Source organism: Bos taurus, chromosome 10 (assembly GCF_002263795.3).
Source record: "Bos taurus isolate L1 Dominette 01449 registration number 42190680 breed Hereford chromosome 10, ARS-UCD2.0, whole genome shotgun sequence".
Lineage (NCBI taxonomy): Eukaryota > Metazoa > Chordata > Mammalia > Artiodactyla > Bovidae > Bos > Bos taurus.
This window is the reverse complement of record NC_037337.1, coordinates 82,147,000-82,278,811: the sequence shown is the minus strand read 5'-3', so window position 1 is coordinate 82,278,811 and position 131,812 is coordinate 82,147,000. Positions and strand designations below refer to the sequence as shown.

Below are 131,812 nucleotides of genomic sequence, written 5' to 3'. Positions count from 1 at the left end.
TTTTTCTAAGCATCTATATTTGTACAAAGTGCTCTTTTAACAAACATGAGTGGTATGGGATGATATATACAGTTTCCTGCTCTTTTTACTTTACGTTTTATGTAATTAAATAGCTTTTTAAAGTCTTGTTTTTAATGGTTTCACAATATTCTTTTTGTGTTTGTAGCATAGTGTATTTAATCATTTTTCTGTGGTCAGATAGATTGATTCCAAGTGTTTGCTATTATAAAGTACACTGAGATAATAAAAATAATGGATACCACTTACAATAATCCAGTGAAATAGGTGTTGTTATTATCCCCATTTTAGACACCAGGTCACAGAGACTCGTCCCAGGTCACATTGCTGATAAATAGAACTGGGGGACTTCACTGCTGGTCCAGTGGCTGAGACTCCTCGCTTCCAAAGTGAGAGGCTGGGGTTGGGTCCCTGGTAAGGGAACTAGATCCCCCATGCTGCAACTAAGACCCAGCACAGACAAATAAATAAATATTTTTAAGAAAGAAGTCGAGCTGGCATTTACATCCAAGCAATCTGGCTTTAGTATCTATGCTCTTAACTAACTCTATTCATACTTAGTTTTTGTCCTCATTTGTATTTCTTCACAATAAACTATGTTAATATCTAAAAATGTCTTGAAACATACTTTCAATTTGCTTTTAGAAAGATTGTAGTACTTGACCTCTCACCAGCAACATGCTAGTTTCCCAACATCCTTGCCAACATGAAGGATTAAACTTTAAAAAATGTTTCCTAATGTGATACATAAGACCTGTGTATTGAATGAACTGGGATATCATCAATTTCAAGGGTGAACATTTTTCACATGTTAGTTGCCATTTATATAGTATTGAGGGTTTTTATCCAGACACCGCCTTAATGTACTAAATTATACCTTATATGTTACAGCACCTTACTTTTTTAAGTGCTTGAACATCTTTAATCTTATTTAATCCTCCTCACAGCCCCAGAGAAGGAAAATGATTCTCTACTCACACAGTGAGTTTGTAGTAGTTTCTGATCAGTGAGAGATTATACTAGTTTAGTGGTTAAGATTTGGACTTAGACAGGTATAGATTGGAATTCTATCTTTGCTTCTTCCTGGGCAAGTTATTCAACTTCTGAAAACTTCAAATATCCTTAGTCATTAAATAGGGATTCTGTTTACTTCATAGGATTGTGGTGAAGTACATTGTAAGTACTCAACAGATTATAACTTTGATTATGACTCATTAAATTCCATCATGATTAGATTCCATAATAAATGTTATGGCAGACTCAGCCCATATTTGCTGACCCCTGGCCCTTTTCACTTTACAGTATTGTGTCAGGTAAAGCAAAGAGAAGAAATTGGGAGTTGTGTACTCTGAGTTGTTGTTTTAATTTTTTTTAATTGAAAAAGTGAAAGTGTTAGTCACTCAGTCATGTCCAGCTCTTTGCGACCCCATGGACTGTAGCATGCCAGGCTCCTCTGTCCATGGGATACTCCAGGCAAGAATACTGGAGGGGGTTGCTATTCTGTTTTCCAGATCTTTCCAACCAAGGGATTGAACCTGGGTCTCCTGCATCGCAAGCATATTCTTTACTACCAGGGAAGCCCCTTTTAAATTGAAGTACAGTTGATTTACAATGTCATGCCAATCTCTACTGTATAGCAGAGTGACTATACACATATATGCATTCTTTTTTTGGTATTCTTTCCCATGATGGTTCATCACAGGATATTGAATAAGTTTCGTGTGCTATATACATTTTAAACTTCCTACTTAGGTAGGAAGAGCTACTGAAGGCAAATATTAGATGGAGATCCAGGCCTGGGATTTGGTTACTGTCAGGAATAAGGTGTGAATTTGATCATCATAGTCACAATATTTAAATGTGAGAAGTATGTGCCCAATTGTTGTCTGTTTTTTCTGTGTCCTGGCTTAATGGTCCAACATCTCATTCTTCAATGTTGGGTTTGAGACGGAGCTGCAAGAGACATGTAATACACACAGTAACTATTCTGTGTAGGAAACAGTTCAACAAAAGCGCTTCAGACTAGATTGGATGAAGGAGAGCACAAGTGAGGAAGGGAGGGAATATTATGGGCGGGGAGACGGTGTGAGAGGAAACTTACTAGGCCCATCTGTCCCACTCTGCAGAGCTGTGTGTATATGTCTAGAATGGTTTTGTTTGCTTGTATTTAGTATGCTTCTGTCTCTGTCTAAACTACTCCCTGATAAGTGTGTGCTGGTTTCTCAGAAATGGCCTCCTCCCTTCAAATGGAATTAAATAGGTGCCAAAGAGAATTTCTCAAACACCCTTTTCATTAACTATTGAGAGAAGGCAATGGCACCCCACTCCAGTACTCTTGCCTGGAAAATCCCATGGGCAGAGGAGCCTGGTGCGCTGTAGTCCATGGGGTCGTGAAGAGTCAGACACAACTGAGCGACTTCACTTTCACTTTTCACTTTCATGCATTGGAGAAGGAAATGGCAACCCACTCCAGTGTTCTTGCCTGGAGAATTCTAGGGACGGGGGAGCCTGGTGGGCTGCCATCTATGGGGTCGCACAGAGTCAGACATGACTGAAGCGACTTAGCAGCAGCAGCATACACAGAGCACTGTCTTAGGAAGTAAGTGAAGATCCAAATGACAGACAATTTGGGCATGAATTTAGGATTCACAAACTCAGTGCTTCTCAAACTTTAACATGTATGTGACTCCACAGGAGATCTTTTTAAAAAGCAATTCCCTGATTCTACTGTTTAGGGTGGGACCCAAGAGTGTATTTCTAACAAACCACCTGGGGAAGATGATACTGATGGTCTGTGGCCCACATTTTGGGAAGCAAGTATTGAAAAGAAAGGATGTTCCATCTCTCCCCTTCTCTCCTGGCCTTTGCTTTCTCCCAGAGAAGACATATTCACTAGATTGAACATATTCCAGAAAATTAATTGGTCCACACTTCACAAGGGCAGGATTCTGAACCTCCACGCAGTTTTCTCTTCTATTTCATGCAGTGGGAATGGATGAGCTAAGTCAGAGCCTCCTCTTGGGGGTCAGGCCATCTTGCTTTCTCTTCCTCAGATGCATAGCCACGCATACTTTTCATTGCTTCCATTTCTGGCCCAGTATGGCAGGGCAAACAAGTTCTAGAAAAACATCTATTTCTGCTCTATTAACTATGCTAAAGCCTTTGACTGTGTGGATCACAACAAACTGTGCAAAATTCTTCAAGAGATGGGAATACCAGACCACCTGATCTGCCTCCTGAGAAATCTGTATGCAGGTTGAGAAGCAACAATTAGAACTGGACATGGAACAACAGACTGGTTCCAAATCTGGAAAGGAGTACATCAAGGCTGTATATTGTCACCCTGCTTATTTGACTTATATGCAGAGTACATTATGAGAAACGCTAGGCTGGATGAAACACAAGCTGGAATCAAGATTGCTGGGAGAAATATCAATAACCTCAGATATGCAGATGACACCACCCTTATGGCAGAAAGTGGAGAAGAACTAAAGAGCCTCTTGATGAAAGTGAAAGAGGAGAATGAGAAAGTTGGCTTAAAGCTCAACATTCAAAAACTAAGATCATGGCACCTGGTCCCATCACTTCATGGTAAATAAATGGGGAAACAATGGAAACAGTGACAGACTTTATTTTTTGGGGTTCCAAAATCACTGCAGGTGGTGACTGCAGCCATAAAATTAAAAGACGCTTACTCCTTGGAAGAAAAGCTATGACCAACGTAGACAGCATATTAAAATGCAGAGACATCACCTTACTGACAAAGGTCTGTCTAGTCAAAGCTATGGTTTTTCCAGTAGTCATGTATGGATGTGAGAGTTGGACTATAAAGAAAGCTAAGTGTCGAAGAATTGATGCTTTTGAATTGTGGTCTTGGAGAAGACTCTTGAGAGTCCCTTGGACTGAAAGGAGATCTAACCAGTCTATCCTAAAGGAAATCAGTCCTGAATATGCATTGGAAGGACTGATGCTGAAGCTGAAACTCCAATACTTTGGCTACCTGATGTGTAGAACTGACTCATTGAAAAAGACCCTGATGCTGGGAAAGATTGAAGGTGGGAGGAGAAGGGGACGACAGAGGATGAGATGGTTGGATGGCATCACCGACACAATGGATGTAAGTCTGAGTAAACTCTGGGAGTTGGTGATGGACAAGAAGGCCTGGCATGCTGCAGTCCATGGAGTCACACAGAGTCGGACGCGACTGAGTGACTGAACTGAACTGATGGCAGGACAGAGAGCGAGATTTGGGTATGTGATGGAGAGGGTAAGGCTCATCTAGCCTTTACTATTGGCTTTTACTTTGCTCCAATCTTGTTTTTGCAAGAGAACTCTGCACTAAGAAATTGAGCACCTATTCAGTTAAAAATAGTATTTGGACTGCTCATCTGTAGGTGGTCCTTGAATGTATTGCTTGCTCATGGATTTCACAGGGGAGAATGAAGACTGAGCCACGGTGTTTCTGCTACACAGTTGGCTTCACTGGTCCTTTGGCCAGCACTGGACATAGGACAGTGAATCCTATGGGTGATCTTATCACTAATGTAATAGCTCATTACTGAGCTGTTACTGAGATGAGATGCATTGCAAGATTTCTTAGAGATGTTCATGGATTATTTTGCTGGGAAGAATTTGGTGTGATGCACAGCAGAAGGCACAGTGCTCCTGCTGACGTTATGGGCCTCAGGCTCTGTATCTGCCCTTGGACCTGACCTTGTTTCTCTTTCTTTGTGTTTCTGCCTTTCTCACTGCCTCTTGGTCTTAGAAGACTGAAGCTTCCCTTTCTTTTCAAACTCTCTCTGGAGCTTTCATACCTCCTAAACAGATGGCATGTGCTGCTTTTTTCTCTTCCTTCAGCTCAGTTTCTTAAGCATATGTGAAAGACATATATTTGAATCTTCTTTATACTAATCTAAGCTGTTCAGGCCTTGGTCCCATGCCAACAAAACCAACGCTATTTTGGGGGATGTTTTTCTAATTGCATTCAACTTCACAATTTACCTGAGAAAATTACAACATTTTCATTACCAGCTTTTAATCCATATTCAACCTTCAAAAATCCATCTATGGGAAAGTGGGAGATTTTTAAATATTTCATGCTCAGGTGTAGTATCAACCGTATGAGGCTAATGTGAGTTTCATATTTTCATCCCCCACTGCCACCCCAACAAGAAATTCCTCTATCACAGTCTAGTTCAGTCTGGTCTTATTTAGAAAAACAAACCCTCCCTGCCTATCCTTACCCTCTCCTACTACTCAATCCATTCTGCACCCCTCAATCTTCCCATCTCCACTATCAATTGTAGCCCTCCACAGGGGCTATGATGTCAGTTATTTGGATCTGTCAGCATGTCTTCCTTAGGGGATTCTTCCTTCCCCTGTTCCATGAGGTCCTGGTAGAGCTGTCAATCACAGTGTCTGTGATATTATGATGTATAACAAGAAATATACAGTTGATCTTTATCTGTTTCTGACACAGAGTTCCTACGACCCTTGAAATTTCCTGAATGAAGAGAGCAATGAAGGTGTCTTTTTTTATGTTAATGAGATGACTTTTGGAACTCACTTAAGCACAGTGAACTGTGGTGTTGGAGAGGACTCTTGAGAGTCCCTCGAATGAATATTCAGGACTGATTTCCTTTGAATATTCAGTACTGATTTCCTTTAGGATTGACTGGTTTGATCTCCTTGCAGTCCAAGGGACTCTCAAGTCCAACTCTCACATCCATACATGACTACTGGAGACACAATAGCTTTGACTAGATGGACCTTTGTCAGCAAAGTAATGTCTCTGCTCTTTAATATGCTGTCTAGGTTGGTCATAGCTTTTCTTCCAAGGAGCAAACGTCTTTTAATTTCATGACTGCAGTCACCATCTGCAATGATTTTGGAGCCCAAGAAAATAAAGTCTGTCACTGTATCCATTGTTTCCTCATCTATTTGCCATGAAGTGATGGGACCGAATGCCATGATCTTCGTTTTTCAAATGTTGAGTTTTAAGTCAGCTTTTTCACTCCCCTCTTTCACTTGCATCAAGAGCCTCTTTAGTTCCTTTTCACTTTCTTCCATAAGGATGATGTCATCTGCGTATCTAAGGTTATTGATATTTTTCCTGGCAATTGCCTCCTGAGAAATCTGCATGCAGGTCAAGAAGCAACAGTTAGAACCACACATGGAACAACAGACTGGTTCCAAATAGGGAAAGGAGTACATCAAGGCTGTATATTGTCATCTTGCTTATTTAACTTATATGCAGAGTACATCATGCAAAATGCCAGGCTGGATGAAGCACAAGCTGGAATCAAGATTGCCAGGAGAAATATCAACCATGTGATTAAGGGGTTGGAATTTTCAGTCCTCAGACCTCCAACCTCTGGGGAAAGGGAGAGGAGTTGGAGCTGGAGTCCAATCACTGATGTTACTCATTTAGTTCATCATTTCTAGGTAATGAGGCCTGCATTAAAAAAACAGGGTTCAGGGTTCAGACAGCTTCTGGGTTGCTGAACATATGGAGATTTGGGGAGAATAGGATGCCTGAAGAGAGCATGGAAGCTCCATGCTCCTTCCCACACATCTTGCTGTGTGCATCTCCACCATTTGGCTGTTCCTGAGTTGTGTCCTTTCATAGTAAAGCAGTAATCTAAAGAGCAAGTGGATTTTCTGAGTTCTGTGAACCTCTCTGGCAAATTAATCAAACAGGAGGGGAAGTGGGGAGGGGGATCACAGCAACCTTTGATTTATAGCCAGTTAGCCAGAAGCACAGATAAAACCTGGAATTATGAGTGGCATCTCAAATGGGAGGGAGGGGGTGGTGTGTGCATGTGTCAGTCTTGTAGGACCTGTAGAATCTGATGCTATCTCTGGGTAGACAGTGTCAGAATGGAGCTTAATTGTAGACACCCAGCTGGTGTCTCAAGAACTGCTTGTTGGTGTAGGGGAACTTCCCTTCCCTCATACTGGAATTGGGTGCTCAGTACACCAAAAAAGAGTGTCTGAGCCTCCATCCTCTCCAGCTAGTGCCTCTTCCTTGCCTGGCCAGTCGTATTATTCCATCTCTCTACCCCATAGTGATTGGTTAGGGAGGAGCACATGACCCAAGCAGAGAGTCAGAATTTTCCCTGAGAGTTATATAGACATTAGGAGACAGTGGCTCTTTAAGTTGGGAGGATTTGAGGTGGGGGCAATTGACAGCCATCTTTCTTACAATGTAGGGAAATCCTATCTGAAAACTGAATTGGAACAGAAGCAAAAAGGATTTAAGGGAGAGACAAAGCTCTAGTGTTATCCATGAAGTTCTTAGATCTAGCAGTTTTGTTTTTTTTTTTTCATTTAAAAAATTTTTACTGGAGTAGAGTTACTTTATAATGTTGCTTAGTTTCTTGCTGTACAGCAAAGTGAATCAGTATACATATATTGATATACATATGTCATATGTATACATATATACACTTGTTTTTAGATTTCTTTCCCATTTAGGTCACCACAGAGCATTGAGGAGAGTTCCCTGTGCTATAGATCAGCAGTTTTTAATGCCCAGATACTTCCCTGGACTTCCTAGTGTGTGAACCAGTAAAAATTCCCTTTCACGCTTAATCTTGAGTTGTCATTTACAATAGAAAAACTATGGACTTATGTGTTCCTTCCAAGGTATTTACCTTTTTCACCTACCACTTGCTGCCACCCTAGTTTGGCTGCTGTTACTTGTGGCTGGTAACCAGTCATGTTCCCTTGCCTAGAAAAGCATTTTTATACTCCTCAAAAGTCCCTAGAAAACATTTTTATACTTTCCAAAAGTGGTTTGCGTGTTCATTTATCCTTTTTTCTTTTACAAAGGTTTATTTTATGATACTAAAGCTGAAGGTGATGGCACCCCACTCCAGTACTCTTGCCTGGAGAATCCCATGGACGGATGAGCCTGGTGGGCTACAGTCCGTGGGGTCGCACAGAGTCAGACACGACGGAGCGACTTTACTTTCACTTTTCACTTTCATGCATTGGCGAAGGAAATGGCAACCCACTCCAGTGTTCTTGCCTGGAGAATCCCAGGGATGGCAGAGCCTGGTGGGCTGCCGTCTCTGGGGTCGCACAGAGTCGGACACGACTGAAGCGACTTAGCAGCAGCAAAGCTGAAACTCCAGTACTTTGGCCACCTCATGTGAAGAGTTGACTCATTGGAAAAGACTCTGATGCTGGGAGGGATTGGGGGCAAGAGGAGAAGGGGACGACAGAGGATGAGATGGCTGGATGGCATCACTGACTCGATGAACGTGAGTCTCAGTGAACTCCGGGAGTTGGTGATGGACAGGGAGGCCTGGCGTGCTGCGATTCATGGGGTCACAAAGAGTTGGACACAACTGAGCGACTGATCTGATCTGATCTGATTTTTAAAAAACTTTTTATTTATTTATTTTGACTGCAATGTGTGGCAGGCAGGATCTTTGCAAGATCTGAATTCCCCAACCAGGGGCCAGGAGCATGGAGTCTTAACGCTTGGACCACCAGAGAAGCCCCTTATTCATTTATTCTTAGCTTTGTATTGTGAAAAAAAATTAAACATACATAGAAGAAAGAACTGGAGAAGGAAATGGCAACCCACTCCAGTGTTCTTGCCTGGAGAATCCCAGGGACGGGGGAACCTGGTGGGCTATCGTCTATGGGGTCACACAGAGTCAGACACGACTGAAGCGACTTAGCAGCAGCAGCAGCAGCAGCAGCAGCAGCAGAAGAAAGAACACTATAACAAGTCTTCAAGAAACCATTGCCTCACCAACATAAACAGTTAACAGGATCACATCCTTGTCGCCATACGTTCAGTCTTCTCTACTGCCATTCCTTCGTATGTTTATTACCTTTGGAATTCCAGTTCCCTGTATGTTTCATCTTTCTATAGTTCTCATTTACTTGCTCTTTGGACATTAGGTCTTTCAGCCAAGTCACTCATGTTTGCTTCAAGACTTAGGACAAATGTCTCTTCTTCTATGAAGCCTTACTGACCTCCATGTATACATTTGGTGTTCCTCTGCTGTGTTCTGATAGCTTCTTTTTCATACTTTTGTATTAGATAACATTTATTCATTCAACATCAGTTCAACAATCATCCACTGAAAAATTTTGCCATTTCAGGCATCGGAGATCTACCAGGGAACAAGCAAAAATTTTCACCTTCAAGGAATGGGAGAAAACTGACAAGAAATATCATAAATAAATAAAAATATAGGATGTTAGAATGTGACACATGCAATGGAAAAGGAGTTTAAGGGGCGATTGGTGAGTGTGTGTGTGTGTGTCTTCAAGTTTTGAATAAGTAAAATCAGATAGGCCACACATTACATTGCATAATGGTTCTCTACTTGCTTTTTTGTCACCTAGGCTAGAGCTGCTCACAAGTAGGGATAGTGTCTTTTTTTGTATTCCCAGCACCTAGTACTGTTGTTGTTCAGTAACTCAGTGATGTCTGACTCTTTGTGACCCCATGGACTGCAGCACACCAAGCTTCCCCGTTCTTCACTATCTCCCAGAATTTGCTCAAACTCATGTCTATTCAGTCAATGATACCATCCAACCATCTCATCCTCTGTCACCTTCTTCTCCTCTTGCCCTTAATCTTTCCCAGCATTGGGATCTTTTGCAATGAGTTGGTTCTTCACATCAGGTGGCTAAAGTATTGGAGCTTCAGCTTCAGCATCAGTCCTTCCAATGGATATTCTGGGTTGATTTCCTTTAGGATTGACTGGTTCGATCTCCTTGTTGTGTACATAGTAGGCATTGTGTAATGGTTGTGGGAAAACAGAACAAACAGAAGAATATAAGATACCAACTCAAAATACTTTTTGGTATCAAGATTATATAGTAAAAATTAAAATTTCCTTTTACCCCTGAACTCAGTCTTTCCAAATCCTTCCCAATGGTATCCAGTGTTATTTGTCCTTGTGAATTACTCCAGAGATAATCTATCAACCTATCTACCTATTTCCCTATCTATCTTAAATTATAAGTATTATCTGGAAATCATTGTATTTCCGATACAATGTACATATAGAACTATCACATTTTAAAATATACCTATACAGTATTTGTTTGTACAGATGTATCAGAATGTTTTTTACCAGGCCTCAGTTGGTGGGTGTTTAAGTAGAAACAAAGATGTTTTGATGAACCACTCAACTAATTGGGAAGTCAGGTAGCACTGTGAATCTGGTGACCAAATTGTCCAGGCTTAACTAGGTCAACAGCTCCCTATCAGGGAGGGGCCCAGTCTCCTCACCTCTGTGTTTATTCTTTAATTTCACCACAACCTCATGAGGCTGTTATTATGATGCTTGCTTTACAAAGAAGAAACCTGTTTTCAGAAGTTAGGTAATTTTCCCAAGGTCACACAACTTGCAAGTGGGGATCAGGCCTGCCTGGCTCCAGAGGCCACGCTTTTTGCTGCCTCTGGAGCTTTTGGTGCATCAGTTAGAAAAGTAAAGATGATTTACACAGACTTCCTGGTGGACTGTCTTAGATGACCTTAAAGATTCTTTAAGAATCTAGAAATTCTCTAATAACATCAGTTAGAAAAGTAAAGATGATTTACACAGACTTCCTGGTGGACTGTCTTAGATGACCTTAAAGATTCTTTAAGAATCTAGAAATTCTCTAATAACATCAGTTAGAAAAGTAAAGATGATTTACACAGACTTCCTGGTGGACTGTCTTAGATGACCTTAAAGATTCTTTAAGAATCTAGAAATTCTCTAATAACATCAGTTAGAAAAGTAAAGATGATTTACACAGACTTCCTGGTGGACTGTCTTAGATGACCTTAAAGATTCTTTAAGAATCTAGAAATTCTCTAATAACATCAGTTAGAAAAGTAAAGATGATTTACACAGACTTCCTGGTGGACTGTCTTAGATGACCTTAAAGATTCTTTAAGAATCTAGAAATTCTCTAATAACATCAGTTAGAAAAGTAAAGATGATTTACACAGACTTCCTGGTGGACTGTCTTAGATGACCTTAAAGATTCTTTAAGAATCTAGAAATTCTCTAATAACATCAGTTAGAAAAGTAAAGATGATTTACACAGACTTCCTGGTGGACTGTCTTAGATGACCTTAAAGATTCTTTAAGAATCTAGAAATTCTCTAATAACATCAGTTAGAAAAGTAAAGATGATTTACACAGACTTCCTGGTGGACTGTCTTAGATGACCTTAAAGATTCTTTAAGAATCTAGAAATTCTCTAATAACATCAGTTAGAAAAGTAAAGATGATTTACACAGACTTCCTGGTGGACTGTCTTAGATGACCTTAAAGATTCTTTAAGAATCTAGAAATTCTCTAATAACATCAGTTAGAAAAGTAAAGATGATTTACACAGACTTCCTGGTGGACTGTCTTAGATGACCTTAAAGATTCTTTAAGAATCTAGAAATTCTCTAATAACATCAGTTAGAAAAGTAAAGATGATTTACACAGACTTCCTGGTGGACTGTCTTAGATGACCTTAAAGATTCTTTAAGAATCTAGAAATTCTCTAATAACATCAGTTAGAAAAGTAAAGATGATTTACACAGACTTCCTGGTGGACTGTCTTAGATGACCTTAAAGATTCTTTAAGAATCTAGAAATTCTCTAATAACATCAGTTAGAAAAGTAAAGATGATTTACACAGACTTCCTGGTGGACTGTCTTAGATGACCTTAAAGATTCTTTAAGAATCTAGAAATTCTCTAATAACATCAGTTAGAAAAGTAAAGATGATTTACACAGACTTCCTGGTGGACTGTCTTAGATGACCTTAAAGATTCTTTAAGAATCTAGAAATTCTCTAATACTGTGCCATGCCTCACCATCCATTTGCTGTGCTTTTCTGTCTGGCTTTGCTCTGGGAGACTGACCTCTGCACTGACTGGGCTCCTTTGCCCTCTTGCTTCTGGTCAGTTTTGCACAGAGGAGAGCCCCAACATGAGACTGGAGGGTGAGGGAAGAGAAAGGAATACATTTCTTTCCCACTTTCTCCCTCCCTGAGGCACCATGGTTTGGGGGGTGGCTGTGTCCTGACAATATGGTAGTTATGATTCTGGGGCCCCTTTCCCTCGGGTCTACCTGTTAATGGACTTTGGCAGAGGAGAGTGAAAAAGCTGGCTTAAAACTCAGTATTCAAAAAACTAAGATCATGGCATCTGGTCCCATCACTTCATGGCAAATAGAAGGGGGAAAAGTGGAAGCAGTGACGAATTTTCTTTTCTTGGGCTCCAAAATCACTACGGACAGTGACTGCAGCCATGCAATTAAAAGACACTTGCTCTTTGGAAGGAAAGTTATGAGAAGTCTAGACAGTGAATTAAAAAGCAGAGACATCACTTTGCTGACAAAGGTCTTTATAGTCAAAGCTATGGTTTTTCCAGTAGTCATGTACGGATGTGAGAGTTGGACCATAAAGAAGGCTGTGCACCAAAGAAATGATGCTCTTGAATTGTACTGCTGGAGAAGACTCTCAAGAGTCCCTTGGACTGCAAGGAGATCAAACTAGTCAATCTTAAAGGTCATCAATCCCGAATATTCATTGAAAGGACTGATGCTGAAGCTGAAGTTCCAATACTTTGGCCATCTGATGCGAAGAGCCGACTCACTAGAAAAGACTCTGATGCTGAGAAAGATTGAAGGCAAAAAGAGAAGGAGGCGGCAGAGGATGAGATGATTAGATAGTATCACTGACTCAGTGGATATGAATTTGAGCAAACTATGGGAGATAGTGAGGGACAGAGGAGCCTGGCCTGCTGTAGTCCACGAGGTTGCACCACGTTGGACTCAACTTAGTGACTGCAGAACAACAGCAAACAATTTCTGCCTTTTGCCCCAGTATCTTCCTTCTCTTGATGCTCTGTGGTAGCTTCAGCATTCTTTCTTGGTTCTAATAATCATGCCCATACTTTTGTAAGTAGTCTCTGTATTAAAAGTCTTTTTGGATGAACCGTTAGAGTAAGATTCTGTATTCTGTCGTGTGTGTGTTATTCTATCAGTCGCGTCCGACTCTATGCGACCCCATGGACTGTAGCCCGCCAGGCTCCGCTGTCCATGAAACTCTCCTGGTAAGAATACTGGAATGGGTTGCTGTTCCCTTCTCCAGGGCATCTTCCCAACCCAGGGATCAAACTCAGGTCTCCCTCATTGCAGGCAGATTCTTTACCATCTGAGCTACCAGAGAAATCCATTCCGTCATGACCCTATTATAAATATTGTTTTAAGATGTTAAGTCTTTAATGGTAAAATTTCTTGTTAATTGTGGTGGTTTAGAAGGTGATGGCACCCCACTCCAGTACTCTTGCCTGGAAAAGCCCATGGACGGACGAGCCTGGTAGGCTTCAGTCCATGGGGTCACGAAGAGTCAGACACGACTGAACGACTTCACTTTCACTTTTCACTTTCATGCATTGGAGAAGGAAATGGCAACCCGCTCCAGTGTTCTTCCCTGGAGAATCCCAGGGATGGGGGAGCCTGGTGGGTTGCCGTCTATGGGGTCACACAGAGTCGGACATGACTGAAGTGACTTAGCAGCAGCAGCAGCAGTCACTAAGTCGTGTCCAACTCTTGTGATCCCATGGACTGTAGCCTGCCAGGCTCCTCTATCCATGGGATTTTCCAGACAAGAATACTGGAGTGCATTGCCATTTCCTTCTCCAGGGTATCTTCCCAACCCAGGAATACAACCCAGGTCTCCTGCACTGCGGGCAGATTCTTTACCGACTGAGCTATGAGGGAAGCCTTGTTAATAGGGCAAGCTATTTGGAGCTATTCACAACCTTTTTACTCTCAAATTCTATCTGCTTGGCAGTAGTCTATTCAGTCAAGTGCTGAGACCTGCTCTGATGCTGGTGTGTGAGGCTGTGCCTGTGTGGATTTTTTGTCACACCATCTTACCCAGTTTTATGTGCACGTTCAGTGGCATTACATTCATGCAAATTGTTATGCCACCGTCACTGCCATCCATCTCCCAGATCCTTTTCATCTCACAAAACTGAAACTCTATACCCATTAAACATGAACTTTCCCTTCATATGCGTAGCCTTTTTCCTATTGTGGTAAAAGGATAAAATTTACCACCTTAATCATTTTTACGTATATTGTTCAGATGTGTTAAATATATTCATATGATTCTAATGCAGATCCCCAGACCTTGCTCATCTTGTAAATCTCAAATTCTATACCCATTAAACAACTTTCCTCCCCCTTTTCCAGACCCTGGTAATTACCATTCCATTTTTGGTTTTTGTGAATTTGACTAGGTACTTCACATAACATTTTCCTGTAGTTATCACTACAATTACAAAAACATCTTAAAGTGATAGCATTCTATTTGAAACTGATACAACTTCAATTGCACACAAAAATTCCGCTGTTTTACAGCCTTACCTCTCCACTTTATATTACCGATATCACAAACTATATTTTTAGATATTATATATATATATATTTTAATACTGATCTATAGTTCTCTTTAAAATGTTTTTGTCATTTAAGTTCTGTGTACCTAAATTACAGTAGTACAGGTTACTATTAGTGTATTTGTCCATGTATTTACCTTTACTGGAGAATCTTATGTTTTCATACATCTTTGTGTTGCTGTCTGTTCTCCTTTTGTTTCAACTTGAAGGACTCTTTCATAATTCTTGTGGAGCAAGTCTAGTAGCAATAAACTTCTTTAGTTTTAGTTTATCTGGGAAAGTCTTAGTTTTTCCTTAATTTTTGTGGGATAGTTTTAATGAATATGGTACTCTTGGTTGATAGATTTTTTTTTTTTTTCCTTTCAGTACTTTGAGTATATGATGCCACTCTGTTCTGGCCTGCAAAGTATCTGCTGAGAAATCTGCTGATAATCTTATGAAAGCTCTCTTGGGTGTCACAAACTGTCTTTTGTTGCCACTTTCAAGATTCTCTCTTTATCTTTGACTTTAGGCAGTTGATTGCAATGAAGCTCAGTGTGGTTTTTGTTAGATTTATCCTGACTGATTTCTTTCAGCTTCTTGAATCTGTATGTTCACTTATTTCCTCAGATTTGGGAAGTTTTGCCATTATTTCTTCAAGTAAGCTTTCAGCCAACTTCTCTCTCTTATTCTGTGGATCCCTAATATGTATATTACTCCTGCAGACATTAAGTACCTTATCTTTGGTTTTCTTCATTTTTTTTTCTTTTTACTCTTCTGAATCAATGGTTTCAAATGATTTATCTTCAAGTTCATTGGTTCTTTCTTCTGCCTGTAAAATCTGATATTGAACTCCTCTAATGACTTTTTAGAAAAATACTTTGACGGCTTGATGTGAAGAACTGACTCATTGGAAAAGACCCTGATACTGGGAAAGATTGAAGGCAGGAAGAGAAGGGGATGACAGAGGATGAGATGGTTGGATGGCATCACTGACTTAATGGGCATGAGTTTGAGCAAGCTCCAGGAGATGGTGAAGGACAGAGAAGCCTGGCGTACTGCAGTCCATGGGGTCACAGAGTCAGACATGACTGAGTGACTAAACTGAACTGAATGAATTTTTCAGTACTTTTGCATTTTTGAACTCCAGAATTTTTGTTTGGTTCTTCTTTTTATAGTTTCTCTTTGTTGATATTCTCATATTGTTTAGGCATCATTTCCTGATTTAATTTAGTTTTCTGCTTGTGTTCTCTTTTAACTCATTGAGAGCACCTTTATGCCAGTTAATAATTATGGCAGCTCATAATTCTGTGTTTCTTCAGAGTTGGTTTCTGGAGTTTTGTTTTTATTATGGAATTGGCCCATGTTTCCAATGTTCTTTATGTGCCTTATAATATTTTGCTAGGATTTAAAAAGAATAACCACCTCTCCCAGTCTTTGTGTGCTCACCAGTCAGCTCCGCTGCAAGTTGTAGGAAATCTCAAACCTTTTCTGACCTATTGCTCCCCCTAGTGCCTACCTGTGGTTCTGCAGCTCTAACACACTGCTTGCCTCTGTTTTCAGCAGTTTCCAAACTCCGGTGCAAGTGCCTTCAGAGGTCCAAGTCAGGCTAGACAGACACCAGTCCTTCAGGTAACCCTCCAGACAAGCTAGAATGCTAGACATACGGTCCACTCTTTTGATTCCATATTAAAAGGGAGCCTTGGTCTGAGAGATTTCCTAGTTGCTCAGCACTATGCTGAGCAGAGGAAGGACAGGGATGGGTATGCCAGACGCTGTAAATTTACCTACCCCTGTTGTTGAAAGCTCTTTTTGTTTCACAGTGACCTGGGTGCTGTGGCTTCTGAACTAGTCCCTAGAGTTCTCACAGAGGTATTCTGGTCCATGTATTGTTAACTTGGTGTCTCTGTGGGGAAGGAGGGCCTGAAGCTTCTTAGTCCAACATCTTGCTGACATCACTCTCTTCCACCCTTAGCCTTTCAGTTCAGTTCAGTTCAGTTGCTCAGTCATGTCTGACTCTTTGCGATCCCATGGACTGCAGCATGCTGGGCCTTCCTGTCCATCACCAACTTCCGGAGTTTGCTCAAACGCTTGTCTATTGAGTTGGTGATGCCATCCAACCATCTCATCTCCTCTTGACCCATTCTCCTCCTGCCTTCAATCTTTCCCAGCATCAGGGTCTTTTCAAATGAGTCAGTTCTTCACATAAGGTGGCCAAAAGATTGGAGTTTCAGCTTCAGCATCAGTCCTTCCAATGAATATTCAGGAATGATTTCCTTTAGAAAGGACTGGTTGGATCTCCTTGCTGTCCATGGGACTCTCAAGAGTCTTCTACAACACCACAGTTTAAAAGCATCAATTCTTTGGTGCTCAGCTTTCTTTATAGTCCAACTCTTAGCCTTTAATCAATCCCTTTTCTATTCAAATCACTCCAATGTAAGCACCTAACTGGCACAATATGGTTGCCCTGATATGATGATGTTTAAACTGGGAAATCATCAAGGTTTGGTGAATGAATAGAACATTTCAGACCCAGTAAGAGAGCTTTTCCTGAGCAGGCAGCTGTTCTCACGCAACTCCAATCACACCACTGACCACCACAAATGTTTGGACTGCATGGGCCTGTCTTGTTGGCTTGTGACAACCACATGTGAAGAGTGGACTCGTTAAGGAGCTACTGAAGATGGACACATTTTCTTTTCCTTCTCTTGTTCTCAAGATCTCTTCAGATCTGCAGAATTGCATCTAAACTTCTGCAGATTCTGCTGCTGTGGCAGCAATCTGTCACCAGCCAAGCTTATCATTCGTTGTTTATTTCCTCTCCTTACACTTTGTCTCAGCCTTCCCACTCACAGGCTGCAGAGGCTTTGTCAGTAAATTCAGGGCTGAGGTGTGTGCCTGGGAGGGACATATTTGGACATAAAAGTTGGTAGGGCAGAGAAAAAGGATTAGGATGAACATAAAGCTTCATTTATACTTCTTTCTCTTATGTATATCAGATAATTTTATACAGGGGTTATAAAATACCTGATCTATTAACACCAGAAATCCAGGGCTCTCTGAACTTTCTCAATAAATCAAAGTTCATGCTCACTGGTGTGGTTCAAGGAGGCGGCCTAAGGGTACTATTAAGACAGAAACATGTGAAAGCATATATTATACCATATAGAGAAAGCTTATTAACAACTTCTCTTTTTTTCTTTACCTCTTTCCTTTTTCATCCTTCCAGTCTTTCTTTACTTCTATTTTCCAGCAACCAAGTTGTACTGTAGTTGATCCATTTATTTCATATTTTTCAAGTACTTTTCTATACTGGGAAGGTAAGGTACTATATTGTTTTGAGTTGCCTGTTATTTAATTCTCAAAAATTCTAGCATTATCAGGGACACCTTGGCATATGAGAAAGGAGGTCTAGAGAAGAGTTCAGAATCTTCAGAATGAATAGACCTGAATGAGGGGCTTGAAGGGCAATACATAGGTACTATGAGGGCTATCATAGTATGAGGTGAGGACTACCAGACAGCTAGAGGGAAGTACAAAAAAGCAAGCCAAGTGTTCATTTCCAAGTCTTGTGCATTAGCCTGAAGACTGGGTAGCACAGTGCTCAGGATGGGCTTCCTGATAGCTCAGTCGGTAAAGAAGCCTCCACAATGCAGGAGACCCCAGTTTGATCCCTGGGTCGGGAAGATCCCCTGGAGAAGGGATAGGCTTCCCACTCCAATATTCTTGGGCTTCCGTTGTGGCTCAGCTGGTAAAGAATCCGCCTGTAATGCAGGAGACCTGGGTTTGATCCCTGGGTTGGGAAGATCCCCTGGAGAAGGGAAAGGCTACCCACTCCAGTATTCTGGCCTAGAGAATGCCATGGACTGTGTAGTCCATGGGGTCACAAAGAGTTGGACACTACTGAGCGACTTCCACTTTTCAAGCTCAGGATATTTTTGAAAAAATCCTTAAAAAGCCAGAAAAAGATGAAATGTTATTTTATTTTGTTTTGCTGGTAAATCTGGGCTCTAGAGTTACTCCTGAGCACTGCGAAGGTAATCCAGCCAGCTTCGTGTTTCTGGAGCCAAAAATAGAGCCAAGGAGAAATTGCTTTGTGAAGCAGAGACTCCTGCTGGTAAAGGTGGCTTCTGCTACTTGGGATGGTACTAAGCTCTCCAAGCTGTGGAGGGAAAGCCAAGACTCAGCTCTTTCCATGTACCTTCAGGGTTGAAAAATAAATCTCTTGGCCTCACCTTTGTCCTGGGCCAACCTGTGACTGGCTCTACCTGTTTCTTCTTTCTTAGCTACTTCTGGAGCTTAAGCTAGACAAAACTTGTTAAACCAGATGAACTCAACACAACCATTCAAAACCTATAATTTTAATGATGTAACGTGTGAAATAAAATGTGATAAGGCTGCATGGTATAGGAACAAATACCTATTTGTTGAATCTAAATACCTATTAGATTCATTGAATAGGTGGCAGCCGGGGTTAGGTAGTGGGAGAGGGACATCAGAGGTTACCCTGACCGAAGTGTAGTGATTACAGTGAGGACTCTGAAGCCAGGCTTTTGTGTTCAAATCCTGGCTTTGCCACTTATCACCTGTGTGCAGTCAAAAAGTGACAACTTTAATAGGCTTCAGAATCCTTATCTTAAGATTGGAGACTATAGTATTGAGGTAGCCAGAAAGTTCATTCAGACATTTCCATAAGATCAACTTTTTGGCCAGCCCAACACTTCATAAAATTATTGAGAGGATTAAATGCCAAAATTTATGTCAGGGGTTTCATTGAGTTTCTAGGGCATAATAAATGCTTGGACAGCTGCGATGGAGCACAAGCGCAGCCAAGAGGAGCTACCCCGTGCCTGAGGCCAGGGGCAGTGGCGGCGAGGAGCTACCCAATGCCCGAGGTCGGGGGCTGCAGCCAAGAGGAGCAACCCCACGTCCAAGGAGCGGTGGCTCGGGCGCAGGAGGGCCTAAAGGAGCTACTCCATGTTCAAGGTCAGGAGGGGCGGCGGTGAGGAGCTACCCCTCATCCAAGGTAAGGAGCAGTGGCTGCACTTTGCTGGAGCAGCCGTGAAGAGATACCCCACGTCCAAGGTAAGAGAAACCCAAGTAAGACGGTAGGTGTTGCAAGAGGGCATCAGAGGGCAGACACATTGAAACCATACTGACAGAAAACTAGTCAATCTAATCACACTAGGACCACAGCCCTGTTTAACTCAATGAAACTAAGCCATGCCGGTGGGGCAACACAAGATGGGCGGGTCATGGTAGAGAGGTCTGACAGAATGTGGTCCACTGGAGAAGGGCATGGCAAACCACTTCAGTATTCTTGTCTTGAGAACCCCATGAACAGTATGAAAAGGCAAAATGATAGGATACTGAAACAGGAACTCCCCGCGTTGGTAGGTGCCCAATATGCTACTGGAGATCAGTGGAGAAATAACTCCAGAAAGAATAAAGGGATGGAGCCAAAGCAAAAACAATACCCAGTTGTGGATGTGACTGGTGATAGAAGCAAGGTCCGATGCTGTAATGAGCAATATTGCATAGGAACCTGGAATGTTAGGTCCATGAATCAAGGCAAATTGGAAGTGGTCAAACAGGAGATGGCAAGAGCGAACATCGACATTTTAGGAATCAGCGAACTAAACTGGACTGGAATGGGTGAATTTAACTCAGATGACCATTATAACTACTACTGCAGGCAGGAATCCCTTAGAAGAAATGGAGTAGCCATCATGGTCAACAAAAGAGTCCAAAATGCAGTACTTGGATGCAATCTCAAAAACGACAGAATGATCTCTGTTCGTTTCCAAGGCAAACCATTCAATATCACAGTAATCCAAGTCTATGCCCCAACCAGTAACGCTGAAGAAGCTGAAGTTGAATGGTTCTTTGAAGACCTACAAGACGTTTTAGAACTAACACCCCAAAAAGATGTCCTTTTCATTCTAGGGGACTGGAATACAAAAGTAGAAAGTCAAGAAACACCTGGAGTAACAGGCAAATTTGGCCTTGGAATACGGAATGAAGCAGAGCAAAGGCTAATAGAGTTTTCCCAAGAGAACACACTGGTCATAGCAAACACCCTCTTCCAACAACACAACAGAAGACTCTACACATGGACATCACCAGGTGGTCAACACCAAAATCAGATTGATTATATTCTTTGCAGCCAAAGATGGAGAAGCTCTATACAGTCAGCAAAAACAAGACCGGGAGCTGACTGTGGCTCAGACCATGAACTTCTTATTGCCAAATTCAGACTTAAATTGAAGAAACTAGGGAAAACCACTAGACCATTCAGGTATGACCTAAATCAAATCCCTTATGATTATACAGTGGAAGTGAGAAATAGATTTAAGGGACTAGATCTGATAGATAGAGTGCCTGATGAACTATGGACGGAGGTTCATGACATTGTGCAGGAGACAGGGATCAAGACCATCCCCATGGAAAAGAAATGCAAAAAAGCAAAATGGCTGTCTGGGGAGGCCTTACAAATAGCTGTGAAAAGAAGAGAAGCAAAAAGCAAAGGAGAAAAGGAAAGATAAACATCTGAATGCAGAGTTCCAAAGAATAGCAAGGAGAGATAAGAAAGCCTTCCTCAACGATCAATGCAAAGAAATAGAGGAAAACAACAGAATGGGAAAGACTAGAGATCTCTTCAAGAAAATTAGAGATACCGAGGGAACGTTTCATGAAAAGATGAGCTCGATAAAGGACAGAAATGGTGTGGACCTAACAGAAGCAGAAGGTATTAAGAAAAGGTGGCAAGAACACACAGAAGAACTGTACAAAAAAGATCTTCACGACCAAGATAATCAAGATGGTTTGATCATTCACCTAGAGCCAGACATCCTGGAATGTGAAGTCAAGTAGGCCTTAGAAAGCATCACTACGAACAAAGCTAGTGGAGGTGATGGAATTCCAGTTGAGCTATTTCAAATCCTGAAGGATAATGCTGTTAAAGTGCTGCACTCAGTATGCCAGCAAATTTGGAAAACTCAGCAGTGGCCACAGGACTGGAAAAGGTCAGTTTTCATTCCAATCCCAAATAAAGGCAATGCCAAAGAATGCTCAAACTACCGCACAATTGCACTCATCTTACACACTAGTAAAGTAATGCTCAAAATTCTCCAAGCCAGGCTTCAGCAACACGTGAACTGTGAACTTCCAGATGTTCAAGCTGGTTTTCGAAAAGGCAGAGGAACCAGAGATCAAATTGCCAAGATTCACTGGATCATGGAAAAAGCAAGAGAGTTCCGGAAAAACATCTACTTCTGCTTTATTGACTATGCCAAAATCTTTGACTGTGTGGATCGCAATAAACTGTGGAAAATTCTGAAAGAGATGGGAATACCAGACCACCTGACCTGCCTCCTGAGAAACCTATATGCAGGTCAGGAAGCAACAGTTAGAACTGGACATGGAACAACAGACTGTTCCAAATAGGAAAAGGAGTACGTCAAGGCTGTGTACTGTCACCCTGCTTATTTAACTTATATGCAGAATACATCATGAGAAACGCTGGGCTGGAAGAAGCACAAGCTGGAATCAAGATTGCCGGGAGAAATATCAATAACCTCAGGTATGCAGATGACACCACCCTTATGGTGGAAAGTGTAGAGGAACTCAAAAGCCTCTTGATGAAAGTGAAAGTGGAGAGTAAAAAAGTTGGCTTAAAGCTCAACATTCAGAAAATGAAGATTATGGCATCTGGTCCCATCACTCCATGGGAAATAGATGGGGAAACAGTGGAAACAGTGTCAGACTTTATTTTTCTGGGCTCCAAAATCACTGCAGATGGTGACTGCAGCCATGAAATTAAAAGATGCTTACTCCTTGGAAGGAAAGTTTTGACCAACCCAGACAGCATATGAAAAAGCAGAGACATTATTTTGCCAACAAAGATCTGTCTAGTCAAGGCTATGGTTTTTCCTGTGGTCATGTATGGGTGTGAGAGTTGGACTCACAACTGAAGAAAGCTGAGCACTGAAGAATTGATGCTTTTGAACTGTGGTGTTGGAGAAGACTCTTGAGAGTCCCTTGGACCGCAAGGAGATCCAGCCAGTCTGTTCTAAAGGAGATCAGTCCTGGGTGTTCTTTGGAAGGAATGATGCTAAAGCTGAAACTCCAGTACTTTGGCCACCTCATGCGAAGAGTTGACTCATTGGAAAAGACTCTGATGCTGGGAGGGATTGGGGGCTGGAGGAGAAGTGGACGACAGAGGGTGAGATGGCTGGATGGCATTACCAACTCGATGGAACTGAGTTTGAGTGAACTCCGGGAGTTGGTGATGGACAGAGAGGCCTGGCGTGCTGCGATTCATGGGGTCACAAAGAGTTGGACATGACTGAGTGACTGAACTGAACTGAACTGATATATTAATTGGGCTTCCCTGGTGGCTCAGCAGTAACGGATCTGCCTGCAGTGCAGGAAACTTGGGTTCAGTCCCTGGGTTGGGAAGGTGCACTGGAGGAGGGCATGGCAACCCACTCCAGTATTCTTGCCTGGAGAATTCCATGGACAGAGGAGCCTGACGGGCTGCAGTCCCTAGGGTCACATGGAGCTGGACATGACTCAAGTGACTACACAGCAGCAACATGTTAATTGTCTTTGTGGTAATTATTGTTACCATTAAGATTAAGATAATAGAAAATGGGAGCCACTATAGCTAAAGAATGTGGGCTCCATGAGCTTGGGAAAGCTATTTAGCCTCTTAAAGCCCCCGTATCCTTTCTAGGATCATTGTGAGGTTTACATGAAAAAAAATGTTGTCTGTACTTACCTCAATATCTGAGTAACTGAGATACAAACTGAAATATAGAGAGGTTTGGTGCCAAACTAGAAAACCATTTTAGTGCTTTCTAAAAGTGGGGGGATATAGAAGAGTTTGGAGCTTCCCTGGAGGCTCAGTGGTAAAGAATATGCCTGCAATGCAAGAAACACAGGAGATGCAGATTCAACCCCTGGATCAGAAGGATACCCTAGAGGAGAAAATGGCAACGCACTCCAGCATTCTTGCAGGGAAAATTCCATGGACAGAGGAACCTGGTGGGTTACAGTCCATAGGGTTGCAAAGAGTTGGGCAGGACTCAGTATGCCCATGCATGCAGAGGAGTTTGGAGTTGAAAGAAGCTTATTAAAGTTTGAATTTGATGGTCTAACATGTTTTCTAAACAATAGAGGTCAACCTAACTTATGTTCAGACAGAGGTACCATCATTCTGGTCAAGGCTGGGCTCTTTCCTAGAGAACACCTGAAGGTTTTCACAAGGATGAATTAGGATCAGAAGAGGGGGTTATGAGACTGTGTCTGTGGCAGCAGTAAAAGGTGTTTAGGTGTCACCCTGCTCCAAACACTTCACACATTAGTTGTCTGTGTTGTTTCTAGCAAACAATGCAAGCTTCAGTGCCACCCTCATTCTTCTCACATGTAGCCCTGGTAACCGCCTGGAATGAAAAGGACATAGAAGAGTTTAGCAGCTAGGATCTGCTTCAGAATGAACACCAAGCTTTGGAGAGGGCTGTATAAATACAGCAAGTTAAGGGCAGGAAGCCAGAATAGAATATTAAATCAACTCAAGCTCATGATGGAACAATAAAAAGTATCCATCGTACCTGTTTCTTTTAATATTTTGATACAGCTGCAGTGTTCTACTTTATACTCAATGATTACCAGGGCTCCTAAATTTATATATGGGATCCATGGATTTTACTTGGCTTTAACTGCCCAGTAGATGTATTTCCTTGGACAATTCAGTGGTACTTGAAATACAACTAAAACAAAACCCACCTATTCTACTTCCTTCGTTTCTTACTGTTACTTCTTCAGTCGAGGTTGTTGTCTTTTCAGGCTTAGTTTATAGTAACACACTTCCTAATTCAAGCCTGATCTTGTCACTCACTTCCTTAACATCTTCCTTTAGTGCCCTACTGCTCTCAGTTCCTTGATGTGGTTTACAGTAATCTTGCACCTGATTCCTGTTCGAGCCTTGTCCCTGCTGATCTTCACATATTCTATGTTCCAGTCATTCTGAACATTCACTTTCTTGTTCTCTCCTGCCTCTTAGCTCTAGTTCATGCTCCTCCATCTTGCATTTTCTTTTTTTTTTTTTTTTCCTTTGTTGGCCACACCAAGTGGCTTGTGGGATCTTAGTTCCCCAACCAAGGATTGAACCCAGGCCTTTGGCAGGGAAAGCATGGAGTCTTAACCACCAGAACTCCCAAGGAATTCCCTGCCTTGCAGTTTCCTACCTCTCCTGTTCAGCTGGTGAATTCCTAGTCTTCTTTCCTGTCTCTGCTTAGACATCCTTTCCTCCCGGCAGTCTTCCTCATCTCCCTCCTTTGTTTTGCACCCTCTTTTTATGCTTTCTGATTGCTCTGCTTCCTCCATCATAGCTTCAATTACAGTGGAATTTAATTCTTATTTTTTTGTCCATATATCTCCGCAGCCTGAAATATTGAGACTATGTCTATCTTATTCACTGTATTTCTCTGTCACTGGCATAGTGGTTGGCACAAGAAGTTACAAATAATTATTTTTTAAATAAATTATGAATAATAACACAAAAATATTTTTAAAGTATTACAGCTCTCTTAAGGTAAAATCAGCCACACTTAGAGATATCCACATGTAACCAGAAATTGAATGATCTTGAACTTCCCTCTTGATCTGCATCTCCGACAAGTCTACCACTGAGGCTTGTCATCTGATCACACGCTCAGTCCAGTGCTGAGAAACTGTCCAGTAACTGAAGAAAGAAAGAGGTGAGCCAACTGCTTGATGCAGGAGCACTGAAATGCTGACTATGGCGATGGCTTGAGATGTCAAGTTTCCATCCCTTACAGATTCAAGAATCTATAAACTTATTGGGCTTCTCATTGAAATGGTTAGAAATGACATTTGACACATATGCTTGCATTGTACAACCCACAAATATTCATTGAGCATCTGCTATGTGCTGGACCCTATTCCGAACATCCGACAAAAATCCTTTGAGGAGCTTTCATTCTTGTGACTTAGTTAATCCTCTAACAAACCAAACCTCTTAAAACCTTCATTACTAATCATAAAATAACATCTGTGGGAAAGACTTTACTAGACTTGTATATTTTGGTCACTGTGTAGATTTGGTTTTTTATAACATGAAAAGTGGAAAATTCTTCCTGTGTCTGGGACAAATTTTCCTGTGTAGCACAACTAAACTGATAGGGACTATCTTTCTAGGAAATTTCTGTTTACTGATCTTCCCTCCCCCCACCCCCACCCCATTTCTTCTGTGAACTCTGCTGAATTAGTTTCAGAAAATACTCATCTCATAGGCTTGTTATGTCAGTGAAATGAGATTATTTATGTAGTATTTGGTGAATTGCTGATACATAGCATCTATACATAAAAGACCAAAATACAATGCCATTTGGGGGGAAGGCTTTAGTTATATAATTTACCAGGCCCAGTGGATTTCTCTCTAGAGCCAGACCTGGAGTATATGTAAATAAAGACACTGTCATTTTGGACAGTCATGTCAACAGCTCTAGGGAGTTTCTTGAATATATTCGAGATGGATCCAGTTGGAATGTGTCCACTGTTAGGCAGTGAATGTTAACAAATATCTTCAGCGAAGTGGTATCTGTTTAAGAGAAATATTTTTTCAGGGGAACTCAGAGTGTGTTATAAGATGGTCCTCGGTGGACACTGAAGAAATGAGGGAATTATTCTAGTTCATAACATGATGGAAAACACAATACCAAGTGAATATAAGAACACAGGAAAAAGAACATTATGGAAGATGAAATGATTAATAAACTCAAAAGGATGGACCCACTTGAGAATCTAATGAAGTTATGGACACTTGTCCTCAAAAAACATACATAGGTGATGAAGAACAAATTTTGCATTCAATTCCACAGAGTTCACCATGTTCTAGAAGCCCTTCTATAAACTCTCTGAATTCTTTATGTCTTCTAAATAGACAGTTTTCAACAGAGAGAGCAATAAGGGACCAGGACGACATAGTAGCAGCACAGCATGGAAGGCTTATGGATGGGAGTGACTTTTGGTAAGAGCAAGGTTTCCCAGAACTATGTTTGACAGAACATGGGAAATCTTAATACATTCTTTTTTTTTTAATTGAAGTATATTTGTTGTACAATATTATATGTTACAGGTATATGATACAGTGATTCACAGTTTTTAAAGGTTACATTCCATTTATGGTTATTGAAAATATTTTCTGTAGAAAAGCTATGGCAAACCTACTCAGAGTATTAAAGAGGAGAGACATCACTTTGCTGACAAAGGTCCGTATAGTTAAAGCTATGGTTTTTCCAGTAGTCATGTACATATGTGAGAGTTGGACCATTAAGAAGGTTGAGTGCTGAAGAACTGACGCTTTCGAACTGTGGTGTTGGAGAAGACTCTTTTGAGAGTCTCTTGGACTGCAAGGAGATCAAACCAGTCAATCCGAAAGGACATCAACCCTGAATATTCATTGGAATGACTGATGCTGGAGCTGCAGCTCAGTACTTTGGCCACCTGATGTGAAGAGCCAGCTCGTTGGAAAAGACCGTGATGCTGGGAAAGATTTAGGGCAAGACGAGAAGCGGGTGGCAGAGGATAAGATGGTTAGATAACATCATTGACTCAATGGACGTGAGTTTGAGCAAACCCTAGGAGATAGTAAAGGACAGGGAAGCCTGGCATTCTGCAGTCCAGACACAACTTAGTGACCGAACAACAACAATATTCCCCATGTTATACAATATGTCTTTGCATCTTATTTTATACCTAATAGTTTGTACTTCCTAATCCACTACCTCTTTATTGCTTCTTTCCCCTTTGCTTTTCCTACTAGTAACCACTAACTTGTTCTCTATGAGTTTGCTTTTTTTGTTGTTATATTCACTGGTTTGTTTTAGTTTTTGCATTCCACATGTAAGTGATGTCATACAGTATGTGTTTTTCTCTGTCGGACTTACTTCACTTAGCATAATGCCCTCCAAGTCCGTCCATGTTGCTGCAACATTATTATTTATATATGAAAAAACTGAATATATTTGTATAGCTTTTTATATTATATGTGGCAATATGTCTTTGTGTATATCATACCCAACATATTGCATGCCAGATAACACAACACATGCACATAGATGCATGGTATTAAAATGTACATTATTGGTGGTATTTATGATCTATTTGTACATTGATGGATGTGGCTTCATTGGTGGCTGGGTCATCTATTTTGTCATAATATCAGTGTAAATTTGTGATATTAGCTAATGTTAGTTGCATATTCCTTGTGATGCTATACAAATTCATCCTCTATGGTTCTGTGACTGAAAGGATGAATTCATCTGGGAGGTCACTTCCTGCCGTCAACTTTAGTTACAGCAACCAGGATACTCAATGAGCTTGTTAGTGTTCTTTAACACTCCACTTCTGCCCCTTGTGAGATGCTGAGTGGGACGAATGCTGTGATGCACCACTCAGACACCCCTTCAGAAGTGAAGGTCTTATGCTCAGTTGTTGGGACAACTCAGAAGGGCTATCCCAGCACTGGCGCTTCTCTTGAGGCTGGTTAAAACCATTGTCAGGCCTGCATCACAGCTCAACTTTTCGCCAGCTGATTCCTGCTCTTTCCCACAGAAGTTAATCCCCAGAGTATTCCCTAAGAAAAGCCATGCTTGTTAACCACCTCAGAGTCTATCTGCCTGAGAACTTACCCTCTGACTTTGAGTTAGACAGTTAAGTGCTCAAAGACCCTCTAGCAATGGCAAGCAACCTAAGCAACCTCGTTTTTAGGAGACAGTTTCTAATATGACTCTGGCAGGGCAGCCATGATTCCTCAAGTCCTTTTCTCAGCCCCACCATTCTTACAGACCAAGTGCTGGGCAGCAAAACTAACTCCAGACTCCACCTACTGGTAGAGATGAGGCCCAGAGGACATTGCTGGCTTGGGGAGGATGAACCCAGGAACTGTTCAGGCTAAGTGAACTGTATCATCATGGATGTTTGAACTGGGAATACAGAGATTTAAAATGAAATTCATTTTTTTTTGGTCCAAGGCAGTGTTTCTCTTTTTTCTTTTTTTTTCCATTACTGACTCATCAAAGAACCTTTTTAGAGCCTTTCTCCTAATTGCCACCCTACCTCCCTCCCCCTTTTGAGGGAAGCTTTGTGTGTTTTTTTATTTTAACAATTTCATTGAGCTGTAATTTACATACCATAAAATTTGTCTGTTTAAGGTGTCCAAATCAATGACTTATAGTACATTCACAGAGTTGTACAATTATTACCACAATAATTTAAGAACATTTTCATCAACCCCCAAATAAACCCTGTACCCATTAATTATCACCCCAGGTCCCTACCTTCATTCCCACTCTCTATTTTCATAGATCTGCCTTTCTGAATTTCATACGAAAGGAATTATATAATATGTGGTCTTACGACAGATATACTATATATTTATTTATGCACTGCATATATATCTGTGCTTTATACATAAAGAGAGTGAGTTTTTTTTTATACTTCCCCAAGAGCCATTTTTCATTGCCCACATTGAGAATGTATGATCCAGTGTGCACTTACTTTTTTCCTAACCGACTGCAGATATCAAAACTATGAGTCATTTGTTGACAATACATGATTATCAAAATGAGGCTTTTGTGTAATTGGTTCTAATTACAACCACCACCCCCAGAAATTGGCTACAAGTGAGCTCTTCATTAGCTTAAATAGAAGTGGGTGCACTTTTTCTGACTAAAGCCAAATATGCCTTTATAAATGGAAAAACCTTATCCTTAGAAGTAGCAACATGGACTCCATCTTTTACTTGCATCTACCTTTGAATGGACACCTGGAGTTGCCATCAGGGTGACAAAGCACATAAGTCAAAACCATTCAACAGCGTAGGTACTTAATACATTCTTTAACTCAGGGGATGAATCATGTAGGATTAGAAAGCCTAGGTTTTACGTCCAATCCTGTTACTAATTAGCTGCGCAAGTCACTTCTCCTTCCTATGCCCTAATTTACTCATTTACAAAGTAAGGAAAATGGGCCTCATGATATCTAAGACTTTTTCTCATTCCAACTTTCTGTGGTTTATACTAATTGTTTGTATTTTAAAGCTACAAATGGAACTTAAACTTTTGTAGGATTTTTTACATCAGATAAATAAACTGGAAAAATAGTGCCATTATTCTTCTTTGGTTAATTAATTTTCACTGAACTATTCAAGAAAGAAATTTATCAGATATATTTTTACTAGTATCATTTTCTAAATTTAAAAAAAAGATATTTTAAGTCCTCTACTACTCCTTTAATTTTCATTTTTACAAACTACTATTACCTTGCAAAAAAAGGACCCTATTTTAAAAGCAAGCTTCATATATATGTATTTATAATTATTGTGACTTTGTTTTGTTTTTTTAATATTGTATTTTTGAGAATCTAACCTCTACTCTAGATTTTTAATCTTTGCTTTTTGGTATTTGTTATCAATTTTGTACCTTTAAGAACCCAATCTTCAGTATCCATTTTTACTTGGGAGTGAGATTACTGGCTTGACTGATCTCTCTCCCTTTGGACTCTCCTTTTTCTCCACCACATCGCTTCTATCTCCTCCCTCCCACTTCTCTTCTCTACCCAACTCTGTGAATCTCTTTGTCTGTTCCGGACTGTGGAGAACACTTAGGGAACTGATTACTGGCTGGATCTGTCTCTCTCCTTCCTTTTGATTCCCCCCTTTATCCTCCTTGCCACCTCTGTCTCCTTCCCCCCTCTTCTCTTCTCTGTGTAACTATGTGAACATCTCTGAGCAGTCCAGAGTGTGGAGAGAACATAGGGAAGTGATTACTGGCTAGCTTGCTTTCTCCCCTTTTGATTCCCCCTCTTCTCCTCCTGGTCACCTCTATCCCCCTCCTCCCTCTTCTCTTCTCCCTGTAACTCTGGGTACCTCTCTGGGTGTCCCTCTCTATGGGGAAACTTTTCATCATTAATCTAGATGTTTTATCATCGGTGCTGTATAGATGGAGAAATCTTGAGGCTACTGTAAGAATAAGACTGAAAACCAGAGGCAGGAGGCTTAAGTCCAAATCCTGAGAACACCAGAGAACTCCTGACTCCAGGGAACATTAATCAACAGGAGCTCTTCAAACGCCTCCATACCTACACTGAAACCAAGCACCACCCAAGGGCCAACAAGTAGCAGAGCAAGACAAACCATGCAAATTCTCCAGCAACACAGGAACATAGCCCTGAGCTTCAATATACAGGCTTCCCAAAGTCACACCAAACCCACTGACATCTCAAAACTCACTACTGGATACTTCATTGCACTCCAGGAGAGAAGAAATCCAGCTCCACCCACCAGAACACCGACACAAGCTTCCCTAACCAGGAAACCTTGACAAGCCACCGTCCAACCCCACCCACAGTGAGGAAACTCCACAATAAAGACGAAACACAAACTGTCAGAATACGGAAAGGCCACCTCATACACAGCAATATAAACAAGATGAAAAGGAAGAGAAATACTCAGCAGGTAAAGAAACAGGAGAAATGCCCACTAAACCAAACAAAAGAGGAAGAGATAGGGAATCTACCTGATAAAGAATTCTGAATAATGATAGTGAAAATGATGCAAAATCTTGAAAACAAAATGGAGTTAGAGATAATTAGCCTGGAGACAAGGATTGAGAAGATGCAAGAAATGTTTAACAAGGACCTAGAAGAAATAAAAAAGAGTCAATATATAATGAATAATGCAATAAATGAGATAAAAAACACTCTGGAGGGAACCAACAGTAGAATAACAGAGGCAGAAGATAGGATAAGTGAGGTAGAAGATAGAATGGTAGAAATAAATGAAATAGAGAGGAAAAAAGGAAAAAGAATTAAAAGAAGGAAAACCTCAGAGACCTCTGGGACAACGTTAAACGCCCCAGCATCGAATCATAGGAGTCCCAGAAGAAGAAGATGACACAAAGAAAGACCATGAAAAAATACTTGAGGAGATAATAGTTGAAAACTTCCCTAAAATGGGGAGTGAAATAATCAGCAAAGTCCAAGAAACCCAGAGAGTCCCAAACAGGATAAGCCCAAGGTGAAACACACCAAGACACATATTAATCACATTAACAAAGATCAAACACAAAGAACAAATACTAAAAGAAGCAAGGGAAAAACAACAGATAACACACAAGGGGATTCCCATAAGGATAACAGCTGATCTTTCAATAGAAACTCTTCAGCCCAGAAGAGAATGGCAGGACATACTTAAGTGATGAAGAAGAAAAAAAAAAAAAAAACCTACAGCCCAGATTACTGTACCCAGCAAGGATCTCATTCAAATATGAAGGAGAAATCAAAAGCTTTACAGACTAGCAAAAGGTGAGAGAATTCAGCACCACTAAACCAGCTCTCAAACAAATGCTAAAGGATCTTCTTTAGACAGGAAACAAAGAAAGGGTGTATAAAATTGAACCCAAAACAACAAAGTAAATGGCAACAGGATCATCAGTTCAGTTCAGTTCAGTCACTCAGTCGTGTTTGACTCTTTGCGACCCCATGAATCGCAGCACACCAGGCCTCCCTGTCCATCACCAACTCCTGGAGTTCACTCAAACTCATGTCCATCGAGTCAGTGATGCCATCCATACATCTCATGCTCTGTCGTCCCTTCTCCTCCTGCCCCCAATCCCTCCCAGCATCAGAGTCTTTTCCAATGAGTCAACTCTTCGCATGAGGTGGCCAAACTATTGGAGTTTCAGCTTTAGCATCAGTCCCTCCAATGAACACCCAGGACTGAACTCCTTTAGGATGGACTGGTTGGATCTCCTTGCAGTCCAAGGGACTCTCAAGAGTCTTCTCCAACACCACAGTTCAAAAGTATCAATTCTTTGGCGCTCAGCTTTCTTCACAGTCCAACTCTCACATCAATACATGACTACAGGAAAAACCATAGCCTTGACTAGATGGACCTTTGTTGGCAAAGTAATGTCTCTGCTTTTGAATATGCTATCTAGGTTGCTCATGAATTTACTTTCAAGGAGTAAGCATCTTTTAATGTCATGGCTGCAATCACCATCTGCAGTGATTTTGGAGCCCCCCCAAAAATAAAGTCTGACACTGTTTCCACTGTTTCCCTATCTATTTGCCATGAAGGGATGGGACCAGTTGCCATGATCTTAGTTTTCTGAATGTTGAGCTTTAAGCCAACTTTTTCACTCTCTTCTTTCACTTTCATCAAGAGACTTTTTAGTTCCTCTTCACTTTCTGCCATAATGGTGGTGTCATCTGCATACATGAGGTTATTGATATTTCTCCCAACAATCTTGATTCCAGCTTGTGCTTCATCCAGCCTAGCATTTCTCATAATGTACTCTGCATATAAGTCAAATAAGCAGGGTGACAATATACAGCCTTCATGTACTCCTTTCCAGATTTGGAACCAGTCTGTTGTTCCACGTCCAGTTCTAACTGTTGCTTCCTGACCTGCATATGGGATTCTCAAGAGGAAGGTCAGGTGGTCTGGTATTCCCATCTCTTTCAGAGTTTTCCACAGTTTATTGTGATCCACACAGTCAAAGGCTTTGGCATAGTCAATAAAGCAGAAATAGATGTTTTTCTGGAACTCTCTTGCTTTTTCGATGATCCAATGGATGTTGGCAATTTGATCTCTGGCTCCTCTGTCTTTTCTAAAACGAGCTTGAATATCTGGAAGTTCATGGTTCACGTATTGCTGAAGCCTGGCTTGGAGAATTTTGAGCATTACTTTACTAGCATGTGAGATGAGTGCAATTGTGCGGTAGTTTGAGCATTCTTTGGCATTGCCTTTCTTTGGGATTGGAATGAAAACTGACCTTTTCCAGTCCTGTGGCCACTGCTGAGTTTTCCAAATTTGCTGGCATACTGAGTGTAGCACTTTCACAGTATCATCTTTCAGGATTTGAAATAGCTCAACTGGAATTCCATCACCTCCACTAGCTTTGTTCGTAGTGGTGCTTCCTAAGGCCCACTTGACTTCATATTCCAGGATGTCTGGCTCTAGGTGAGTGATCACACCATCATGATTATCTTGGTTGTGAAGATTTTTTGGACAGTTCTTCTGTGTGTTCTTGCCACCTTTTCTTAATACCTTCTGCTTCTGTTAGGTCCATACCATTTCTGTCCTTTATCGAGCCCATCTTTGCACAAAATGTTCCCTCAGTATCTCTAATTTTCTTGAAGTGATCTTAGTCTTTCTGATTCTGTTGTTTTCCTCTATTTCTTTGCATTGATCGCTGAGGAAGGCTTTCTTATCTCTCCTTGCTATTCTTTGGAATTCTTCATTCAGATGCTTATATCTTTCCTTTTCTCCTTTGCTTTTTGCTTCTCTTCTTTTCACAGCTATTTGTAAGGCCTCCTCAGACAGCCATTTTGTTTTTTTGCATTTCTTTTCCATGGGAATGGTCTTGATCCCTGTCTCCTGTGCAATGTCATGAACCTCCGTCCATAGTTCATCAGGCACTCTATTTATCAGATCTAGTCCCTTAAATCTATTTCTCAATTCCACTGTATGATCATAAGGGATTTGATTTAGGTCATACCTGAATGGTCTAGTGGTTTCCCCTACATCTTCAATTTAAGTCTGAATTTGGCAGTGATCTGAGCCACAGTCAGCTCCCGGTCTTGTTTTTGCTGACTGTATAGAGCTTCTCCATCTTTGGCTGCAAAGACTATAATCAATCTGATTTTGGTGTTGACCATCTGGTGATGTCCATGTGTAGAGTCTTCTGTTGTGTTGTTGGAAGAGGGTGTTTGCTATGACCAGTGCGTTCTCTTGGCAAAACTCTATTAGCCTTTGCCCTGCTTCATTCTGTATCCCAAGGCCAAATTTGCCTGTTACTCCAGGTGTTTCTTGACTTCCTACTTTTGCATTCCAGTCCCCTAGAATGAAAAGGATATCTTTTTTGGGTGTTAGTTCTAAAAGATCTTGTAGGTCTTCATAGAACTAATCAACTTCAGCTTCTTCAGAGTTGGGGCATAGGCTTGGATTACTGTGACGAAGATATAACAATTATAAATATATGTGCACCCAACATAGGAGCACCGCAATATGTAAGACAAATGCTAACAAGTATGAAAGGAGAAATTAACAATAACACAATGATAGTGGGAGGTTTTAATACCCCACTCATACCTATGGATAAATCAACTAAACAGAAAATTAACAAGGAAACACGAACTTTAAACAATATAATAGAACAGTTAGACCTAATTGATATCAATGGGACATTTCACCACAAAACAATGAATTTCACCTTTTTCTCAAGTGCATATGGAACCTTCTCCAGGACAGATCATATCCTGGGCCATACATCTAGCCCTGGTAAATTCCAAAATATTGAAATCATTCCAAGCATCTTTTCTGACCACAATGCAGTAAGATTAGATCTCAATTACAGGAAAAAATACTATTAAAAATTCCAACATACGGAGGTGGAACAACACACTGCTGAGTAACCAACAAATCACAGAAGAAATAAAAAAAGAAATCAAAATTTGCATAGAAATGAATGAAAATGAAAACACAACAACCCAAAACCTATGGGACACTGTAAAAGCAGTGCTAAGGGGAAGGTTCATAGCAATACAGGCTTACCTCAAGAAACAAGAAAAAAGTCAAATAAATAACCTAACTCTACACCTAAAGCAACTAGAAAAGGAAGAAATGAAGAACCCCAGGGTTAGTAGAAGGAAAGAAATCTTAAAAATTAAGGCAGAAATAAATGCAAAAGAAACAAAAGAGACCATAGCAAAAATCAACAAAGCCAAAAGCTGGTTCTTTGAGAAGATAAATAAAATTGACAAACCATTAGCCAGACTCATCAAGAAACAAAGGGAGAAGAATCAAATCAACAAAATTAGAAATGAAAATGGAGAGATCACAACAGACAACACAGAAATACAAAGGATCATAAGCGACTACTATCAGCAATTATTTGCCAATAAAATGGACAACTTGGAAGAAATGGACAAATTCTTAGAAAAGTACAACTTTCCAAAATTGAACCAGGAAGAAATAGAAAATCTTAACAAACCCATAACAAGCATGGAAATTGAAACTGTAATCAGAAGTCTTCCAGCAAACAAAAGCCCGGGACCAGACGGCTTCACAGCTGAATTCTACCAAAAATTTAGAGACGAGCTAACACCTATCCTACTCAAATTCTTTCAGAAAATTGCAAAGTAAATTTCCAAACTCATTCTATGAGGCCACCATCACCCTAATACCAAAACCAGACAAAGATGCCACAAAAAAAGAAAACTACAGGCCAATATCACTGATAAACATAGATGCAAAAATCCTTAACAAAATTCTAGCAAACAAAATCTAACAACATATTAAAAACATCATACATCATGACCAAGTGTGCTTTATCCCAGGGATGCAAGGATTCTTCAATATTCGCAAATCAATGTAATACACCACATTAACAAATTGAAAGATAAAAACCATATGATTATTTCAATACATGCAGAGAAAGCCTTTGACAAAATTCAACATCCATTTATGAAAAAACCCTCCAGAAAGCAGGAATAGAAGGAACATACCTCAACATAATAAAAGCTACATATGACAAACCCACAGCAAACATTATCCTCAGTGGTGAAAAATTGAAAGCATTTCCCCTAAAATCAGGAACAAGACAAGGGTGCCCACTCTCACCACTACTATTCAACATAGTTTTGGAAGTTTTGGCCACAGCAATTAGAGCAGAAAAAGAAATAAAAGGAAACCAGATTGGAAAAGAAAAAGTAAAACTCTCACTGTTTGCAGGTGACATGATCCCCTACATAGAAAACCCTAAAGACTCCACCAGAAAATTACTAGAGCTAATCAATGAATATAGTAAAGTTGCAGGATATAAAATTAACACACAGAAATCCCTTGCATTCCTATACACTAACAATGAGAAAACAGAAAGAGAAATTAAGGAAACAATTCCATTCACCATTGCAATGAAAAGAATAAAATACTTAGGAATATATCTACCTAAAGAAACAAAAATCCTATATATAGAAGACTATAAGACACTGGTGTAAGAAATCAAAGAGGACACAAATAGATGGAGAAATATACCATGTTCATGGATTAGAAGAATCAATCTAGTGAAAATGAGTATACTACCCAAAACAATCTATAGATTCAATGCAATCCTTATCAAGCTACCAATGGTATTTTTCACAGAACTAGGACAAATAATTTCCCAATTTGTATGGAAATACAAAAAATCTCGAACATCCAAAGCAATCTTGAGAAAGAAGAATGGAACTGGAGGAATCAACCTGCTTGACTTCAGGCTCTACTACAAAGCTACAGTCATCAAGACAGTATGGTACTGGCACAAAGACAGAAATAGAGATCAATGGAACAAAATAGAAAGCCCAGAGATAAATCCATGCACCTATGGACACCTTATCTTTGACAATGGTGGCAAGAATATACAATGGAGAAAAGACAATCTCTTTAACCGGTGGTGCTGGGAAAACTGGTCAACCACTTGTAAAAGAATGAAACTATAACACTTTCTAACACCATACACAAAAATAAACTCAAAATGGATTGAAGATCTAAATGAAGACGAGAAATTATAAAACTCCTAGAGGAAAACATAGGCAAAACACTCTCTGACATAAATCACAGCAGGATCCTCTATGACCCACCTCCCAGAGTAATGGAAATAAAAGCAAAAATAAACAAATGGGACCTAATTAAATTTAAAAGCTTTTGCACAATGAAGAAAACTATAAGCAAAGTGAAAAGACAGCCTTCAGAATGGGAGAAAATAATAGCAAATGAAGCAACTGACAAAGAATTAATCTCAAAAATATACAAGCAACTCCTGCAGCTCAATTCCAGGAAAATAAACAACCCAATCAAAAAATGGGCCAAAGAACTAAACAGACATTTCTCCAAAGAAGACATACAGATGGCTAACAAATACATGAACAGATGCTCAACATCACTCATTATCAGAGGAATGCAAATCAAAACCATGATAAGCTACCATTTCATGCCAGTCAGAATGGCTGCCATCCAAAAGTGTACAAGCAATAAATGCTAGAGAGGGTGTGGAGAAAAGGGAACCCTCTTACACTGTTGCTGTTGCTGCTGCTGCTAAGTCGCTTTAGTCATGTCCGACTCTATGCGACCCCATAGACGGCCTCTTACCAGGCTCCCCCGTCCCTGGGATTCTCCAGGCAAGACACTGGATTGGGTTGCCATTTCCTTCTCCAATGCATGAAAGTGAAAAGTGAAAGTGAAGTCGCTCAGTTGTGTCCAACTCTTCGCAACCCCGTGGACTGCAGCCTACCAGGGTCCTCTGTCCATGAGATTTTCCAGGCAAGAGTACTGGAGTGGGGTGCCATGCCTTCTTGGGGGAATGCAAACTAGTATAGCCACTATGGAGAACAGTGTGGAGATTCCTTAAAAAACTGGAAATAGAACTGCCATATGACCCAGCAATCCCACTACTGGGAATACACACAGAGGAAACCAGAATTGAAAGAGACCATGTACCCCAGTGTTCATTGCAGCACTGTTTATAATAGCCAGGACATGGAAGCAACCTAGATGTCCATCAGCAGATGAATGGATAAGAAAGCTGTGGTACATATACATGGTGCAATATTACTCAGCCATTAAAAAGAATACATTTGAATCAGTTCTAATGAGGTGGATGAAACTGGAGCTGATTATACAGAGTGAAGTAAGCCAGAAAGAAAAATACCAATACAGTATATGAATGCATATATATGGAATTTAGAAAGATGGTAACAATAACCCTATATGTGAGATAGCAAAAGAGACACAGATGTATAAAACAGTCTTTTGGACTCTGTGGGAGAGGGCAAGGGTGGGATGATTCGGGAGAATGGTATTGAAACATGTATATTATCATATGTGAAATGAATTGCCAGTCCAGGTTTGGTGCATGAAAAGGGTGCTTGGGGCTGGTGCACTGAGATGACCCAGAGGGATGGGATGGGGAGGGAGGTGGGAGGGGAGTTCAGGATGGGGAACACATGTACACCTGTGGCAGATTCATGTCAATGTATGGCAAAACCACTACAATATTGTAAAGTAATTTGCCTCCAATTAAAATAAATAAATTTATATTATATAAAAAGAAATTTACCAATGAATTACTAGGTGCCAGACATTGAACAAAACTAATATCATTTCTTCCCACATGGAACTTAGAATCTGTTGGAGAGAACACAGCTTGGGGTAGGGGCCGAGGACAGACATGAACAAACAAACAGAAATATTCAGAAGCCATGATAGATGCCATAAAATAAAACAAATCCAATGAGAGCTCATAGGAATTAAAGGCGGAGGGAGGCTGCCCTTAACATGGGGCAAGAATGAAGGATACAGTCAAACAGAGACCTGACAGGAGGTCTTAATTCACTCAGTTCAGTTCAATTCAGTCGCTCAGTCATGTCCGACTCTTTGTGATCCCATGAATTGCAGCACGCCAGCACTCAACAAATAACTATTGAGCTCTTCGTATGGGCCAGGCACTACTCTTGGTGTTAGAAATAGAGCAGTGGGGGATGGGGGAAAACAAAGAACTGGCCTCAAGGAGCTTGCATTCTGGAAGTAAAAAAGGGGCAGAGATGGTCTACAGTCTCTGAGGGTGTGGGAGTGGCGTGTGGGATGGAGCTGTATCTCAGGCCAAGGAACTAGTTGGTGGGAAGATCCTACAGAGGTCAGCTGGCTATTTCGGGAACCAAAAACAGGCCAATGTGGTGGGAGCATAGGAAGTATAGTGAAACTTGGTTGGAGAGGTGAACTGGAAGTAGGTCATAAACAGTTTCACAAGTCATGAAAATGAATTTAAAAGGTTAAATGAATATGGCTTATGGAAAACACTTAGCATGGATTTGAATTGAAGTTGCTAAATCTAGGTTTAAAATTACTGAGTATGTGTGCTCAGTCATGTCCAACTCTTTGAGATTGCTTGGAATGTAGTCCACCAGGCTCCTCTGTCCATGGGATTTTCCTCAGCAAGAATACTGGAATGGGTTGCCATTTCCTCCTCCAGAGGATCTTCCTGGCTTAGGGACCAAACCTGCATCTGCTGCATTGGCAGATTCTTTACCACTGAGTCACCCGGGAATCCCTTAAAATTACCGTGCTGGGTAGTCATTTACCTGATGATTGAGCTCCACATCCACCACCATCTTCCACATCCATGAGCCATCTTCTTGAATCTGGAAATGTAAGAACTTGTGCAATGTCATGTGCATTGTTTGCCCACAGGGCTGCTATGATACCAGTGACTTGGCAGGATCATGGCAGTGGTGAATATGGGTGCATCCTGGGATGAAGGGTTGGGCTATAGCTTGTCTGGATCCCTAAAGGTCAGAGATCCACAAATCATAAAAGAAGAAGTCTAATCAAAGGATTTGGGCCAATAGAGATCTACAGTAGCATCAAGAAACTTGGTCATTTATCCACTTATTAATTCCGCACTAGACAAATTGAAAGCTCATGCCCACAACAGTTTCCTCAAAGAAGACATGGACAATTGGACTAATAGAATGTAATGTGATAAGCGTTACAGAGAGAGATGTGCTATGGATGCTATGGGAATGTTTAAGAGAGCTACCTAACTCACAGTAGTATGGGGGATGCTCTGGGAAGAATTCCAACTCAACTAACTTGAGTTGTCTCAACTAAGTTTTCAAGGACTTCTAGGAGTTGGCAGGGTATAGAAAAGGAAGGATATTCTAGGTAGAGAGAACTCCATGGGAAAAGGGATCAAGATGAGCATGCATTGCTAGGGACAAAAGTTAGAGAGAGAAGTTGGAGAGGAAAATAGAGGTCAAGTCATAAAGGGGATTATAGTCCATGCCAAGGAGTTTGGATTTCATCTTGGAGACAATGGAAAATCAGTCCATCATTTTAAGCAAGCGAGTGACCTACTATAACTTCAATAATGAATAATAATAGTTAACACTCATTTGTTTCTAATTGTGTGCCAGGCATCCTTTTGACAATGTCACACACAATGACTCAATCTTTTCTGGAATTCTTTAAGAACTATTATTAGCACCCATTTTGTAAATGAGGAAGCTGAGGCACAGCTAATGTAGAAAGATTTCCCAAGAGGTTCAACTATAATAGTAAGTGGCTGAACTAGAATCCAAAATCAGACTGTTGACTCCACAGTCTACTTAACTACTATATGCTGCTGTGCTGTGCTTAGTTCAGTTGAGTCCGACTCTTTGTGACCCCATGGACTGTAGCCTGCCAGGCTCCTCTGTCCATGGGGGTTCTCCAGGAAAGTATACTGGAGTGGGTTGCCATGTCCTGCTCCAAGAGATCTTCTTAGGGATCGAACCCAGGTCTCCCACATTGCAGGTGGATTCTTTACTGTCTGAGCCACTAGTGAAGCCCAAGAATACTGGAGTGGGTAGCCTACCCCTTCTCCAGGGGATCTTCCCAACCCAGGAGTTGAAATGGGCTCTGCTGCATTGCAGGTGGATTCTTTACCAGCTGAGCTGCCAGAGAAGCCCCTTAACTACTATCAGTTTCATTTCAGTTCAGTCGCTCAGTCGTGTCCGACTCTTTGCAACCCCATGAATCTCAGCACACCAGGCCTCCCTGTCCATCACCAACTCCTGGAGTTCACTCAGACTCACGTCCATCGAGTCAGTGATGCCATCCAGCCATCTCATCCTCTGTCGTCCCCTACTCCTCCTGCCCCCAATCCCTCCCAGCATCAGAGTTTTTTCCAATGAGTCAACTCTTTGCATGAGGTGGCCACAGTACTGGAGTTTCAGCTTTAGCATCATTCCTTCCAAAGAAATCCCAGGGCTGATCTCCTTTAGAATGGACTGGTTGGATCTCCTTGCAGCCCAAGGGACTCTCAAGAGTCTTCTCCAACACCACAGTTCAAAAGCATCAATTCTTCAGTGCTCAGCTTTCTTCACAGGCCAACTCTCACATCCATACATGACCACAGGAAAAACCATAGCCTTGATTACTATGATACCTGCTTAATTCCTTGTTACCCAAAGTGTGGTTTCTGGACTGTGGCAGCAGAATTACCTGGAGCAAATCTCGGACCACGCCCCACACCTGTCAAGTCAACTGAATTTTAATGAGATTCCCCAGATGATTTGCAGGTATATTAATGACTGAGAAGCACTGGCCTAACCCCCATTAGGGAACTGGGTCAGAGGTGACGGACTGGAAGACGAATACCCCATCTTAAGAGGAATACCATTTTAGGTCCAGGTGATCATGGGACGTTAAAATGTAAAGAGCACCAGCACCCCTCTGCAAGTTCATTTTTCATGTTTTTATGAAAGGGAAGGGATAAAGATTTTACAAAGAATATTTTGTGGGGCCTCACTGTGTTAGCTAACAAAAGATGCTTTTAAGTAGAATTTGCTGTAGCAGCTGCCAATGTGAAATCTCTAAGAGATTTACAGGGCAGGGAGAAATTTCTCTTCCCTTGGGTCATTTATTTAGTTCCTTTTTGTTATCACTAAGATGACAAATATCTGAGGGTAATGATTAGGGAATAGGTCTTGGGGTAAGGGGCCAAAGAAACCCCTCCACTTGTGTTTCACCCAGAGTTTTGAGAATTGCCCATTCTGGGTGGCAATTCAAGTTCTCCAGGATAATGCATTAGGGTTTGGATTCAAAGCCATAGTTGGTAATGAAGAGCAATTATTTTCTTAATGTGTCTAAGATCTTAAGAAGACAACTGTGAAGAATATTTTAGCCATCTGATTTTGTCTTTTCAGAGGGTAATCAACATATGTATGTTTGGGAATCACTCTTCCAAGATAACCTGTGAATAACTGTAAAGTGTTAGAGCCTTATAATGGATGATGTAAAAATAAATGTCTTTAGTGAGGCCGCTCTATTCTCTAAAAGCCAAAACAAGAAGTATGGATTTTTCTGTTGCAGACTTGTAGGGAGCCATGAGAAGTTTTAAATGGCCGAGTATATAATTGTATTTTAGAAATATAACTCTGATGGAAATGTGAAGAATGAACTGGAAAGGGTAGAGACTGAAGATCAATGAGGAGGCTATGAGAGATGATGAGGTCATGAACAAAGTCACAGGCCCGGCTACAGAGAGGAAATATGAGATCTCTTTGCTTTAAACATTACCCAGGTACAGCTTTCCTCTGACCTCTAGCTCTTATTCCAACTGCCATCTGGACCACACTATTTTACATGTTTTATAATAATCTCAAGCTTAATATGTTAAAAAGTTCCCTTTTCCTCATTTATTCCCTTTCTCAGCAAATGATATCTATCCATTCACCCAAGCCAAATAACTGGGGAATCACCCTGGACTTTTCTCACTTCCACATCCATTCAATCACTAAGCTCTTTAAATTCTACTTTCTTGATGCCCATCACATCCATTCCTTCCTCCTCATTCCATTGCTATTTTCCCTACCCAGGTCCATATTCTTTTCCACTTACACTTACTGGCAGTAATCTCTTCAGTCACTTATACCCTTCAACTCATCTTTCATACAGTTGCCAGATGGGCTTTCTAAAATAAAAATCTGACCTTATTATTTCTCTAGGTAAAAAATTCTCCAATAGTTCCTCAATTGCCTACTGGATAAAACCCAAATTAATTATCACGGGCTGTAAGCCCTCCAGTTATGGGGCTTCGATTTGCCTCCCGTTGTATCTTATGCTCACTCATCTCACTCAAAATCTACCTTACCCAGACATAGAGAAATGTTTGCAAGACTTTGAATACTCCAGGATGCTTCATGTCTAAATATTTGTTTCCCTTTCTTCCTCCTTCCTACTCCTCTCTTTCCTCCCCTTCCTACCGTATCTGGAAAAAAACCTTTTTCATCTTTCATGTCAGTTCAAATGTCATACAAAGCCTTTGCTGAAAACTCCACCCTATTGTCCTCCTTACTTCCTGGATAGGATTTCTTAATCTTTAGTGGTATAATGGTATAAATAAATATTCATAATAATTATCTATTGAGTAAGTGGAAAAAAATGGATGTGTCCTCTCTCCCTAGTTCATTAGTGGAAGAGTTTGGTTATTGTTGTTTTTTAATACTACATCACTATCTAGGAAAGCTTACTCATTCCTGTGAGCTTCAATTACCAACTCTACATAACTAACTTCCAGAGAAGCTCTGGTTCTATGTCTTTTAAGGCTTATCAAATGGTCCAGTGGGGAAAATAAACCAGATGCAGAGACTGTAATCCATAAGTCTATCATAATAACTTAAGTGAGAGGCAGTGAGAATGGAAATTAGGAAACAATTTGAAGAGATGTTAGTGAAACAAGTTGCATCAGGCCAGATGAAGAACCTTCTGCCACTGCTCTGAAATTATGCTGTATGTGCTGATGTCTACTTCGAAAGTGGTGAAGGCTGACCCAGTGAGTGCTCACCGGACTGAGAAGGTCAAATATTTTCAGAGCACCACCCCTTCTCTCCTCCCTTCTCTTCTCAAAGTCTAATGTACAGAATGCTGAGAAATCAGCAAAGTTGGGAAACAGGAGGGAAAATCCCAGTTTCTCCTTTCACTACCCAAGCCCTGGGCCTAAACTCTGTACTTGGGCTTCTTAGATAAAAAGCACAAAATCAAGATGGCAACCTTTAGTAGTTGCATAACATTAGACCAAAAAATTTCCTTTATGCTCTCTATTCACAATTTATGGCTTTTGGCAGGTTGGCACGCTGGACACATGAATCTACTTCAACTTATCAGGTCTGGTTTCTCCTGGATTCACATTGAGTAGTGCGGCTCTAAGACAGAATCCTGTGTATGGTCAGGCCTGGCAGGCCTCATAGGAGAAGCTGCCCTCCCCACATCATACTTGGTGCACAGCCAGTGCTTTGTAGTTTTCTGGAGGGAGTTGCAGCCAATGAACTCAAGCCTCATTGGGCTGCCATGCTCATATCTGCATCCCCAGCCCACTACCTCCATTCAGACCAAGTCTCTTTATGCGGGGCTTTGGCTGAGATAGTAGCTTTCCCTTGTAGCTCAGTTGGTAAAGAATCTGCCTCCAATGCAGGAGATCCGGGTTTGATCCCTGGATTGGGAAGGAAACCCAGGGATATCCTGGGTTCTGCATATCCCCTGGAGAAGGAAATGGCAGCCCACTCCAGTATTTTTGCCTGGAGAATCCCATGGACAGAGGAACCTGGCCAACTATAGTCTATAGGGTCACACAGAGTTGGACACGACTTAACATCTAAACCACTAAACCACCTTGGCTGAGATGTTTTCCAAGGCCCTCTACCAAGATCCGGGACCCTTGGTTGAGCCCATTTTTCTCACTTTGACTCAGTACTTTTCACACCCAGCTCTTTGCTTTTTTCCTGTAGCCACACAGGTCCATTAAAAAGCCGGAGCTTTTTGTTCAGGGCTCCTTGACAGTGAGATTGAATCTCCCATCTGTGCTTCCATTGATCCCTGCCTGGGGCCATTCCATGGAGGAAGTGAGCCAATGCCTTTCTCTTTCACCTCTCACTTGCACTGTTGCAGGAAATGAATAAAGAGGTTTGATTGTTACTTTCATCTTGGCTTATAATCCTAGTTGAACACCTCAACACCTGGCAGCTTGGCACACATCTGCCTGTTTTCCCTGTCCCCTGACCTTTAAATAGATACAAGAATGTTCCATCCTAACTTTGTGTTATTAAGGACTCTGGGCTCTTGAAATAAGAGCTTTGTCTTATACATGCTATATATTCTATTTTTTTCTTTTCACTCTAGCAAGATTCAAATATTCTGAGAAAAGGAGAATGGATACTCCATATGCACATAAAACTACACTGGAGAGGATATTAAAACCTCTTTAAAAAATATTTTTGCTTGGCCTACAGCATAATGTAATTTTTTTGGCCAGATGAAGCATGATTATGAACTAGCTACATGTAGACTAGATTTGAGACATAAACAATGACCCACTGCATAGCTTTAAATTATACAGATGAGGCTCTTGGCCCACAGTGGTTTAATTATTTTCTTGGAAGACATTGCACTTCTTCACTCAGGAAGTCTAATGAATTTTGTAATTACCTTTTCCTCTGAAGTCTACAAGTAATAATTTCCCATCTGGATTGGTAAAGAAGAGCCCACAGCAGGAAATATTGTTGTGTGGAAAAACTCAGCACTTTTTTGCTGACCATTTCCATTTTTGCACATATTCAACAGCCAGTTGAAGTATTTGTATCTGCAGGCTTGGGGGAAGAGGAGAGCAAATTTCTTTGACCCCTCCAAGGTCTGTATCTCCATTACTTTGGTAGTTCCTGCCTTAGTTTTGTCCATCATCAGCTTTTGTCTGGACTGTTAGGAACTATCGCTCAGGTTCCATCTAATTCCATTGTGAATTCCATCTAATTCACAGTGACATGAGTTCCCATGATCAATTAACAAACTCCATTGACTAGCCAATGCCTTTAGGATCAAGTCAAAACTCTTAAGCAAATAAGGTCTGAAACAAATGGGGCCCAAGGATCTTATCTTTCATCATCATCTTCCAGCATTATCATATTGTTCATTCAGTGCACAACATACTTGCTCTCTTTTGAACAAAATCTTGTCCACTTCTGTGGCTTTGTGCCAGCTCTTCTCCCAGTCAAAGTGCCTGTTGTTTTTTCTCTTCTAGGAAAAAATCATAATCATCTTTTCATACTAGTTCTAATTTTGGTTGTTGTGTTCAATATGTTAAAAGCAGAATAGCAAAATGGGAAAGAGTAGGGAGGCTTCCCTGGTGGCTCAGACAGTGAAGAATCTGCCTGCAATGCAGGGAGACTCAGCTTCAATCCCTGAGTTGGGAAGATCCCCTAGATAAGGGCATGGCAACCCACTCCAATATTCTTGCTTGGAGAATTCCAAGCAAGAGGACAGACAGAGGAGCCTGTTGGGCTACAGTCCATGGGGTCGCAAAGAGTTGGACATGACTGAGTGATTAACAGGAGACTGGAGACCTAGATCGGAAAAGGCAATGGCACCCCACTCCAGTACTCTTGCCTGGAGAATCCCATGGATGGGGGATCCTGGTGGGCTGCAGTCCATGGGGTCGCACGGAGTCGGACTCAACTGAGCGACTTCACTTTCACTTTTCACTTCCATGCATTGGAGAAGGAAATGGCAACCCACTCCAGTATTCTTACCTGGAGAGTCCCAGGGACAGGGGAGCCTGGTGGGCTGCCGTCTATGGGGTCGCACAGAGTCAGACACATCTGAAGTGACTTAGCAGCAGTAGCAGGAGACCTAGGTTCCACCATTGATCACTGTAACCTCAAGTGACTTGTTTGAGTTCCCTCAGCTTCTGTTTCCTCATACATAAGGTGACGACTTTTTCCTTCCAGCTTTACTGAAGTACGATTGGCAAATAAAAATGGTATATATTTAGGTTGTACAATGTGATGATACATACACTTGTGAAATGATTACTACAGTCCAGTTAGGTAACACATCCATCACCTTGCATATGAGAAGACAAGATCTACTCTCATAACAAGTTGCAAGTATACAGTACAGTATTACTTAACTATAATCACCGTGAGAGTCTCCAGAGTTATTCATCTTATAATTGAAAGTTTATACCCTTGAGCAATTTTGCCCCCATTTTCCTTAGCTCCTGACAACCACCATTCTACTTTCTGGTTCTGTGAGCTGGGATTCTCTGTCCATGGGATTCTCCAGATGAGAATACTGGAGCAGATTGCCATTTCCTTCTTCAGAGGATCTTCCTGACCCAGGGATTGAACCTGGGTATCCTGCATTGCAGGCAAATTCTTTACCGACTGAGCTATGAGGGAAACCCTTAAACCATATGAGGCTGTTGGGACGATTAAATGCAGTCATCTTTTTAAAGGGCTTAGCATTGTGCCCGGCATGTTGTAAGTACTTAATATGTAAATATGGACTATTATTTTATTTTTGCTGACATTTTCTCCAACTCAATTGTGTTCTAACTTTTATGTTTTAACTTAGCCACCTTTTATATGTAGAATTATATTAATTTGGGTGAAACAAATGACCAAAGTAACAGTCGTTACCAACTGTAGTTCCTTTTTTCCTTGGCATTTATTCCAGTTGTATCTCATGGAGTATGGTTGAACAAACGATATTGAACTGCCATGTGCCATGTGATAATGATATTTTTAACTGTAATTCCATCAGGAACTTTTGAGCCAGGATCAAGCTTTTGTATTTTGGAGGTTCTTAGAGTCCAGTCAGGTATTTTTAATGCTTTGCATTAATAATAAGCAATATTAACATAACCAAATAATTCAAAGAGTCTACCTTAGTAAAACTCTTTCTACTTATGTTCATTATGTCTGTATGGAAAAAAATATTTTTACTGAATTTGTACACACAACTGTGATTTTTATATACCACTTTGAACTTGTTTTTAATTTCAAATTTGACTTATTTCAATTTTAACTATACATCAAAATTAAATTTATTTTCATTCTATATCAAAATGCTACAAATACCACTGTGATTTCTAAATTTTTTTTTGGAATGGCTTGTGCTGGGTCTTTGTTGCTGCATGAGGGCTTTCTCTAGTTGCAGAGAGCAAGGGCTACTCTTTAGGTGCAATGCACTGGCTTCTCATTGTGGTCGCTTCTCTCCTTGGGATCTTAGTTCCTGGACCAGGAATCGAATCCATGTTCCCTGCCTTGGCAGGCAGATTCTTAACCACTGGACTGCCAGGGAAGTCAGTCCTTCATTGTGATATCTAATCTAGCTTTTAATATCTGACAAACTCTTATATGTAGATAGAATTTTCTGGTAAGAAGGATAATAAAATTTGCATCACAAATTAATTATGAATTATTTGTATCATCTTTGAGCATAGACATGTGTACAACTATGTTTTATCATCTAAAAATACAACCTTAAACATCTTCAGCTTAGAATGATTTCCCCATTATTCCACTGCTCACCAGCAGCTTTACAGTTGATTTGTCTTCTGTAAGTCTGTAATAGTAACATCTATTACATCACTTTCCAATTTGTATGACAATATTGGTTCACAGGCCATTTGATACTCACCCACAACAGACAGGTAAATAAAAATGATTAGATGAATGAATACTGAGAAGGCAAATTGTTTCTCTGAGCGGTTTGTCCATGAAGCAATAGATACTCCAGATTTGTGTCAGTTAAGTTCAGTTCAGTTGCTCAGTCGTGTCTGACTCTTTGCAACCCCATGGACTAAAGCATGCCAAGCTTCCCTGTCCGTCACTTACTCCCAGAGCATGCTCAAACTCATATCCATCGAGTTGGTGATGCCATCCAACCGTCTCATCCTCTGTTGTTCCCTTCTCCTCCTGCCTTCAATCTTTCCAAGCATCAGGGTCCTTTCCAATGAGTCAGTTCTTCACATCAGGTAGCCAAAGTATTGGAGCTTCAGCTTCAGCATGAGTCCTTCTGATGAATATTAGGGATTTGATTTCCTTTAGTATTGACTGGTTTGATCTCTTTGCAGTCCAAGGGACTCTCAAGAATCTTCTCCAACACCACAGTTCAAAAGCATCAATTCTTCAGTGCTCAGCCTTCTTTATGATCCAACTCTCACATCCATACATGACTACTGGAAAAAACATAGCTTTGACTATATGAACCTTTGTCAGCAAGGTAATGTCTCTGCTTTTTAATATGCTGTCTAGGTTTATCATAGCTTTTCTTCCAAGGAGCAAGCGTCTTTTAATTTTATGGCTACAGTCACTGTCCACAGTGATTTTGGAGCCCAAGAAAATAAAATCTGTCACCTTCCCCATGTTTTCCCTACCTATTTGCCATCAAGTGATGGGACTGGATGCCATGATCTTTGTTTTTTAATGTTGAGTTTTAAGCCAGCTTTTTCCCTCTCCTCTTTCACCTTCATCAAGGTGAAAGATAGCTCCTCTTTGCTTTCTGCTATTAGGATGGTGTCATCTGCATATCTGAGGTTACCGATATTTCTCCCAGCAATCTTGATTCCAGCTGCCAGGAGTCCAGCCTGCCAGGCTCCTCTGTCCATGGGATTTCCCAGGCAAGAATATTGAAATGGGTTGCCATTTCCTTCTCCAGGAGCACTTAGTCTTATAAAGCAATATCCTGGGAATAATTTTTTATTTCCTGCCTCTCCTTCATCAGACTCATCTATTAGTCACTAATTACCTTTTGATTTTATCTTCTAAATACTTGTCATCCTTTTTCTTCCCTCGGCTACCACTGCCTTTGTATGCCTGTAGACATCATTTGTTTGCCGTAGTTTCCTAAACCAACTCCCTGTTCTTAGTCTTATAAATGCCTCCAACTCATGTTCTTTGGATAATCTTCAAATTGATAAAATGGAATCACAATTACACTTCTCCCACTGCCTACAAGATAAAGGCTGAGCTCCCAGGTCTGGCTTACTATGCTTACCGTATGTTTTATTACCTAAGGATCTGTGTTCTGTTATTTTCTCTTAATAAAAGTACAAGAAAGCATAACAAACAAAACAGAAAGCTTGATGTTTCACAGTTCTGTTTATTGGATGTGATAACCCCTATTTTGGAATGCCTCCTCAACCAGGCCCCACCAGGCCTTCCTCCTTTGAAAACAAAACTCTGCCCTGTGTGTGTGCATACTTTTGTTGGGACACGTATACATACCATCTCAAGCATAAAATCCAAGTTCAAAAACTGGAGTTAAACAAAGCCATATATTTTTATGTCACTTAGAGTTAAAAGTTTTGAATTCCCAGTCTATAACATAGAAAATTCCAGTAAATTCATGGCCGTTCTGCCCCCCACCCCCTCCATACCCCCCACCCCTTACCACTGTTCTGTGCTTAAATTCTGGGGGAACCTTCACACTACCTAAATTCTGGAGAAGATACAGGCACTAACACTTCATCCCCATACAAAAGGGCTTCTTCAGATTTTGGGGTTCTCTTCTTGGGATCTGTGTCTTGCTTGCAAATATCCTCAACATTTTGCTTTTATGGAGACACATTGGAGCTTGCAAATCTTTCTAAGACTTCCTATAGCTCCCCCATTCCAGAACTGTCCCTCTGAGGCATCTTGCTATTTAGCCCAGATTACCCGGAATTTGGACACTAAGTCTTTACTCAGGGACCCAGGGTATTCCCTTTCTTGTTAATGTTTTGTGCTGGAAGCCTTGTCTTGTGAAAATTTTGTCTCAAAGGTATGTAATAGGTTTAGACTCTTAATGGGCTTAGTTACATAAATCTAATAGCTGTCAAATTCCTCCTGCTTAGTCCTGTCCGATCCCCACACTTGAGGTGGGGTGAAAAATAGAATGGTCAGTGGCCCCTAAGGGCTTCCCCGGTAGCTCAGATGGTAAAGAATCCACTTTCAATGCAGGAGATCCTGGTTTGATCCCTGGGTGGGAAAAATCCCCTGAAGAAGGGATAGGCTCCCCACTACAATATTCTTGGGCTTCCCTGGTGGCTCAGACGGTAAAGAATCTGACTGCAATGTGGGAGACCTGGGTTCGATCCCCGGGTTGGGAAGATCCGGAAGAGGGCGTGGCAACCCACTCCAGTATTCTTGCCTGGAGAATCCCCATTGACAGAGGATCCTGGCAAGCTACAGTCCACGGGGTCGCAAAGAAACCAACACGACTGAGCGACTAACAACAGTACAGTGGCTCCTAAACTGAGCAGTTCACTGAATACGCCAGCAACAGTTTTTAAAATTAAAAATGTTACCACCCCCAATTCTGCACAATCAGAATTTGTCTTTTTAAAACGATCACAGATCAAGGTGGAATTTTCGAATCCCTCAGAGATGGGCGTTGGGCAGGCCTCTGCTCAGTCCCTTTTTTCTCAAAGTCTTCAAACTTTTAACCTGATAGCATCTCTTGCTTCTACCTCTCCTTTCTTTGAATCTGCTCTCTCTTTCCAGCATGGAGAAGGAAATGTCAACCCACTCCAGTACTCTTGCCTGGAAAATCCCACGGACGGAAGAGCCTGGTAGGCTGGAGTCCATGGGGTCGCTAAGAGTCGAACACGACTGAGCGACTTCACCTTCACTTTTCACTTTCATGCATTGGACAAGGAAATGGAACCCCACTCCAGTACTCTTGCCTGGAGAATCCCAGGGACGGGGGAGCCTGGTGGGCTGCCGTCTATGGGGTCGCAGAGAGTCGGACACGACTGAAGCGATCCAGCAAGAGCAGCAGCTCTTTCCAGCAAGGCTCTCCCATCCCCTCCTCCCCTCCCCACTCCGCCTCCTAGCCCCGCCCACTCGGTCTGAGTCCCGCCCTCTCCCGTCGCCGCTCCACCCCCTCTTCTGTTCGCCTCGCCCTCTTTTGGTTCCTCCTCAACGTTCTTCCGCTCGCTCTGCAGCCTCTTTCGTCTCTGAGTTGTGACGTTTTCTCTGCGCCGGAAGAAGGGCCTGAGAACGCTTTCGGAGTTATGGCGGCGGTGGATATCCGAGGTAACCTGTGTTATCATCCTTTGTTTTCTGATTGTCTGGGGCCTGGTTTAGGGATTTATAGCTCTTGAGGGCAAAATTCTGGTTCCTTTATGATGTCTGCCAAGCTCTTGTGATTGTTTTTTTCTGAACGACTCGAAGCTCTAATCTGGCGGAAAACCGCCTACATTTTCGCAGTTCTTCAGGAGTCTTAGAAACGTTAAAACGAAGGGGGTTGGAAGAAGCCCTGGGCTTTGAGCCCTGATAGCTGCGGTGTTGTTCTACATACATATCTCTCCATCAGTATTGGCTGGGGCTCTCTATCCGGGTGAAGGAACGGCCTTTGGATAGAGAAGCGGGTGGGGTAATGAGCCGCCGACAGGGTTTGGTTCATCCTTGGAACTTGGCCTGGGGGCCGCCTTAATCCTGACGTTTGATATTCCTTTTTCTTTATTGACCAAATTGGAGTCTGGCACATGCATTGCAAATATATTGTCACTTATATATTGTCAAAATGTCTAGTGATCTTCAGCATTTCTGAATAATGCTTACTATATGTTTTTCTTTCATTATAAGTGAGAATATCAAGTACCTAATTTCATTACTCGCTTGTTGTCAGAGAGCTTTGTTAGGGCCATGTTAACACGCTCTCGCTTGCAATTGAATAAAAAATAAAAAGTCTATCAGACTTTAGTCTTCATAACTTTAGACTTCCCTGTGGCTCAGCTGGTAAAGAATCCACCTGCCAAGCGGGAGAACTGGTTCAATCCCTGGGTTGGGAAGATCCCCTGGAGAAGGGAAAGGCTACCCACCCACTCCATTATTCTGGCCGGGAGAATTCCATGGACTGTATAGTCCATGGGGTCGCAAAGAGTCGGACACGACTGAGCGACTTTCACTTTTTATTTAGATTTGTTAAGGCCATTTCAGAGACTCTTAAGGTGGGAATGTGTCTGGTGTGTCAGAACAGCAAGGATGCCAGTATGGCTGAAGCCGGGTGAGTGAGGAGGCCTGAAGTAGAGGAGGTCAGAGAGAATTGGTGATGTGGTCATATAGGAATTGTAGGCTGTTGTAAGGTCTTTGGCTTTTCCTCTGAGTAAAAACGGAGAACCACTGGAGGGTTCAGACCAAAGAGGATGAACATAATGTAACTTACTTTTTCTTATGATCACCTTGGTTGCTGAGAACAGTGTAGGAGAGCAATTGTGAAATTAGGGAGGCTAGTTAGAAGGCCATTTTTGTAATGAATGGGGATTTGGGGATAGCTCAGACTAGGGTGGTAACAGTGGAGATGGTAAGTAGTAGTTGGAGTCTGCTTGTTTTGGTAGTGTATTCTCTTTACTGGGCTGTGATCTTAGGTAGTTTCTATGTGGGAGAGCTAAGGTATTCTATTTTACAGCCACACACCACCCAGTTAACTATTTTGTAAACGAACATCTTTGGATACTGGAGTATGTGTAAATTTATGACCAGTAGAGTAACTTACCTTTAGCCCTTAATCATGAATTAATAAACTTTTTCTAACTTTTACCAGTCAGATCCTGTGCTAGTTTTGATTAGTAACCCACAGCCCCAGTTTCTTAAAAAGTCATCATTTAATAGGAACACATTTGTATTTGTGGGTTATTAATAATTAATAATTGAAGTATATAGAAACTGCTATGAGAACATAGAGAAAGAAACCATTATTTCTCCCTTGCAAACTGGAGAAAGACTTTGCAGAAATTAGTAACATTTGAAATGAGTTTAATCTAACTTGACCCTTTGAATTTTCTGGTAAACCTATACCCTTTTGAGAAAGAGGTTTCTATTTTTTCCAAAAAAGTGTATAAACTAGAAAAAAAAGAAAAAAGAGGCCCAAACTAGGCTAGCCTTGGTTAAGCCAGAAATAAGGTCAGTTATATTAATCTTAAATGAAATTGACTATCAGCACTACCACCATCATCATCAAATTAACACTGGATTTTTATAATGTACTAAACCTTTTACATACATAATAATCCTTGTTTTATAGATGAGAAAAGTAAGGCATGGGGAGGTTAACTCGCCTGAAGTCCTATAGTTGTCACTGCTTTTTCCTTGTGCCATTCAGCTGTGTGACGGTGAATTGTGGGCAGTAAAGTAGGAATAGTGGAGCTAGATTGTGAAATGCCATGTTAAAGAATTTGGACCTTGTTCTTTTAGACTGTAGGTGCACTGCTGTTCTTTAAATAAGAAGTGACGTAATTAAATTTTGCATAGAATATCATGACGTATTATGCAGCTCTCACTCAAAAATGTACAAGTTGGGCTTCCCCGGTGGTCGAGTGGTTAATGATTTGCCTGCCAGTCCAGGGGATACAGGTTTGATCTCTGGTCTGGGAAAATTCCACATGCCATGGGGCAACTAACTAAGCCCATGGGCCACAGCTAGTGGGCTAGTGTGCTTTGCAACAAAGAAGCCACTGTAGTGAGAAGCCTATGCACCGCAGCAAACATAGCCCCTGCTCTAAAGCCCGCTCACAGCAACAGAGACCCAGCAGAGCCAAAAATAATCAAATCAATCGTTTTTTGTTTTTTTTTTTTTAAACGTATAAGTGGCATTTTTAAGGCTGAATAGGATTGAGAGAAGATCTGGAGACAGGAAGCCCCTTAAGGAGGCTGCTGTCCAAGTGACACTTGGAAGATTAGATGTGATACTGGCAAAAGGAGTGGAGAAGAGGAAATGAATTTGATTAGACTACCTCTTCTACAGGACAGCACTTGTTGTTCCACTAGTGGTCTCAAAATCTGTGGTATCAGCCCTGACTTCTCTCAGAAATTCTCCTGACTCAGTATTTTGATTTTGAGGCCGCCAAGTGTAGAGGTGTGTGGGTTCTGGAGCTGAGCTGCCTGGTTTCAAATCTCAAGTCTACCATTTAGTGGTTCTGTGACCTTGACGAGTTAACCTTGCTGTATTTCAGGTTTTTCTTTTGTAAACTAATATTAATAATAGTACCAATCTTGAGTTATTGGGTAAAGTAGTTAGTGTCTGTACTGTTAGTGTTCAAAAGTGGAAAATACTGTTCTCTGTATTTATTTCCAGGTCATACTCACCTTACTTTTTATCTTTGACTAGTTTACTAAATGAGGAAAATATGACATAAAATTGCTGATCAAGAAACAGCCAGGTGAAGAAAATTGTAGAGAGAATTAACTGAACAGTCACTTGGATCAGATGACATTTGTAATTTTTCCTAATTCTGAGAGTCTGATTCCATATGTAAACTCAGTGTATTCAAGCTGAATTCATTACACCTTCATAAATCATTTACTGGTTCCTAAGCTCGATGACCGGAGAAGGCAATAGCACCCCACTCCACTACTCTTGCCTGGAAAATCCCGTGGACGGAGGAGCCTGGTGGGCTGCAGTCCATGGGGTTGCTAAGAGTCGGACATGACTGAGAGACTTCACTTTCACTTTTCACTTTCGTGCATTGAAGAAGGAAATGGCAACCCACTCCAGTGTGCTTGCCTGGAGAATCCCAGGGAAGCCTGGTGGGCTGCCCTCTATGGGGTCGCACAGAGTCGAACACGACTGAAGCGGCTTCGAAGCAGCAGCAGCAGCAAGCTCACTGACTTTATAATTGGTCATTCAGAAAATTGTCTATTTTCCCTCCTAGAAATGTTTCTTTTGTTTTTATCTTGCTGTATATTGCCATTGCCTTCCACTAGGTCCTCATCGCCTCATGCCCATATCTATTAACACTCCATAATTGTGGATAGGAAGAATCTATAATTATACATTTATTTGCTTCTGCAGATTGTTTTTCTGCCTATGCTGAAATGATCTGTGATACTATAATGGTTTGTGATAACTTATAACACCATATAGACATAGTTACTATGTAAAGGAGAAACCAACCTCAAATTGTTCTTCTGCAAATGCTTTTATATAATTGTACCTAAGTAAATAAAAAAGAAAAGTGTGAGAAAGTTTAAGGAAAACAACTTTAGTAACTGTAGTGTTTAAAGCTGAAAATAATGATTATCTTTAGTTGTTTTTCATTGGAAAACCTTTCTTTTTCTGAAAATGTTTTTTCCTGGCCTGTTAAATATTTGTTTATGGCATGGTCCATTTATGATGGGCTGTCTCAGTGATTTCTACTGATTATTTGGTCATTAACATGCTTCATCTATTCTTCCTTTACTTTATAATGTACACAGCATGTTTTACCTTTGTGTAATTGCTTTTTCAATTTGATTCATTTTCCTCTAAATTGCTTGTCACCTTGAATTAGGTCTGATTTCTTTATAGATGCCAGAAATACAGTTTAGAAGAGATTGAAGTTTTCAGTTCTACCTCCTTCAACCAGTATTATATAGGCAGTTTGACATCCATGACTTAACACCTAGTGGGACTTGGTACTGTCGGTGTTAGGAAACATTGTAGCTGTTAACCAGTAAAAGCTCAATTAAAGCTGTCTAGCCCTACTTTCCATGTCTGTCTTTTTCTTTTTCCATTTTGAAAAATTGAAGGTTTAATTCTTTAAAATATGACATTGTATGGCTGTAATTAAGGGCATTCAACTTTTCATTTGCCCCCGTTACATCATTATTATCTCATCTATAATAATAGCTTCCTAACTTATTTCTGTCTCTTTAACTGGAAGATCTCAGACTAGTGACAGTGGATGTGTTTTCTTTGACATGAGTATTGTTTGAAAATTTTTGAATTAGTTGCCAGCATTATAAAAACTCAGGATTTCCAATAAAGACTTCTCTAGATTTCAAGTCTTAAAATTTCTTCACCTAAACCTTTAATCATGTATTTTTATATTTCCCTACCTTTGTATTTACATTCTCTCTGCTTGGAATTGGCTTTGCTTCTCTTTTCTCCATGGTGAGCCTCTATCTATTCTTTAACATATCGTGTTAAAACTCACCCGCTGAGAATACGGTAGGAACCTGAAACGTCTTGAAGTTGTCTGAAGAGTCTTCAATCACTATGTCAAGCGACACAGATATTTCTCTTTCTTCATATGATGAAGATCAGGGATCTAAACTTATCCAAAAAGCTAGAGAGGCACCATTTGTCCCCATTGGAATGGCAGGTTTTGCAGCAATTGTTGCATATGGATTATATAGATTGAAGAGCAGGGGACATACTAAAATGTCTGTTCACCTGATCCACATGCGTGTGGCAGCCCAAGGCTTTGTTGTGGGAGCAATGACTCTTGGTATGGGCTATTCCCTGTATCAAGAATTCTGGGGGAAACCTAAACCTTAGAAGAGGAGATGCTGTCTTGGTCGTCTTGGTGGTGCTTGCTTTAGTTAGACATCTCATATTGAGGTTATATGTTTATGCTGAAAATAAATTGTTTGGGTCAGACAAGAACATGGTAATTTGAAAATTGGCTTCCTTTCTTGCAGGCTTGATTTGCCTGGTGACCAAGTTACTGGTGACTAGTTCACTGGCTAGGTCATTCAGGGGAGTCAGACCAGCACAAAAGAAACATGTCACTTTTAAATACACTTGATAGTGGTACCTGTCCACCTTCTTAAACTCTTCTGTTGAAATTAGTTCTAAAGAAGACAACACGCCAATCCTGAAAATGCTCCCAGTTGCTGCAGAATATCGTATGCTTTTGATGTAATGTAGGAATCCTATTTACCCCAGTTAATGTAACTTTCTGACGGCCTTGTGGACTGAGTACTGTTTTAAGGGCTGGTTGGCTCTTGAGGAACCCTTTCAGAACAGTGCATGGAATACAACATTATAAACCTCCCTGCAAGTCTGTGTGTGTTTTTAAACCAAAACTAAAAAAAGCTGGTAACAGAGCCACTTTGAAGTAGTATTTATTTTAGAATCATAAACATGAGAGTAACTTAACTTGTGGATCCTTTTAGCTCTTTGGTAATTGCAGAATTATATTTTGCTGCTGTTATATTAGAATAATTTTAAATTATTTTGTAACATGTATTTTAAGTGCTAATGCAAAGGTAAATGAAAAACACTTTTTAAATGTGTGCAGTATGTTTATTTTCTCCAAAAGTATCATCAACTAAATAAAATCCCTACAATGGAAGTCATTGATGAGCAAGCTAGTTTGGTCAGACATTATACAAACTTTGGTATATCACAGAATGCTTTGTTGTACTTGTGAATTCTCGTCTAACCTGAATTTACATTCCATGGTGATAACATGGTAAATGTAGTGTTATTAAAGTAAATGAACACACACACACACAAAAAAACTCACCTGCTAAAACCCACCTTCTCCTCACCCCAGGAAAAGTCATTTCTCTTCCTCAGGTGAGGTATTCTGCTCGCTACACTGTGCTCCCATAATATATTTATTCACATCTTTATTATAGTTCTTAATGTTGTGTTATCATTGTTTTCTTGCATACTTATCACTTCTGTTAGACTGTGAGGGTATATAGTTTAGGATCCATGACATTCTTATATTCATAGTGCCTCCTATGTTATATGCATAATAAATGTTTGTTGGATTGGATTTTTTTCTCTTTTCTCATCCTTTATCATTTTGTTTCTATTTTTTAAAGATAATCTGCTGGGAATCTCTTGGGTTGACAGTTCCTGGATCCCTATTTTGAACAGTGGAAGTGTCCTGGATTATTTTTCAGAAAGAAGTAATCCTTTTTATGACAGGACATGTAATAACGAAGTGGTCAAAATGCAGAGGCTAACTTTAGAGCACTTAAAGTAAGTTATTAGTAAGAAGGTAGCATCTTTGCCAGCTACAGATTTTGTAATGAATATTTCTTCCCAGCTGTGGATCATGAAGTACAGAGTAGAAGTTTTGGAAGAACCGGAGTTTTGTTTGTACAAGTTGGACATGCAAAAGAATTATTAGTAGTCACTTGTAACCTAGGAAGTCTTTTCTTTATAACTTCCTATATTATAGACCATTTAAAATGCAGTATGAAGTTTAGATGTAGATGTCATTGATTTTAACAATGCAGCTCTGTTGTCCTTAACCAGGTAACTGTATTTATTATCTCCTCTACATCTAATTTAATGTCTTAATCCATAGTGCCGTTTATAGAACATTTTTTTTTTGTATGACAAGTAAAATTTTAGCCATACAAATACAAAGCAAGATTCTTCAGACTTCAGATGCTAAATAATTAAGAATTTATTACTGATACAAAAGTTTCTGAAACAACTGGGTAATAGAGTTTTTCCTCTGTCAGCTAAACATGGGGAGCGTGGATTCCAGGTAATTAAATTTCTTGTATTTTAAATAGCTTTCATTGTGAGGTAAATATGTACATTTACTGAAGCATCTTGATGTTGCTTTTAAATATAGTATGTCAGAAGAAAATTTGTTGGAGGTGAGGATAAGGTTTGATGTTTTCTGGTTGGGTAGAATATATAGTAGAGATATATAATTAGGACAGATATAGTGTTCATGTATATTTTAATATTTTATATATATTTGTAGATCTCTTTGGTCAAGATGCATCGTGGGTATTTTAGTTGCCTTTTTTGAAATGTAAGTTCAGTGTACTTTCATGACTGAAAATACTCTTAACACAAGTTCATCATGAATTTTTATAGAGAAATTTTATTGTTGTTTAAAAACCAAATCTTACTTTATCTGTGCTCCACCTACCTGGGAAAAACAGCCAGTTTTATTGAACAGCCAGTTTTTAATATCACACATAGGCAGTTTTATCCTATTTACAATGTTGCTCTGCTTTTATATAATTGAATGTTCTGCAGAATTGTTTGTAGGGCATTCATAGATCTCTGAATTTTTGTCTCCTGTTTTCAGTCAGATGGTTGGAGTGGAATACATCCTTTTACACGCTCAAGAGCCCATTCTTTTTATCATTCGGAAGCAACAGCGGCAGTCCCCTACTCAAGGTAAAATGTGTAAACTTCAGGTATTATTTTCTTCTTAAAATACCATGATATATTGATTCCTGAGCTGTATGTTCTTATGTTTTTGGATTGGGTTCTGTTTTAGGGATCTATAGGAATCCATGTGTAGGCTTCCCATGCTTTCCCTTCTGTGAGGGGCCACACCAAGTCCACCCTCCCTCCAGTAGTGAAATGCACCCCCACATGCATAAGATGTCTGCTCAGGGAAGACCCTTAGAGACTCTTAAGTCCAGAATTTTTATTGAGGGCTGATCATGTAGACATCCTCTACATCCTCTACATGCCTGTCAAAATTCTAGTCTCTCAGAAGGAAATCATGTTTAATTCCTGGTAGATGCAGTTGCACCAGATTCATAAAAGATCAGTTGAAAACCGTCATCGACACATTGAACCAAAAGTCTTCTTTGGGTTGCTGCTGCTGCTGCTAAGTCGCTTCAGTCGTGTCCGACTCTGTGCGACCCCATAGACGGCAGCACACCAGGCTCCCCTGTCCCTGGGATTCTCCAGGCAAGAACACTGGAGTGGGTTGCCATTTCCTTCTCCAATGCATGAAAGTGAAAGTGAAGTCGCTCAGTCATGTCCGACTCTTATCGACCCCATGGACTGCGGCCCACCAGGCTCCGTCCATGGGATTTTCCAGGCAAGAGTGCTGGAGTGGGGTGCCATTGCCTTCTCTGATCTTTGGGTTATGTTACCAAATAAAAACTTGCTTTAGAAATCGTATGGAGAGTATAGAATTCAGACTTGATTTTGAATCAAAGAGCTAACACTCATTCCAGAGATGATCAGCTACATCTCCTAAATCACATATTCTCTTCAAGACCTTTGGGAACAACCTTCACCCTGGTGTTGATTCCAGAGAATGACTTTGCTAATGAAGTTGTGGTTCCAGAGTCAAGAATCCAAACTAACTTTCAAAATCAAAGATCAGAGTCCCTCCCCAGGGACACAGTTTCCATGATAGAAGGATTCCAGGTACAGAAGTGACCCACGATGACACCAGCCTCACTAGCAGCTGTTTTATTCCTTAGAACCTTGGACTGGAGCACAGAACCAAGTTGAGTGCATCTGATACCTTCATCCTCGTGCTCTAAGGTCTTATTCCCCAAAGTGGGGTTGACTGACAGCAGCGTTGGATCACTTAGGAATTTGTTAGCAATGCATTGTCGTTACTACTCAGAGTCTAATTTTAACAAGACACTCAGATGATTCAGATGATCAGTAAGTTTAAGAAGCACTGCTCCTAGAGCAAAAGTTAGCACACTTCTGTGATGGTCCACATCACAAAGACTAAGTATTTAGGCTTTGTGGGCCTCATGGTCTCTGAGACTACTCCACTAGTGCTGTAGCAGCCTTAGATAATGATGCAAATGAAGGGGTGTGGTGATTTTTCTAAATAACTTTATTTACAAAAACAGGAATTGGCAAATCCCACCTTAAGCTTTAAAATGGGAAAACGTCAAACTTTAGTTCTTAAGGAAGTGTATTTAGCAGTTTGTGTGCATAGCTGTATTAATAAACGTTTGTTTCTCCCACTGCCTTAGTTATCCCACTGGCTGATTACTATATTATTGCTGGAGTGATCTATCAGGCACCAGACTTGGGGTCAGTTATAAACTCTAGAGTGGTAAGTGTCTTTACATTCTTTAAACATTACAGAAAACTTCTAGCTGAACTACCTTCTTCCAAGAATTAAACAGGAACTCCTCTCCCTTGGAATAAAGTGTTGACCATTAGAATGTCTTAAGCATTGCTTCCTGTGGGCCAGCTCCATGTTCAAAGTATATACCACAGCCCCAGATACATAGTGATTCAGGTTCTGAAAAACAGAAGAATTACTGTCTTTGCACATGTAATACTGTGTAGTTACTTTGTAAATTATGGATGACTGATGAAAAGTTCAAAATTGGTTTTCCCTTTATCAGCTTACTGCAGTGCATGGCATTCAGTCAGCTTTTGATGAAGCTATGTCATACTGTCGATATCACCCTTCCAAAGGGTATTGGTGGCACTTCAAAGATCACGAAGAGCAAGGTAGGTGGGACACCTGGACCCTCCTAAAACACTTTTTGTTACTCGGAGGATGAAGCTGTTTTTCTTTCGAAAAATGGCTATCAGTGATTTCTTGGTGTGTTTTACCTCTAATAGGAAAATTTCATAGGATGATAACATTGTCAGAGCTAGGTTTCTTGCAACTAGATGTGGTAGTCATAGCATTCCCATAGCAACAGCAGGTATAAATTTTAATCTCTTTGGTAAGTGACGTCACTGATAAGTTGATTCAAGGTTTTAAAATATTTAGAAAACATACGGGAAATCATGATGAGGAAAGAGTAATGATGATATTTCCTTCTTTCTTAACTCTTGAGTCATCTTGAAGCCCGGAACCTAAATCTGAGTCTTTGAACTAGGGGAGATGCTCTTAAAGCCATATCTCCATTACCAGTCTGTTTCTGATTTTTCCATATGACCACTTGTTGTGATGCTAGGTGTCTAGTTTCCATAGCTGCTAATCCACTACTTGTTCTGTACCATATTTTGCCAATAAAAATACTTCTAGAAACATATCTACAGCAGTATACCTATATTCTGCATTTCTCTTTAGAGAAATAGCAACTTAGGATGAATTACTATGGAAAAGGTAGCCTTGAAATAAAATTCAGACCCGTGGAATAAAGGGTCTTTGAGATGTGGTTGTATTTATTCTTGATAGTAGGTGCTGGCGACAACATTTGACTTAGGAAAGTTTGCATGAGTTGAATAAACTTCTCCCACGAGCTCTTTCCCCTAATGAAGTATTTGAAGTAAAACTTAACTGGAATGCTTCCTTTAGAGACAACCCACAGCATATTCCCCTCCCAGGGAAACGCCCACATGTGATTAATTTCAGAATTTCTCTTGTAAGTTCTTTTTTCTCTTCATGATCTTTTGTTGTCTGGTTTGTCCTGATTTTTAGTGGATTATAGTCTTCATAATTGAGTATGGTAACTTAAGTTTATGAAAATTACATTTTCCATTTGTGCCTATTAGGTTTTGTGGGAAAAACAAATTTAATACACTTAAAGTAAACATAAGATAGTTTCAGACATAATCAGAATGTGTTAGATAATTATGGAAAATGTAGCCTTAAAGTTTTTCATAATTATTTATTTCATAATTATTATGAAAACATAAGAACAGTGTCTATCCATGCTAAAACTGAAATATCTTTAAAAGATATGTCAGCTTTTTAAATGTTAGAATTTTAACCTCATTTCAGAGAGGGAGTTTGAATGCTTCTGTCCTTATGCTATGTTTAATGTATTTGGGGGGATTGCCTTTGGAATAGCAGCCATTAAAAAAAATGAAATTTGAATATATTTGTGGCAGACAAAGATTTGTGAAATGTAAGGCACCAAAGTAATTAGTGTTTTGATTTGGACTTCATATTTTAATAGATAAAGTCAAACCTAAAGTCAAAAGGAAAGAAGAACCAAGTTCTATTTTCCAGAGACAGCGTGTGGATGCTTTGCTCCTAGATCTTAGACAAAAATTTCCACCTAAATTTGTGCAGGTAATGAGAATACATGTGGTTAATTTTGATTCAACACTTTTTCCTGACATTTTAATTTTTAATTAAAAACTGTTTCGGATGTGATCTAAACATAAAAACTCTGAATTGAAAGTTTTTCAAGGACTTAATGGAAAAAACGGGTAAAGGGAATCTAATTAATACTATTCTGTGCTCTGAAGTTTAATTCCTTATGGAATCCTCACAGACTGTGAGGCCTGCTTATAGATAATATATTCAGAAGGTTGCTGAAAGTGTTGGTAACAAAACTAGAATTTGGAACTCATGCTGTCATGCTGTATGCTACCTTCTAGCCTGAATATAGTGGATATATAAGTCGTTAAATGATAGAATAGTTTAAACTTTTGTAACACAATAGCACATTTGATGTGGAGGGTTTTGCATAACAAATGGAGGAGGCAGGAGTAAAAATAAATAGGCTTATGTCGTTCTGGTGTTGAAATTAAAATGAATTTTATTATGTCATTTTGGGTATTCCAACAGCAATAGCAGGTCTACTGAATGAGCTTTGGCAGAGAAGTAGGTGTGAAATGGAATATGTGAACATGTTATTCTCATGATTTGTCTCAGCTCTTATTTGTCTTTACAGGATTATATACACACAAGGTCCTAGATGGGGTTCCCTCATAGCTTGGTTGGTAAAGAATTGGCTTGCAATGCAGGAGACCTAGGTTCAATCCCAGGTCAGGAAGATCCCCTGGTGAAGGAAATGGCAACCCACTCCAGTATTCTTGCCTGGAGAATCCCATGGACAGAGGAGCCTGGTGGGCTACAGTCCATGGGGTCGCAAGAGTTGGATACAACTTAGATACTTAGACTTAAGGTCATAGATACTGTTTTTCTTGTTGAGGGCCTATTTAAGAGATTTTCAAGGGTAGTTTCTGATTGAGAGTTTTCACACCCTGAGATGATTTTAGAACAGACCTCCCGTTCCCCCTTCTTTGACTCTACTGGATGAAATGTGCTGTTGGAATGGTGCTATGGTACTGAAGGCAGCAGAGGCCCAGTTGGAATTCAGAAAAGTCAGTCTAGAGAAATCTCATGAATTGCACTTGAAGGTGAAACAATGTGTGTTGAATAAATAAATCAGTGAATTACAGCTGTATGTAAGATACTGAGTCGTGACTACAGAGTGTAAGAGATTAGGTGTGGCTGACCATTCATTCTCTGAGTACATAGTATATACTAGGAATGGTGGAGGCAGAACCTCTAGACCTACACGGTACAGTAGACCCTCAGCACATGTGGCTGTTGTGCATTTGAAACACGCCTAGTCCATAGTGAGTTGTGATATGTGTGGAAGACATACTGGGTTCAAGGACTTAGTACATAAAAGTATGTATAAAATATCTAGTTTAAAAATATTGGTTATATGTCTAGAATACTATTTGAAATACATTTGGTTAAAAATATTAAAGTTCATCTGTTTCTGAAAATGTGACTACTAGAAAATTTAAAATGACATACATAGTTGCATTTGTGGCTCACATTTTTTGGGGGGGGGTGCAGTGCTGATTTAGAAAAGGGAAATGGAAAATGCAAAACAAAAAACATGAAAAATTATTGATGAAAATATACTCAGAAACCAAGAAAATCCCTTGTTTGTTCTTTTGCTAATTTCCTGAGGTGGAAAGTTATATTTTTCAAGATATTTCCTTCTTTTTAATGAAGGGTTTTATCACTGTAAACTTTCCTCATAGTACTTCTTTTGCTGTCCTGTAAATTCTGATATGTTATGTTTTCAATTTCCTTTCTCTCCATATAATTTCTGATTCTCCTTTTTTATTCTTTCTTTGGCCTATTGGTTGTTCAGGAGTGTGTTGTTTAACTTCTACTGATAGAGACTAGAAAAATAATAGAAAAGAATCAATGGTACACCAGAAACTAACACAACATTTTAAATCAACTATACTTCAATTTAAAAAACAAGCAAACAACAACAAGGCAAAGGAACTAAGAGCTGGTGTTTTCAAAAGATAAAATTGACTAAATTTTAGCTAGACTAACAAAAAAGACTCAAGTAAAATTTGAGACATTACTGCTGAAGCCATGGAAATAAAATGATCTTAAGAGACTACTGTAAACAGTTTATATGCCAAGAAATTGGTTAACCTATAAGAAATTCCTTGATACATGACCTACCAAAGACTGACTCATTAAGAAATAGACAATCCGAACAGACCAATAATGAGTAAGGAGAACTGAATCAGTAATCTTAAACCTCCCAACAAAGAAAAGTCCAGGAAGAGATGACTTCATGGGTGAATTCTGCCAAACATTTAAAGAGAATTAACACCATTCTCAGACTCTTCAAAAAAACTGAAGAGAAGGGAACATTTCCAGATTCATTTTATGAGGCCAGCATTGCTCTGATACCAAAGACACAGACACTACAAGACAAGAAAACTGCAGACCAATACTCCTAGTAAAAATACGTGCAAAAATTCTCAATGAAATACTAGCAAATTAAATACAGTAGCCCATTAAGAGGATCATATATCATGATCAAGTGGGATTTATCCCTGGGATGCAGAGATGGTTCAACAAACCAAAATCAATCATTATAATACACTACATTATCAGGATGAAGAATAAAAATCCCATAATCATCTCAGTAGATGCAGAAGAAGCATTTGGGAAAATTCAGTATCCTGTTACGGTAAAAACAAAGGTATGAAAGGAACATACCTCAACATAATAAAAGCCATTTGTAACAGACCTACAGCTATCGTATTCAGTCGGGAAGAACAAAGCGTTTTCTCTTAGGATGAAAAACAAGACAAAGATTACATTCTCCATACTTCTATGCAACACAGTATTAGAAGGCCTAGCTAGAGAAATAGCCAACAAAAAAATAAAGGGATTCAGATAGGAAAGGAGTAAAATTGTTTGCTTGCATAGCAAACCCTAATGGCTCCATTAAAAAACTGTTAGAACCAATACATGAATTCAGTGAAGTTTCAGGGTATAAAATCAATACCCAAAAATCAGTTGCATGTCTATATTCTAACAACAAACTATCAGTAAAAGTAGCAAGAAAATTCCATTGAAAATAGCATCAAAAAACAGTCAGGGATAAACTTTTTATTATCAGCTTTATTGAGATATAACTGGTGTACAATGTTGTGTAAGTTTAACATATACAACTTGTGGATTTGATACACTTATATATTGCAAAATGATTACTACCATAGCATTAGCTAATACCTCTGTTATGTCACATAATTACTATTTCTTTTTTATGGTGAGTTCATTTAAGTTTTACTCTCTTGTTCAGTCACTCAGTCATGTCTGACTCTTTGCAACCCCATGGACTACAGCACTCCAGGCTTCCCTGTCTTTTACTGTCTCCTGGAGTTTGTTCAAACTCTTGTCCATTGAATCAGTGATGCCATCCAACCGTCTCATCCTCTGTTGTCCCCTTCTTTTCCTGCCTTCAGTCTTTTGCTGCATCAGGGTCTTTTCCAGTGAGTCGGCTCTTCACATCAGGTGGCCAAAGTTTTGGAGCTTCAGCTTCAGCATCGTCCTTCTAATGAATGTTCAGAGTTGATTTCCTTTAGGATTGACTGGTTTGATCTCCTTACTCTTAGCAACTTTCAAATATATACTACAGTAATACTAGCAGTAATCACCAAGTTGCACATTAGATTCCCAGAATTTACTTCATCTTTTACCTTTGACCAGCATCTCCCCATTTCCCCCACTCCCTCAACCACTGGTGGAAACCACTCTTCTCTCTATAAGTTTGAATATTTTAGATTCCACATATAAATGATACCATATTTGGCTTTCTCTGTCTGACTTATTCAACACTTAGTATAATACTCTTTCAGTTCATCCATTTTTTCACAAATGGGAGGATATCCTTTCTCATGGCTGAAGAATATTCCAGTGTGTGTGTGTATCGCATAAGTCTCTCACACACATACACATACACATCACATCTTTATCCTTTCTGTTGACAGATGTATAGGTTGTTTTCTATATCTTAACTTTTGTGAATAGTGCTTCAGTGAACGTGGGAATGCAGGTGACTGTTCAAGATCTTGTATTCACTCCATTTGAATATATACACAGAAATGGGATTGCTGGGTCATATGGTAGTTCTGTTATTAATTTTTAGGGGAACCTCCATACAGTTTTCTATAGTGGCTACACTAGATTTCCATCACTAGTGCACAAGTGTTCCTCCCGTCCTTTTTTTTTTTTTTAACATTCTCACCAGTTGTCTTTTTTTTTTTTTTAATTGGAGTGTAATTGCTTTACAGTGCTGTGTTGGATGATTAGTGATGTTGAGCACCTCTCATGTATCTGTTGGCCATCTGTGTATCTTTTTTGGAAAAATACCTATTCAGGTCCTCTGCCCAGTTTTTAACTGAAGTGTTTGTTTTATGCTGTTAACTTGTATAAGTTGTCTATATATTTTGGATATTAACTTCTTACCAGATATGAGATTTGCACTTATTTCCTTCCATTTTGTAGATTGCCTGAAGCTCTTTGGTTTGATGTATATAGTCCCACTTGTTTATGTTTGCTTTTGGTGTCATACCCAAAAAGTCATCACCAGGACTGATGTCAGGGAACTTACTGTCTGTTCTTTTGGGAGTTTTATGATTTCAGGTCTTACATTCAAGTCTTTAATCCATTTGAGTTAATTATTGTGTGTGGTGTAAATTGACCATATAAACATGGGTTTATTTCTGGGCTCTGTTTTGTTCCCTTGCTCTGTGTCTGTTTTTATTCCAGTACCATACTGTTTTGGTTTCTGTGGCTTTGTAATATAGTTTGAAATCTGAGTTATCTGTACTCCCACATTTATAATTATTGTGAATATTTTAGCATTATTCACAATAGCCAAAATCTGGAAGCAGCCATAATGTCCATCAACAGATGAATGGATAAAGAAACTGGGATAAGGTCTTCGGGTAAAGGTGGCAGAGCGTGGTTACAGCTTTTTGCTGACTACATTCAGCCCGTCTGGTAAACTTGTCCAAATAGAATATGCTTTGGCTGCTGTAGCTGGAGGAGCTCCTTCAGTGGGAATTAAAGCTGCAAGTGGCATGGTCTTGGCAACTGAGAAGAAACAGAAATCCATTCTGTATGATGAGCGAAGTGTCCACAAAGTGGAACCAGTCACCAAGCATATAGGTTTGGTGTATAGTGGCATGGGCCCAGATTACAGGGTACTTGTGCACAGAGCTTGAAAACTAGCTCAACAGTGCTGTCTCGTTTACCAAGAGCCCATTCCCAGAGCTCAGCTGGTCCAGGGAGTAGCTTCCATGATGGAATACACCCAGTCAGATGGTGTTCGCCCATTTGGAGTTTCTTTACTTATCTGTAGTTGGAATGAAGGATGGCCATATTTATTTCAGTCAGATCCATCTGGAGCTTACTTTGTCTGGAAAGCCACAGCAATGGGAAAGAACTATGTGAATGGGAAAACTTTCCTTGAGAAAAGATATAATGAAGATCTGGAACTTGAAGATGCCATTCATACAGTCATATTAACCCTAAAGGAAAGCTTTGAAGGGCATATGACAGAAGATAATATAGAAGTTGGAATCTGCAATGAAGCTGGATTTAAGAGGCTTTCCCCAACTGAAGTTAAGGATTATTTGGCTGCCATTGCATAATAATGCAAATAATTAAGTGACTGAAAATCCAGAATTTCAGATAACTTCTCTACTTAAACATGTTTAAAGTATGTTTTGTTTTGTAGACTTTTTGCATACTTATTTCTACATGGTTTGATGGACTGATGTTTTTAAAATGAGACTTATACATCATAATAAACTCTTAAATTAACTTCCAAAAAAGAAACTGTGGGATAGACCTACAGTTAAATATTATTCAGTCTTAGAAAAAAAAGGAAATTGTACTATTTGTGGTATCATGGATGAACCTGGGAGATAATTGTGCTAAGTGAGATAAGTGAGTCACCTAAGGATGAATACTGTATGATTTCACTTATATGAGGTATCCAGAATATTCAGTAGTCAGACTTACAGGTGCAGAAACATTATAGTGATTGCCAGAGGATGAAGGAAGAGGAAAATAAGGAGTTGTAAAAAGGATGTAGTTACAGCTCTATGAATATGAATAAGTTGTAGAGATAGGCTGTATAGCATACTGCTTATAGTTGATAATACAGTGTTGTGCATTTAAAAACTTGCTAGGAGGGTGGATCTCATGTTGAGTGTTCTTAGCGTGCATGCACACAAACACACAGAACTCCAAACTAAAGCAGCAAGAGGAATCTTGGAGGTGATGGATATGTTTATTACCTTGATTGTGATGATGGTATCACAGGTATATGTGTATGTCCAGACTCACCAAGTTGTGTATATCAAATATGTGCCATATTTTTGCATATCAGTTATACTGTAGTGTACTTGTAAAAAAAAAAAAAAAAGAACCAGAAAATACTCTGAAGTTTGATTACTTTTATATGTTTTATGAAGGGAAGAGTGGTGAAATATGAGACTTAAAAATTGGATTAAAGTCATATTTAGGAGAACTTTATATGCTCCACAAAGGAGTTTATTGTTAACTCTATAGTCCAGTATTCAGTCACTATTTTAAACCCATAACCCAAGAGTCATACGGGATATACTCTTTTGTTTCAACAGTGAAAATGCATCAACGTGTTTGTGATGTTTCTGCCCTAGGAAGTCTGTTAGAGACTTGGTGCCCAGGTTTTGGGAGGTTTTTCAGGTGCCCTTTACCTAACACATGTAGGCTTCTCGGGTGGCACTAGTGGTAAAGAACCTGCCTGGCGAATGCATGAGACATGAGATGTGGGTTCAGTCCCTGGGTTGGGAAGATCCCCTGGAGAAGGGCCTGGCAACCCACTCCAGTATTCATACCTGGAGGATCCCATGGGCAGAGGAGCCTGGCAGACTATAGTTCATAGAGTTGCACAGAGTTGGACACAACTGAAGGGACTTAGCACCCCCGCGCCTAGCACATACCAAAATTCCACCACATTCTTTGAAGGAAGCAAAAACAGCATTGTAAATACAGTCTAGGCATAATTAACTGCTGTTATCAGTTAGGAAATGGTGGGAACCCTCCTGAAATCCAAGTTTCCAGATACCAGTCAAAGGCCAACCTTCCAAGCTGGCCCTTTTAAGGATCAAAGCCTCAGGCCTTCTGTGTTAACCTTTTCTGTACAGTGGGTAATAATGGAAAACTCAGTTTTGGTCTTATTAAGTGTAGTGGTTCCCAGAACTTGTAGTTGGAGTGGGTTGGTAGGCAGTGGGCAGCATGACTCTGGAGCATATGATAACAGAAAATTTTGAAGCCTTTAGTTGTAGGAATAGAAAAGAAAGCTTAGGGAGGGCATGTAAATTCAGAAGGAAATTCAGAAAACAAATAGAGGCATTAAGTGTTCTATTAGAACACTTTTATTCTGAGATGACAGGGAAGTATAGAGAAGTATTTTTCATGTATGTATGTCTGCATGAAATGGCAAGCCGCTCCAGTGTTCTTGCCTGCAGAATCCCAGGGACTGGGGAGCCTGGTGGGCTGCCATCTATGGGGTTGCATAGAGTCGGACACGACTGAAGTGACTTAGCAGTAGCAGCAGCAGAAGGGAGAGAGTTTGGGATGTTGACACCTTCCTTGGCTGATGGTGAAGGGTAGGTTGTGAGCCTTGAGGACGAAGAAGGAGTGGGGGAGGAGAAAAGTGTTTTAAAGCATTTAACTTGGGAAAGAGATCCTAGAGACGACAGGGCCCACTCACGTTTAAGAATTGCCGTGCTGAATGAAGGATCTGACCTTGTTCCTGACTCCTAGTGCCCCCGTCATTTTTTCCTGCAGTGTGATTTCTAATAGTGTACTTACTCAACAGAAGTCTTATATTCAGAGAAAAATACCTCTTTCTTTACTTCTGATACCTGCCAACTTTAAAAATCAGTCATCCAGATTTCATTCTGCTTACTTATAGCTCGTTTGCCCTAAGCAAGTAAGTCTATGGAGTTTTGAAAAGCTCCATTATTCCCTCTCATTGGATTCTCCTTAGCTACTTTTTAAAAAATTGTAGCCTCAGTGCAGACACAAAGGACTTTATTGATGTTCAAGGTTTTTCTTTTTTTTAAATGTTTGATTCTTTGGTTCTAGTTTTACATTTGTGTCTTTTTGGAACTGGGGGTTAAGAAGTAGAGAATAAGTTTACTTTTTATGGTACATGGATAGTAGTTCTTCATCAAGTAATTTATAATATAATTTGCATGCAGGTATAATTTTAATGAAAATTATGAAGTCAAGAAGAAGAAAGCTTTGCTAACCTTCCCTGTTTTTTTTCTCCTTTTCCTCCACCTCCCTCCCCTACTCTTAAACTTACAGCAAAAGTCTGGAGAAAAGCCTGTCCCAGGTATGGTTCATCTGATAACTCTTACTAAACTTGAAATAATAACTATAACATGTGAGATGAATTGTCATTTTGTCCTTTTAGACTCTCTAATGGTAATTTGTTACTCCTAACCTTTGTTTTGATTTGCTGAATTGCCAAAAGATGGTGTTTTTGTGGTAATTATAGTAGTATTTAAAAGATGAATTGGAGTGGGATGAATAGGTATTGAGGATGCGTGGAAAAGCTGAGGTGATTTGAGGTTGTATCATAATTTGCTTGTATTACCAGGTTTTGGGTCTTACCAGGTAAAATGAATTGATTCTTAAACATCTGCCTGATGAAACAGCTAAATCTAGAACTTGGGATAAGTGGTTTAAGTGAATTTGAGAGTCTGAACCATTCACATTAACCATTGTCTAAACTGGTCTCGTCCCTCCACCCACCATCCCTCCAAAAAATATCTGCTTTTGATGTCTAGTGGATCAGACAAAGAAAGAGGCAGAACCTCTACCAGAGACTGTAAAATCTGAGGAGAAGGAGACCGCAAAGAATGTGCAACAGACAGTGGGCACTAAAGGCCCACCTGAAAAACGAATGAGACTCCAGTGAGTATTGGAGAAGAGAGAAGCTGGCAAGACTCCTCTTGGCCACGGTTTACCTCATTACTGTGACAGGCTCTTGAACTTTAAAATTCTTTGTCACAATCATTTGTATAGAATGTGCTTATTCTTTAAGAAAGGATGTTAAGGATGCTCATGCTATCAACCTAAATATTTTTAATGTATCTTTTGTAACCTTGTCCCTTCTGGACTTAAGCAGCTTCCTGTCTCACATGTTTACTGCTATATATGTTTAAAAACAAAATAAAGGTATTTGTATAAATTACTTTATCTTGACTTTCCCCCCCTATTTTCCCTCTGAAATATGTCCAGGTACATTTTGCAGACACAAAGGATTTTTGTTAAAGTAGTAACTAAGCTGATTTTCTATTCTTAGTTGCATATTCCTCAGTATTAAAATAGTAAAGTTACTGACAATGTGAAAGATAAAGGGAAAACAACCTTATTCACTGAAACCAATGTCCCACAAATACCACAGCAATGTTGTGAATTTTCCTTGTCTTCTTTTTCTATGTGTAGATTCTTTTTTTTTTTGGCTTCACTGTGTGGCATGGAAGCATGGAGTCTTAACCACTGGACCACCAGGAAAATTCCTATGTGTAGATATTTTTAAAACCATAGTTTGTAATTTTTCTCTTCATACTGTTTTACTTTATCATGTTTTGTCTGTTGTATGCACTATTAAAAGACGCTTACTCCTTGGAAGGAAAGTTATGACCAACCTAGATAGCATATTCAAAAGCAGAGACATTACTTTGCCAACAAAGGTCCGTCTAGTCAAGGCTATGGTTTTTCCTGTGGTCATGTATGGATGTGAGAGTTGGCCTGTGAAGAAGGCTGAGCACCGAAGAATGGATGCTTTTGAACTGTGGTGTTGGAGAAGACTCTTGAGAGTCCCTTGGACTGCAAGGAGATACAACCAGTCCATTCTGAAGGAGATCAGCCCTGGGATTTCTTTGGAAGGAATGATGCTAAAGCTGAAACTCCAGTACTTTGGGCACCTCATGTGAAGAGTTGACTCATTGGAAAAGACTCTGATGCTGGGAGGGATTGGGGGCAGGAGGAGAAGGGGACGATAGAGGATGAGATGGCTGGATGGCATCACTGACTCAATGGACGTGAGTCTGGGTGAACTCCAGGAATTGGTGATGGACAGGGAGGCCTGGCGTGCTGTGATTCATGGGGTCGCAAAGAGTTGGACATGACTGAGCGACTGAACTGAACTGAATTGATGCACTATGCCATGATTACTTAGTTTTTATAGACTATTTATAGTTTATTGACTGAATAATTCCTTTGAATGATTATATCTGTTTTCTTAAACTCTCCCTGTGTTGTACTTAAGTTTTTCCCAGTTTGCATTATTTAAATAAGACTGTAGTGATTTCAGGGCTTTCCAAGTGGTGGTAATGGTAATGAGCCCGCCTGCCATTGCAGGTTAGATGCAAGAGACATAGGTTTGATCCTTAGGTCAGGAAAGTCTCCTGGAGGAGGACACAGCAACCCACTCCAATGTTCTTGCCTGGAGAATCCCAGGAACAGAGGGGCCTGGCAGACTGCAGTTCATGTGGTCGCACAGAGTTGGACATGACTGAAACAACTTAGCATGCACGCATGCAGTGATTACATTTAGCATTTATTTCCTTAGTATAGACTCCCAGCAGTAGAATCACTAGAATCTGTACTTTTTTTTTGCTGTTAGTCCATATTGCCAGGTTGTTTTTCTCAAAAGTTTTGCTGTTAACTATTGTAACAGCAAAATATGAAAATACCAACTTCTCCAGAATCTTGCTAACACTAAGTATTACAGTACACATTTTTAGTGCAAAGTAGCAAAAAAATGGTGTTTCATTATTTTAAGTGGTTGAATAATTTCTTATCTTTGATTTTTGCTTTTATGAAATATCTAATTTTCTGAATTGTGTAAGATTTTTAATTTTGACAATTTCAAGGTTATAGAAAAGTTACAAATAATTGTAGAAATAGTACAAATAATTCCTCCATATATACTTTTTGCCCAAATTCCCCATATAACAACATTTTCCATGTTTGTTTATTCTTTAATCTTTGTCTCTAACTCCTGCTGTCATTTGCTGTCTCTCTCTGTCTCTCTATATGTGCGAATGTGTATTATTGTTGTTTAGTTGCTTAGTCATGACCAGCTCTTTTGCAATCCCATGGACTGTAGCCCACCAGGCTCCTCCATCCATGGGATTTTCCAGGCAAGAATACTGGATTGGGTTGCCATTTCCTTCTCCGGGGGACCTTCCAGACCCAGGGGTGAAACCTGTGTCTCCTGCATTGGCAGGTGGATTCTTTACCACTGAGCCATCAGGGAAGCCCTGTGAGTGTGTATGCATATGTATAATACATATGTACACCTCTTATTTTGAATTGAGAGACAACTGCAGTCATGATACCTGTTTCCCCTTAGAATTTTAGTGTACATTTCCTAAGATCAAGGACATTCTCTTACATAGTCTTGGCACAATTATCAAAATTAAACCAGTATGATACCATTATCTAATCTGTAGGTCTTTTTTAGGTCTTGCTAGTGGTGCCAGGAATGTCAGCAAAAGAATATCCTGAATTGTACATTAGATTTAGTTGTCTTGTCTCTCTAGTCTGCTTTAATCTGGAACAGTTCTTTAATTCCTTGTTTTTCATGACTTAATATTTAAAGAGTTTGGGCCAGTTATTTTGTTGAATGTTTCTTAGTTTGGGTTTGTTTGATACATTTTCATAATTAAATTCACCTCATGTACTTTTGTTAGGAATACCATGGAAAAGATGCTTATGGAGGCATGAGCTATTTGTTCCATTGCTGGTGATGTTAACTTGGAATACTTGGTTAAGGTAGTGTTTGTCAGGTACTCCACTGTAAAGTTAGAATTTTTCTTTTCATAATTTTAAGTATCATGAGGTGGGGATATGGGGTGGGGGAATAGTTTGAGGCTCTGTAAATGCCATGTTATTCCTCAAAATTTTACCCTCCGGCAGCTTTCATTGATCATTCTTACCTGAATCATTTCTTACTATTAGGGTTGCCAAATGGTGGTTTTCTAATTTCTTCTTTCTTTCTGTGTTTATTACTTGGCTTTCTATTATAAATAAGAGCTGCACCTGCACCGCCCCCACCCCAGTACTTACTTGTTTATATCACTGTAGACACCTGGAATCTTATTTGTTCAATGTGTTGTTATTTCTTCATTGTCATTAATTTATACTGATGCTCAAATTGTGCCAGACTGGGCCAATGGGAACCAGTTCAAACTGATTCCTGTGGTCCTTTTGACATAATCCTGTCATTCCTTGAGTATCTTTTGTGTTTTGGCACAATAAGATACCCCAAGTTCATCTCAAAAACCCTCGAGTCAGCCATTTCTCTAAGGGTCCCTCCTTCTTTTTAATAGAGAATATATTTGGAAATCAAGATCTGTGTGCTAGGTGTGTTCATTTGCTACTGGGGTGCATGGCTTCTGGGCTTTTTTAGATGATAGAGTTAAGAAATAGACATATACTGGGACATCCCTGGTGGGGATGTCTCCAGACTCCATGCTGCCATTACAGGGGGCATGGGTTCAATCCCTGGTTCTGGAAGTAAGATCCTGCATGTTGCATGGCATAGCCAAAAAAAAGAAAAGAAATGTGTGTGTGTGTGTGACATGAATGAATACATGTATGTCTGCACACACATCTGTTTATTCTGTATATATTAAAAGCTACCCCAAAAATCACTGCAGATGATGACTGCAACCATGAAATTAAAAGACACTGCTCCTGGGAAGGAAAGCTATGACAAACCTAGACAGCATATTAAAAAGCAGAGACATCACTTTGCTGACAAAGGTCCATATAGTCAAAACTATAGTTTTGACTATATGTACGTATATGAGAGTTGGACCATAAAGAAGGTTGAGCGCCAAAGCATTGATGCTTTTGAACTGTGGTGCTGGAGAAGGCTCTTTTGAACGTCCCTTGGACAGCAAGCAGATCAAACCAAGCAATCTTAAAGGAAATCAAGCCTGAATATTCGTTGGAAGAACTGATGCTGAAGCTCTAATACTTTGGCCACTTGATGTGAAAAGCCAACTTTGGGAGATGGTGAGGGACAGGGAGGCCTATCTTGCAGCAGTCCATGGGGTCACAAAGAGTCGAACATGACTAGGTGACTGAGCAGCACCACTACCACCCGTCTTGTGTATCTTGTTGAGGCTGAAATTTTTATTTCCTGATGATTTAGTGATGTTAATTAAGCATTCTTTCCTGCGACTATTGACTATTTGAATATTCTTTTTTGTGAAGTGTGTCCATTTTTGTGAAGTATGTTTTGTCTGTTTGTCTCCCAGAGTCAGAAGAGTCCTTTGTATGCATGGACAAGAGTCCTTACATGTATTGTTTTTAAATTTATCTTTAAAGCCAGGGTGTAAGTCCACTCTGGCTTGCCTTCTTACCCTTTAATGGTGACTTAAAATGATCATGAGAAACGCTGGGCTGGAAGAAGCACAAGCTGGAATCAAGATTGCCGGGAGAAATATCAGTAACCTCAGATATGCAGATGACACGACCCTTATGGCAGAAAGTGAAGAAGAACTAAAGATGAAGGTGAAAGAGGAGAGTGAAAAAGTTGGCTTAAAGCTCAACATTCAGATCATGGCATCCGGACCCATCTTCATGGCAAATAGATGGGGAAACAGTGGAAACAGTGGCTGACTTTATTTTTCTGGGCTCCAAAATCACTGCAGATGGTGATTGCAGCCATGAAATTAAAAGATGCTTGCTCCTTTTAATAAAAGGTTATGAACAACCTAGACAGCATATTAAAAAGCAGAGACATTACTTTGTCAACAAAGGTCTGTTGAGTCAAGGCCGTTGTTTTTCCAGTGGTCATGCATGGATGTGAGAGTTGGACTATAAAGAAAGCTTAGTGCCAAAGAATTGATGCTTCTGAACTATGGTGTTGGAGAAGACTCTTGAGAGTCCCTTGGACTGCAAGGAGATCCAACCAGTCCATTCTGAAGGAAATCAGTCCTGGGTGTTCACTGGAAGGACTGATTTTGAAGCTGAAACTCCAATCCTTTGGCCACCTGATGCGAAGAGCTGACTCATTTGAAAAGACCCTGATGCTGGGAAAGATTGAGGGCAGGAGGAGAAGGGGAAGACAGAGGATGAGATGGTTGGATGGCATCACCGACTCAATGGACATGAGTTTGGGTGGACTCCGGGAGTTGGTGATGGACAGGGAGGCCTGGTGTGCTGCAGTCCATGGGGTCGCAAAGAGTTGGACACAACTGAGCAACTGAACTGAACTGAAAAATGATCAAGTGTTTCTAATTTTAACATTGCTTGGTTTGTCAGTCTCCTCCATTATTAATGCTTTTTTGTGTCTTGTTTGAGGTTTTTCTCTACATTGTAGTTATGAAAATGTACTCTTCTGTCATTATCTACAAGCTTCATTATTTTGCATTCTCCATGTAAAGTTACAATACTCCAACCAGTAGTTGCAATGTTTTTCATCATTGCATACTCCTCTCTTAATGACATTTCTCTAATTTACAGAGTTGAGGGTCGAATAACGGACACAGCTCCTTATACATACCTTGCCTATAGCACACAGGGTGCCATCTCTTACTTCTCCAATATCAACTGTATCCTTCCCAAAGTGGGAGCTGGCTTCCTAATACTTGATACCTTTAACAGTGTTGTCTGAATTATGGCATTGTGTTACTTTAGATTGGGAATTGTTTATGTATTCACGCTTTACTCTTTCACACAAAACATTTGAAGAAAGACATCTTTTGTATGTTGAATTTCCACACCATATTGGCCTCAGTGATCTCCTTGTGCATTAATTGTTTTGTATCTGCTCAGGGGGCACTCCTTGCTTTATGATAAAAAATGTATTGACCTAGTTTATTGTGGTTGTTACACATTTTGTGATAGCAGTAGATGGTGTCACCACAAGGCATCCCATCTTGCACATAGAAATTGCCAGGGCGTCACCTTGAACTTCCATTGTACCACTCAGGAAGGTTACATTCTTGTGCTCTATAGAGCATTCTAAGAGAAGCAGACTTACATTTTACATGGCAAGATCCAAAAGCAGCCTGCCCAAGGTTTCAATTTACAAGAAGTACACAAGGATCCTTTCTGCACTGACATTCTGATCCACAGTCACAGCGTACTTTTTCAACTTCCGCTTCCTTATTATGACATTATTCTGATGGCTGATGTTTTGAGAAGCTGGTGTATTCATTACACAGAGTCCCTTGTGATGAATGAGGTTAAAGTAACTTCCATAGCAGCAGTTGCCAGGAGCACTGGTACTTGTATTATAGGCATTCATGATGCAGTGTTTTTTCTCACATAAACAGAATTCCTATGTATGAGACATAACAAGATTATGACCCTTGTTGAACAATGACCACTGCAAAATGAAAGCAATTGATTTACTTTGAGGCTTGCCCAAAATGATGGTAGCATATCCCTGAGATTCAAGCCAACTTAAATACATTAGAAAAGTCCTTGCACACAAACAGATGCCCAGAAACATGGCAAACGGGGGTACAGATGAACACTTCCCTTGACTCGAAGTTGTCAAGAAGTTGACTCATGTCTAGGTTGACATTAAGATTCCCCTGGTTCCAAATCTCAGTCCCAGTTACAGAAACGTGAAGGCATAGCAGTAGACAGATTGGATCTGTTACATTAGGCACATTTAATATATCTTCTGTGGCCTTGGAGACATTTGAATAGTTGAAACTGTAATTGTCCACCACCATAAGCACACTCCACAAAGGGCCAGTGAGTCCAGCAGCCAGGGGAATGGCAGTTTTGTGGCATTGTGGCAGTTTTAAACTCTCTGCCTTGAACTCCAGCTTCTGGCATAGTTCTGTCTTCCTCAAAGCTGCATTTCATGAAAACTGACTCTTGTTACTATCTTACCTAACACAACTGGTGTTCAAATGTGGTAGAGTGCTTCAGGGCCCAATTTCGTCAGTGAGGTCATTTATCTGTGGCATCCCTCGAAAGGCTCTCCAATGCTGGACAACCAGAGAATTGGGAGCCCTTTCACGTAACCATGATAGTACCAGGTATCTTGGATGAAGGGCTGATTTTCTTGGAATCCACCCTGCTCTCTGTAGGTGTCTGGAAACCAAGAGCTTCTTAGGATGTACAGGAATGACGCCAGTGCAGCTGGAGGCCAGACCCTGAGCCACCCTCAAAGGCGCTACGTGCGCTGGGGACGTTGGGGAAGCCCCACTTTGGGCCAGATTTGCGCGGAGCCTGCGGGCGGGCCAGGAGCACCTGCAGCCTGAGCCGCAGGAGGGCGCAGTCGCATGCACCTGGCCCACACCGCTCTCCATGCGGCCTTTCGGAGGGCTGCAGTGCAGCTCTGTGCGGTCTTAGGAAGGTGGGTGATAGAGGCTTGAGTATGAAAATCTGCTTCCGAAGCAAACCCTCTTCCAAGGCGGGAACCCAGCTTTCTGGGTTGGGCGGCTGCCGCCCTGGACCTGAGAAAAGGGGCGGTTCCTCAGTGCTGTCCCGGTATAAGGGACTGGGGCTGGGGTTCCAGGGTCTGGAAGCTGGCCAGAGGGAGAAGTACAGGAAAAATAGAGTGACAACAGAGGGAACTGAGCAGGCAACTGAAGTGGTTTGGAGGGGAGGCGTGAGGAAGTGTAGGGAAGAGACAGCAGCAGAAGGGTACCCTGGGGCGAAGGGAATTTAATTTGGAAGAGAGAAGCTTAGGGGGTCAGCATATTGGAAGAGGCTATGGAAATTGAGAGATCAGGCCTGTTTCACTTCTTGGTATTGGTCCTGAACAAATAGGCAAAACTAAATTTTCAGTAACTTGTTCCCACCATGGGCTGATAAAATTTTACTAAAGCCAGCTGCTGGCTGTTCCTAAAAGGGATATAACATATAAGTCTGTTTCCATGAGGAAGTCTAAGAGGGTGTTAACTGCATTTTTGCTGAACTCCTGCAGTAAAGAGTAAATAGGGTGTGTGTGTGTGTGAGAGAGAGAGAGAGAGACAGAGAGTGCTAATAGTTTAATACAGTATAATTTTTCATCCCTTTAAATTTTATTTTAATAAAACAGCTTTATTGCAGTTTATTTATTCTATAGCAAACTACACATAATACATTGTGTAACTGCAACAGAGCAGAAAGAGCACAGCTCCTAGCAGGCAGCCATTGCTGTGCCTCACTGTTCTGCACCCTGTAACTAAGGCAACAGGTCTTGCTCAGCCATTGCTCTGGGTTTTCAGTGGGCCCTGCCCACTGGTATCTCAGTGAGGGACCACTGGGGAAAGTGATTCAGTCAAGGGTGGGTGGTGCGGTGGTCATCAGGTGGAGAGTGAGGTAAGAGGCAGAACCAGGCCTTCTCCTGGAGGGCCTCCAGCTCACCCAAGCCTTGGGCCAGCAGGTCAGCTGGAAGGCCCAGGAAACAGCCTGGGCCCTATGTCCTGCAGGGCTCCAGAGCCCTCATTAAGGCCCTCCACTAGCCTTGGTCCAGGCCTTGAGGCAGCGGTGAACCTCTTCCCCATCCTTGTCTCTGCAACTTAATGGCAGTGGCCATCTGTCTGGTCATAGTCTGTGAGACCTGGTCTCCCCATGTGGGTGGTCTGAGGAGACTGAGGGCCAGTTGAGATGGATGCCTGGCTCCCTCAGGCATGACAAGTGGGCAGGATGTAGGTACCTGGCCCTGAAGGAGCTGTCAACTGAGATCTGCCTTCTCTTAGCCAGGGCTGGAACCTTGGAGGGTGAAAGTTGTGCCTTGGGACTTTGCCCTTTCTGGTCAGGACAGAGAATAACATTCATCTGGTAGAGATTTGCAGAAACATCATTACCTGACCATGACCAGACCTCAAGAACAAAGCATCTGATACCGAGAAGTCTGCAATAACTAACCACACCCATCCCTCACCTTTGGCTTTTACATGGACTTGCTGGAAGCTTTCAGTAACTTTGAAGTTCTTAGTGCATGAACCACCCATCTCTTTGTATGAATCTGTAATGAACCTTTCTCTGTTCCAAACTCTAATGTTTAGTATTGATGGGCCTCACTGTGTGTTGGGCACACAGACTTGTGATTTCTGTAACATAACTAGCTAAATTTTTATATATGTTTACATCCCTGAAACCACCATGATTTGCTATCTGTTTTCCAGTCGATAGGTGAACATTTTTTTCATTTCCACTTTAAGACTATTAAACAAATGAAGTTGCTATGAGCCTCCATATATCTTTGTATGAACCTGGGCTTTCTTTTCTCTTGGGTAAAAACTTGAGAGTGGAATGACTGGATATATAGTAGTTGAATGTTTAACTTTTTAAGAAACTGCAGAACTGTTTTCCAAAGTGGTTGTACCATTCTACATTTCTATCAGCAATATATATATCAGAATTCTAATCCCTCTGCATCTTTACGATGAGTTGGTATGGTCAGTCTTTTAAATTTTAGCCATTCTAATAAGTGTGTAGTGATATACATTGTGGCTAATTTTGCATTTTCCTATTACTAGTGATGTTGAGCATCTTTTTCTGTGCTTATTAGCCTTCCATGTATCTTCTTTGGTAAAGTATATGTTCAGATCTCTTGCCTATTGAGGATTTGTTTCTTACTGAGTTTTGAGGTTTTTTAAAAAAATATATTTTGAATAGTCCTTGAGCAAATATACATTTTAAAAATATTTTACCCCAGTCTGGCTTGTCTCTTAATTCTCTTAATAAAATATTTTAAAGAGAAGCTTGTAGGTTTGATGAAGTTCAGCTTATCCCTTTGTTCTTTCATGAATTTTTTATTCACTGCCACATCTAAGAAATTTTTGCTTAACCTTCAGCTCTCAGTTTAAAAGATTTCTCCTGTGTTTACTTACAGAAGTTTTATAGTTTTTGGCTTTACATATTGGTCTGTGGTCTATTTTACACTATTTTTTTTATGTGATGCAAGATATGAAATTAAGTTCTTTTGTTTTCCATTCAGTTGTTCCAGCACTGTATATAAAAAGGCTATCCTTTCTCCAGTGATTTACCTTTGTCAAAAATCTGTTGCCATATTTGTGTGGGTCTATTTCTAGTCTTTCTGTTCTGGTCTATTGATCTGTCTATTGTTAATAGTTTTAGAACACCCAAAAAAGATGTCCTTTTCGTTATAGAGAATGCAAAAGTAGAAAGACAAGAAACACCTGGAGTAACAGGCAACTTTGGCCTTAGAGTACAGAATGAAGCAGGGCAAAGGCTGATGGATTTGTGCCAAGAGAACACACTGGTCATAGCAAACACCCTCTTCCAACAACACAAGAGAAGACTCTACACATGGACATCACCAGATGGTTGACACTGAAATCAGATTGATTATATTCTTTGCAGCCAAAGATAGAGAAACTCTATACAGTCAGCAAAAACAAGACCAGGAGCTGACTGTGGCTCAGATCATGAACTCCTTATTGCCAAATTCAGACTGAAATTGAAGAAAGTAGGGAAAACCACTAGAGCATTCAGGTATGACCTAAATCAAATCCCTTATGATTATACAGTGGAAGTGAGAAATAGATTTAAGGGACTAGATCTGATAAACAGAGTGCCTGATGAACTATGGACGGAGGTTCATGACATTGTACAGGAGACAGGGATCAAGACCATCCCCAAGAAAAAGAAATGCAAAAAAGAAAAACGGTTGTCTGAGAAGGCCTTACAAATAGCTGTGAAAAGAAGAGAAGCCAAAAGCAAAGGAGAAAAGGAAAGATAGACCCATTTGAATGCAGAGTTCCAAAGAATGGCAAGGAGAGATAAGAAAGCCTTCCTCGGTGATCAGTACAAAGAAATAGAGGAATACAACAGAATGAGAAAGACTAGAGATCTATTCAAGAAAATTAGAGATACCAAGGGAACATTTCATGCAAAGATGGGCTCAATAAAGAACAGAAATGGTATGGACCTAACAGAAGCAGATGATATTGAGAAGAGGTGGCAAAAATACACAGAAGAACTGTACAAAAAAGATCTTCATGACCCAGATAATGATGATGGTGTGATCATTCACTTAGAGCCAGACATCCTGGAATGTGAAGTCAAGTGGGCCTTAGGAAGCATCACTACGAACAAAGCTAGTGGAAGTGATGGAATTCCAGTTGAGCTATTTCAAATCCTGAAAGATGATGCTGTGAAAGTGCTGCACTCGATATACCAGCAAATTTGGAAAACTCAGCAGTGGCCACAGGACTGGAAAAGGTCAGTTTTCATTCCAATCCCAAAGAAAGGCAATGCCAAAGAACGCTCAAACTACTGCACAATTGCACTCATCTCACACGCTAGCAAAGTAATGCTCAAAATTCTCCAAGCCAGGTTTCAACAGTATGTGAACTGTGAACTTCCAGATGTTCAAGCTGGTTTTAGAAAAGGCAGAGGAACCAGAGATCAAGTTGCCAAGATCCGTTGGATCATGGAAAAAGCAAGAGAGTTCCAGAAAAATATCTATTTCTGCTTTATTGACTATGCCAAAGCCTTTGACTGTGTGGATCACAAAAAAACTGTGGAAAATTCTGAAAGAGATGGGAATAGCAGACCACCTGACCTGCCTCTTGAGAAATCTGTATGCAGGTCAGGAAGCAACAGTTAGAACTGGACATGGAACAACAGACTGGTTCCAAATAGGAAAAGGAGTACGTCAAGGCTGTATATTGTCACCCTGCTTATTTAACTTCTATGCAGAGTACATCATGAGAAACGCTTGACTGGAAGAAACACAAGCTGGAATCAAGATTGCTGGGAGAAATATCAGTAGCCTCAGATATGCAGATGACACCACCCTTATGGCAGAAAGTGAAGAAGTAAAGAGCCTCTTGATGAAAGTGAAAGTGGAGAGTGAAAAAGTTGGCTTAAATCTCAACATTCAGAAAACTAAGATCATGGCATCCGGTCCCATCATTTCATGGCAGATAGATGGGGAAACAGTGTCAGACTTTTATTTTTTGGGGCTCCAAAATTACTGCAGATGGTGATTGCAGCCATGAAATTAAAAGACGCTTACTCCTTGGAAAGAAAGTTATAACCAACCTAGACAGCATATGAAAAAGCAGAGACATTACTTTGCCAACAAAGGTCCATCTAGTCAAGGCTATGGTTTTTCCAGTGGTCATGTATGGATGTCAGGGTTGGACTATAAAGAAAGCTAAGCTCCAAAGAATTGATGCTTTTGAACTGTGGTGTTGGAGAAGACTCTTGAGAGTCCCTTGGACTGGAAGGAGATCCAACCAGTCCATCCTAAAGGAGATCAGTCCTGAATATACATTGGAAGGACTGATGTTGAAGCTGAAACTCCAGTCCTTTGGCCACCTGACACGAAGAGCTGAGTCATTTGAAAAGACCCTGATGCTGGGAAAGATTGAAGGCAGGAGGAGAAGGGGACGACAGAGGATGAGATGGTTAGATGGCATCATTGACTCATTGCACGTGAGTTTGAGTAGACTCCAGGAGTTGGTGATTGACAGGGAGGCCTGGCATGCTGCGGTTCATGGGGTCTCAAAGAGTCGAACACAACTGAGCGACTGAACTGAACTGATTGTTACACAAATACCCCTCTGTTTTGAGTACTGTGACTTTATATGTCTTAAAATCAGAAAGTGGTAGTCCTCCAATTTTTTTCTTCTTTTTCAAAGTGGATTGGCTATTCTAGATCTTCTACATTTCTATGTGAATTTTAGAATCAGTTTGTCAAATTCTACAAGAAAAACCTTGTGATTGACCTATGGGGAAAATTGACAATTAATGATGTTAATTATTTAATTGATGAATAAGATCCCTCCACTTATTTAGGTTGGTGTCAATTTCTCTCAATATTTATAGTTTTAAGTTACATGTTTTTCACAACTTTTGTCAGAATCATTGCTAAGTACTTAACTGTTTCACTCTGTAATAATACCCTTTAAAATTTTTAATTTCCAGTTGTTCGTTGCTAGTATTATAAAAACAGAATTGACTACTGCATATTCATCTTGCATCCTTTGAGCTTACTAAACTCATTAGGTCTAGTAGGTTTTTTTTGTAGATTCCCTCAGATTTCTACATAGACCTCTATAAATGTTATCTATAAATAAAGACAAATTTAAGTCTTCCTTTCTTATCTGGAATCCTTTTATTTCTCTTTCTTGCCTGATTGCACTGCTCAGAACCTCTAGTTCAATGTGGAATAGAGATAACGAGAGTAGACGTTCTTGTCTTGTTTCTGATCTTAGAGGGAAGATATTCAATCTTTTACCATTGGAAGCTACCATTAGTTGTAGATTTTCCCACAGATCTCCTTTCTCATGTTGAAAAGTCCCCCCTATTGTCAGTTATCTGGGAGTTAATAGGATTGGATGTTGGGTTTGGTCAAATGATTTTTCTGATCTATTGATGTGATCATATTGTTACTGGCCTTGCTCTAGATTCTTGGACAGAAATACCACAAAAATGAATATTGTTCCCAAAAGATTTTTAGGCAAGCAATAGTTTTTATTGGAGGGATAATGTGTGCCAAGGGAGAAGGTGAACGAGTCCCAGCTCCCCAAGGAAATTCAGAAATAGGATTTTAAAGGCAGTGTGAAGGAGGGGGCCACAGGATGCCTGATTAGCTTGGCATCATTTCTCAGGTTGGTTGGCATAAAAGTGAAATTCTGAGCTTCGTCAACATACTGGTTTCAGTTGGTCTGAGGTCTGCATGCTTGCAGTCAGCAGTTTTCATCTGGTTGGGGTCTGCTTCCTTCAAATACAACTTAGGATTGTGTGTCAGCCTTTATCTCTCAGGAAACTGGGAGTTCTGTGATTCTACTGTGTGGTGGGTTTACAGTCCAGCTTTTGTCCTTTGGAAACTGTATATACATCAATGGAACAGAAATAATCTGGTACTTTTGTAGATCTCTAGTTATTGTCTCAAAGACCGAAGCCCTCGGGCACTTTGTTGTAGTGGGCTTGTAGTTTTCTTTGCTCCAGGCATTTCCTTGGTCTTCTTCCAAGATGGCTGTGTACTCTTGTCTTCCTGTTTCATTATGATTATTCATTTTTAGTTTGTTAATATGGTAATATACACTGATTGATTTTCAGACCAAGCTTGTGTCCATAGGATAAATTTCATTTGGTCATGTTATATTATCCTTTTTATACATTGTTGAATTCAGTTGCTAACATTTTGTTTAGGATTTTGCCATCTGTATTTGGGAGGGACATTGGTCTGAAATTTTGTATTAATGTTGTAAACTGATTTTCACATCAGGGTAATGCTGGCTGCAAAGAACTAGTTGGGTCATATTTTCTCCTCTTCAGTTTTCTTGAAAGTTTATATAGAATTGTTCTTTTTCTTTCTTGTATTTTTTAATAGTATTCATAAGTAAAATCAGTGTGGGTCTGGAGTTCTCCTTGTGGGAAAGTTTTAAGTTCCAATTTCAATTTCTTGGAAAGATACAGGACTATCTAGGTCATCCATTTCCTCTTGTGTTAACTTTCACAGTTTGTGTCTTTCAACGAGTGTGTCCATTTCATCTCTAAGTTGTCTAATTTATAGGCACAAAGTTCATATTATTTTTTATTATCCTTTCAGTAACCATAGAAACCATGGCATCATCCTTCAACCGTTCCTCATGTTGGTAATTTTTGTCTTTCTTTCTGATCAGTATGACTGAAGGTGTATGATTATTACTGGCTTTGTCAAAAAAAGGCCAGCATTTGTTTTTGTGTACTTTTTTTTTCCCCTCTTTGTTTCTCTCTCTCTGTTTCTCTCTCTCTCTCTCTCCCCGTGTGTGTGTGTGTGTGTGTGTGTGTGTGTGTGTGTGTGTTGCCTGGCCATGTGGCATGTGGGATCTTAGTTCCCTAACCAAGGATCAAACCCACACCACTTGTGGTAGAAACCTGGAGTCTTAACTGCTAGACCACCAGGAAAGTCCTGTTTTCTGTTTCTTATTTCATTAATTTTCACTCTGATGTTTATTACTTTCTTTAATCTATTTACTTTGGATTTAATTTGCTGTTATCTTTCTAGTTTCTTGAGGTGGAAATTGAGATAATTGATTTGAGACCTTTATTGTTTCTTTTTTAATTGAGATGTAATTGACATATAACATTGTATTAATTTTAGGTATACAACATAATGATTTGATATGTGTACATACTGTGAAATGATTACCACAAGAGGTTTAGTTAAGATCCTTTACCACACATAATGACAAATATTTTTTCTTATGATGAGTACTTTTAAGATCTATTCTCTTAACTTTTGAATACAATATAGTATTGTTAACTGTAGTATCCATGCTGTATGTTATATCCTCAGGATTATTTTATCTTATAAATAAATGGAAGTTTGTATCTTTTACCCCTTCACCCATTGTACCCAACCCCCAACCCTCGCCTCTGGAAAATACAATCTGTTCTCTGTATCACTGGATTTGGTTTTAGATTCTGCATATAAGTGAGATCATACAATATTTGTCTCTCTCTCTCTCTGACTTATCCTGGAATAAATCCCACTTGATCATATTGTATGACCTTTTTAATATATTGTTGAATTTGATTTGCTGCTTTATTGAGTATTTTTGCATTGATATTCATTAGAGAGAATTGGATTGTAGTTTTCTTATAGTGACCTTGTCTATTTTTGGTATTGGTAATGATGTCTTTGTAAAATGACTTTGGAAATGTTCCTTCCTTTTGTATTTTTTGGAAAAGTTTGAGAATAATTGGTGTTAATTCTTCTTTAAATGTTTGGTAAAACTCAGCAGTGAAGACATCTGGTTCTAGACTTTTCTTTGTTGAGAGGTTTTGGATTACTACTTGGATTACTCCTGGTAGCTCCTCTGGTAAAGAATCTGCCTGCAATGCAGGAGACCCTAGTTTGATTCCTGGATTGGGAAGATCCCTGGAGAAGGGATAGGCTACCCACTCCAGTATTCTGGCCTGGAGAATCCCATGGACTGTATAGTCCATGGGTTCCCAAGGAGTTGGACACGAATGAGTGACTTCCACTCACTTTTGATTACTGATTCAGTCTCCTAACTAGTGGGGCTTCCCTGGTGACTTGGACGGTAAAGAATATGCTTGCAATGCAGGAGAACTGGATTCAATCCCTGGGTTGGGAAGGTCCCCTGGAGAAAGGAATGGCAACCCACTCTAGTATTCTTGCCTGGAGAATTCCATGGACAGAAGAACCTGGCAAGCTATACAGTCCATGTGGTTGCAAAGCCAGACATGACTGAGTGACTAACACACACTCCTTACTAGTAATTATCTGTCCAACTTTTCTGTTTCTTCATGATTCAGTCTTGGTAGATGGTGGTTATTCAGTTGCTAAGTCATGTCTGACTCTTCGTGACCCCATGTACTGTAGCATGCCGGGCTTCCCTGTCTTTCGCTGTCTCCTGAAGTTTGCTCAAGCTCATATCTATTGAGTTGGTGGTGCCATCCAACCATCTCATCCTTTGTCACCCCCTTCTCCTCTTGCCCTCAATCTTTCCCATCATCAGAGTCTTTTCCAGTGGTCAGCTCTTCACGTCAGGTGGCCAGAGTAGATGGTAGATTGTGTTTCTAGGAATTTATCCATTTTTTCCCTACATTGTCCATTTTGTTAACATATGATTGTTCATATTGTTGTCTTACAATCTTTCGTATTTCAGTGGTGTCAGTTATAACATCTCCTCTTTCATTTCTAGTTTTATTTGGCTGCTGTTTCTTTTTTTCTTTATAAATCTAGCTAAAGTTTTCTTTAGTTTATCTTTTCAAAAAATAAACTTTTAGTTTTATTCGTCTTTTCTATTTTCTGTTTAGTCTCTATTTCATTTATTTGTACTCTGATCTTTGTTGTTTGCTTCCATCTGTGAACTTTGGAGTTAATTTGTTCTTTTCCTGTTTCCTTGAGGTGTAAAGGGTGGTTGTTTATTTGAGATTTTTCTTGTTTCTTAATGTAGCCACTTATTGTCATGAACTTTCCTCTTAGAACTGCTTTTGCTGCATCCTGTAAATTTTGGTATGTTGTCTTTCCATTTTCATTTCTCTCAAGATATTTTTTTGATTTCTTCTTTGACCCATTGGTTGTTATAGCATGTTGTTTGATCTCCACTTATCTGTGAATTTTCCAGTTTTCTTTTTGTAATTGATTTCTAGTTTTATACCACAGTGGTTGGAAAAGATGCTTGATATGATTTTAACTTTCTTAAATTTGTTGAGACTTGCTTTTGGCTCAGCATATAATCTGTGCTGGAGAATGTTCCCTGTGCTCTTGAGAAGAATGTGTATTCTGCTGTTTTTGAAGAAATGTTCTGCATATATATATGATAAGTCCATCAGATATCACATGTACCTTAAGTCTGATGTTTCCCTGTTGATTTTCTGTCCAGATGATGAAAATAGGGTATTGAAATCCCCTTCTATTATTGTATTGCTGCATATTTCTCCCTATTACTTCTTAATTTAGGCATGTAATTCTATAACTTTCCTTCTAAGTATTGCTCTAGTGGTGTTCTACATATTGCGATATATGTTTTTATTTTAATTCAAAACATTATTTAATTTTCTTTGTTGTTGAAATATTTAATAGATTGTCTTTTTTTTACAGCAGTTTTTTTAACAGCAAAATTGAGTGAAAAGTACAGTGTTCTCACATACCACACCCTGCTGCCTGCACATGAGTATAGTCTCCCCCACCATCAACATCCTGCATCTGAGTGGCACATTCGTTATCATCGATGAACCTGCATTACTTGTCATTATTATCCAAAGTCTGTAGTTTACACTAGGGTTCACTCTTGATGTTATACATCATTTGGGTTTGGACAAATGTATAATGACATATATTCACCAGTGTAGCATATGGAATAGTTCTATTGCTGTAACAATCCTCTGTGCCCTGTTCACCCTCCTTTACCTAACTCTTCAACCACTGATTTCTGCCCCCCACCCGCAATGATGTTTTTATTGTCTCCAAAATTGTGCCTTTTCTAGAATATTGTATTGTTAAAGTCTTACAATGTACAGCCTTTCCAGATTGGCTCTTTCACTTAGTAATATACATTTAAGTTTGTTTGTGTCCTTCCATATCTTGGTAGCTTTATTATTTAAGCACTGAATAGTATTCTATTGTTTGGATGTTCAGTTCAGTTCAGTCCAGTCGCTCAGTCGTGACCAACTCTTTGCAACCCCATGGACTGTAGCATGCCAGGCTTCCCTGTCCACCAACTCCTGGAGCTCGCTCAAACTCATGTCCGTCAAGTCAGTGGTGCCATCCAACCATCTTATCCTCTGTCGTCCCCTTCTCCTCCTGCCTTCAATCTTTTGCAGCATCAGGGTCTTTTCCAATGAGTCCGTTCTTCACAGCAGGTGGCCAAAGTATTGGAGCTTCAGCTTCAGCATCAGTCCTTCCAACTGACTGCAAGCTCACTGATTCTTTCCTTGACCCATCAGTCTAAGCATGAGCCCATCAGAAACATTCTTATCTGTTACAGTGTCTTTTTTTATAACTTTTTATATTGGAGTATAACTAATTAACAATGTCGTGATAGTTTCAGGTGGATGACAGGGGGACTCAGCCATACATATGCATGTATCCATTCTCCCCCAAACTCCCCTCACATCCAGGCTGCCACATTTTACTGAGCAGAGTTCCCAGTGCTATATAGTAGGATGTTGTTGGTTATCCATTTTAAATATACCAGTTCTGTTACAGTGTTTTTTATTTCTGTGGTTTCCTTTTGATTCTTTCTTACCATCTTTCTGTTTATGTTACTAATCTCTTCTTGCATGTTGTCAACTTTTTCTGTTACCCTTAGCATATAGATCATAATTATTTTAAATTCCCAGATAATTCCAAAAAACTCTGCCATATCTGACTCTGGTTCTTTTGCTTGTTTTTTCCTTTCAGACTGTTTTGTTTTTCCCCCTGCCTGTTAGCATGCCTTGCAACTTTTTTGTTGAAAACCAGATATGAAGTTTAATAGAAACTGAAGTAAATAAGCCTTTATTGTTTATCTGATTAGGTGTTAGTCTGTATTTACTGTTTCCTTTAGTGTAGGTGTCAGAGGTTTCAATTTCCTCTAATGTTCTTATGTCTGTTTCCCATGTCCTCTTAGGATTTTCTGAGAAACCCCTTAAATAGAGCCTATGCCTGTAGTTATTTCCGTTATAATCTGCTTATTACAGGAGCACCTTTGAGATGGTATAAGGTGTGGGAGGATGGGAAGCGTTCTCTAGTCTTAAGGTGAGGTCTCAGTCTTACAATGGTCTTGTGCTTCTGGGCTGTGAATTTCGTGCATTTAAGCTGCACCCTTCTTCCCCTAGGTGAGATAAGAAGGCTGGAGGAAGCTGAAGTTGGGTAATTTCCCTTCCCTCAAGTTGAAAAAGGCTATGGTGAATGAAGTCTTTTACCTTGTTGACTAGACCTTTACTTTGAGGACACTTCGGGTGTATTTCAAAATGGTGACTATAACTCTTTCCATATATCAGAAAGGTCACATTTCTTGGTCAAACATGATGAATTTTTTCCTAGTCTCTACTGTGAGAATATGGTAGGTTTCTAGGAGGTCAGACTTATGGCAGTGCAGAAGCTCCCTTTATAATGGGCCCCCATGAGTTTTGAACACTGGTGGTAGTCTACACTTAGGCTTCACAAATTTGCTGAAGTCATTGTTTATGTGTTACTGGCTCCTGCCACTCTGCTTCAGGTAAGCTCATTTGTATTCTCTGTATTAGCCAGTCTCTCCAGTCGGTCCTGTGGCCTCATTTCTCTGTACAGAAAACAGGAATCAAGACCATCCCCAAGAAAAAGAAATGCCAAAAAGCAAAATAGTTGTCTGAGGAGGCCTTACAGATAGCTGTGAAAAGAAGAGAAGCCAAAAGCAAAGGAGAAAAGGAAAGATAGACCCATTGAATGCAAAGAATAGCAAGGAGAGTGCCAAAGAATAGCAAGGAGAGATAAGAAAGCCTTCCTCAGCAATCAATGCAAAGAAATAGAGGAAAACAATAGAATGGGAAAGACTAGAGAAGAAAATTAGAGATACCAAGGGAACATTTCATGCAAAAATGGTTTCAATAAAGGAAAGAAATGGTATGGACCTAACAGAAGCAGAAGATATTAATAAGATGTGGCAAGAATACACAGAACTGTACAAAAAAGATCTTCCCCACCCAGATAATGATGATGGTGTGATTACTCACCTAGAGCCAGACATCCTGGAATGTGAAGTCAAGTGAGCCTTAGGAAGCATCACTACGAACAAAGCTAGTGGAGGTGATGGAATTCCAGTGGAGCTGTTTCAAATCCTGAAAGATGATGCTGTGAAAGTGCTGCACTCAATATGCCAGCAAATTTGGAAAACTCAGCAGTGGCCACAGGACTGGAAAAGGTCAGTTTTCATTCCAATCCCAAAGAAAGGCAATGCCAAAGAATGCTCAAACTACCATACAGTTGCACTCATCTCACACACTAGTAAAGTAATGCTCAAAATTCTCCAAGCCAGGCTTCAGCAATATGTGAACTGTGAACTTCCTGATGTTCAAGCTGGTTTTAGAAAAGGCAGAGGAACCAGAGATCAAATTGCCAAGATCCGCTGGATCATGGGAAAAGCAAGACAGTTCCAGAAAAACATCTATTTCTGCTTTATTGACTATGCCAAAGCCTTTGACTGTGTGGATCGCAATAAACTGTGCAAAATTCTGAAAGAGATGGGAATACCAGACCACCTGTCCTGCCTCTTTAGAAATCTGTATGCAGGTCAGGAAGCAACAGTTAGAACTGGACGTGGAACAACAGACTGGTTCCAAATAGGAAAAAGAGTACATCAAGGCTGTATATTGTCACCCTGCTTATTTAACTTCTATGCAGAGTACGTCATGAGAAATGCTGAGCTGGAAGAAGCGCAAGCTGGAATCAAGATTGCCGGGAGAAATATCGATAACCTCAGGTGTGCAGATGACACCACCCTTATGGGAGAAAGTGAAGAAGAACTAAAGAGCCTCTTGATGAAAGTGAAAGAGGAGAGTGAAAAAGTTGGGTTAAAACTCAACATTCAGAAAACGAAGATCATGGCATCTGGTCCCATCCCTTCATGGCAAATAGATGGGGAAACAGTGGAAACAGTGGCTGTCTTTATTTTTCTGGGCTCCAAAATCACTGCAGATGGTGATTGCAGCCATGAAATTAAAAGATGTTTACCCCTTGGAAGGAAAGTTATGACCAACCTAGACAAAATATTGAAAAGCAGAGACATTACTTTGCCAACAAAGGTCCATCTAGTCAAGGCTATGGTTTTTCCATTGCTCGTGCATGGATGTGATAGTTGGACTATAAAGAAAGCTGAGGGCCAAAGAATTGATGCTTTTCAACTGTGGTGTTGGAGAAGACTCTTGTGATTTCCTTGGACTGCAAGGAGTCCATCCTAAAGAAGATCAGTCCTGGGTGTTCATTGGAAGGACTAATGTTGAAACTGAAACTCCAATACTTTGGCCACCTGATGTGCAGAACTGACTCATTTGAAAAGACCCTGATGCTGGAAAAGATTGAGGGCAGGAGGAGAAGGGGACGACAGAGGATGAGATGGTTGGATGGCATCACCGACTCGATGAACATGGGTTTGGATGAACTCCGGGAGCTGGTGATGAACAGGGAGGTCTGGCGTGCTGTGGTCCATGGGGTTGCAAAGAGTCTGACAAGACTGAATGACTAAAGTGAACGGAAGAAAACTCATTGCTTTTCAGTGTAGTTTTTTTCTTTTTGTGAGAGTGGGAGTACAAGATCTACATGTCAGAGTGGAAATTGGAAGGGTACCCACTGTGCAATTTGTATGTTTTAAGTTTTGTGTAGATGCTTTGTGGCTTAGCAGAAGCCACAAATGATCTTTACCAATGATCTTTACCAAGATCATCAATCTTGGTAAACGTCCCACATGCATTTGAAAATAATGTGTATTCTACAGTTTTTGAGTATAGTATTTTATATATATCAAGGTCAATTTGATTAATATTGTTTAACTCTTCTATGTCTTTACTTTTTTTGCATGCTTACTCTTGGTAAACTTCTTCATGTATGATCCTGGATTTTTCTTTTTTTTTGATTTCTCAACTCTTGCTCCATTATCTCTCACTCTCAACATATGCTTTGTATGTTTTGAAGCTATGCTGTTATGTGCATATAAAACACTGTGGAATGGTCCCTGTTTTTTTAATCATATACTGGATGTTTCTCTACTTGATTTATACCTTTCTATTACTGTCAATATTTTGTCAACTTTTAATAAGATTTATTTTTATAATGTTTACATTGACTACTTTCTTTACTTTTTACTATCCACATGTTTTATCTTTTGCTTTCAGCCTTCCATAATTACCTTCATATTAGATTTGGCTTATTTAGTAAAGAAATCACAACTGAAATAGCAAGTGTAAATACAATCACCCCTGCCTAGTTTAGGAAACTCAATAGTAACTCTTCAGGATCAACCCACTTGTACATGTGAAACAGGTGAGTTAAATATAAGTGTAATTGGTATCATTATCCCAGTATAGTTAAAGGTTTTATCATAGCACAGACATTTGTAATTCCTTCAGATTCAAACAGTTGCTCTCAGGTTACTATTGTTGAAGCAATTGAAGCTTTATTAATAAAACTTGTAAGGATAATCTCTGATTTATTACTATTCAGTCATTTGTATTACTGCCAAAAACAGTTGGAAGAATCCACTGTACTGGGGGTTTTGTGAAAAGATATATTATTTTTAATTTATATTTTTACTATAGATCCAACCTCTAGTTAATATAGAACCATTTAGATTTCTTGTTACGTTTGTTAGTGTGGTTTATCAAGGAATTTTCCCATATTGCTAAAATTTTCAAATTTATCGATATAAAGTTGTTTATATGGTCATTGTTTTTAAGTCTTTGTGAGAAGTTGGGCTTCCCAGGTAGCTCAGCTGGTAAAGAATCCACCTGCAATGCAGGAGCCCGCAGTTCGATTCTCCAGGGTAGTCCTTGATCATCACTGGTAGGTGTGTGTCAGTTCTTCACAAGGAACTTGGCTTTAATTTTCTTTTCAGTGTTTGTTTTTTATGTCTTTGGTACTCTGTTTTTTAATTCTGCTGTTAAAGATTGATTAGCTGTTATCTTTCAAGTTTTGTGACATTATATCTTATACAAAGTATTTTTAGTCTTTCTCCTTTCCTACTAGTATCCCCAAAGCCAGAAATTTTCATGTAAGCTTTTGCTTTAACTCTGTTATACAAATATAATATGTTATATTTTCATTCAGACCAAAATATTTACAGTTATACATTTAAACCATGTTTGGATCATGGCTGTTCTTTAACTTTGAAGCAAATTACTATTTTCTAGTTTGTTTTTCTTCTTTACACAATTTTAATTCTGCAAGTAAGGAACCTTAAGCAGTTTTATTTTTAGCATTTGTTAAGACTTCCTTTATGACTGTAAATATTGTCTGTTTTGGTAAATATCATGTGTGTGCTTGTGTGCCAAGTTGCTTCAGTCATGTCTGACTCTTTGCAACCCTATGGACTGTAGCCTGCCAGTCTTCTCTGTTCATGGGATTCTCCAGGCAAGAATACTGCAGTGGGTTGCCATGCCCTCCTCCAGGAGATCTTCCAGACCCAGGGATTGAACCACGTCTCTTATGTCTTCTGCATTGGCAAGTGGGTTCTTACCACTAGGGCCACCTGGGAAGCCTGTTTCAATTAGGTTAATTTGATTAAGTTTGCTTAAATCTTCTACTTAACTCTTTTAAGTTTTGTTGCTGTATTTGTTGCTGAAAGAAAGTATGTTAACACCTACAAGTAGATTTTGAATTTTTCTATTTCTCCTTTTCTATTTTTTCTATTTCTCCTTTTTGTTCTGTTGGTGTTTGCTTTATATATTTCAAAGCTATTTGTTAAGAAGATACAAACTCCTGCTGAATTTTATCATATTGAATATATCTTTATCTCTGTAATGACTTCATCGTTTCTGCTATTAATATGGTTTGTTTCCTTTCTTTTGTCAATATAAATTAGTAAACTATTGTCATTATTTTGAGTAGAAGTTCTTTCCTCTCAATTCAGAGGAAAGAACCTTTTCCTCTGTAGCATATTGAATTAGATTCTGGTTTGCATTTAGAGCCATTAAAGGGCAGTAGGAGTATGTCTTGAGGATACTAGACATGCCCTGGTGGGATAACTTCCCCAGCTGAGATAATCACAGGGTCTCTAGCTAAAGGTGGCTAGGCTTCTCAGACAAGAGGAGTCTAGGCACCTTCCCTGGTAGAGGAATGTCAGGTGTCTTGGGAGGATCTAGATACTCAGAACCAATCCAGTCGACCTGGAACTCCCATTATCAAGGTCAAAGTTTTTTTGTGTTTTTTTTGTCTCAATCGGATTTCCCGCTACAGTCTTGGCAAATCTTGGTATTCAACTTATGCTGTGATTCTGAAACTCCACAGTTAAATTCTGGTTTTCTTTGAAGTTCGCTCTGTGGCTAAAGGAGAGATTTTTTTTTTTTTTAAGTCTCCTGTTATCAGCAATCTGAGCTGAGACCTTAGAGCCTTGAGCCTCATTGTGCAAAATGTCCATTAGAATTTAATACACCCATTCCACCCCTCAGTCTTTGAGATATTTCTAGGCAACATCACAGCCTTCCCTTGGTCCGCCACACACTTGCTTCAATAGGGCACTTCATCACAATCAACAGTGAGGAGAAATTTAACTAATTGTGATGTTATTATGAGCCCATCCCCCATTCAACAGGAGTTCAGCAGTGTGTTAAGGCCATGGACATACCTAAGCGAATCCCAGAGACCCAGTTTATCTCTCTCGGCAGCACTCTTGGTACCAAGTGCTGTATGTATTTGTCAAGATCTAGTCCAGAAAAGAAAAATCCACCAAGAGTAATTACTATAAAAATTCTTGGAAAAGTATTAGAGAGCCAAAAAGGTAAAAAGGGAACACGGAGGTACAGAGAAGTATGAATTACCACAGAGAGTTGCACCCCTGAGATTGTGGGAACGAAGGGAAGAGATGGTGGTTTTCATAACCTAGAAGCTCTCACAGTGGCCTCATAGGTCTGGACCTGGACAGTAGAAGATAGAGCACTACCAGCCTAGGTGATGCTGGTAATTTAGGAACTCAGAAAAGTAGTGTGGAGTTGATAGCTGTACTTCCTATTAGGTAATATTGAGCTGGTACTGGTTCCTTAGGGACTTGGAAGAAGGTCCGCCAGGACTCTGACACAGATCTAAGAGACAGAGGGTTACTCCTCTCATGGAGCATATCAAACCCGTTATCAGGGAGCTTTGTGGTATAGCCTGAAACATCTGAGAAAGAGATACTGGCTGGCTGGTATGGGTTGCCCACAGTACTGGAAGATGGCTCTGTACATCTGGTTCTGAGCCCTCTGGCAGGGGGCATTGACACTAGGTGCCTTTGGTAGGATTGATGGAGCTGGTTCTAGAATGTGGTAACTGACTCTCAGCACCAGAGCAAGAGACCATTCTGGGTGTACGGGGAAGGTCACTGACAGTAACAGCAGGCAAACAGGAAGAGCCTCTTGTCCTTCCCTTTTGCTTTTTATTCTCCCTCTCAGGCTTTTCTTGACAGCATTTTTCAGGAATCCAGCTAGAAATGGGGAAATATAATGTGCCAGTTCCCATCTCTAGCTCCATAAACAAAGTATAAACTTTAGCGTTAGGACTCAGAAAATAGTTGATAATCAGTATAAGCTATGTCAGCAGAGTTCTGCTAATAGCTTCTGTGGTGACAGGTGATATATAGGAGGTGATAAATGATTTGTGTGATGCTGTCTCGTATTTTCTGTTGTTTTATTTAGTTGTGGCTCATTACATTCTTCTCATGACCCTGAATGGTTTGTGACCTAAGTGTAAGAAACCCTGAATTAGCTGTGACTAAAAGTGAGTGGAGACAAAGTAAGATAGAGGTTTTGAGGAGTTGAAGTAGCTGCTGGCATGGAAGAAAGAGTTAATTACTGATGCCGAGGAAGATTCTGACACTACTTGAAGTGCGGGCAATGCTGGCAGGAAGGAGAGGAAGGGCTTTGGCGTGCAGCAGTCCGTCGTATTGAACGGTACAACAGTGACAAAGCCGGGTAGACGTAAAGACCCTCGGGGTTGAAAGTTTCTCGTCACCACGTCCTATTTCTGATGAGATTACTTAATATAAGTTATTTTCCTCTTTACAGTGATTTGTTTCTAATAGTCCTCTTTCACCTCACGCATTTCCATCTTAATGTCCCCAGATCTGTAGCAGATACCAAGGATATCATGAAGGGAGACATGGAAAGGAAATCTGGTCATTAGGATTTGACCTATATCAGAGATGCTTTCCCTTAGAAGTTGCATCTAGTATACTTGGCTTCCAGGAGCTATCCATTAGTTCTGGCAAAGTATCTAGGACTATCCAGATGTTCTTGACATTGTACTACTGAGAGTATTTTTATGCTCTCTACTGTCAACCCCATTTGTGTCTGTGTTTAGAATATTCAGCCACCAGTGTATGTTCTGATGTGTCTCCAATTTTTTAAAATCTGTTGTTTTCAAATGTTAAGGAAATTATTGATACTTTTAACGGAAAGTCAGCAAATGAAGAAAATTAGCTTTTACTTGAGTTAAAATTTATGTTTTCAACAGATATGAAGTAAGTCCATTCAAATTGTGATCTCTGAATCTTTTAGTGAACTGACTCTAGATTTAAATTCTTCGGTCTAACGTTCTCTAGAGAATTCAGCTAACTCACCGTGCATGTAAAATATAGAATGGAATATATCTAAACACAGCCACGGTGAGTCTCTTATGATTGAGAACATGATGCAGCTGGGCTAGGTGCAGAGAAGGCTGCTGCTTCCATGCTGTGATTAGAGGCAACTGGGTTGTTGACTTGTCCCCAGATAACAGTCTCATTCCTATTACTTTGTCAACATAGCTGCCTTCCTTGGAAGGTCCAGGGGTTTTCTGCAGATGAAAGTGTGTTACAAATTACATGTTTGTCTGGATTGGGCTCCCGAAACTAATGAGTCCCTTAAGTGAGACTTACTTTGACTGCTTACCTCAAACAGAATGGGAGCTAGATAAGATGTCTGTAGAAGAGAAGGGGAGATGGAGCAAACTGTCTGAATAAAGAAACCAAAAAATGGTGAGTTTTGGATGGGCTGTCCACATGCTTACTGAAGCTAGCAGAGTACCAGTCGACTTTGGGTGGGGAGTAAATTGGGAGTCAGACGTCAATCTTTCTAAAATGAGAAATGTCATGCCAGTGTTCATGCTTAGAGAATAGTATATTAATGAGTCCTTATATTACAACAGGATTCAACAATTACCCATCTATGATGAATTTCCTGCATTTCTTTCCCTGTAAACCTGCTCTTCCCTTATTCCTTGCCCTTACATATATGAGACAAACTCCAGAATTTTATTGATTCAAGCCTTGTCCCAATTGAAATCACTTTCTTTCTCTCCCTCTCTCTCCCTCTCTCCCCTACCCTCTCTGCCCCAACCACCCTCTCCTAGATCTTCTTTCTATTTTCACTTCAGCGTTGCAGCTTTGATGGGCCAGTTCTTCCAGGACACAGATCCATAAAGCTTATCCCTGCACCCTCAACAGCTGAGAGGAAGGAGCCAGACCAGCAGTGCCTGATGCCCTGCCCTCTTCTGTCCTGAGCAGGTGGCTCCATAATGACAGTGGGTGAGGCCCTGGTACACTTCAGAGTCACTCCCCTGCTGCTCTGGTTTGGGGTGTGTCTGTTCATTTCTGGTCACTCTCAGGCCAGGCCCTCCCAGCACTTCTCTTCCCCAGAGTTGGTGATCCCCTTGAAGGTGACTGGCTGGGGCAGAAATGCAAAGGTTCCAGGCTGGCTCTCCTATAGCCTGCGATTTGGGGGCCAAAGACACATCGCCCACATGAAGGTCAAGAAGTTCTTGGTTTCCAGGCCCCTCCCAGTGTTCACCTACACAGACCAGCGTTCCCTGCAGCAGGATCAGCCTTTTGTTCCTGATGACTGCTACTATCATGGTTATGTGGAGGGTGCTCCCAAGTCCCTGGTTGCCCTCAGTACCTGTTCTGGAGGTTTTCGAGGAATACTGCAGATAAATGATCTTGCTTATGAAATTGAACCAGTTAGGTCTTCCGCCACATTTGAACACTGGGTATATAGAATAGACATCAATGATACTCAGTTCCCACGTATGAGATGTGGGTTAACAGAAGAGGAAATAGCACGCCAATTGGAGTTGCATAATTTCACCCTGAAGCAAAGTTCTTACACAGGCTGGTGGACCCACTTGCGGTTTCTTGAGCTGGTAGTGATTGTGGACAATCTTCGATACATTTTCTCAGGAAGCAATGTGTCAGTAGTACAAAATGATATAGCTAATGCTGTCAACATAATAAATAGCCTGTATCGCCCTTTGGCAGTTGATGTAATTTTAACTGGGCTTGAAATCTGGACTGAAATAAACCAAATTGCCACTGATGACATAGAGAATATGTTGGAGGATTTTGCTGTTTGGAAGTTTTTTAACCTTGATAAGCGACTGCCACATGATGCAGCCCATCTTTTCATAAAGAAATCATTTGACCCTACGCTTGGAGTTGCCTTTGTTGCTGGAGTATGCCAGAATCCTCTTAATAGTGGAGTTATGGTTTTCGAAGATGAGAGTCTGTATGCTTTTGGGCTTACTGTTACCCATGAACTTGGTCATAATTTAGGTATGCTGCATGATACTGAATTTTGTGTGTGTGAACTTCAGTTTTGCATAATGTATCCTGCCAGATCGGTAACGAGTAAATTCAGCAACTGCAGTTATGCCGAGTTTTGGGACAATGTGATGAGGAATGGACTTTGTCTCTTCTCTCCTCCAAATCCAGAGAATATCTTTAGGATAAAGTATTGTGGGAACCTAGTGGTCGAAGAAGGAGAGGAGTGTGACTGTGGAACCATAGGGCAGTGTGCACGTGATCCCTGCTGTCTGCCGAATTGCGCTCTGAAGCCTGGAGCTGCTTGTGCTTTTGGGTCTTGCTGTAAAAACTGCAAGGTCAGGTCAGCAGGGACCTTGTGCAGAAAACAGGTCAATGAATGTGACCTTCCAGAGTGGTGCAATGGGACATCGCATCAGTGCCCAGAAGATGTATTTGTGCAGGATGGGATTCCCTGTAGTGACAGTGCCTACTGCTATAAAAAGAACTGTGCTAACCATGATGAACAGTGCAGGGAGATTTTTGGCAAAGATGCAAGGAGTGCATCTCAGAGTTGCTACAAAGAAATCAACACCCAAGGAAATCGATTTGGTCACTGTGGTATCAGCAACACAGAGTACATGAAATGTGAAGTCCCTGATATCCTGTGTGGGAGAGTTCAGTGTGAAAATGTGGGAGTCATCCCAAATCTGATGGAACATTCCACAGTGCATCAGTTTCAAGTCAATGACACCACTTGCTGGGGCACTGACTATCATGTCGGAATGTCCATACCTGATATCGGCCAGGTGAAGGACGGCACAATGTGTGGTCAAAAAAAGATCTGTGTTCACAGCAGGTGTGTCAGTATGGTTCCTGAGCCACAAGCCTGTCAGCCTAAGACCTGCCACATGAAGGGGGTCTGCAATAATAAGCAAGAGTGCCATTGCAACCCCGGATGGGCACCTCCCTACTGCAAGGATGAAGGCAGTGGAGGTAGTAATAGTAGTGGCCCACCGGGTAATCCCCAAGGAGATGAGGAAGGAGAGGGAGAAGAGGAAGAGGAGGAAGAAGAGGCCGAAGAGGCAGAACAGGCGGAAGACACAAAAATGGAAAAGAACACTCACATGTTACTGTGGCTTATTCCTTTGATTTGTTTATTTGTATGTTGCTTCCTTGTGCTTTGTAAGAAGCGTAAAGAGAAAAAGGAGCCAGAAATGATGGAGGAAGAGGATACTGAAGAAGAGGAGACGGAGGAAGAAAGTGACTAAGGCTCCTACTTCATTCACAAAGGAAAAAAAAAAAAAATCCCTGGCTTTTCTTTTAAATAGTAGAGGAGCATTAGGGCCTGTCTGACTGCTTCAAGAAAAATTTAAGGATCTCTTATGGCAGGATCATAAGCAGTAATATTTCACTGAAGGATTCTTATCATGTTCTTAACTTACTCCTCAGTGTGCTAAGCAATATTAAAAGTTCATTTTTTCCCTCTGGAAGTCATTTCTTTATGTTTCCTGAGCAAAGGCACGGGAAAGTCTCATTTGTAACCTAATGTCTATCAGTTGTAAACATCTTCCCACCTTTGTACTCTTAAAATGTCATGTCCAAGATGTGCCACTATATACCCTATTTCTGTTTGGCCTGCTCTTTTCTGGGAATCTGTGCCAGGGAGGGGCCAGTAAAAGTAGCCTGGAATGATGGCTGAAGAGAGAAGGGAGTTTACCTTCTTGTGTGCTGAAAGTTACTCTGTCATTTTGGTAGCCAAGTTTGGTTTTGGATTCCAGTTTTGTTGACTCTGTTAGAATCACCCTCATTCTTCATTAGAAGTACAAGCACCAGTTGACCAGTGATGCTTTGAAAGGTCACTGTTGTAGCTCTGGGGTTAGCAGTGTGGTTCTCCTCTGAGTTGCTGGAGCACCAGCAGCAGTTGGTCACTTGCCCTCCTTAGAAGTCTTGGTCCCTGCTTTGCAGAGGACCTCCTGAAATCACCAGTACTTGAATGAACCAACTTCTTTTTGTTCCCTTGGCCCTGCGGCTGCAAGGTGCTTTCAGTAGTTAGTTCATTGTGATAGTTTGAATTGGGTGGAGGAAGTTAGCTGTACAGATGAGAAATTATACTACTCTTTCAGCCTTGGCCAACCTGGCAGCAAGCTCTGGAATGAATATTACCTGACAGACTAGTCTTGAATTGGGCTAAAATGGCCTGGTCTTCATACTTTCCCCTTGCCCATTCACTGGATGTGGGTGCTCCAGGAAGACCAAGAGCTTGGCCGTGCACCTCAGCAACTGAGGCTGACCCAGAGAGCTAATATCTGGAGGCTCTATGCTGATAATTCCAGCAGCTGGTCAGCAAGACTTTCCTGGAAGGAGGATGAAGGTGGCTGATTTGGAAATTCCACAATCTGACCTTTACACTGCTCTGATCAGCTTTTCTTTCTGTATACTTTTTTAATTTTATTTTTTAACTTTACAATATTGTATTGGTTTTGCCATATATCAAAATGAATCCACTACAGGTATACATGTGTTCCCCATCCTGAACCCTCCTCCCTCCCCATACCCTCCCTCTTTCTATATTTTGGAACAACTTCTCCGGGATTCTGGCAGGCACCTCTGCCTGTGGGGAACCACAGAAGAGGGAAGTTAGTGGGATGAAGCATGAACCCTACTACTGTGTTGGTTTTGGAGCTGAAGTTGATTGTTACTGCCTCTCTCCACTATGCCTTCTAGTTTCCCTCATCTCTAGAGAGCATTCTGATGGTTTGGGCGGGATATTCACCCTGTGTCATTACCCAGGTCCTTGTCTTTAAAGTCCCTGAACGTCTGATCACATTGCCTTTCTCAGGCTGGGATTGCTGAATCTATCCAGTCACAGTCACAGTAGAGCTGGAGGATAAGAAGAGGCACCTGAGACCACCTGGCTTCCACACCCCTGCCCTACCTCCTATGATTAGGCTCAGCTATGCCTGTCAAGACTGTGACCTCTTCTTGCTACTGCAGGGATCCAAGGATCCCCAAATGCCCAGGTGGCAGCTTTTATTTCCACTGGGACTTTAGCTTTGTCCCAAGGCAAAAATATGACCCATTTGGTGACTCTGCGGAGCCAGAGTTGCAGGGGACAGGAAGTACAAAACACACCAGTGAGTCATAGGGAGTGAATGTAAGCGGTGCCACTGCTACTTCCAGCCCCTGGTTGCCAGACCCTTGTCAAGGTCTCTGGCTTAGTGTGTACAGTCCATCCTGGGATGGCTCCTGTGTGAGAGTTCCCCAGGGAGACAGAACCAAGAGGCTATGGAGATTTATAGATTTACCCTTTCCTCAGAAGAGGAAGTCGGAGAAGGTGATTGCACCCCACTCGAGTACTCTTGCCTGGAAAATCCCATGAACGGAGGAGCCTGGTAGGGTGCAGTCCAGGGGATCGCTGAGTCAGACACGACTAAGCGACTTCACTTTCACTTTTTACTTTCATGCATTGGAGAAGGAAATGGCAACCCACTACAGTGTTCTTACCTGGAGAATCCCTGGGGTGGGGAAGCCTGGTGGGCTGCCGTCTATGGGGTCGCACAGAGTCAGACACGAATGAAGCGACTTAGCAGCAGCAGCAGAAGAGCAAGTAAAGTCCTTGGGTGATACTGATTCTTCTTGAAATCTGGTAACTTTAACAGTATAATGGGAAATTAATCCTGAGATATTATGATATAAATTCAATACGCCTTATGCAACATGGTAGAATAAGAGGAAATAACAAGAAAAGACAAGAAACATGAATATAAAAATATACCAAAATAAGCAGGACATACTCATGACACATTGCAATCCTTGTTTCTATAACTGCTCATATGGTTGTAGCTGGTATTTATGACCATCTTCTTTTACTACCCATTTTGTTCCTTTGTCGTCAGCAAGTACTGTATCTAATCATGTTCTTTATCTGATGGGGTAATCCAAACCTTTATTCCTGGAGGGTCTGGGCCAATCCAACCTGCCATTGACCTTAATCACACGGCATGGTAATACTGGAGAATCCCTAAGATATTTCCTGTGTTCCAGACCTTCTCTTCTTTACTGTGGAATAGTAGTCCAATATCCCCTTATCACCCCAGTCATCACCATAGTTCCGTTCATTGATTCGGAGGCATGGCAAACCAAATTGTCCAGGTGGCAGTCTTAACTTTCTGTTAATAAAATCAATCTAGGGTCTCCTGGTGGAAGCATTTCGCCCTCTAGGACTAAGACTTTGAGGCTAGCAAAGTGTAAAGTCATGAGAAGAGGAAGCCAAAATTTTGCTAGTAGGTCACTAAGGTTAATAATGAGTGTGGTCAATTCCATTTTCACATTGATTCCTGGACCCTTGAATCCTGAGTATGGAGAAATAGCGCCATATATTCGACATTGATTCTGGGCATAAGCAGCCTTCTGAAGACCCTTGCTGCAATCCTGCAAGGTATGGCCACCTAGCTAGCACTATAACTGAGTCTTCAAAAGGCTGTTGTGTCAAGACAGCTGCTTCAGGATGGTGGGGAACATGGTAAGACCAGTGAGTTCTATAAGCATGGACCCATTGCCACATTTATTTTTCTGTGCAGTACATTTCTTGATCAAAAGTAATGCTGTGTGGAATACCATGCTGACGGATAAGGCATTCTTTAAGTCCATGGATGGTATCTTTGGCAGAAGTATTGGGTGTGGGGTGGGGGTGGGGGGCGCAGATTACATCTAGAGTGTCTACTCCTGTAGGAATAAAATGCTTCACCTTGTATATTGGAAGCAGCCCAGGAAGGTAATGAACCACCTTCTGATGCACACACTAGGAAGCTGTCTGATCACCCCAGGAAAAATTGCCATATTGGAGGCTCAGTGTTGGTCTCTGCCACTGAAGATTGGGCAGTTAGTGGTGGCTATAGCCTAGTCATTCTTGGTGAGTGGAAGTCAGTGTTGCTGAGCCCATGTATAACTGTCAACTCTGCCCTGCCACCATGGCTACTTTGTTAATGAGCCCATTGGGTAATGATAGGTAGCTAGGGAAACAGGCCAAATGGTATCCACAGAATGAGTCATCCTATCCACTTGGTTATTAGAATCCTCTGCTGAGGTAACCTTTTGGTGAGCATTCATGTGTGACACAAATACTTTCATGTCTTTTGACCAGATAAGCCCGTCCACATACCTCTTTCTCATATTTCTTTGTCACCAATTTTCACATCATGTTCCTCACATGTCCCTAAACCATTGGCCACAGCCCATGGATGGGTATATAATCACAGATCTGGCCATTTCTCCTTGCAAGCAGTGTGTACAATGGAGTGCACTCCCCAAAGTTCTGTGCACCGGGAGAACTTTCCTTCTTCACTCTGCTTCAGGAATGTCCCCACAAAGGGTCGTAGTGTTGCAGCTCTTCACATACAGGTGGTCCATGCATATCGTGCAGAACCATCTGTAAACCAGGCCCAGATCTTCTATTCCCCTGTCATCTGATTACAGGGAACTCCCTATGAGGCTCCCCCGCTCAGGCCTGACTTGTATATATCACTTCCGTTTGATGATGGAATGTTACTATGCAGGCCCATATTATGGTGTGGTGGCTCAGATAATACCCAATTCATGATGGGCAACTGGGTAAGCCCATCATCAAGCATTCATTATCTACTATGTCCCTATAATCTACCAAGACCTGTTTCTCATAAAGAGAGTAGTTATCCAAAGGTGATGGCATAGCTTTGCATCAAATTCTTAAAGGACCACAGTGCAATTCACCTATAGGAGCCTGACAAAGTCTCCAAATGCTGTCCCTACCTGCAGCAGAGACTTTGAAGCACCACTCCACGTGCTGGATCATATGGCCCAAGTCGCTGAGAAGTCTGCACAGCTGGCTGGACCTGGGGCAGAACCTTCTCATCTTCTGGGCCTCCTCAAAAGTAGCACCTTTTCAGGCCACTTGGTAAATGGTTTGGAGCAACACGCCAAATGAGGAATATGTTGCCTCCCAAATCCAAAGAGTCCCCTTGGGGACTGATCTGCTTTCTTGGTTGTACGAGAGCCAGATACCACTTACTTTTTATCTTAAAAGTGATGTCTTGACATGATCCAGACCACAGGTACCCTAAAAATTTCCCTGAGGTAGGAATGAATTTTGGTTAGATTTATTTCCCACCCTCTGATATACAAATGTCTTGCCAGTGAGCCTAGGGTAGTTACTATAACTCACTCACTAGATGTAATCAACATAGTATCATCAACGTAATGTGCTGGTATGATATATTGTGGAGGGAAAGGTGATTGAGATCCCTGCAAACTAAATTATGACATAGGGCTGGGTGGTTGATAGGTCTGAGAGGGAGAACAGTGCATGTGCATTGCTGGCCTTGCCAGTGAAAGGAACTGCCTCTGGTGGGCCTCATGGACAGCAATGGAGAAAAAGCCATTTGCCACAGCAGTAGCTACATACCAGGTACCAGGGGATGTGTGAATCTGCTCAAGCAACAAAATAATGTCTGGTTCAGCAGCTGCAATTGGAGTCACGACTTCTTTAAGCTTAGAATGAAGTAATCCACTGTCATTCTCCAAGATCCACATGTCTTCTGCACAGGTCAGCTAGAGATGAATGAGAATGTGGTGTGAAGGACTGCGTCCTTCAAGTCCTTGATGGTGGCAGCAGTATCTGCAGTTCTTCCAGGGATGTGGTATTACTTTTGGTTTATTATTTTCCTAGGCAGAGACAGTACAAATGGCTTCCCCTTGGGCTTTTCTACCATAATAGCCCTCACTGCACAAGTGGGGAACCAATGTGAGGATTCCAGCTGCTAAATATGTCTGTTCCAGTTAGGCATTCTGCAACTAGGGAAGAAACCACAGGGTGGGTACGGAGAGGCCCTGGACCTACTGTGAGATGGGCCTGAGATAAAGCTCCCTTGACTACCTGACCTCTGAAAGCACCCGCTCTATCTGGAGGGCTGCAGTGATGTTTTGAGTCTTCTGGAATCAGTGTCAGTTTGGAGCCACTGGTAATCTCCAGAAGATAGGATTATTTCCTTCCCTCAATGTTCATTTACCTTGTTAAAAGGCTACAGGTTCCTCTGGGGAAGGCTGGGAGCAAAGTTTACTGTATAAATCTTCATTAGTCTGCCAGGGTCCTTCCTCAAGGGGACCTAACCTCCCATTCATTCAAGGGGTTTTGAGTCTCTAAACTGGCTCAACTCTGGGAATTGATTGAGTGGCTGTGACTCATTTCCTGATTTGAGTCAAGTGACTTTTGTTCACTTGACTTTGAACTTTTCTGCTTATTTAGCTCAAGAGAGAATTTCTGTTTCACTTGTAGGAACATCAGGATTAATTCACCAAGACTGTAGGTTTGCATGAGCCTGACTATTCTGATTGCTACTGTGGCTCTGCTGTTCATTATGGTAACCATGCCGCCCTTGGCTTTTGTGGTTGAGTGCCATCACTTGGCCCCTGCCACCCCAGGATCCACATATTCCTATTGCATTAAGCTTCCCAATTGAGTAGCCATGGTTTCCACTCAAGATCTGTCCTCCAGATAAGAGCCATCATTGAGCTCTTCAAGGATTTTGGGCTCCTCTCACAAATTTATTTCTCAAAATATTAAGTGAAAGGTATGTCCTCTGGACCCTCCCAGTGTAGGTGAGCAAGTCTTAAATGACTTCACTCTAATATTTCAGTCTCCCTAAGCCTCTGAATCCCTCTTCTACGTTAAACCAAAAGAGGTTCAGCATTTCCAGTTGGCTCACAGTAGGCCTTCTTTTGGTCCATGTTTCAGAGAACCAACCAACAAATTGTTAGAGCCCTTTTTGAAACCCCAACCTGTAGCATTTAATGCAGAATCTCAGCTTAGTGAGCCCACGTCAATAAATTCAGACCAATCCAACTTTATGATCCCTCTACCGTTATCCTACATAGTCAGCGTTCGTTCTCACACATGTTCACTTGATGTCTGCTTCTATAAATTAGAAAACTCATATAGTTCCTTTGGAGTGTAGTACACATCTTCATGGGTTACTCATTGTATTTCACCTTTGCTGTTAAGTCACGTTAGTCATGTCGAACTCTTTGCGACCCAGTGGACTGTAACCTGCCAGGCTCCTCTGTCTGTTGGATTTTCCAGTCAAGAATACTGGAGTGGGTTGCCATGCCCTTCTCCAGGGGAACTTCCGTGTGTGTATGTGTGTGTGTGTGTGTGTACCCAAATCACTTTGTAATACAAACTAATACAGCATTATAAATCAGCTGTACTTCACTGGAAAAAAAAAATCTATACACAATAGATACATAAAACTAAAGAGAAAAAACACAACTTTTTTACTCAAGAAAACCAAATGACAAGGAAAAAAGAACAAAGAAAAACTACAAAAAGAACCATTAAGCAACAAATTGGCAACATGTACATACCTATCAATAATCTCTTTGAGTGCCAATGGATTAAATGCTTCAATCAAAAGACGTAGGGTTGGGCTTCCCTGGTAGCCCAGTAGTTAAGAATCTCCCTGCCATTGCAGGGACACAGGTTCAATCCCTGGTTCAGGAAGATCCCACCTGCTATGGCACAACTAATGCTGTGTGCCACAACTGAAGAGCCAGTGTTCTAGAGCCCATGAGCGACAACTACTAAGCCCACACACCAGAACTACTGAAGCCCACATGCCTAAACCCAAGCTCCACAATGAGAGAAGCCACCACAATGAGAAGTTCACACATCACAAATCGAGTGTAGCTCCTGCTCACTGAAACTAGAGGAAGCCCATGCACAGCAGTGAAGACTCAGCACAGCTCCAAAGAAGTAGATCTTAAAAAAAATACATAGGTGGCTAATTGGATTTAAAAAAACAAACAAGGAGCATCTATACGCTGCCTACAAGAGACGCACTTCAGATCTAAAGACACAGACTAAATGTGAGGAGATGGAAAAATATTTCATGCAAATGGAGATGAAAAGAAACCTGGGTAGTATATTCATATCAGACAAAGTTGACTTTAAAGCAAAGTCTATTATAAAATCAAAGAATAGCATTATATAATGATAAATCAGTACAAGAAGAGGATATAACATTCGTTAGCATATGTGCAACTAAATGAGAGCACCCAAATATATAAAGCAAACCTTCAAAGGCATAGACGGAGAAACTGACAATAGTACACTAATAGTAAGAGACTTTAATGGCCGCCTTTAAGTCTAAGAACAGATTATCCAGACAGAAAATTAATAAGGAAACAGTGGCCTTAAATGACACATTAGACCAGTTGCTCTGTGTCTGTACCCATCGCCTGAAGACCTGAAGGTAGACAAGGAGATTCAGGCTCAGGCTGCCTTTTCCACAAACCCTGCCAACCCAGTGATTTTATCCGAAGCCTCTGCTCCTATCTCTCCAGATGGAAATCTCTGTCCTAAACTATATCCAGAGTTCTCTCAGTACATGGGACTGAGTTTAAATGAAGAATAAATATGTGCAAATAGGGCCATGGTTCCTGGAGCACCAAGTCAGGGGCAGTTGGTTGGCATGAACTTCTAGTCACTGGTGGTGACATGGGAATCTGCAGAGCAGAGATTAAGTAAGGAATCTGGGAAGTCATCTTGTGTAAGGATTAGGACAGAAAAATAATAATCGGGCTCAGGCTGAAATCCATAGACAATGGTGCGTTTGTTCAGCTCGTCCAGGCCTAGTCTTGGTCCTCCCTGGTGGGTCTGTGGTTTGGGAACCAGGTGCTGCAGATCAAGGAGAACTGTGTGGGCTGGAGCTCAGATCAGGCACTCAGGGTGCTCACACAGGCTTTTGGGGAGAAGATCACCATGACCATTCGTGACAGGCCCTTTGAACGGACAATTACCTTGAATAAGGATAGTACTGGACGTGTCAACTTTGTCTTTAAAAAATGAAAAAATCACGTCCATTGTGAAATACAGTTCTGCAGCTAGAAATGGTCTTCTTACAGAACACAACACCTGTGAGGTCAATGGACAGCATGTCATTGGACTGAAGGACTCTCGAATCGCAGATGTACTGTCCACAGCTGGAAATATAGTTAAATATAGTTACTATTATAATCATGTCTGCTTTTATCTTTGGACACATTATTAAACAGATGGTGCCAAGCATAATGAAAAGCTTGCTGGATCACACCATTCCTCCAAGCATAATGAAAAGCTTGCTGGGTCACATCATTCCTGGGGTTTAGAATTCAGGGCACAGTGGAAACTTCCCAGAAGTTCGCCTGTAAGTCTTCAGCAACTTGCCTTTATATCATGCACATGAAGCCTTCCAGGGGCCAGTGAGCATTTGCTGTGTGAGGACCTTCATGTCTTCCAGTAGGGCCGGGGATCTTACTGTTCGATCTGGTATCTTGTTCAGACATCAAGATAGTTGTAATCGTATCCTGGTTTTACAGTTCAAAAGACTTTCACAGACTAGTTTCTTTCCTGGGAACCTGATGCTTTCCTGGGATCCTGATCCTAGGATCAAAATCACTGGGCTCCAAAATACTGCAGATGGTGACTGCAGCCATGAAATTAAAAGATGCTTGCTCCTTGGAAGACAAGCTATGACCAACCTAGACAGCGTATTCAAAAGCAGAGACATTACTTTCCTAACAAAGGTCCAACTAGTTAAAGCTATAGTTTTTCCAGTGGTCAGGTATGGATGTGAGAGTTGGACTGTAAAGAAAGCTGAGCGCTGAGGAACTGATGCTTTTGAACTGTGGTGTTGGAGAAGACTCTTGGGAGTTCCTTGAACTGCAAGGAGATCAAACCAGTCCATCCTAAAGGAAATCAGTCCTGAATATTCATTGGAAGGACTGATGCTGAAGCTCCAATATTTTGGCCACCTGATGTGAAGGACTGACTCATTGGAAAAGACCCTGATGCTCAGAAACAATGAAGACACGAGGAGAAGGAGATGACAAAGGATGAGATGGTTGGATGGCATCACCGACTGGATGGACATGAGTTTGAGCGAGCTCTGGGAGTTGGTGATGGACGGGAAAGCCTGGCATGGTGCAGTCCATAGGTTCACAAAGAGTTGGACACTACTGAGCGATTGAACTGAACTAAACTGAATCTTTCACAAGCTTTGTGAGTGGAATGACTGATACAGGCTCAGCTGCGTGTTAGACCCGTCACCTTCACCCTGGGCATCAAGCAGTGCTGTCAGATCACTTTAGTTCTATGGTGTATTTGCATTTTTACCGTGTCGCTGTGTACATTTAGAATTACTTTTCTTCAGTTCTGTGTGTGTCACACACCAATTAAGTAACACTGGTTTTATTCCATGTAAGCATTATTAGAGAATGTGTGTAGCTGTAAGAGACTATATCGACTATCATTACATTTTAACTACTTATTGCGCTTGAATTTTCACCTTAACTAAGTTAAGCATCTAGAATAAAAGCCAAGATGTAATGATTGCTGCCTTTCTAAACCCAGGTGCAGATCTGCATTCAAAGGAGATGTACACAAGCTGCTCAGTCCGACGGTGCATCCTGAGCTAGCACAGCTACCTACTTGCATTTGAGGTTTTCTAGCAGCAGCAGCAGTCCTTGTGTAATGGGAACTTCTTCCTTATAATAATAACTAGTATCACTTTCTGAGAAATGAAGCACTATATATTCAGTGTAAAAATTCTTGAACTAAATAAGATGAACCTTGGCTCCTGTTTTCAAGTGTAGATTAAGTTGGCTAAGACTTGACCGAGGCATTTACATGTTATGTAGCCTAGTCTCAGGACATTGTTCTGCTCATCTGTTCCATTTCCTGCCTCCTCCCTGCTCACAGAGTGACAGCGGTACATCATCCTGATTTTTTTTCCCTCTCTTGGTTTATGCCTATTCTAATTGAAAATGTGTTAATAAAGTTAAAAAAAAAGAAAATTCAACAATATGTAGAAAGGATTAAATACCATGATCAAGTGGGATTTAGTCCAGAGATGTGAGGATGAGTCAACATTTGAAAAAAATCAATGTCATATACCACATTAACAAAAGGAAGGATAAAAGCACATAATCATCTCCATAGACACAGAAAAAGCATTTGACAAAATTCAACCTCATTCAGGATAAAAACTTTCATACAAGTGGGTACAAAAGGAACGTATCTCAACATAATAAAGGCCATTATGACAGACCCACACTAACGTCATACTCAATGTTGAAACTTTTTCTCTAAAATCAGGAACAAGACAGGGATACCCACTCTAACCATTTATATTTAACACATCATTGCAAGTCCTTGCCATAGCAGTCAGATGAGAAAAAGAAATAAAAGTTATCCAAGAAAGAGTAACCTGTCACTATTTGCAGATGATGTGGTAATATATGGAGAAAATCCTGAGGTTTCCAGCAAAAAATGATTGAAACTAATTAAAAAGTTCAATAAAGTTGTAGGATACAAGAGTAATACACAGAAATCTATTGCTTTTCTACACATTAATAATGAACTATCATGAAAACAAAGCAAGAAAAACTCTTTCTGGACTCCCTATTCTGTCCCATTGATCTATATATCTTTTCTTATGCCAATACTATCGAGACTTCATGAATAGGTAGCATGGATGAATCTCTGAAAATACACGAAGTGAAAGAAGCAATTCTCAAAAGAATGCATACTATTGAAATTTATGTGAGATCCTAGAATAGGCAATATTCTATAGTAATTGCATATTACATATTTTATTTGAATAAATATATAAATTTGACATGTAGTAAGTTTATTTTCATGCAGTTGAAATATTTTCTAATATCTCTCATGATTTGTCCTGTTACCCAAAAGTTATTTTAAGGCATGTTGATTTATGTTGAAATATTGTCAAAACAGGAGATGGCAAGATTGAACATCAACATTTTAGGAATCAGTGAACTAAAATGGAAAGGAATGGGCAAATTTAATTCAGATGACCATTATATCTACTATTGTGGGCAAGAATCCCTTAGAAGAAATGGAGTAGCCCTCATAGTCAACACAAGGCTCTGAAATGTAGTACTTGGATGCAGTCTCAAAAATGACAGAATGATCTCAGTTCGTTTCCAAGGCAAACCATTAAATATCACAGTAATCCAAGTCTGTGCCCCAACCACTAAAGCTGAAGAAGCTGAAGTTGAACGGTTCTATGAAGACCTTCAAGACCTTCTAGAACTAACACCGAAAAAGGAGGTCCTTTTCATCATAGGGGACTGGAATGCAAAAGTAGGAAGTCAAGAGATACCTGGAGTAACAGGCAAGTTTGGCCTTGGACTAAAAATGAAGGGCAAAGGCTAATAGTTTTGCCAAGAGAACGCACTGGTCACAGCAAACACCTTCTTGCAACAACACAAGAGAAGACCCTACACATGGACATCACCATATGGTCAATACTGAAATCTGATTGATTATATTCTTTGCATCCAAAGATGGAGAAGCTCTATATAGTCAGCAAAAACAAAACAGGGAACTGACTGTGATGAACTACTTATTGCAACATTCAGACTTAAATGATACTAGAACATTCAGGTATGACCTAAATCAAATCCCTTTATGATTCAGTGGAAGTGAGAAATAGATTCAAAGGATTAGATAGACAGAGTGCCAATGAACTATGGACTGAGGTTTGTAACATTGTACAGGAGGCAGTGATCAAACCATCCCCAAGGAAAAGAAATGCAAAAAGGCAAAATGGTCGTCTGAGGAGGCCTTACAAATAGCTGAGAAAAGAAGAGAAGTGAAAAGGCAAAAGAGAAAAGGAAAGATAAACCCATCTTAATGCAGAGTTCCAAAGAATAGCAGGGATAAATGAAAGCCTTTTTAAGTGATCAGTGCAGAGACTAGAGATCTCTTCAAGAAAATTAGAGATACCAAGGGAACATTTCATGCAAAGTCGGGCACAATAAAGGACAGAAATGGTATGGACCTAACAGAAGCAGAAGAAATTAAGAAGAGCTGGCAGTAATACACAGAAGAACTGTACAAAAAGATTTTAACTACCCAAATAACCAAAATGGTGTGCACTCACCTAGAGCCGGACATCCTGAAATGTGAAGTCAAGTGGGCCTTAGGAAGCATCACTACGAACAAAGCTAGTGGAGGTGATGGAATTCCAGCTGAGCTATTTCAAATCCTGAAAGATAATGCAGTTAAAGTGCAGCACTCAATATGCCAGCAAATTTGGGAAACTCACAGGACTGGAAAAGGTCAGTTTTCATTCCAATTGCAAAGTGGGGCAATGCCAAAGAATGTTCCAACTACTATACAATTGCACTCATTTCAGATGCTAACAAGGTAATGCTCAAAATCCTTCAAGTTAAGCTTCAGCAGTACATGAACTAGAACTTCCAGATGTTCAAGCTGGATTTAGAAAAGGTGGAGGAACCAAAGGTCAAATTGCCAACATCCATTGGATCATGGAAAAAAGCATGAGAAAGCAAGAGAATTCTGGAAAAATACCTATTTCTGCTCTATGCTAAAGCCTTAGACTGTATGGATCACAACAAACTGTGGAAAATTCTTCAAGAGATGGGAATACCAAACCACCTTACCTTCCTGATGCAAACCGTGTATGCAGGTCAAGAAGCAACAGTTAGAATGGACATGGAACAACAGACTGGTTCCAAATTGGGAAAGGAGTACATCAAGACTGTATATGTTCACCCTGTTTATTGAACTTAGATGCAGAGTACATCATGCAAAATTCCAGGCTGGATGAAGTACAAACGGGAATCAAGATTGCAGGGAGAAATATCAATAACCTCAGATATGCAGATGACACCACCCTTACGGCAGATATCTAAGAACTAAAGAGCCTCTTAATGCAAGTGAAAGAGGAGAGTGAAAAACCTGGCTTAAAACCCACCACTCAAAAAACTAAGATCATGGCATCTGATCATCACTTGATGGCATATAGATGGGTAAACAGTGGAAACAGTGTCAGACTTTATTTTTGGGGGCTCCAAAATCACTGCAGATGGTGACTGCAGCCATGAAATTAAAAGATGCCTACTCCTTGGAAGAAAAGCTATGACCAACGTAGACAGCATATTAAAAAACAAAGACATTACTTTGCTGACAAAGGTACATCTAGTCAAAGCTATGGTTTTTCCAGTAGTCATGTATGGATGTGAGGGTTGGACTATAAAGAAAGCTGAGGGCCAAAGAATTGATGCTTTTGAACTGTGGTGTTGGAGAAGACTCTTGAGAGTCCCTTGGACAGCAAGAAGATTCAACCAGTCAATCCTAAAGGAAATCAGTCCTGAATATTCATTGGAAGGACTGATGCTGAAGCTGAAACTCCAATACTTTGGCCACCTCATGTAAAGAACTGACTCATTGGAAAAGACCCCAGTGATGGGAGAGATTGAAGGCAAGAGAAGGGAATGACAGAGGATTAGATGGTTGGATGGCATCACCAACTCGATGGACATGAATTTGAGTGAGCTCAGGGAGTTGATGATGGACAAGGAAGCCTGGTGTGCTGCAGTCCATGGGGTTGCAAAGAGTTGGACACAACTGGGTGACTGAACTGAACTGAATGAAGATAATGGAAACCTCCTTCAAAAGGTCTTCTGCATGCACTGTCGTATTCAGTGTCCCTGACCCTGCAGCAGGCACTGTTGACCCATGCCTCTGCTAGAGTCTCCTCAAGACTCACAGGCAAGTCTGGGTCAGCCTCTTTTGGACTGCTCTTTTCTCCTGGGTCCTGGTGCACACAAGGTTGTTTGTGTCCTCCAAGAGTCTGTTTCCCCAGTCCTGTGTAAGTTCTGTAATCAAATCCTACTGGCCTCCAAAGTCAAATTCCCTGGGGGTTCTCAGTCCCTTTGCCAGACCCCCGGGTTGGGAAATCTGTCGTGGTTCCTAGAACTTTCTTAACAGTGTGAGAATTTATTTGGTATAATTGTTCTGCAGTTTGTGGGTTGTTTGCTTGGTGGCTCTATGGTGGGGTTAATGGTGACTTCCTCCAAGAGGGCTTATGCCACACACTGTGTGACCTAGGTCTGCTGCAGCAAGAGCCACTGCCCCTGCGGCAGGCCACCGCTGACCTGTGCCTCCACAGGAGATACTCAAACACCCCAAGGTTGGTCTGGCTCAGTCTCTGTGGGGTCTCTGGGTGTAGTGTGCACAAGATTTTGTTTCAGCCCTCCAAGCATCTCTGCTGAGTATGGGGTTTGATTCTAGACATGATTTTGCCCCTCCTACCATCTTGCTGGGGCTTCTCCTTTGCCCTTGGATGTGGGGCATCTTTTTTTGGTGGGATCCAACATTCTCCTGTCAATGGTGGTTCATCAGCAAGTTGCAATTTTGAAGTTCTTGCAGGAGAAGATGAGCACATGTCCTTCTACTCTGCCATCTTGCTCCATCGATTTGATGGAGCGCCACCTTGCTCCATCAAAGCTTTCTTAGATAACCATTTTGCCCTTTTGCATTTCTTTTTCTTGGGAATAGTTTTGATCAATTCCTCTTGTACAATGTTACGAACCTCCATCCATAGTTCTTCAGGCACTCTACCTGACTCCTAAGGTCATATATTAGCCACTTCGCATAGTTCTTTGGAGCAATGATCCAATTCATCTTATACAAAGAACTGTACAGCCCCACTTGGACCATTTTGAGGACTGACGCTAGTTATTGGTCTAGATGCTATGAGGGAAAATTAAGGACAGATCTTCAGGAGTGTAAGCATAATCTTTGGTGAAGCCTGGTCTCCAGGTAATGAGAGGCTGCTCTCTTATAGCAAGCGTTAAGGAATGAGTTATGCTGGCCCAGAGTGTTCAAGAAAATCTCCCGATTCAAGTTTTCAAATGTATCCCCTCAAACGTTCTCATCCCAAGTCTTAAGGTAACACTTCTCTCCTAAGAGGACCTTTTTTTTTAAATTTTATTTTATTTTTAAACTTTACATAATTGTATTAGTTTTGCCAAATATCGAAATGAATCCGCCACAGGTATACATGTGTTCCCCATCCTGAACCCTCCTCTCTCCTCCCTCCCCATACCATCCCTCTGGGTCGTCCCAGTGCACCAGCCCCAAGCATCCAGTATCGTGCATCGAACCTGGACTGGCATCTCATTTCATACATGATATTTTACATGTTTCCATGCCATTCTCCCAAATCTTCCCACCCTCTCCCTCTCCCATAGAGTCCATAAGACTATTCTATACATCAGTGTCTCTTTTGCTGTCTCGTACACAGGGTTATTGTTACCATCTTTCTAAGTTCCATATATATGCGTTAGTATACTATATTGGTGTTTTTCCTTCTGGCTTACTTCACTCTGTATAATAGGCTCCAGTTTCATCCACCTCATTAGAATTGATTCAAATGTATTCTTTTTAATGGCTGAGTAATACTCCATTGTGTATATGTACCACAGCTTTCTTATCCATTCATCTGCTGATGGACATCTAGGTTGCTTCCATGTCCTGGCTATTATAACCAGTGCTGCGATGAACATTGGGGTACACGTGTCTCTTTCCCTTCTGGTTTCCTCAGTGTGTATGCCCAGCAGTGGGATTGCTGGATACAAAAAACCTCGAATAGCCAAAGCGATCTTGAGAAAGAAGAATGGAACTGGAGGAATCAACCTACCTGACTTCAGGCTCTACTACAAAGCCACAGTTATCAAGACAGTATGGTACTGGCACAAAGACAGAAATATAGATCAATGGAACAAAATAGAAAGCCCAGAGATAAATCCATGCACATATGGACACCTTATCTTTGACAAAGGAGGCAAGAATATACAATGGATTAAAGACAATCTCTTTAACAAGTGGTGCTGGGAAATCTCGTCAACCACTTGTAAAAGAATGAAACTAGAACACTTTCTAAGAGGACCTTTAATTTTTATGTAGGAAACATACCAGAGACCTAAATCTTTATAATTTTGCAGATGTGTGACAAATCTTGGGTATTATTTTCAGCACAGTCTGTAGGCTGATTCTCTGTGAACATTTAGAGGTCTTGGGACTTTAATACCATGCCCAACTTTACAACTAAGACAGGGAAGGGATAAAAGTAAATCAAGCATACATTAGTGAGTGACCACGTGAGCAACTAGGACACAGTTCTCCTGTGGATTCTCTGAGAGACACTGTCAGACACCTCAGAATTGTTCCATGAGGACTCGGGGAACTGTGAGATTTATTCGTAAAATCTTTCTCATTGATTAAGAGTTGCTTCCAGATGTATTAACTCCTTTTTGCTTCTAGCCTGCTCTGTGGATGGGCCAAATACACTGCTGTAAAGTCAGAAGCCACTAGTCTGTATAGGAATTGTCATCATACTACAAAAGGTCAAATGCATGTAATCCTTGGCTCAGCATCTATTTTCTAGGGAACCTGGGTGCAGTAGCTGGTGGCCCACCCTGCGCCTCCCTGATCCACTTAAGTTCACTGTGCAGGAGGCAGTTTCCTGCTGTGACAATTTCCATCCTGTGGCAGCTTCCTACTTCAAATGCTGTATCTCACTTCTTTTTCTGACAGCTTTCTCCTACGACATGGAGGGATATTCTAAGGTGTGTTTCACATGACTTAGAGAGTTTACAGGGAATGGCTCCAGTAGCCCACAGTGGAAATTTGCTCATAATATACTCAGTTTTGTGCCTCCCATGTAAATTAACTCCACCTAAACCCTGATCTCAGTGCATACTTTTTACGGAACTCCAATTATGACTCTATGTTCATTATGAGGAGGTTAATTTTAACCACTAATCTTGATATAATTGACAGATTCAGCCTAATTAACTCAGCCAACATAAAATAACAATGCAGCTTTTCCTAAAATTAGAAATATTGTAAACATTACAACTTCTTGAAAAAACTTTGCAAGGAAGATAATATGACTCTAACAAATTAAAATATAATACAGAATCTTAATTTGTTGGTAAAACTTGGAACAACTGGATAGCCATTTGAAAAAAACACATGTGGTTGGGTTTCTATTTCATTTCTTTTTTGGTCATTGTTGTTGTACCGTTGATTCTTTTTATCACTGGAAGGAGCCATAACAATTAACCCTTGCTGATGGAGAGGGGGGAGAAGGAGTTAAGTGTGGGGACTTCTCTGGTAGTCCAGTGGTTAAGACTCCACACTTCAAGAGAAGGGTACACAGGTTCCATCCCTGGTCAGGGAACCGAGATCCCACATGCCGCATGGTACAGCCCCTCCCCCTCAAAAAGAGTTAAGTGTTGCCCGTATTCATATGATATGGTTTTTGAACATGCATGTGGGAATGTCTGGTAGACAACTGGTTAAATGAGAGTGGAGTTGCAGGGAGAACTGGAGATCTAGAGCTAGGTGTCACTACCCTGCAGGTGACGTTAGAACTCTGAGTCTGGATGGCTGAGGCTCCTTATGTTGTTCTCATATATTTAGAATTGTTCTTGGGAACTCTAGTCACCCTCAACCCTCATATGATAATCGCTGCAAAATCAAAAAAGAGAAGTGTGGCCTTCTGAAGACTTTGTGTAGAATAATTTACACTTTACTCTTTCTATCTTTTCCCCTGTTAGGTTTTAGAAATATTAGTTTTCTGCATTCTCCTGTATTTCCATAAAAGAAAAGGAATGAGACACACTGTGATTCTGCTAACCCTGGCAGCACTCCTAGGTGAGGTTATGTTTTGTTTTCTAATTCCCTAATCCAGCCATGCTAAGTCATAAAGGAGTTTAAAGGAGAAATAATTGAGCACTCTATTTTTTCTCATTGTTTCTACTTTTCAGTTCCGATCTCAGAAAGAAACTCTCAATTATGCAAATTATATTTTGCATGTCCACTGCTACAATGGATATGTGTTCAATTTTTTAATATATTTAAGGAATTTTACTTCTTGATGATTCTCTTTGCTCTCTGACAATTTGAGGGGTTTTTTTCTTAGTAAATAATTGAAGATTTCATTTCTTATAGCAAAATAAAGTCCAAATTTGAGCATGAAAACCAAAGTCAGCATAATCCCAGAAAATAAAAAGGATTATCTCAAAGTTACCACAAGTGAAAAATGTAAAACCCAGTGAATGTAAAATAATATTAGATTGATAAATTTGACTGTAACCAAATTTAATATTTTTATACAAAAACAGGAGCTTACCTTGTGGTTCAGTGGTAAAGAATCCACTTGCCAATGTAGGAGACGTATGTTCCATCACTGGTTGGGAAGATCCCCTGGAGAAGGAAATGGCAACCCACTCCAGTATTTTTGCCTGGAGAATCCCATGGACAGAGGAGCCTAATGGGCTCCTTGGGGTTGCAAGAGTTGGATATGACCTAGCAACTGAACAATGACACCATACACAAAATAATTTCAAAAGAGAAACAATAAATTGGAGCAGCTGCCTTTTGTCTCCATATGATTGTGTATACTGAAAACGTGTGGGTAAATCTCTGATTTATGTTCTAAAACGAAATTTAATCAGCTTGTCTCCTTGGTTCTTGCTTCCCTGTTTCTGTGACTCCACTAAACATCCGTTTCTTCTTTCTGTTTCTGGGTGATCCATTGTTACCATCTGTTCCTCATCTGTTCCTAGAATGCCTCCAAGCGATGAGCACAAAGCGACAAGCACTCAAGTAGAACAAGCATTTCACAAGGAAATGCTTTTCCAAAGATGTTTTGTATAACCTCTGTTGAGAGGAAAATGGGAGTTTTCCAAGGCAAGGGGGTTGGAGAGGGTGGTAAACAGAATTTGGGGAACGGGAATTGATGTACAGATGTGCAGAGGTCTGACACAGCTAAGTATATTTAAAACAGGAAATAGCTGGAGGATGCAAAATGTGCAAAGGATAGTGGAAAATGGTATCAAAAAGTTTAATTCAGTTGACAAAGAGAGGCATTTACAAGTTGTCTGGACCATATACAGAGGGTATCTGATATAGAAATGTGTTTTCAAGAGACAAGACTTCCAGCTATACTGAGAATAGACTGAGGAGATCATAACCTGGGGACTAAAAGATAGTGAAGGACAAGTACAAAAAGAGCATTATAAATACACATTTTAAATATTCAAAGTTCAATTTTGAAGAAGAGCTATAGTAGTTTTTAAAAGAGGACCAAAGTATTTTTTTATTTCCTAATTAATTTTATGCAATTAATAGTCCATTTAAATATTTGTTGTGTATCTGGCACTGTTCTAGGTACTGGGACACAACAGTGAGCAGAAAACAGTTAAAATAACTCTGCCCTCATGAATATTATATTCTGGTATTCAAAGGAAATCCTCAAAGAGGATATGCAAACTGCCAAATTAAGACAAAGTGTTAGAGCAGATAAGCTTGGCTAGGAAGCAGAAGGAACAGTGTCAGGAATTTTTGTTAAAAACAATTTGTTTATACTTTAATAAGAAACCATTCCTTTCTCTCTTTTGTTTACCTAATAACCCCTAGAGGTTGGATGGGAAAGCATTATTGTTATCCTTCTTTTCAGATTTTGGATCACAGTGTTAGAAAATTAAGTAATTTTTCAACTTTATTATTTCACTTTTGGTAACAGCAGGCACTGTCACTACAGGGAAAACCTGTCCTGCACATGTACATCTTCTGGCACTGATGAGATGTCCCATTGCAGCACTCTGGAAGATCACTCTTATTGACCTTATACCTACAAAGTCCCACTGATGGCATGAATTGCGTTGCAGTCTTTGCTTGTTCTGTGCATTTCAATGGGAAAACATTTCCATGATTCTAAATCTCAGTCCCAATCAAAATCACATCAGTACCCAACTGTTGATAAATGGAATCCACTAGGCTGACAACAGCAAATACATCCTGTGTAACTTTGAGAAGTTACTTTGGGAAGAAATGAAGAGGCGAGACTCATCCCTGGGTCCCCAGATGTATATCTCCTGCCTTTCCTGAGTCATATCTGTGCTCAAAAAAACACAAAGAGGACTCACTTGCAGGGAAATGAATTTTATTTGCCTTTTACAACCATGAACAGTAGACAGGAAAACGTTAGGAATTACCTTTGCTTGATGGCAATATCTTTAATACTGACAGAAGGCAAGGTGTCTGCATTTTTCTGCAAACTGTCAGAAATGTGTTCCTGAACAGGCATGTTGGAATATTTCTACTGCCCTAGACTAAAACTTAATGTATAGGCTATTAGGTTACAGTCATATTCTTAATTGGGAGAGTGAGTCTTAGTCTTCTTGGGTCTAAAACGTTTTTGAAGATACATAAACACAGCAATTAAAGGTAAAAGCAAAACAAACAAACCAAGAGGCACAACTGTTGGCAAGAAAGCTCTTCTGGCAGATGCTGGGCCGCTGTCAACACTACCCCCAGTGCCTCTGTGTAGGCAGTAGGGCGGGGACCACCCGTAGCCGCAGTGGCAGTGATGTTTGTTATTGCATATCCCCTTCATGTTACAGGTCTCAGGCAAGCAGGCCCGTGACAGAAGAGATAGGCTGACACACTTCTTGTGTATGCAGATCTTTCCTGGACCACACATGGTGCCATCTTTCACTTCACCAACGTCAGGTATATCAGGTATACTCATCTCTAAGTGATAGTCTGTACTCCAGCAGGTGACACCATTGATGTGAGTGTATTGCAAATTTGAGTGATCTCTCAGGTGGGGGATGTTCCCCACATTCTCACAATGAACTCTCCCACAAAAGCTATCTGAAATAGGGCATTTTAGGTATGTTGTGCCATTTACACCACAGTGGCCAAAACGGCTTCCCTGGGAGTTGATTTCTTTATAGCATCTCTGAGATGCACTCTTTGCACCTTCACCAAAAATCTCCCTGCACTGTTCATCATGGCTATTGCAGCTCTTTTGATAGCAAAAGGCACTGTCACTACAGGGAATCCCGTCCTGCACATGGACATCTTCTGGGCACTGATGAGATGTCCCATTGCACCACTCTGGAAGGTCACATTCATTGATCTGAGGTCTACAGAGCTCCCCTGATGGCATGAACTTGCAGTCTTTGCAACAAAGCCCGAAAGCACAAGCAGCCCCAGGTCTTAGAGTGCAGTTCAACAGACAACAGGGATCTTGTTCACACTGCTTTATAGATCCACAGTCACATTTCTCTTCTCCTTCAATCACACCATTTCCACAGTGATTCAGCATGAAGACTGCCTCTGGAATTGGCAGATTGTGCAGACATGATCCCTGGTTTAAAGTGGTCTTTGTAAATTCTGCATAGCTACAATTCGTGAATCTCTCTGCTGGCAACCTGATAGCATTCATGATGCAAGCACTTTGTCCACACACACAGAATTCTTCATCATGCTTCATACCCAGAGTATGACCTAACTCATGAGCTACAGTGAGAGCAAAAACAGACCAGGGGTCTCCTTTGAAATTATTAACTCCACAGTCGAGAGGAGGGTGACATATTCCTGCCACATAGGCTATACCAAGGACACTTATAAGTGAATTTTCAATGAAAATATGGGCAGCATCATACTGTAGCTGGGAAAGACTGATTTGTTTCCACTGAGAGAAGTCCTCCAGAACCTGTTCTATGCTTATCAGTGGAAAAACATTTCCATAATTCCAAATCTCAATCCCCATCAAAATCACATAGGTACCCAACTGCTGATAAATGGAATCCACTATGTTGACAACAACAAATACATTCTCCTGCACCTTCGAGAAATTACTTTGAGAATAAATGAAGAAATTGTGATCTACCACCACAACCAGCTCCAGAAACCACAAATGGGCCCACCGGTTATAAGCAGAATTTTGTTTCAGAGTTAATTTCTCAGCCTCTTTGAATTCCAGCTGCTGGTGTGCTGCTTTATTTGTTAAGCCACATCTCATTGGTGAGAACTGTGTCTCTTTAGTGTTTATCTTAGATACCAGGTGTTCAAATGTAGTAGAGTGCCTGATGGGCTTGATTTCATAGGTGAAGTCATTTATCCGCAGCATTCCTTGAAAGCCCCCAGCACAAGTACTGAGGGCAACAAGGGACTCGGGGACCCCCTCCACATAACCGTGATAATAGCAGTCATTAGGGACAAAAGGCTGATCCTGCTGAAGGGCGTGCTGGTCCGTGTAGGTGAACACTGGGAGGGCTTTGGAAACCAAGATCTTCTTAGGTCTTATGTAGACAACACGTCTCTGACCCCCAAACTGCAGGCTGTAGGAGAGCCAGCCTGGAGCATTTGGACCTCTGCTCCCGTTGGTAACCTTCAAGGGGATCACCACATCTGGGGAGTTGAGGCTTTGAGAGCGCCTTTCCTGGGACAGGCCAGAAGAGAACAGAGACACCTCAAGCCAGAGCAGTCCAACAACCTGCATGGACACTCTCGCCTCACCAGTCACCATGATGGAGCAGCCACTATGGAGCCATCTGTCCAGAGAAGAACTTATCAGGCACTGCTGACCTGGCTCCTCCCTCTGAGCTGAACTTTAAGGATCTGTGTCCTGTCAGAGTGGGACCATCAGAGCGGGCAGTGCTGCAAAGTGAAAATAAAAAGAAGGGTGGGGGATGGTGGTGGGATTGGGTAAGGAAAATAGGAGAAAGAATTTGAATGTGTCAAGAGTGATTAATGCAGCAAAAAGCTTTGGATTTGCTTTCAGTAACTGGGGATGTAAAGTTAGAGGGGACAAAGATAAAACAATATTGGCCCTATCGACAGTGGATAGTTGTGGGAACTGGATGCTACGCACTTGGGTTTTCATTAGACAATTATCTCAAATACCTATAGGTGGTATAAAAATCTCCTCAATATAATGTTAAAGCAGAACTAAAGAAACTTCAGAGTACAGTGACACTGTATCTCAATTTGTCCAAAACTGTTGGTTTGTGCCTGTTGCCCTTGAATAACTCTTATTACTTTCTCCTATCAAAACTGGAGAGGTCAGAGACCATCACAATCCTTATGTCAATTTGCATCAGTCTTATGATTTACTTTAGACTATTTATCTCAAGTTATTTGCTTGTCTCCTTGTGATATTTTCCTTCACTCATTGAGTCATTTAGTGCAAGGTTTATGATTTTAACTCATTTTAATATCCCCTATATTATAAGGTCTATAATACCTAGTATAGTCCTCCATACAGTGAAAAATGTAAACAGTGGGTGGTGATGGGGAGGGGTGGTGAAGTACTTGGGTTATAGGTGAATGCCACTTAAAATGTATTCATATTTGAATATAATTTTTATAAGAGAAAAAAATTATAAATACTGACATCTTCTAAAGGAATGAGGAAAACAAGGTCGTTCTCCCTGGTTACCTGTAGGAGAATATGAAATACGAAAGGAAATAACTTCAGAAGGGATAATAAGAATTCATGAAATTTAAAAGTCTGAGAAAAGGAATTCTCTCTTCTAGGGGCAAAGGCATCAGAGTGCCTGGTATTTTAGGACTGCAGGGGAAAATTCCCAATGTCTGCTAAAATGTATTTACCAACAGTTTTTGAAAGTGAAGAATTTCTGTATTACCTGGCATACAATCTGCCTGGCAACACTCATTAATTTCTTTAATTTATGTCTGGAGCATACAAAATGTGTAGGACCTTGTGCTAGATACTAGGGAAATAAAATTAAAATACAGTGCACTAAGCAGATTATCAATTTAGTGCAGAAACATGTGACAGGAGCAAGAATAACTTTAGAAGGCTCTATAACACTGTATTCAATATTTTATATATTATGTGCCCTTTTCTATGGCTGAGGAGAGTGTCCATAGACATCATCATAGTCTCAGTTAAGTGACAAAAAAGAGGCTAAGAAGCACTGAGCCTGTGGAAAAAAGACAAATAATCAAATTATTATAATAGGATCTGCATCACATTAATCTGAGTAATAAAGTTAATAATTCAGGGACCCTCATTGTATAGACCTCCATAAACCCCTAGGAGGTGCTTAGTAATGCAGTTTATGAGAGTCGTAAGTGTTCAAAATTAGTTACTATACAAGAAAATTTGAAGTGCCCTGAAATAAAATGGTTCATATATTAAAGACTTGATAAATGTTTCCTGAAATTTAATAACTTAGGTAATTTTTATTGTTTTACCAGTAACAAGTTGTAAAGCTGAATTTTCTAAATATCAATAATAAAAAATAAATTTTGGTTGAATACACTAGGGACAGGCAATTACTTTCTGTCCTCTCCAGAGAAAATATAACAAAATAATTCTCATGAGGGAGGCAGCTCAAGAGGAAGTGATTATAAAACTGTAGGGAAACATAGAAGTGTGTTAGGAAGTTAATGCAAGTATTGGGTTTTTGAAATTTTTTGTGATGTTTATGGTATTTTCAAACTTTTGAAAGTTATTGTTTGTTGTGATTTCTTCCGATGCTAAATAAATGTTCATTTTTATCCTTATTGTAATTTTCTATTCTTTTTCTTAAAGTGGCCTCTCCTCTTGTAGATGCTTCAGGCTCAAAAATCTGATTTCATCCATGACTGTGATAAATGTACTGCCAAGGTAAGTTCAATTTCTTATGAAGAGCAACTAAGCCAAGCTAATCTAAGAAGTCTTTCATCAGATCAGATCAGATCAGTCGCTCAGTCGTGTCCGACTCTTTGCAACCCCATGAATTGCAGCACGCCAGGCCTCCCTGTCCATCACCAACTCCCGGAATTCACTCAAACTCACGGCCATCAAGTCAGTGATGCCATCCAGCCATCTCATCCTCTGTCGTCCCCTTCTCCTCCTGCCCCCAATCCCTCCCAGCATCAGAGTCTTTTCCAATGAGTCCACTCTTCACATGAGGTGCCCAAAGTACTGGAGTTTCAGCTTCAGCATCATTCCTTCCAAAGAAATCCTAGGGCTGATCTCCTTCAGAATGGACTGGTTGGATCTCCTTGCAGTCCAAGGGACTCTCCAGAGTCTTCTCCAACACCACAGTTCAAAAGCATCCATTCTTTGGCGCTCAGCCTTCTTCACAGTCCAACTCTCACATCCATACATGACCACAGGAAAAACCATAGCCTTGACTAGACGAACCTTTGTTTGCAAAGTAATGTCTCTGTTTTTGAATATGCTATCTAGGTTGCTCATAACTTTCCTTCCAAGGAGTAAGCATCTTTTAATTTCATGGCTGCAGTCACCATCTGCAGTGATTTTGGAGCCCAGAAAAATAAAGTCTGACACTGTTTCCACTGTTTCCCCATCTATTTCCCATGAAGTGGTGGGACCGGATGCCATGATCTTCGTTTTCTGAATGTTGAGCTTTAAGCCAACTTTTTTACTCTCCACTTTCACTTTCATCAACAGGCTTTTGAGTTCCTCTTCACTTTCTGCCATAAGGGTGGTGTCATCTGCATATCTGAGGTTATTGATATTTCTCCCGGCAATCTTGATTCCAGTTTGTGTTTCTTCCAGTCCCGCGTTTCTCATGATGTACTCTGCATATAAGTTAAATAAACAGGGTGACAATATACAACCTTGACGAACTCCTTTTCCTATTTGGAACCAATCTGTTGTTCCGTGTCCAGTTCTAACTGTTGCTTCCTGACCTGCATACAGATTTCTCAAGAGGCAGATCAGGTGGTCTGGTATTCCCATCTCTTTCAGAATTTTCCACAGTTTATTGTGATCCACACAGTCAAAGGCTTTGGCATAGTCAATAAAGCAGAAATAGATGTTTTCCTGGAACTCTCTTGCTTTTTCGATGATCCAGCGGATGTTGGCAATTTGATCTCTGGTTTCTCTGCCTTTTCTAAAACCAGCTTGAACATCTGGAAGTTCACAGTTCACATATTACTGAAGCCTGGCTTGGAGAATTTTGAGCATTACTTTACTAGCGTGTGAGATGAGTGCAGTTGTGCGGTAGTTTGAGCATTCTTTGGCATTGCCTTTCTTTGGGATTGGAATGAAAACTGACCTTTTCCAGTCCTGTGGCCACTGCTGAGTTTTCCAAATTTGCTGGCATATTGAGTGCAGCACTTTCACAGCATCATCTTTCAGGATTTGGAATAGCTCCACTGGAATTCCATCACCTCCACTGCCTTTGTTTGTAGTGATGCTTTCTAAGGCCCACTTGACTTCACATTCCAGGATGTCTGTCTGGCTCTAGGTCAGTGATCACACCATCATGATTATCTGGGTCATGAAGATCTTTTTTGTACAGTTCTTCTGTGTATTCTTGCCATCTCTTCTTAATATCTTCTGCTTCTGTTAGGTCCATACCATTTCTGTCCTTTATCGAGCTCATCTTTGCATGAAATGTTCCTTTGGTATCTCTGATTTTCTTGAAGAGATCCCTAGTCTTTCCCTTTCTGTTGTTTTCCTCTATTTCTTTGCATTGATCGCTGAAGAAGGCTTTCTTATCTCTTCTTGCTATTCTTTGGAACTCTGCATTCAGATGTTTATATCTTTCCTTTTCTCCTTTGCTTTTCGCTTCTCTTCTTTTCACAGCTATTTGTAAGGCCTCCCCAGACAGCCGTTTTGCTTTTTTGCATTTCTTTGCCATGCGGATGGTCCTGATCCCTGTCTCCTGTACAATGTCACGAATCTCATTCCATAGTTCATCAGGCACTCTATCAGATCTAGGCCCTTAAATCTATTTCTCACTTCCACTGTATAATCATAAGGGATTTGATTTAGGTCATACCTGAATGGTCTAGTGGTTTTCACTACTTTCTTCAATTTCAGTCTGAATTTGGCAATAAGGAGTTCATGGTCTGAGCCACAGTCAGCTTCTGGTCTTGTTTTTGCTGACTGTATAGAGCTTCTCCATCTTTGGCAGCAAAGAATATAATCAATCTGATTTTGGTGTTGACTATCTGGTGATGTCCATGTATAGAGTCTTCTCTTGTGTTGTTGGAAGAGGGTGTTTGTTATGACCAGTGCATTTTCTTGGCAAAACTCTATTAGTCTTTGCCCTGCTTCATTCCATATTCCAAGAAGTCTTTCATAGCTGGTATGAAAATGAAGATGCCTGACCCAGTACCAATCATCTCCTGGATTCTAAATCCATTCCTAGTCAATACTTCTTTTACTTTAATTCAAATTCCTCTATATCATCCCTACATACAACTTCCCCTATTACTTCTGAGTTTTCATTTGTTGAAAGAGACAGGCAGGCAGACAGACAGAGAGAGACAACCCAAATCAACCCTCACCTCTTCACAAAGCTCCTTACATACACTTACCTGCTTAAACTTAAGCTTCCTCACAGTTTACTGCTTGCCCTAAAACTCACTCTAGAGAAACCCGTATCATAGAAGTCATATGTCTTTATGCTCCATAGGCTGAGTTCCTGTTGCCCACAGCTCACCAAGTCAAATCCAAACCATTTATCCAACTGCCTCCGACTACAGTAAGTTTAAACCTTTCTTTCTCACTCTTCCATCAACCAGTCCCTATCATTCTTGCACAAACTCCAAAGACTTTTGACACCTGACTGATAGAATTATTCTCCATCAAAAACCCTACCTTCATCATAACTAACGCTAGCAAGCATATAGACAACCCATCTGAAAACCAGGAGGGTTTTTCAATGTGGTTTTTTGTTTTTGTATTTGTTATTTAAGTCAAGCTTTTCAAATTGAAGTAGAGTTGATTTACAACATTGTGTTAGTTTCGGGTGTACAGCAAAGTGATTTAGATAGATAGATATTTAAGATTATTTTCTTATTTTCCATTGTAGTTTACTAGTGGATATTGAATATTGTTCCCTGTACTATACACTAGATCATTGTTGCTTATCTATTTTATGTATAGTAGTTTGTATCTATTAATCCCACATTCCTGATTTATCCTTCTCCACTTTCATTCCCCTTTGGTAACCATAAGTTTGTTTACCATTTCTGTGAGTCTGTTTCCATTTTGTACATAGATTCGTTTATACTGTTTTTTAGATTCCACTTACAAGTAATATACAGTATTTGTCTGTCTGCTTTACTTCACTAAATATTCTCTAGGTTTATCCGTGTTGCTACAAATGGCAATATTTCATTCTTTTTATGCTGGAGTGGTGTTCCATTGTGTGTGGGTGTACATGCACACACACAAGCACGCATATATATATATATATATATATATATATATATATATATAAACACACCCTCTTAAGCCAGCCATCTGTTGATGGGTCCTCAGGTTGTTTCCATGTCTTATCTATGGTAAATACTGCTGCTATGAACATTGGGGTGCATGTATCTTTTTGAATTGGTGTTTCAGGATATATACTTAGGAGTGGGATTGCAGGATAACATGGTAGTTCTATTTTTAGTTTTTTAAGAAACGCCATACTGTTTTCCATAGTGGCTGAACCACTTTACATTCCCATCAACAGTATAGGAGTGTTCCCTTTTCTTCACAGCCTCTCCAGAATTTTTTTATCTGTAGACTTTTTGATAATAACCATTCTGACTGGTGTGAAGTGATACTTTATTGTGGTTTTCATTTGTATTTCTCTATACTTTGCAAGGCTGTATATTGTCACACTGCTTATTTAACTTAGATGCAGAGTACATCATGCAAAATGCCAGGCTGGATAAATCACAAGCTGGAATCAACATTGCCAGGAGAAATATCAACAACCTCAGATATGCAGATGATACCACTCTAATGGCAGAAAGCAAAGAGGAACTAAAGAACCTGATGATGAGGTCCATCTAGTCAAAGCTATGGTTTTTCCAGTGGTCATGTACGGATGTGAGAGTTGGACTATAAAGAAAACTGAGCGCTGAAGAATTGCTGCTTTTGAACTGTGGTGTTGGAGGAGACTCTTCAGAGTCCCTTAGACTACAAGATCCAACCAGTCCATCCTAAAAGAAATCAGTCCTGAATATTCATTGGAAGGACTGATGATGAAGCTGAAACTCCAATACTTTGGCCACCTGATGTGAAAAACTGACTCACTGGAGAAGACCCTGATGCTGGGAAAGATTGATGGTGGGAAGAGAAGGGGATGACAGAGGATGAGATGGTTGGATGGCATCACCGACTCAATGGACATGAGTTTGAGTAAACTCT

General features: G+C 40.5%; 3 protein-coding genes, 1 long non-coding RNA gene and 2 pseudogenes across 5 annotated transcripts in view; 5 read left to right on the top strand and 1 right to left on the bottom strand.

The window, feature by feature from the left end:
- The first annotated feature begins 51,849 nt into the window (after nucleotides 1–51,849).
- Nucleotides 51,850–99,884, top strand: MED6 (mediator complex subunit 6). 2 transcript variants are annotated; one of them, NM_001034237.2, is given in 8 exon segments: nucleotides 51,850–51,889; nucleotides 58,394–58,553; nucleotides 59,629–59,720; nucleotides 61,283–61,365; nucleotides 61,664–61,772; nucleotides 63,176–63,291; nucleotides 71,656–71,683; nucleotides 72,141–72,547. In NM_001034237.2, coding segments are annotated over 8 exon segments (741 nt in total). In that variant the 5' UTR covers nucleotides 51,850–51,867; the 3' UTR covers nucleotides 72,272–72,547.
- Nucleotides 64,501–69,033, top strand: LOC107132883 (proteasome subunit alpha type-2-like; annotated as a pseudogene).
- Nucleotides 99,885–99,964: 80 nt separating the features above from the next.
- Nucleotides 99,965–103,342, top strand: ADAM20 (ADAM metallopeptidase domain 20). The gene has a single exon (XM_015473275.3). It carries the CDS (start codon nucleotides 99,965–99,967, stop codon nucleotides 102,233–102,235), a length of 2,271 nt encoding a protein of 756 aa, XP_015328761.2. The 3' UTR covers nucleotides 102,236–103,342.
- A 5,025-nt stretch (nucleotides 103,343–108,367) lies between these two features.
- Nucleotides 108,368–113,664, top strand: LOC100140723 (syntenin-1-like; annotated as a pseudogene).
- Nucleotides 113,665–122,819: 9,155 nt separating this feature from the next.
- The window catches only part of ADAM21 (ADAM metallopeptidase domain 21), a 15,543-nt gene continuing 6,550 nt past the window's right edge, over nucleotides 122,820–131,812 (bottom strand). Inside the window, exon 2 of the mRNA XM_015473273.3 lies at nucleotides 122,820–125,334. Within this exon, the coding sequence (XP_015328759.1) occupies nucleotides 123,038–125,203 (2,166 nt within the window). The 5' untranslated portion in view covers nucleotides 125,204–125,334 and the 3' untranslated portion in view covers nucleotides 122,820–123,037. The remainder of the gene's footprint in view (nucleotides 125,335–131,812) is intronic.
- The window catches only part of LOC112448520 (uncharacterized), a 13,641-nt gene continuing 5,145 nt past the window's right edge, over nucleotides 123,317–131,812 (top strand). The window contains exons 1-4 of the long non-coding RNA XR_009496240.1: nucleotides 123,317–123,405; nucleotides 127,238–127,312; nucleotides 130,083–130,151; nucleotides 131,298–131,812. The exon at nucleotides 131,298–131,812 is cut by the window's right edge and continues 5,145 nt beyond it. This is a non-coding gene — a long non-coding RNA (uncharacterized lncRNA). The remainder of the gene's footprint in view (nucleotides 123,406–127,237; nucleotides 127,313–130,082; nucleotides 130,152–131,297) is intronic.

What these genes read in the sequence shown, in the direction of transcription:
- MED6 (XM_059890257.1), top strand. Translation starts at nt 51,868, where the DNA reads ATGGCGGCGGTGGATATCCGAG. An exon ending in CTAACTTTAGAGCACTTAAA is followed by an intron (nt 58,554 to 59,628) that starts GTAAGTTATTAG and finishes TCCTGTTTTCAG; the next exon opens with TCAGATGGTTGGAGTGGAAT. An exon ending in GCGGCAGTCCCCTACTCAAG is followed by an intron (nt 59,721 to 61,282) that starts GTAAAATGTGTA and finishes CCACTGCCTTAG; the next exon opens with TTATCCCACTGGCTGATTAC.
- ADAM20 (XM_015473275.3), top strand. Translation starts at nt 99,965, where the DNA reads ATGACAGTGGGTGAGGCCCTGGTACACTTCAGAGTCACTCCCCTGCTG.